This window comes from Phoxinus phoxinus, assembly GCF_949152265.1.
Source record: "Phoxinus phoxinus genome assembly, chromosome: 14".
Taxonomy (NCBI): domain Eukaryota; kingdom Metazoa; phylum Chordata; class Actinopteri; order Cypriniformes; family Leuciscidae; genus Phoxinus; species Phoxinus phoxinus.
The window spans coordinates 10,471,355-10,615,533 of NC_136889.1; the positions used below are offsets into that span (position 1 = coordinate 10,471,355).

General features: G+C 37.1%; 9 protein-coding genes across 11 annotated transcripts; 5 read left to right on the forward strand and 4 right to left on the reverse strand.

The window, feature by feature from the left end:
* Positions 1 to 4,745: 4,745 nt before the first annotated feature.
* On the reverse strand, positions 4,746 to 59,234 carry srbd1 (S1 RNA binding domain 1). The gene is made up of 21 exons (XM_079634557.1): positions 59,115 to 59,234; positions 58,584 to 58,648; positions 58,051 to 58,339; positions 57,134 to 57,382; positions 56,778 to 56,944; positions 55,635 to 55,752; positions 55,387 to 55,525; positions 52,238 to 52,334; positions 51,895 to 52,057; positions 47,003 to 47,106; positions 45,945 to 46,052; positions 45,707 to 45,864; positions 44,219 to 44,309; positions 44,025 to 44,132; positions 33,749 to 33,840; positions 29,081 to 29,163; positions 17,954 to 18,060; positions 16,363 to 16,530; positions 15,527 to 15,676; positions 7,880 to 8,064; positions 4,746 to 5,329 (listed from the first exon to the last, which is right to left on the reverse strand). Exons 2-21 carry the CDS (start codon positions 58,646 to 58,648, stop codon positions 5,037 to 5,039), a joined length of 2,934 nt encoding a protein of 977 aa, XP_079490683.1. The 5' UTR covers positions 59,115 to 59,234; the 3' UTR covers positions 4,746 to 5,036.
* On the forward strand, positions 59,228 to 67,295 carry LOC307010136 (lysophosphatidylserine lipase ABHD12). Of its 2 annotated transcripts, XM_079634558.1 has the most exons (14): positions 59,228 to 59,312; positions 60,284 to 60,436; positions 61,089 to 61,174; positions 61,279 to 61,372; positions 62,740 to 62,859; positions 63,450 to 63,480; positions 63,564 to 63,609; positions 63,725 to 63,854; positions 64,008 to 64,045; positions 65,655 to 65,743; positions 66,048 to 66,130; positions 66,277 to 66,355; positions 66,447 to 66,571; positions 66,818 to 67,283. In XM_079634558.1, exons 2-14 carry the CDS (start codon positions 60,351 to 60,353, stop codon positions 66,843 to 66,845), a joined length of 1,035 nt encoding a protein of 344 aa, XP_079490684.1. In that variant the 5' UTR covers positions 59,228 to 59,312; positions 60,284 to 60,350; the 3' UTR covers positions 66,846 to 67,283. The 2 variants fall into 2 exon arrangements, with proteins under 2 accessions (XP_079490684.1, XP_079490685.1); XM_079634559.1 differs by lacking the exon at positions 60,284 to 60,436 and having other exon boundaries at positions 59,248 to 59,312; positions 66,818 to 67,295.
* LOC307010137 (uncharacterized protein) lies at positions 64,143 to 67,806 on the reverse strand. Its single transcript, XM_079634560.1, has 2 exons — positions 67,533 to 67,806; positions 64,143 to 65,310 (listed from the first exon to the last, which is right to left on the reverse strand). Exon 2 carries the CDS (start codon positions 64,969 to 64,971, stop codon positions 64,372 to 64,374), a length of 600 nt encoding a protein of 199 aa, XP_079490686.1. The 5' UTR covers positions 64,972 to 65,310; positions 67,533 to 67,806; the 3' UTR covers positions 64,143 to 64,371.
* A 1,853-nt stretch (positions 67,807 to 69,659) lies between these two features.
* Positions 69,660 to 86,137, forward strand: tm9sf3 (transmembrane 9 superfamily member 3). Its single transcript, XM_079635458.1, has 15 exons — positions 69,660 to 70,083; positions 74,147 to 74,342; positions 74,665 to 74,787; positions 78,436 to 78,596; positions 78,757 to 78,834; positions 78,942 to 79,073; positions 81,942 to 82,108; positions 82,313 to 82,407; positions 82,558 to 82,688; positions 83,250 to 83,389; positions 83,632 to 83,700; positions 83,786 to 83,932; positions 84,164 to 84,247; positions 84,908 to 84,984; positions 85,111 to 86,137. The coding sequence occupies exons 1-15, from the start codon at positions 69,991 to 69,993 to the stop codon at positions 85,176 to 85,178; spliced, it is 1,761 nt and encodes a 586-aa protein (XP_079491584.1). The 5' UTR covers positions 69,660 to 69,990; the 3' UTR covers positions 85,179 to 86,137.
* Positions 86,138 to 88,531: 2,394 nt separating this feature from the next.
* Positions 88,532 to 92,497, reverse strand: prdx3 (peroxiredoxin 3). Its single transcript, XM_079635459.1, has 7 exons — positions 92,196 to 92,497; positions 91,548 to 91,665; positions 91,319 to 91,460; positions 90,693 to 90,828; positions 90,322 to 90,425; positions 89,996 to 90,161; positions 88,532 to 88,776 (listed from the first exon to the last, which is right to left on the reverse strand). Exons 1-7 carry the CDS (start codon positions 92,229 to 92,231, stop codon positions 88,726 to 88,728), a joined length of 753 nt encoding a protein of 250 aa, XP_079491585.1. The 5' UTR covers positions 92,232 to 92,497; the 3' UTR covers positions 88,532 to 88,725.
* A 612-nt stretch (positions 92,498 to 93,109) lies between these two features.
* On the forward strand, positions 93,110 to 98,074 carry sfxn4 (sideroflexin 4). 2 transcript variants are annotated; one of them, XM_079635462.1, is made up of 14 exons: positions 93,110 to 93,299; positions 93,424 to 93,475; positions 93,677 to 93,739; positions 93,810 to 93,836; positions 94,533 to 94,587; positions 94,734 to 94,759; positions 94,884 to 94,937; positions 95,022 to 95,084; positions 95,265 to 95,333; positions 95,607 to 95,697; positions 95,833 to 95,948; positions 97,226 to 97,311; positions 97,403 to 97,520; positions 97,638 to 97,774. In XM_079635462.1, the coding sequence occupies exons 1-14, from the start codon at positions 93,292 to 93,294 to the stop codon at positions 97,713 to 97,715; spliced, it is 906 nt and encodes a 301-aa protein (XP_079491588.1). In that variant the 5' UTR covers positions 93,110 to 93,291; the 3' UTR covers positions 97,716 to 97,774. The 2 variants fall into 2 exon arrangements, with proteins under 2 accessions (XP_079491588.1, XP_079491587.1); XM_079635461.1 differs by having other exon boundaries at positions 93,115 to 93,299; positions 93,410 to 93,475; positions 97,638 to 98,074.
* Positions 98,050 to 102,708, reverse strand: dennd10 (DENN domain containing 10). Its single transcript, XM_079635460.1, has 9 exons — positions 102,198 to 102,708; positions 101,629 to 101,825; positions 100,954 to 101,033; positions 100,598 to 100,746; positions 100,246 to 100,357; positions 99,745 to 99,845; positions 99,549 to 99,656; positions 99,376 to 99,470; positions 98,050 to 99,226 (listed from the first exon to the last, which is right to left on the reverse strand). The coding sequence occupies exons 1-9, from the start codon at positions 102,235 to 102,237 to the stop codon at positions 99,059 to 99,061; spliced, it is 1,050 nt and encodes a 349-aa protein (XP_079491586.1). The 5' UTR covers positions 102,238 to 102,708; the 3' UTR covers positions 98,050 to 99,058.
* Positions 102,709 to 103,532: 824 nt separating this feature from the next.
* eif3s10 (eukaryotic translation initiation factor 3, subunit 10 (theta)) lies at positions 103,533 to 119,216 on the forward strand. The gene is made up of 22 exons (XM_079636014.1): positions 103,533 to 103,790; positions 104,492 to 104,682; positions 105,249 to 105,385; positions 105,563 to 105,726; positions 106,394 to 106,593; positions 106,838 to 107,046; positions 107,229 to 107,400; positions 107,738 to 107,842; positions 109,057 to 109,155; positions 109,264 to 109,380; positions 109,576 to 109,761; positions 109,861 to 110,208; positions 110,318 to 110,422; positions 110,576 to 110,689; positions 110,959 to 111,081; positions 111,276 to 111,429; positions 111,619 to 111,800; positions 114,029 to 114,111; positions 114,219 to 114,724; positions 117,431 to 117,560; positions 118,071 to 118,228; positions 118,567 to 119,216. The coding sequence occupies exons 1-22, from the start codon at positions 103,742 to 103,744 to the stop codon at positions 118,758 to 118,760; spliced, it is 3,726 nt and encodes a 1,241-aa protein (XP_079492140.1). The 5' UTR covers positions 103,533 to 103,741; the 3' UTR covers positions 118,761 to 119,216.
* A 5,033-nt stretch (positions 119,217 to 124,249) lies between these two features.
* Positions 124,250 to 129,103, forward strand: emx2 (empty spiracles homeobox 2). The gene is made up of 3 exons (XM_079636015.1): positions 124,250 to 124,903; positions 126,260 to 126,444; positions 127,875 to 129,103. The coding sequence occupies exons 1-3, from the start codon at positions 124,513 to 124,515 to the stop codon at positions 128,040 to 128,042; spliced, it is 744 nt and encodes a 247-aa protein (XP_079492141.1). The 5' UTR covers positions 124,250 to 124,512; the 3' UTR covers positions 128,043 to 129,103.
* The last annotated feature ends 15,076 nt before the right edge of the window (positions 129,104 to 144,179 follow it).

Genomic DNA, 144,179 nt, shown 5'->3' on the forward strand with positions numbered 1-144,179 from the left:
CTGTGAAAATATTTGGCCTGTAAAGGACTCACTGCTTCAGGGCCCCATCTCAATAGCATCCTTCACTCTCATAATCAGTCTAAAGACATTATCCACTTAGTGGAGATGAGCTGAGGGGCTGCAGGGGATACCAAGGCTGGGTAACACAGTTAGTCTAATGGCCGCCAAAGAGGGAGCAAGATGACTTTCAGTTGGGTTGGAGGGCAGGGGGGCTCTGGGGAGACGGGGCTTCTCATGGGCCTGCTAATCGAATGCTTGCGTTGAGGTTTTGATATCACTCTCATTTGGGGACAACAGTTTTTATAAGCTCTGTTGACAAGGTGCAGCCTAATGCAAACAGCCATTCGCTTGCCCTTAGGCATCCAGAGAAGAGCGAATGAGGACAAACTGGGTTTGAGAGAATGAAGTTGTTTTAATGGTCTGTGTGGCCAAAGCACTTTAAGTTTTTTATAATTACTCTATGGCACAGCAGGGGAAAATAATACTAAATGCATATGATAATAATTATAGACTGACTATATAATCTTATGCCTGGAGAGTTAAATAGGGTTACATTTATTAAGAAGATTTCATTAGAAAATTACTATTACCTTGTTATATACACTGTGTGTGTGTGTGTGTGTGTGTGTGTGTGTGTGTGTGTTACCTCGCTATATACTCAGTGGATTATTATATATTATATAATATTATATTCCTTTACTCCATTTCATCAGGAGACTCATAATTTACTCTTCACTGTCAACACTTTTAACAAGCTAAAACCTATTATCATTGAAGGCACCACATATACAAGTTTATGGCCATCCGCTCTCGTTTACAAAACTAGACAAGTACAAACCATCTTTCTCCCAACGGAGTGATGGAAACTCATGCAAAAACTAACAGTGGGAACATAGCGAACTCTCTAAAGGGACATATAAACTCACTCCTCATGGCCAACACAAAGTACTTTTGCAGTGAAATTCCCGTTCCACTTGTGGTGTTTTTCTTCCGTAGGATGGAAGGTTAATTAGATTTTACTACAGCCATACAGCAATATTGGCTTCATTGGAAATCCACACAACTAATATGAAGCTTTTACAAGTGTGCAGAACAGGCTTTCAATGATTCAATCATGAAGTTGTACGGTCATTTGCTTGTACACCCACTGCATGTCATGACGGCAGCAGTGGGTGCAGTTGGAACACTTTTGAAGTATGGAAGTTGTGTGTGGTTGTGGAAGTTGTGGGATACGTCTTTGATTTACTGAAAAAGAGAGAAGTGCTCTGCTCTTGGCTGGAGGAGCTGTTATATGCAGTTAAACAGTATGAGTCTCTTTGACACGTCTATTTAAATGGTTCTTATTCTCCTGTGTGGACTAAAATCCCTCAAATCCAAGTCCAAAGTTTAGGATGTTCAATGTTCACTCAGGCATTTACATGTTTTCATTTAGCAGATACTCTTATCCAAAGTGACTTACAATTGAGCAATACAACAAGCTCATCTTAAAGAGGCAATAAACACAATAAGTGCTAGTAAAACAGAATTTCAGCCATCGTTCAGGCATTCATGTGTCTGGTTGCTATAACATTTCTTCCCTTAAAAAAAGAGCAGATACCAAAGAGGTTTAACTGCAGGCATGCAAGTTACTTGTTCACACCTGAGAGTAAGTTTGCTACCAATATGTCAATCATTGTAGTTTCAGGAATGACTCCAGAACTCTGTTCACACTCTATATGATAATTCAGATCAATAGCTCTCAATTTCATAGGCCCCATATTCAATAGCTCTATGACTTTTCCAGTTGTTTGTGATTTACTGGATAAAATTAAAGGGTTTGTTCACCCAAAAATGACATTTCTGTTATTACCGGTAACTACTCACCCTCATGTCGTTCCAAACCCGTAAGAACTTTGTTCACTTTCGGAACACAAATTACGATATTTTTGATGTAATCCGAGAGCTTTCTGACCCCCCATAGACTGCAACTCGGACAGTTGTTAAGGGGGTCAATAAGGAATATCTTGATTTTTAATTAGCTTATTTAAACGTTTTTTTTTGTCATTTTGAGGCTCCATTGGACATTTCCTGAGGCCCCCTAGTGGGCCCCGGCTCCCTGATTAAGGAACCACTGATTTGGGGATTCACTTCCGCATTTAAATACTAATGTCACTCCCAAAACTACTTTGTCCTGGGTTTTTATATTGATCACGTTATTAATTGCAAGTTTCATAACCTGTTCTCCACATATAATCATCGCCGAAGACATTGTGTAGTTGAAAAAGATGTTTAAATGACATCTAAGCCCTATGCTTTTCTTAATTTAGCTAATAAAAAAAAACATGTAATAGGGAAAGATTGAGAAATGTTTTAACAAATTAAGTGCAGCACGTGCCCATAAATCCTTTTTTATCTAACGAAAACATTTATAAAACATAATTTTTTAGCAAACCAGTTAAAAAATTATGATGAAAAAGAATCAAATATTGCCCGCTATTAGATGGTTTTAGACTTAGATTAAAGGCAGAATTATTGAATAAAAACAATGTAAAATCCACTGCACCTGATCATACACTGATGCTTCAATCCTTCCACTGCAGCTCAGTTCTGATTAGTGTTGTCACGGTACCAAAATTTCAGTATTCGGTACCGATACCTGTGAAAATCCACGGTTCTCGGTACCAAATTCGGTACCAAAGCTAATTTTTATAAAATTTGCATATATTAAAGTGTATATCCATTTGTTAGATAACATTAGATAAAATGACCTAACAACAGTTACTGAAGCAATTATTCTCCTTGGGGTAATTTAAAAATGTACTCTACTAATACATTTTTAAAATCAAAAGTTGTATCTGTTCATGAACAATCAAGTGTTTGTATTAAATAACATTCACAAACATACATTAATGTTGTAAAAATATATTGTTCACTCAATGTGTTGATGTTAGATAAGGCATTAATGTTAATGAATGGTATCTCAATGTAGTGTTACCAACTAAACAGGAGATAAAACGTGTTTTATTTGACTTGACTGTCCTTTTATTTAATCCAAAACTGCGTTCATATTTAAAAGGCCTTTTAAACAAGATACAACCGCACACGATACCACTTTAGGGGCCGTTCACATATCGCGTTTTATGCGCGTGCAAATTCAGTGAGATGCACTTCAATGCATCTCAACAGGTCATGTGACAAAAACCAGCGGTCTTTCCGTAACAACATGGAAAGCTCAGCCGAACAGCTGTACAGGGCGGCTTTTTATTTCTCATCTCAATGAATATATCTAGTAGTAAAGCTAATGCAAGGGCTAGAAATCAATTAATTTTTAGATGATACTTCCTCGTCATCATGGAGAGCGCAGTTTGCACCGCTTTCTCCTTTCCACAAGCACGTGCTTTCCCGTTGCGTCTGCCGTTGCTATGCAACCATGAACAGAGGCGCGCCTGGAAAACTAATTTGCACGCGCAAAAAACGCGCTGTGAACGGCTCTTTCCTCCTTTCTGGTCAACAAGTGGATTTCAGAGAAACCGCATTAGCAGCGCCGCCGGTCGCATATGAAGAGGACGCAAGAGGCCGCCGGTCGCATATGAAGAGGCCGCCGGTGTGTTTATGAAGAGGACGCAACTGTGCACCGTTCGGACAGCGCGTCAAGAACCGGATTAATCCGATACTTCGGTACCACCGGTACTTAAGAAAAGCTGGTACCGTAACCAATTAATTTTTTTAGTACCGAAATGGTACCGAAGTACCGGGTCTTTTGACAACACTAGTTCTGATGAAACTTCACTGTAATACAAAGCAACGTCCCCAATGCAAATATCACACACTCATTTGGAATTCGGTCCCTGTGGTTTGTTTTAAGTGCTCAGGGCACCTCAAGTTTCTTATTTATCCATTTTTTTAATTTGTGTCATATAAACACAAACAGATTAGATAATAGAGACGAGGGAGCGTGGGATTAATTTTGAAGGGGCTCATTAGCACGTGGCTAGTCTAGGTAATTAGCTTTCGTTTTCCCCCCACGGCCTCTAGTCATATTGCAATGTGGCAGCTGCTTTTACACACACCCCCCTTCCCCATTCTCTGCCTGATAAGTGGCTGTCAATCAAACAGGCCTGAGTTTGGCAACATCTGTGACTGCGGCTGCATCCCGAGTGGTTCATAGCAACAGCATCCAGTTGCTATAATAGTGTCTGGATCACTGTCCTCTTAAATGCCCTCTTCAGTCATCAATCATGTTGCACTAGAAAAAAACTACAGTATAAAAGTAGGATGAAGAAACAAAATATTATGTAAAAAGAACAATATCGATACTATTTCAGTTGTAACTTAAGTCGTATTATATTAAATTATATTATTATTATTAGCTGCAGAAGAAATTCAGATCCATTATACCACAAGTTTTTAAACTTTAAACTTTAAATTTGTGAAAGAAAAGGCTACTGCATTTTTCACACACACTAAATAAAAAGTATTTTAAGGACAAAGTTTACTTGTTAATTTAAGATATTTATATGTTTCATTCTATTTTACTAACTGAACAACTATCAGCTTAAAATGAAGTAAATATTCTCCAGAAAATATTTTAAGTATTTGCTTTGGCTTTAGTTCAATGATAATGCAAACACCAATTAAATTTTTAAAACAACATCCCTCTATATTATCCCTAATATATATTTTAAAATATATAACTGCCTTTATATTTTAGGAAGTGTCCCTTGCAGTTGGAATCATCATATTTGGGAATATCAAGACATTCATCTCAATTATAATCCTGTCATTTTTCATGAAACATAACATCTATTTTATTGAAGGTTTTGAAAACTATAGTAACAGCATGTAAAAAAAAAAACCAACAACAAAAAAAAACAGCATCTTTGTACAAGAATTATTTGTAGACTGATTAAGAAACTTGCTAATGTGCAAATAAAAACATTTTCTAAGACATTTTCTCATTCAGCACAGTCAACACAATTTTCATTTTCCATAAACACATTATTCCACAAGAAAACAGTTAACCACACTTGAATACAGTAAATCCTCAATTATAGTTCCTATCTGAGAACCCTAATGAGGTCCAGACTGATCCGATTCCTCTGAAGATCCACATTCATCACCCGTACCTCTACCCGCTCACCTGGGCCGAGAGCTAGGCTTCTTCGCCTCTGGTCAACAGGAAGTTTTTCCGGTGTGATAAAACGCTTTGGGATGAGACCAGAACGGCCGACTCCGATGTCCACAAAGGCTCCAAATAAAGCAGTGTTTGTTACACGGCCCGTCAGCACCATGCCGTCGTGCAGGTCATTCATGGACACAATTTCTCGCTTGAAGTCTGCCTGCTCAAAATCTATTGAGGGCAAAAATAAAAAAAGAATTAGGGTAAGTTGCAGTCACATTACTGAAATTTTGTGGGTAAAAAAAAGAATGATGCACAGTTCACACAGAAGTCAAACCAAGCGAACACCTTCATAGGGAACTTTTTCGCCCTCACGCGGAACACTTGGTCACTGGATTTTGCGAAATTCCGCAGAGCAACGGTAAATATAACTGCCCCGTTCAAAACAAAGATGAAATTCAGGAGAGAGAGAATATTTAAACAGATTTGGTCTATTTCCAATAACTAAAGGTCTGTTCACACCATGATAACTATAAAGATAACTATTAGCGTCCACACCAGCGGACGATATCGTGCTTGTCTGCCACTTTAAATGCTCAAGCTTGTTACAGCAGGATGGATTCTGATTGGCTGTCAATGTTTTTAATCGTTCATCAGCTGGATCAAATCTTTCTGAAAGTGATTCCAACGATATCGTTTCTCTGAGTCGTTATTGTTATAGCTGTGGTGTGAACTCTGCTATTCTTTAATATTGAGAATGTTTTTTAGAACTACATCTTTATCATTATCGTCCTTGGTGTGACGGACCGGGACTTAAGACTGACATAGCCTAGCCTAGCCCTTCTTCCCTGCGTGTCTTAAGGACCCTACTTCAAACTGATCCAAGAACTCCAAAGCTAGACATTAGAAACAAGCTTTGGTTAACAATTTAAAACAAGAAATATTACCAAGCCTATCAAGCCTCTTCTTTCGAGGCCATTTTGTCTGTTTTTGGGGTGATTTTCTTTGGGAGGTGGTGCTTTTTACATAAACATGGCCTCTCAGCAGGCTCTGCAGTCCAGGAAACATTCATCTCTGATTATTCTTATCCGGGCCACCTTACCTAGAGCACCGCTCACATGGCAGTTATTTATACAGCTGGCTACAGAGCAGAACCCATCAGGCTTCCAACCAGCGGAAGTGAGCCTGCAAGCCTTCTAATGAGAAAGCTAGCGTCCCATCTAGTGCACGACACAGATGAGATGACATCTCATCATCTGGAGTATCCCCGCACTAATGGTCTCGATCAATAACGTTAAAAACACTATTCAGATATGAGCAAAAGGTTGTCGTTGTTATTTTTTTTTTTGCATTTTCAGGTTAATTTATTTCTAAAAGATCCACAAATAGTTTTTCCTCCAGCAGAGTCTTAATTCAAATTCAACGAACATTGCCATCATCTTTTCAAGTACTGAAATAAAACCTCCTCCCCTTCCCAAAGAAAACCTTTCTCTGAATATAATGAACTTTGTTCCCCTACCCTGAAAACACGTTAAGACATTTATCTCAATTATAATCCTGTCACCTTTAATGAAACATAACATTTACTATCAACACCCGCAGAAGGAAAACAATGTCTTCTCAGATGTCTGAACTTAACATAAAAACCAGAAGAGGCATTTGTTGTTTGGTCGTTTTTATTCACTCGGAGAGTCACTAGGGGATTTTAGCGCTGGGATCAAGGCTACTCTGCTTTCCTCTTTACGCAGCTTTCTCTCTCATTAATGATATATCTGTCGGCAGGTCTGCTTTAATAATGCGGGTCTTCCCCCAAATTACGCGGCAAGACTTCAAAAGCCTGGAGCACCGCCCAGTCATCTCACAGACAAGAGACGGACTCAGGGGAGACGGGAGGGAAATTGTTAGATGGGAAGGAGGAAAAGAGAACGAGATGCCAGCATTGTCTATGATCTGCGTAGCGGCCATGTTGAGAAAGTACTTTGATACAGTGGTTTGTGTGTTGTGCCAAGTTAATTTCAAAACCTTCATCTGTGTGTTACCCTAAGGTACAGTAAACTTCTGTTTTAAAATGTTGCCACAGGCTATACAATACGAAAAACACAAGTTCAAAACATATGCATTGTATTAAAAAGCCAACCCCGATCTCATGAGAAAACGTAACTACTTTTTGAGTTGGAAAATTTCATATGAAATCATACAAAAAAAAAATTTTTTTGGAAAGACTAAGCATGCAAAAAAACTAAACCCAGAGCATACCAAAATGTATGAATGAGATCATACAAAATAATACAGTACACATTTAAAACCAATTCACCAAAATTTGTATTTTTATACTTGCTAGAAATTTGCATGTTTTTCACAAAAAATTTTTTATCTGCAATTTGCAAAAAGCAGGGCATTTCACAGCTATAATGTAACTCTATTAATGTCATAAACTTCATAAAAAATTTATTTTAACAACAATAACATAAGATGCAAAACAAAACTGATTGGTTTGTAGTTTTCAGCAATTTTACTAAAATCTTAAAGTAATTTTCGCAATTTCAACAAAACCTCATCTATGTTAGTGAGATAACATTATCTAGGTGACAAATCAGCAGTTTTCAAGACATAACAAATGAATGTACAAGATCAATTAATGTGGTAGTGGCAACACAGCCCTGACTCGTAAGGGCAAGTGACAGTTGTTACGTTAACTTGCTGGGCCAGTGGGTAATCTTTTTGTTTAGCCCAGCAAATATCTGAGGAAACAGTGTGGGCACATCACAGATTGATTCTTACCCTGACGAATGTCAAAGCCAGGTGGCTGAATGAGTCCGTCCACAATGAGCTGTAGAGTCTCAGGTGTGGTGTCCAGAAATTTGGCCAAGACATCCAGACCACTGCTCTGAACACTGCTCTCAACACTCTGCCTGAGAACAGCACTGCCCATCTGATCCAAACTGCCACCTATTTGAGACAAGAACCTGAATGAAGAGAGCAAGAACTGAAAATTACTCTCTTGACAAGTGAAGAAATAAATTACGTGCATTTTATCAGTTTTTAAGGACATTTCATATAAAACTTGCAACTTTATATCTTATTCAGAAACAGTCCACATGGGAACACATACACTTGATTCAGATATTGCAGTAAGGCAGTGAGGTTTGTTGAGGTCCATGGGAGGTAGTGTCTTAATGAATGGCTTTTTAATAGTCCTTCCCAGAGCCCAGCACACGTGGAGGAACTCCCCCGACACCGGCAAGGAGCCTGAAGGTCGACACACGTAGTGGAGGAGAGCAAAGACTTGGAGAGGAGGTAGATATGGGAGGGGAGGTGAGACTAATTATGCCCTAAATCTTGATTTCTAGAGTCCCAGAGATGAAGACTCTGTCTCCCTTCATAAATCTCACCGCCTTGTGAGCGCCATACATTAAAGGAAAAGGTTAGTAGCAGTGAAGCAGGAACACAGACCAAACACAGCCAGCGAAAACGATCCAGACATGGCCTATTACTTGGCACAACCCATAATCTCTGGCTCATGATGAGCCAATGTTTTCATAATGTGATCATGAACTGCAACACAGAGACAGTGCTCAAACTTCAGCTTCATACTGTGTTGCATAGTAGGTCCGTCTGTAAGGGCCATATACTCTAAATAGAAAACTGCTTATGTGTAAATGCACAACATATGTATGGGTGTGAATCTTTAGGCACATCATGATTTGGTTTAGGGAGTTGCATTGAAATTATTGATTACAAATAAATGCCGAGCAGTGACAGTTCCAGGTTCTAAAGGTTCTAGATTAGTGCTTTACTAAAATTAAGCAGAAAATGAACAAAAGTTTTGTTTGAGAACTTTTTTTTACGCCACATTTCTCAGGTTTTAGAGTCTTGTTATAAGTTTGAGGGTGTAACACAGTCAGTAACACTATCAGTACTGAAAGCTCAAATACTGTTGATTTTAAAATTTGTTTGTGGTTCAAAGGGAACCCATATATAACAGTATTAACACATATTATTAAATAATTTACAGATTTTCAAAACATGCTTAACAGATATAAAATCACAGCTCTGCTTATAATAATAACTAAAAGATCTTTGCCGACGAAACTGGAACAATCTGTAACTAAAACTATTGTGATTAAAAAAAAAAAATCATTGCAATTTTAGTGCCAGAATTTTCAGATCTCATAAAAATTATCTTCAATGTTTTGTCCTATGTATGCTTTTTTAATCAATAAATGTAATTAAATAATCAGATTAAAATGTGTATGCATCAATGCAGAATAATTCAAGATAATTCAATCAAAACCATAAGAAATGTTCCCACATTAAAATTCTGGCTAATACTGATTATGTTTGTGTTATAGCCAATAACCAATAAATGGTCGATAATAAAATTCTATACAATGTTGACTGCTGTTGACAGTCATCACACCAATTATAATGTCCACTGTGTATTTTTCATTGAATCGTTGATTTATATGTAAAATTACGCATACTAACAAAAGGCCAGTCCATAATTCCTCATATTGCCTTCACAAAACCACTAAGTAAGTGCATGAATGCTGCTCTCTTAGAGCACCATGAAAATGAGCTATATAACCTCAGGGACACACATGTCCTGGAGCGTGCAACAAGCCTATAGCAGGGGGTCAAGCTGTCCAGAGGTGGCTGTGGAATGCTGGGGTCCTGGGCATTACTGGAATGTGAGTTTTGGCAAGAGGAGGGGGTGGACCTGCTGAGCCAGCTTGCTGATGGATGGCCATCGTCGTGACAGCCTGACGCCAGCGCAGCTGTCCTCTGTGTGACTGACAGGGCAGGTGGGTTCAAGCCCCACCCATTTCCTGCTGCAGATAGAGGGCTTGACAGCAACAGTGACAGGCAAATCTACTCGCACTCCTTCTTTTGTATGTACTCAGACAATTTCACACTGTACGAGCTTGCACACAGATATACAACACTACATACAGATCATTGCTCCATTCTCGACTCACCCTCCTAAGAAAAAAAGTGTATGACTGGCAGGAAGGATGCTGATAGCATGCAATTTTAGACTGTGTGTAGAGAGCATCATACTGTATGTTTGCTGAGAGTGGCGAAAGGTTGTAAAAGAAAAGTTGTGCAGAATATGGAGATGGTTTGGGTCTGTTGGCACAAGTTCTTTCAATTAGAATATTCCAAATTCATTAATATTAGAATAAGGTTAAGAACATATCCATGTGTGTGCGCATGTCTATCTACACAATTATTAGTGAATGATACCCAATGATAGGATGGTTGCCGGGGTGTTGCTAGGGAACTTTACATAGTTGCTAGGGCATTGCTATGCAGTTGCAAGGGTGTTCATAGGTGCAAAAGAATCCAACTACCCCAAAAATATGATCTAAATATAGCTCAGGTGACTTCTGTACGTCTATAGGATTTTTCGCCCGTTTTATCTTTTACCAGGCAAATATCATACGTTTAACTTTCTTTAAGAAGCTGCGAGATTTGAGTTATTATGGCTTAGCACAAACAGTGTGGGATGAGTTATGCACATACTAAGAGTTAAACCTGCTAAGAACAAACCCAAACCCTAAAAATTGCAATTCAATTCAATTGCTTTCAATACTGACCTGTGAAGACAGAAGTTCAGTGCCAAAAGAAGCCTTTCATCCTCACTTTGAAACACCTAACAGTTCTAGAGCAGAACTAGATCTAGTGAAATAAAAAATAATCATAGACTCTTTTGGGCCTTTGAGTAATGAGGTGATGAAAATGCAAAGAGTAACAGACACGAACACACACTGTGGATGAATTCCAGCTTGTCTCTCAAGTAAAAGGTTTGATGAAAGAACTGCAGAACAGTCATTCATGTGGCATTGCATGTAGCATTACATGTTCTGCAGCCTCCAGTCCAGAGCAACAACCGCACTAATGGTCAAACTTTGACCATTCAATTTCATAGAATTTATATACACTACAGTTTAAAGGTTTTAAGTCGGTATGATTTTTGATCAATGTTAAAAACTATACATAAAAAAACTAAAAACTAAATTTCCAACGGAAAATTTATTGAAAATTCAGACTCAAGCTTATAGTGTCCTGACAACACCTGCTTGTAAAAGACTTCACACATATACCTGTGCCCTGAACTTGTACCAATTTCAACAAATTACTCAAGCACTCATATTACCCAACAGCAACTACCCATCATCCTCCACTAGTACTTTACAGATTTCCGTGATGTTGGTCAGGGACACTGTGCTTCCCTCCAGCTGTCCCTCTGGAACGCCAGAGTTGGCACAAGGACAGAATGGAGATGAAGAGAGAGAGAGGAGGGTGCAGTGCTGAACTCTGAGTGATTTATGAACAGTTACAGTGTGAGTGTGGCGGTGGTGGGCGATTGGCCCAAGGGCTCAGGTTTCTGGAGGGGGTCTCAGCTGGGCTTATGTTTCCCTCTGGTGTGTTAGTGTTTAGGGGGTACCAGGGCTTCTGCTCTTTTGGATCCAGAAGAGTGGAGTCGGCCTTATTCTCTGGGCATAATGAAAAGCAGCTCTGCCGAGGAGCATTGTGGATCAGGCCTCTGTTCCCCACACCATAAGCTACTGGGTGGGCCCAATGATAGTGGCTATCCAGACACAATGAGGCTGCTTTAGTGTGTGGTCCCCTTAGCAATAACCCTGAAGTTAATTCTTTATCATCAGTGAATGTGAGAAATTTGATATCAACCCTCAAGATGATTCAGTGACTGAGAAAAATAAGTTACTAATGCTACATTGAAGAAGATGAAGAAGAGCTATTCAGTTCTTCAGACTCATCTTGGCAATACTCATAATGACAAAATGGATTTGTGTTGCTTGGTTGTTGAAGACAGAAAAGTACTCAAAGGAATAGTTCACAAAACGAAAACGGCCATAATTTACTTTAAACCTTATGCAATATCTAACTGCAACACATTTGCTGTAGATTTTCAGAGGTCTGTTCTTCACACAAAGCTATTATATGACTTCAGAAAACTTGGAACGCTGTGCAAGTCATATGGAGCACTTTTATGATTTTTGGAGCATTTTGGAGCTTGACAGCATCTATCCTCATTTACTTTTATTATATGAAAAAAAAGTGGCCAGGATATTCTTCAAAATATCTTCTTTTGTGTTCCACAGAAGAAAGTGATAGGGCTTTGAAATGACATGAGGGTGAGTAAATGATGACAACATATTTATATTTTTTGGTGAACTGTTCCAATACATCACAAGATATTTACTACATGATTACCATGGCCAAAAGAACTAACGATGACAATCTTATCACAACATCTATAGAAATTTTAAAGACTTTTGAAAAAAAGGAAAATTCTATGAAAAAAAAAGTTAAGTCCACACCACAAATATAATGATAATGACACAAAGGAACTATATCATAGGAATCAATTTCAAAACAATTGTTTGGTGTGAACAAGATTTAAATGTATTAAAAAAAGAGAAAAAAAGAACTAACTGTTGATAAGCATTTCCTGCGGATGTGAACACAGTCTTTTAAACATAATCCAAAAAAACTCCCACGTGCGAGCTAATTTATTTTAGTTGCGTGTAGAGTGTCTCGCTTTCATATTATATCTCCTCAAAAACTATTTTGTGCGGCTAAACAGTAGTAGCTAAACACTGTCTCGTCATTTCTTTTTTTCCACATTAAAACGGTTGGCAACCTGCGTTAAGGTGCAATGTAGAAGTGTCAACCAGATTTCTGGCGATGGATTATTTACAATATTACCATAGGTGTAGTATTAAGACGACATCATTGTTTGATTTTTCAATTATCATGGTTATTATTGCCAAAACCAGTGTTTTGTGACAGCCCTAATCACTACCTTCCTCTACATGCTCTCGCAAAATGTTGAAAAATGAAGTAAGCACTCTCGGTTATTGGCTATAATAACATAAATATCAAGCATTAACCAGTCTAGAGTCAAGTCAGAGCTTAATTTGTTAAAATTTCCATATACATAGAAGACTCTCCAATAAGAGCTAGCATAAAAATTTGTTTCACAGGTAATACATAAATACTATATACATAGATGGTCAATCAGGGGGTCAGCGCAACATATTGTGTTTGTGTTTTGTGTGTGTGTATGAGTGGGAAGTGGTGGGGCTAAGGGTATCAAGTTCATCACATTAGAGCAACATGATCCGCCATTACCGTCCACTGGCCCACGCTTCACAAAGCGCCCAACGTGGAACGAAATCACTCACAAAATGGAGGAAGACAAGCTGCATGTTTTCACAAGCACAATGTGTGACTGATTTAAGCCACCTCCATTCCCGACTTCACAAATATTAAGTGCAAACCAGTTACTGATGCTGAGAGGGGTGCATTTTCATTTAATTTATATTCTCATTAACTGCTGCATTGATATAAACAGGGCCATGAATGAGAATGAGAATGAGAGAGGAAGTGAAAAAAAAGATGAGCGAATGAGCTGGTGAAACAGAGGACAAGAGTGATGAACCCAGTGCAGAAATGGGTTACAGATTGTTGGGAATATGTCAAGCTTGTCATCATCATTATAAAGCCATCGCTCAGATGGTTCTGCTCGCATCATTAGCCTTATGATTCCAGCCCTGGCTGAAGCTCGCAACATATTTGATACAATTTATTAGCAATACCCAGAATTCCTCCCAAGCCCCTTAGAAACCCTTGTTTAAAGTCCAGTACATTAGCTGGGCGCTACATTACCAACTCAGCACTGCTGGTGGCCATGTTTAATCAAATCCTGTTACTCCAAGAAAAATATGCTTGGGCTTATGATGACAATTGGAGTGGAGAAACGTCCATTAGCACAGCATTTGGTAACGATAGAGAATGGTGATAATACAAGGGACTGCAAAGGGAGGCTTTTCTGCCTGGTTTAGTCGGAAATGAAGCCTAACGGAGAGAAATGAAAACAAACAGAAGAGGAGGAGAGGAGGGAGGATATGACAGGGTGATTATTCCCCCACTCCATACCCCTAAGTGGCTTTATTAGACCTCTGACCCCAAAAGGCGCCTCTGATGACAGATCAGCCAGAGAAAGAGTGGACGGACATTCACTCACACACGAGTCACACATGCATATACAGCGGGGTCCACAAGTCTCAGACCACCAGTGAAAAATATATATTTTAAATATATTAAATTTATTATATTATGTTCTATTTATTATTATGCAATATAATTTGTAATGAAAGCATGTTAATTTAAAGGTGCATAGAGCAACTTTCTAAGTTTTTGCAGAACTATGCCACCTCTGGCGGCAAGCGAAACTGCAGCCAGAGATGTGCATGCACTAGACAAAAGTTTTCTTTTTTTTATCTTACGTGGAGTTTGCGTTGGTGTTTGAAATTAACTACAAGCAGGTCTCTTACAATCCATCTTCTACGGAGAATGCCGGCGAATACACAAACCTGCCAGACATAGCTATGTGAGCGTGCCGTGAACGCGCATGACGTCACGCCCAGTCTAAAATTCGGCCCGAATCCCTCTTATTTATTTTACTTTACAGGATTATAGAGACAATCTCAGTGATCAGAGAAGGGCTCATTCAGCCCATCAGGCAATTGTTTAAGCATGTATGGGTTAGAAAACGGGTATTTTTTAACATGAAAAGTTGCTTAATGCACCTTTAATTATAAAGATAAAATAAAATAACTGTAATAGAATTAAAACAGGAATGACAATATAGATAAACTATACTATACTATATATATATATAAATATAAAGGTATATTTTTAAGTCATAACTTTGTTTTATTTTCTTTGTTTATTTCCAGGTTTAAAAAAAACAATCCCTGATTTTCAATGTGGTCTCACTACGCAAATGCACACATACACAAACAAAGTGACACAGTGTGTGTACTACTAGTGCAACTACACTTTGTGCTACACCTAATGCCAAAGTACGAAATCAGCTATGGAGGAAATTAAAAAAGTGAGTAATAGGCAGTGAATGAATGTCTTGTTTCTAAATTACAGTTACCATTCACCAATAAATCCTGCAAATTCCACAGCGCTCGGATGCCATGCCCACGGTTCATATTCAATTTTAAAAAAACCTCTTTCACATGCATGCACTGATTTTGATTTAACTTGCAGCTGTCATGCATGCAAGCACATCCAAACCACAGGGCATCCGTGCGCACATCTTCTGGAAGCAACAGGCACAAGTGTCAGATTGGAGTAGTCTAAACAGACTTGAGCAGCACAGCTGTGGAGAGAGCGTCGTTCACTGCCAGAGAGGGCTGAGCACACGCTGAATGTGCTTTTCATACGAGCGGCAGCAGCTCGCACAACTCTCACACTGAGCAACCCAGATGCTGCCACTTGAGGTAAACACTCGCTACCACTTGGGTCAATCCTTAAGCAGATCCAATGATCGTCTGCTGTAGTACAGTAATGTGATAGTTCAGTGCCATGCTCTGTTCTCACCTCAAAGCGATGCTGTATGATTCAGGGTGGATGCAGGTTTGGTCCAGAGGGTTAAACCTGTTAGAGGTGCTGTCCGAGCCCTTGACTTTTCTCTTCTTGGCTGTCTGTTTCTCAGGAACCTCAAGGTCTTCGTTCCCTCTAGAGCAGATACTGTATGAAGCACAATTACAAAACATTACAGTAAAAAGGGAGATTGGGGTAAGATGTGCCACTATTTACTTGCTTTCAACAAGGAGAAATAATGTTTCTGATGAAATCATTATAATACATTAGGATGAGATTAGAAGATTATCGACTGAGATTAAACCGTTTATAACAAATGACAATAAACTTAAAAAAATGTGAGACAACTTGACCCACTTTAGAAAATAAGTAAATAATTCACTAAACGATAACTTTCCAAAATATTTTGATGGACATTATTTGCATTTTCATCTATCAGCCAGAAAGAGGTTAAATATTCTGAAAATTGTAATGTAGTGAAACTTTTTTACATTATCTAATAGCATTTGAGATATTAATAGTGCTTGTAATAGTATTTTAATTTCATAGCATTTGGAGGCAAAAGTAATCATCACTATTAGCCACTGGCACATCTAAACCGAAGCATAAGACACATGAAAACAATTAATTTAATAATTAATGTTTAGACAAATAATTCCCATCACTTTATACACAAGCCTTTATGTTTATAAATATACTGTATGGTCATGTGAGATAAATAATGCATACTTTTTTGTATTAAGGGGTGACACATCTTATCCCATTCTCTCCTACAGGATATAAAGGTAGCTTGGTGCAAAAACATGTAGAAGTGGCATGGCCCAGCCAGGTACCTGGGTACTGTCTCGGGGTTGATCCTGATGAAGCCGGCACACTGCTGAAAGCTCTTAGGGCCGAGGCCTTTAACCAGTTTTAGCTGCTCTCTATTGAGAAAAGGTCCGTTCTTTTCTTTCCACTCCATTATATTGCGTGCTCGCCCTGCATTCAGACCTGCTATGTGCCTGATAAAACAAAACACAATTAAAAAATTGTTTTTTTACTTTTTGTCCTGATGGGCTTGACTATTGCTATTTTTCTCTGACATTCAGAAATGGCATACTAAAATATATCTTATCTGTCACAATGAAGTTTAATCTGTCAGATATTACAGATATTTAGTTCGAAAATCCTACATTTAATATCTCACAACTTCCCGCTTGAACGCCCGGTTCAATTACAGTTTGTTTTAAGAATTAGTCATTGCTTCAAATGTCAATACCCAGCATTAACCACACATCCTGTATGAAGAACTTCACCTTAGAAGTCCACCCAAGGCTATGGAAATTATTTTTCATACTTATGTAATCCCTATATATATTCACAAACAAGTAGTCAGATATTAGTAAAATATTGAGAACATTTTCCAGAAGAATTACCAAATGGCTGCCTAAGATCTCATAATCTTTTTGACCTTTTCATGCAAAACAGAAAGGCATTGAGAAGTTTTTTTGTGACCCGTTATGGCCAATTCGAAGTGGCAGCTCCCCTAAAAGCAGCTATGTAAACATTGTATGTCATCACTTATAAATAAGGGGCGAATAATGCTGGAGCCACGAACATGTCGTCTGGAGTTCTGGTACTGAGAGCTCATTTAAAGTCAGGTAAACAGATGACCTGTTCCCAGCCTACCTCACGAGCATTTAACCCTGCCTCTTAATGGGATCATATAGCTTTCTAGCTCAAAATAGTGATGTATGTGTGTCTAAGTACACTATAAGTCAAAGGCATAAGCCTACAGAATTAAATATAGCAATCTGATCTTTGAGAAATGTGTGCCTGTTTCATTCTGATGCTTACATGCATCTAAATTTAGTGTATTGATGAAATATGAAAGTCTACCTGCTTTCATCAAAATATTTATTTAAACTCGCTTAAGTACACATACTAACCTCTATAGTGTTGAAAGTATTTTTAGTTTTTTCAAGAATAAGCTGTGTAAATGAAAGCAAACATTTCTAAGGCACGTTGAGGGGCATGTAGACATTTTTTGTATTCTGGAAATATATTATTCCAAGCCACCTTTTTCCATAGTGCAAACAATTTGCAATTACTCACAAAATCCTACAAGGTATTAGACAGACCGAGTGGATATAATGAATGTGTACATTTCAGTGTTTCTGTAAGTTTATGTGACTAATATTCGAGGCTATATATCTCCATTTGTGTATATGTTAGGGAACAGCACTGTTTGTGTATGTAGATCACAATGTTTGTGTGTAGTGGGGAAGTGAAAAGATGTTACAGTTCATGCGACTGAGTGTGTGTATGTGTGCGCGCGTGCACGACGTGTAGGGTGTCAGACTAAACAGAGTGCTAAGCAATAGCGGGGAGGCGAGTGAGAAGTTGCCATGTTGTGACTCCTGCTGGAAAGTATTTGGTCTCTACCTCATCAGCGTCTCTGAACAGATGTTGATGTCCACTCCCACGAAGCTCACACACTCCTGCACCACCCCGTCCAACGCTGCCCTCAGCAAACTCTGCGACACGTCGTGCTGGAAAGAGTGACCAGTCTTAGAATGTGTGTTCGTTTAAGAAAGGAGAAGGAAGGGCTCTGTATTTGACCTGGGCTCTGAAATTTAAATCAAACACCTTGAAGGATGTTTTATCTAGTATGTTGAATTGATTCAAATCGCAATTTTGATGTACATTCAGATTTCACTAAAGTTACTTAGAAAATGATTTAAACTTTTTACTCTGCGTCTTTTGAAATGTCAAGAAAGTCTACATCTATTAGATATCTCAGCAACAAATCATGCTGTCTCAGTCACTTTCCAAAAACAAGCCATTTCACAAGGCCAATGTTGTGTCACTGGCAATCAAACGGTAACCCTAAATACTTTGCGGTGTTCATGCTGGTATGAGGGGGAAAAAAGAGACGGCTGAATAAAAAGGCAGCCAGTGGATCGCTTTGCCTCAAGAGACACGGAGAGAAGGTCTGAGGCTGTTTTCATTGGAAAGCATCTGTGACACTTCAAAGTCCTCTCACAGGGGTTTTCCATTAAGAGCAGGGAATTGATAAAGTTAATCCAGCCGAACTTTTCACACTTTGGAGGCGGTTTTCTAAAATGGAGATGGAATTCAAAGCAAAGAAAACCGCAAGGCCAAATCCAAAACTGACCAAAATTAGGAGCAAGCAGGGAATTCTGACAAGCCTTTGTCTGTCTTGCATTGGGACCCATATCCATATGGAAGAAGTTATACCAGTGCTTTAGACCTTGTAAGACAAATGTGCAATACTTCATTTGGGAGAACTCATTACGATGAACAACTTTCTTACTTAGAACAAGATCTGCATGTACAAGTTAAAGTCGACCATGGTGGCTTGGGGGAAAACTGGACAATTTCACCAAATTGAAAGTTGTGATAAACCGAAGTAACGACACTTTTCTTCCATATTTTGTGCATCAGAGTTTAACGGATTATCGAAAAAGCAAAAAAATGTAGGGAGTTTGTTGACTGGATGGAGGCAAATCGGCTGAACGCAAGCTTAAGCAGACTGAATAAACTTTTTTTTTTAAATGTTTAAAAAGTAAAACATTAAAAAAATAATGTTTATTTTTTAATGTTTAGCAATTTAAAAAAATAAATGTTTCATGTTATGCTGAATTTAAGAGGGCTAATCTGCCTAGTCATTTAATATGAAACAATCATATAGGTAAAAAAAAAGAAAAAAAGAAGTAAACTAAATACTGTACATTTATGCCTCTTTAAACCTTTTCTTTTGAGTTCAACACACTGGAAAACACAAATGTAGTTAAACTACTGAAAAAAGCTCATTGACTTCAATTCCATCTACAATCTAAATAGATGCAAAGCTCTTTTGATGAATGGTTGAGCATGTGACTTGAATCACCTGCCCATTTTAAAAGATTGATGAGAAACATGAAGAGCTCAGAATACTGTATTCTCTCATTTTCTTTTTAATTAGGGAAAAACCCAACATTTAAAAGAGCAGCAATGATAGTTTGTGGTGGTTTGGGAGTGTACGACATGTATTGCCAGTTCTGTGTACTTTTCCCTGTGTAAATTTACAGTGCGAGTAAGATCTAATAATTTCAAGTTGTTTTGTGTGCGCTATTGTGTTATAGTGTTTGTGTGAATACAAATTCAGTATATAAAACAATCCAAGAATCCCACAAAATCCCTCTTAAAACTAACTCAATATGCACATTCAACCTACCCACAGTCACACACTAACACAAGAACAGGCAGAAATAATAAACAAAGACATAGAAGATATATTTCCCTCATATTTGGACACAGTGGTTTACTTTCAGAGAGTGTAAGTGTTTGAAATTGCACAACCAATGGGGAAAAAGTAAAAGGTGTGTCTGAGATGGTGTGGATCGGGCTACTTAATATATTTTGCTTTAATCATTCTCACACATTATAAACAAACTAGCTTCATCAACAGACCAATTTAGGTAGTATTAAACAAACGTTTAGAGGATGACAGTAAATATATCCTTTTCTTTGGTTCCTATATCTACATACCGGTACATATATGGTGGATACTAGTCAGTCAATAAAGACTGTTAGAATCCTTCCATGGCAGTTATGTTTGACATTAAACACAAAGCAACACAATGTGCCAGCTGATGAACTTATCCAATGTAAGAAAATACAGTACATACAGACTGGGAAAATGTGGCTAAGAAAACAATGAGAATGTCACTGAGGTCTGAGAAGCAGATGTTTAACACACACCAAAAAAAAAATAAAAAAAAAATGTTGTTGCCGAGAGAAATCTGATCTTGTAAACTCATTAGCAGATATGCCTGTTTGTCCACAAAACACATGCCCGTTGAGAGCAGGCACCAAAGCACTGAGAAAAGGTGCGATAAGATATACAACGAGATAAGAACACTTTCCTCCTCTTTGATGGCGGAATGAATTTTGTGAGCTGATTCTAAAAATTAATAAACGGGTGACATAATTAAAAAATGTAAAGTTTAAATAAAATTAAAGGCAAGAATAAAAGGTAAAAAGTGAATAAAATAAATAAATACCATTAAAATAAATTAATTGTACTCCTGCAAGGCAGGGTATCTTATATAAAGGTACATCTTAAAGCGTCCATGTTTTCTTGCAGAGCAATGATGATGAGGTTTTGATAGTCCTTCAATGTCAAACAGAGTGATGGAATAATATCGTATTAGATACAACTGAGTGAAGATAAATAGACATGGATTACACCAGCACAATGGTAACATCTCAGTGGGTTAAGGTTGAAAGAGACATTGAGTGACTGCTAGGTAGTGGAGTGGATGAGCTGTGTGGGTTAAAGCAAAGAGAAGAATGCGTGTTTTGACCTGACAAGATCCGGATGACTGCCACTGGAACAAGGATGTCTGTGTGATAAATACTGTCAGGCTGTATTCAATGGAGTAATCTTATCCAAGCAAAGATGTAAAAGCATTTATCACAGACAAAAAAAAGAAAGAAATCACACCATCCAATATCTTTATAATGCAATACCTAGTTATAATTCTGCACCAGGTTGTGCATTTTCTTAAACTTTTAATAAACATCAATGGTAATGGTTTTAAACAACAGTAGCGGGCGTGAGATCTTGAACACTAAACATCCCCTGGGAGCAAGTGTTAGTGTGAAAAATGACAGATCAGTCTTAAAGCTCTCACAAGTCATGCACTCATTTGCCTCTAGTGGTTAATGCGATTCATTAAAACTGGCAACAACAAAAAAAGGATTTTATTTTAAAATCACCTCCTAAATCTAGCCAGTGATACACAAAAGCTGGAAAAACAACTGTAATATTAGACAGCCAAAACATTTATTGCACAAAAACAGCCTTTATGTTTCATACTTTTACTTTTCTTCATACTTTTACTTTGTAACCCTAGAGAGGTGTGAAAATGCAGTGCGCTATTGGAAGGCCTGTGTTGAAATGAAACGTGAAATCTAAACAATAAACACGAGAGCCTGAAGGCAGAAGCTGAGATATTCAACAGCAGCCCAATCATTCCTAATGATTCTTATTTGCTCAGACACACAAGTTTGCAAACCGTGTAGTGCATTTTTCCATGTGATGTTTATGGTGATTTTAAAACAGTAACTCATCAGACTTATCAACACATCACTGATGCACGCAAACAGATTATGATGCTAAAATCACAAACAGTTTGCTGATAATCAATAAATCAGTGCACGTTTAAGATACTTCTCACAAAGAACAACAAACAACTCATTTTTATCATACAAAAACCTACTGCCACATAATAGCCGGATGCAACCTGAGAAGTGTGTGGACAGGTTCCCATGTAGCTGCTCCCAAAACCTAAGGTTAGCTTTTGAGTATTTGGCAGCCAGTCGGCTGTATAAAGCGCCTTGAGCGCGGATGGAGCGAAAATTCTCACAGTCTTTGAGCAGGCTGAGAGAAAGACACCCAAAAAGTGTCGCCTCCGGCCAGTTTTGAGATCTGCTGATGGAATGCGCACTCATTAGAAAGCCATCAATCATCAAGCCCCCCCAGATCTATTTTTAAAGGATGTTCCATGAAGTTATGCGCTCGGGTACACTAATTTACGAGGTGGGACGCCACCACTGTGATATTAGCACTCACATACTGGGAGAAAAAGTCAAATGAACAGCATATAATGGAACAAGAGAGCAGCCAATGATCCGTATCAACTGTCGGGCCGTCTGGCACTGGAGGGTCAGGAGGGAGCGAATTAAAGGGATAGTTCACACAAAAATGAATTTTTTTGTCATCATTTGCTTACCCTAATTTCTTCCCAAACCTGTATGACTTTTTTATGTAGAACATAAAAGACAATATTTTGAGATATTACTTTTCTATTCTTTTTTGAGAAGTCAATGGTCATCAAAACGGTTTGGTTACCAACATTCTTCAGAATATCTCTGTGTTCTGCAGAAGAAAAAATGTCAGGAAAGAAAATTTGAAATGACATGCAGGTCAGCAAATAATGAAATAATTTTTGGGTGAACTAACACTAAGACTTTGAAGACACAACAATCACTGTGTACAAACAAAGCTGAAATTAAATATAAGCTGAAATGGTTGTGGACATATTATAAATATCAGCTTAGACTCTTTCCAGTAGTTGATGTTTAAAAAGGCTTCAGCTTTCACTCACATCATCTCTCCAATTTCCCGTCAATCCTACTGGATACATCGAAGACTACATAACCATTTCAATTAGTAAGTATAAAAGTGAGACGCATTGAGCTGCATCTACTAGAGCATACATAAAAGAAGATATCAGTGTTTCATGTCCACACAATGGAAGTAGATTTTTCACCAAAACTGATTGGTTATCAACATTCTTCAAAACATCATCTTTTGTGTTTTGCTGAAGAAAGCCCTACAGGTCTGGATTTCTCTTTTTTTGTGAACTATCCATTTAAGGCTTTAAAAACATGAACACGAAAGTAAATATAAGATGAGATTGTTGTGGTCAGATGTGAAAAATCAGCCTAGACACTTCAAATCCTTCCAGTAGTAGCAGTTGAAAGAGGCTTCGGCTTTCACCCACATCATCTCTCCAATCTCCTGTCAATCCTACTGGATATATCGACGACTACATAACCATTTCAATTAGTGCAAAACGGAGATGCATTGAGCTGCATCTGGTAGAGCAGACGTTAAGAATCAAACCAACATCTCCAGGAGGGCCTGAGAAAGACCATGCTCGCCTAAAGCCGATATTAAGCTTTCCATCTGTCTTCAAATGCGCACAAGCCGCACTCTCTGGTCTTCGTTCACAGTAGGAAGAGTGGATGACAGCTGAGCTTTGACATGGCTTAGCGCTGTGGTAACCTTGAAGACAAAACAACCAAAACTCAATTAAAGCATTGGGGAATAGGTGAAGAAAAGTGGTGGGAGTTCACATAGTTTTTAAACCTGCCCTCTGTTTGAACAGACACATATCCCGGTCCCCAACACGCCAGGTATAGAGGAGGGGACGGGCCAATGGTAACACAAATACGCACTTACATTGCCTCACCAAGCCTAGCAGAGCCACGGCGAGGTTTCCGACCCAAGCCATGCACACACGTATGCACAAAAACATACTGGCTCACACAAACCACTGGATTAAATTCAGGTGCGAGGTCCTGTTTGGTTTGGATAGGCCCCAGCGCCAGAACAAAGTATGTCTGTCCACACTGAGCCCAGTTAACAGTTTTTTTTTTTTTTTACGAAATGCTGCCACTCTGAGATGTCAATCAGTTCTTCTCTTCTTTCCCCACCCTCATGACCCAATGTAGATCTAACCAGCTGCAGGCTCTGAAAACACACTTCCCAGAGAGCTGAACACACAAAGATGTTTGACTGAGGAGATTCTTTAACATACCTCCCAAAGCTCTGCCTCATGCGTAACCAGAGACCTACGTTTTCAGCAAAACACAAAAGCTCCAAACAAGGCATCTGAAAACAGTTGAAGACATACTGACAGCAGTGTAAGAGATGACAAAGACTGACAGAGCTGTTAAATCATCTTTACATAATAGGTAGAAATTGTAGAGATTTTTAAAAGAGCGGTAGATATTTTTAAAAACAACTTTTTGACCAATGAATTTCCATCTTCCAGTCATTTGAGAAACATATTTTTCCGATTCAGTCTGAGCCAGTTTGACAGATTCATAAGGCACTAATAGAAAACCATATGTTTAGGACTTTTCCATGATCTTTAGAGTTATTTTGACTATCGTATAATTATTTTTTTTAAATCATTGTGATTCAATCCAATTCACTAACGAATCATTCAGAGATAGATCAGTCTACATATTTGACACAATCATTGAAGCACTTGTAGAAAAATATATATTCCAATTAAAGGTTTGGGGGTCAGTAAGATTTTGAAAAAAGTATATTATGCTTACCAAGGGTGCCTTTATTTGAACAAACATACTTTATACTACAAAATATAATTACCATTTACAATAACCGTTTCTATTTTAAAACATTTTAAAATGCAATTTATTCCTGTGATGGCAAAGCTGAATTTTTTAGCATCATTACGCCAGTCTTCAATGTCACAAGATCCTTCAGAAATAATTTTAATGTGCTGATTTCTTATTATGATCGATGTTGAAAACAGTTGTGCTGCTTATTATATTTCAGAATTGGCTGATAAATATAAAGTTCAAAAGAACAGAAATATTTTTTTTGTACATTATAAATGTCTTTAATGTCACATTTAATCAATTGAATGCATCCCGAAAAAAGTATTAATTTCTTAATTAATCCCAAACTTTTGAACTGTAGTATATTCACCATCGATTTTTTCTTGACTTTTCCCGGATCTTTCCAGTCATTTGTTATTACTAAATAAACGTTTTCATTACAATTCAGACTGGTTTGCTAATGAATCAATCAGATCAATGTGTGAAGTTAATTGACAGATTAAAGAATAGACTACAAAAAATATAAATAACAAACATCTATATAAGCTTAATATCAGGTCAATGAAATATTTTAGAGTAGAGCATTACTAGAAAAAATATTCACTTCAGAATATTCCATGACTTTTCCAGGAAGTCAAAAAAAATAAAAAAATATTTACAATTCCCTGATGTTTTCAGGTTGCCACAGCCTTGTGAACTTGTCTAAGAATTATTCAAAGCTTGCTTTGCTCCACTAAAAACATTGTGCATGAATTCAAAAAAGCGTTTTGGCAGGAAATAAGATGATGCAGTTTCCTGGCAGTGAGCTGACACTTTAACGACTAATTCTGACACTTTTCTCACCTACACTCTGCGCCATCTTTCCTTTACCTCAGGTGAAGCCTGAAGACCAGGTCTGGAGTCAGTAAACACCTGTCAAACAGAACATGAGCTGCACCCACCCACTACTGGACTCACCCACTAAAGTCATGAGAAAAAAACACACACACTTATTTCACTTTACTTTGCTATGAATGTGAACAGCCATAAGACAAGAAAGATAAAACAAATTGTTGACTTTACCCAGCAGAGGGGAAAGTCATACAGTTAAAAGATAGAAAAATTAAAGCTAGATCAGACATGATCAGAATGAGTAAATGTGTTCAGCAGAGCGCATAACTTTTCCTTTTTCCCACGCGAAATTGGACTCAGCTATCAATCATCGTCAATCAGCTTCCTGTCAGTCAATACTTACACCTTCATTCACTCTCTTCCGTTTTACCCTGAGGGAACAGTCTCAGCAGGCTCATTAAAAAGAGAAGGCTGGAGTGACATCACTGGTGTTTTTTCTTTACACAACCTTCTAAACCATCCAAAGCTTTTTTTAACCAATAGATTACTTATTGCTGTTCCGAACACGCAATAAACGGTGTAAAAATACATGTAACCAACAGATCGGTCCTTGTGTGAACAAACATTCAAATGTAAGCTATTTTATAATTAGAAATTAAAGTACAACCTAACATATGCATATTCCTGCAGGCGACCTGAAAAACATCTTTGATAAACACGGATTAACATAATATAATAATAAAATGGTTTATTGCTGGTTTAAATGTTTGGACTTGAGAGAAACAGAGAAAAGTGCACCAAGGAGAGTGACAGTTTCCTTAATATCTGGGGGTTTGTACGATGTTTTCTCTCACAGCTGGGTAAAATGGTAAAATGTGCCCTCTGGGACCTTTAAGCAGTTGGGAAACCTGAACACACTCCACCTATGTCTCAGTGATTGACAGTTAACTATATAAAGCTAAACTCTAGAGGTCCCACCCACTTTGACCAAATGGCATGTCATGAAAATACAAGCAATAATAGAGGGCGATGTGCAATCAAAAGTAATGTGAAGGTGAAATCTTTAAGTGCGCAATTCAACTTCAATTTAACAGTAAAGTTCCCACACATTTCACAGTATTACTTCTCTTTTAGCATTTTATGTGGGAATGCACAATATATCGGTCCATATTCAAGTTTTTTTCTGTATTGGTCTGTTACATATACTATACAATATTAGATATTTAATTGTACATGCTCCTTTTCCATATGTTTATATTTAAATAGACTTTTCTGTCAACTAAATATATAAAAAAAAAAGACTAATAAATATTACTAATAATTAGTAAATCTCAAAATAAATATAATTTTTTTTTACATTGTATCACCATTTGTAGCATATTAGAAATTTGATATCAGCAATACCATGAATTTAATTATTAGCGTATTGGCATCGATATAAATGATTAAGTTAACTTTAACATTATATTTTTTTTTAAGTAAAAAATATATTTTTAATTGAATTCTAAACTGACACCCACTAAAAGCAAACAATCTAAAAAATACCCTTTTTCCTGTCACAATTCAATAGCTCTATAATAAATTAAATTAAATGTGAGATTATAACCTCATATCCACGATTGAGGGAAGTGGGTATATAATAACTCCCGTCAATGATTATAGTGCTTATGGCCCTACTTGAGATACTTAAGATAAGAAATAAGATCACTATACATGGTCCAGTGTATTTGTCTACTCAACACAGATATACACACTGTAAACTTCTTTCTATCTCGCACGCACGCACGCACGCACGCACGCACGCACGCACGCACGCACGCACGCACGCACGCACGCACACGCACACGCACACGCGCACGCGCACGCGCACACGCACACGCACACGCACACACACACACACACACACACACACACACACACACACACACACACACACACACACACACACACACACACACACACACACACACACACACACACACACACACACACACACACACACACACACCTTATCACTCAGCATGTCAGTGTGGTGGAGAGGCATCTTGTGTTGCTCAGATTATGTGGCAGGGTAAATAAACCCCAAGTGCTGACAGACGTGCAGGGGGTCGCTGTGATGCACACTAGACAACACTCACACTGTGCTAGGGGCAAGGTGAGGTGACCCTGATACTCTGCTAACTTAAACCTTTGAGCATCAGCACATGTGCATGTTTTTTGGGTCAAAAAGTTGGCAGTGAGAAATAGATGTGATACGTGATATTGATCCTTTTGCAAAGACGCAAGATGTTCTTTTATTTGGGAAATGGCTCCAAGGTTGCAGTGGAATTGATTTACAATGACTTTGTACAGTAATTCAGTCATTTAAATTGCCCGCTCCCAGATTTAACAACAACTACATTTAGGGTGCTTTCACACCAGAGCGTTTGTTTCGGACCCTGGTGCGTTTTCTCCCTTGGTTCGGTTCATTTAGGCATATGTGAACACGGCAATCGCACTCAGATCCGCACCAAAACAATCACTCCGAGGTCGCCTGAACGAGGTGGTCGCGCACATCAACATTTTTATTTATTTATGTCCCATCATAATCTTTAATAAAAATAGCTTCCGCTAACTCTTGCAACAACATATCTTCTCTGATGACGTTTACCGGCGTGAGGGCGGGATGACACTCAGATGAGATCACAGCAAAAGCAAACCACAACCAATCAATTTCTGATGGACAAAATCAAGTCACAACCTACTTTCTTTTTTTTTCTTTTTTTTCAAAAAGACGTTTCGCTCATACATCACAGTAGGGAAGAAAAAAAACTACAAAAATACAGTAAAAACAGTCATATGAAATATTACAATTTAAAACAAGGGTAATACTTTACACTAAGGTTTTATTAGTTAACATTACCAGTAGTTTAAGATCAAAAGTGCTTATTGTTCATCTGTTAGTAATTCATTAACCACTGTTAACAAATGAGACCTTGTTGCAAAGTGTTACCAAAATAAGGGTTTTATTTTCAAATGTGATTTATTCCTGTGATGGCAAATCTGAATATTCAGCATCATTATTCCAGTGCTCAGTCACATGATCCTTTAGAAATCATTCTAATATGCTGATTTGCTGATCAAGAAACATGTCTTAATTATATCAATGTTGAAATCAGTTGCACAACTGATAATATTTTCTGATAATATGCTTAATATTTTTGTGGAAACTGGTAGTGCATATACAAAAATTGTATTTTAACAAGAGGTTCTGCAGAGTTAAATATCTTGATGTTAAAAAAAAGAGCAGCAGAGGGCAGGAGAGAGAAATCAAGTAAGCAGGACAGCTAGTGAAAAACCGAAAGATGAAAAGTAAGAGCGAAAAGAAGAAATGAAAAAAACTCAAATCAGGCCCAGCCTTGAGTCAACAAATGATGCTACTGGGAATCATAGTAGAATTAATTTCATGAGAAAAATGGATTACTCATAATATGAGACTGCAAAAGCAAACAGTCAGAGACAGGATTAGCTCACTAGTCCAGCTGACTTCTGTTTAAAACTGCTATTACTCAAAACTAAAAATCAGAGCCTGGCTTAGAAAGTTGGGAATGCGCCTACAATCATTTTGAACATTTGACTGCATCAAGAGCAGAGCCAGGCACAACATCATGAACACAGTATTATGTGAAAGGACACTCAGCTGTTGACAGTGTGTTTAATAAAGACACAATAAATATTACTGCAATAAAAACACTTAAATAATGAACTAAAAATCCATTATTAGCATGCTTTTGAAAAGGAGATGTGACTCACCTGGTACGTGCCAATACCAATGTGTTTGGGGTCAATTTTAATAAGCTCTGCTAAAGGGTCCTGAACACGCCTCCCAATAGACACTGAGGACAAAGAAAAGAATACAGGAAGAAAATTATCTCACCATTATGTGCAGTTAATGCTCAAATATAATAATGAATGTCTCAAGAGAACAGCAATATTTACACTTTAATAAACCCACAGACTCAATTAAGAATAAATTAAGCTCACATATGCATAAATCTATGCCAATTAGAGTATTTAAATCATGCAAAGGCCTGCGTGGAACATTCTGCACTAATCACATCTTCACAGATTATATTAATAAACAAGATTTGCATTTACTGAAATATCAGGGCTTGCAACACACAACTGTGCTTGCGGTTTAAATGAGACCATATATGGTTAAATAGATGCGAAAAAGGAAGGCCAATCACAAATGAGTATGCAAATAGATGCAAAGAAATACCTATCAGAAATACACACATTTTTATCATTTTTCCATTATTATTGTTGATGTCACTGTTGTCAATTATATTCAGCCATCAAGATTTGACAAAATTATGAAACAAAATGTCCAAATTAGCATTTTGAAGATAAGCATTCAAAACTTAGTGTCTCTCACTTTAATGACATCACTTTGCACTTCAGCTACTCATCAGTTTTTCTGTCCAATCAAATGCTCTTTAGAATCTGAAGTGTCCTGCCCCCTACACTATAAATAGACGCTGAAGCTGCAGCTAAAATCAGCTCACTTGTTCACACATTTAATATTTTCTACATGGTATATTGCACATAGTGTGCTATATATGGGATAGGGAATGATTGAGACAGTGTTAATATGCTTTCAATAGGGCGAATGAAGTCTGGTTTCATGTTAGTGTCATGCGAACCGCCACAGCGCGCACAGTCTGCTCCGGTCCAGAAACGCGATAGAACAGAGCGGATCATATGAGTGAGTTGGCGCAGACAACAAAACATATCAGACCCATTTGAATTCTGCCCAGAATGCTATATTTTAAAGCGATATGGAGAAAATTTGAAAAAACAGTTAGAGATTAGGAAAAATCCCCTTTTCCTAGTAAATTGTCATACACAGGCAAAGACATGGGCCAACTAAGAGAGGTCAGGTCAAATAAGAATTCAATTAAAGACAAATAAAACCCATTTCAGAAAAACTTGAATCTTACTTATCCCAGGAAATGTGACCAGCCAAACACAATATTATAAAATGAAATGAACATAAGCAGTTTGGCGCACTTGTTCCATTAGCTTTATCTAGTCTTGCTGAAGGTCAGCAAATGAAAGTCAGATTTTCATCTTTACTCAACCATGTGTGCGAGAATCAGAGGGCGAGAAAGAAAGAGAGAGCGACTCAGACAGAAAACACAAGACAGAATGTGAGACATTGCGTGGTTTTCTGCCCAAGCACAACCTCTACATTACAGAGTCAGAGAGTGGAGAGAAGTGCTTTTGTGTGCGCTGTACAAGGCCTGAGCTGAAACTCCATCCCTTTCCAAATATTATTACAGGCAGCAATTTCCCACAGAGTTCAATGTGGAGACGCAGCGAGTGAGGCTTGGCGATCACGCTCCAGCAAGCCACCTCAAAACCTCCTTCAACAGTCACCCACTTCAGCGAGCACATACACCTTGATCTTTATAGAAAGCCAAACACCTCTGGAAACAATTGTCCTCAATCAAGATACGAACACCTTTCTCTACTGCAGGCATGACAGAGTAGGTCAGGAAGAGTCATATAATGTTAAATCAGTCAAAAACAAATTCATTAACATATAAATGCCAACATTTACTCAATTATGATGACATGGTGTTCATAAGAAGGAAGTGTAATAAAGCCCCGTTCACACCGCCAACGACACACAGTGACAAAGCGACATGATCCCATTCATTTTCAAAGAAGGGCTAGTGACTTCTGGCGACACCAGCGACAGTGACCAATGGCGATAGAATGTCGGCATGTAAAGTGACTCAAGTCACACAACAAAAGCTCAGAAATTTTAACTTTATGTAAATTAGCAGCGAATTTCACAAGCAACAACCAATAGGATTGAAGACTGTCAGTGGAGCTCACGTTACTGTCTCGAGTGCAAAGATGACAGAAAATGTACTCACATTTGCTGTCCTGCGGCAATACAGGAGAGCAGTTGCGTTTTAGACCAAACATATGATGACTGAGTGCGACCTGGATGCATCAGTGAATGGTGAGATATTTTGCTAAATAAAATTATCCTGAATTGCACGGTAACTTTATTATTTATTCTTCCATCTGTATCATCTCAGTGAGCTTTTGTGAGGTTTCACGCATGTGCAGTAAGGGGAATTTAGAAGTTTCTCATCCACACTGAAACGTCGGAAAAGGCTAGTGTGGACGGAGAGCGTTTTTAAACGAAAACGCCGTTTTTTTAAATGTATCTGGATTAATGTAGACGTAGCCTTAGTGAGTTGGATTCATACATTGATTGTTTATGTTGTTTATGATGCAGTGAACAGTTTAGCACTGCTGCAGTTCATATTATAATTTTTCCCAGCATTATGTTGACTATAGGGACAAGATAATGGAGTATGCGTCAAATTCAAATGACGTTTTATAAATTATTGACAGTACGAAAGAGTTGAATTTGTTGATTGATCGAAGATTAATCTAGTTAATAATTTGATGCACTGAGCACTGCTGTAGTTTATATCACAACACTCTACAACAGCAGAATGCTACTTTTAATTTCTTTTGCATTTTCTAAAGATATGGGAGTGGGAAAGCCCACAGACATCTTCACAGTACAGAGACTATAGGGACATAGTTGCTGGCAGTGTGAACAGGGCTGAAGAAGAAAGAAGGAAGTTACATGATTGCATTAACCGTTAGCAATCATTCTAATATACTGATTTGGTGCTCAATAATACCTAGTATACACTGTATGATTTTCACTCGCAGAGAGTTTTGTGGAAATCACAGATGAATGCTTGAAAGCGGAAGCTAATCTGTGCTCGTTCACGTGTGACAATGGAGTAGTGTGTGCTATCAAAGACGCAAACCAAGAGAAGCACAGATGCGTCACTGAAATATTTCATGCCTGTGAAAAATGTAGCATGTCAAATATCTGGACCTGTCTGCGACTCCAAGTCCTGCAGTGTGAAATGTGTTTTGACTGGAAATGACATTGGCCACAACCTACAGCCAATGAGAGTCAGATACAGCGCGAGGGAAATAAACCTTCCTTGTTATTATCAATCTTGAAAACAGTTGTGCTGCTTAATATTTTTGAAGAACCATGACATTTAGAAAGTAAGCAGAAATCTTAAGAATTATTTCGTTATAAATATTATATTTATATACATTATTTATGCTAGTAATGTAGAATTGGGTTTAATGCGTAAAACACAAAACACTGCACACATTGACACACATCCCACATAGGACGGTCCAATTTCTTACGCCTCTCATAAAAGTGATAAATATAGCTCCCTAGTTTGCGCTTGCATTTGACCAGAGGAAAATTTATGATAAATCCCATAGTGATTTACTGCTTTTATAGAGGAAGTCTGGTATAATTCTCAGATCCTGTTTTTGAGAACATTTGAGTGATTTCCAAACTTTTCGCCTTGCTTTTTTATTTTTGTTAGAGTAGAGGGTGCATGTGTGGTCTAAACACAGGCAAACCTTTTTACAGAAAGTTCTGTTTCACAGAAACAGACGGTTCTAGATGGTTTGATAGACTGTGAAAAACTATTGTTTCTTCTTCTGAAGTCCATGTATCGAAAACTGGAGAAATGAATGTGGCCTAAAGGAGACAGGGAGCCTGTTTCAGACTAAAGAGACAAGGTTGACTGAAATGGCACGTAAAGGTCTGGTTGAGTGGGAGCTGAGTTGGACTGACAGGTAAGGCGGTTGCCTTTGACTGGAGACTTGGAACTGGATAAAACAATCCCATCATTCAGAGGGACAGCTTTCATTCAGTGTTAGTACGAAAAACAAGACATATCCTGCCAGTGAAGCTTTGACTTTCATGTACACAAGTTTGTATGTTTGCAAAATCCTAAAACCAAAGCCTTGTATTTATATAAAAGCATCTTTACCATTAAATAACTTAAAACACTAAACGAGAGATATTGTCAAAATGTTAGGATTCTTTATTTAGTTAGAATTGTGTACATTGTGTTGCTCTGCATTGAATTTTGTAAAATGTGATTAGACAAAACTATTTTAATGTATAGTATATAGGCTTTAAAAAAATAAATAATAATTTTAACATCATAATTTTTTTATGAATAATTTTTTTTATTATTGTTTTGTTATATTTAATTGTGTGTGTGTGCGCGCGTGTGTGTGTGTGTGTGTGTGTAATATTTTTAATAATACTCTAATTTATTTATTACCACTAGCAGGCTTGGTAAATAAAACAGAAAATGTTAAATCCATGTCTCAATTACAAAATCTGCCAATAACCTTTTCAATGGCTAATAAACATTTTCTGTTTTAAGTGTTTGTAGATCATTTATAGCAAATACTATGTACAAACAAGCGTTTCTTTGATATCCTATTTTGTGTCTCATTCAGCATCTTTAAATTCCAAATTATATCAGACATAAAAAAACCTAACATTGTCACTAGTTTTGAGTGCGTGGAAAGAAAGAATATGTAAATTACCTGCACTCCTTAGGTTGGGATCCATGTCGGGCATCTCTTTAACAGCCTCAGGACTCACACTGTAGATGGACGCTCCTGCTTCATCTGTTATGCTGAAACAACAAAGACACACTGAAGCTGGCTTCCAAGGAAATCAGAGAGGTAACCTCATGAAGACCCCAGTGAACTTATGAAGCTCCCGCAGTACATCTAGGAGGCGTCAGACCAAAGAGTCCATTTAAATACATTTCCATAGAAAGCTTGTAGTTTATACAGCAGGAACCGAAGTTTAGACTATACAGCAATGCATGGAAGAAATACTACAACACACAAACTCAGCCCTGTTTTCATTGGAAAATGTAAAAAAAAAAATTACAAATATTTTTTGACAAACTTTTTTCCTGATATCAGAAGGTTATAACTAAATTTTTGAGGTAATATCTGATTTCTGTGCTGCCGTGCACATATAGAATGTTCTGTTACAAGTGTCATCCATAAACATTTACAATCTGTTCATGCATATTATTACTAATAGTTATTAAAACCATCTGACAGCCCAAATATTTAGCAAAGCATTTGCATCTTTCCAAGTACTCCCTTGGATGCACCTTGTTGTGAATCACTGGTTTAGTGATTCTCACTTGGGTGTCAACTAGATTGACTCTCAACACATTTTCAGTAGCGCGTGTATTGTTCTGCTTGCCACTCAAAGTGATTTATATTACACTAATTGCAGAGTCAGTCCCACCGCAGGGAGCAGGGTGACGACCACATAGGCTCAAAGGTGAAAGAGTGCACTCGGTTATATTTCCATCAGTAAAGTGAACTCTACCTGAACCAACAAAAAGCCCATACCTGATAGGCTACAAATACAACACTAACAATAATTGCCACGTTTCGACAATTTAATCACTAACATACTGCAAAATACTACTGATTCACATATTAAGAGTTTTGAACCATTAATTTGTGCAATAACATGTTCTAGTAATCTAACGGCCAAGGGAAATATGAAAATATTGGTAAATACTGCCATCTAGAGGACATAATGGTAAATGTGCCTGTCTACTATATTTATGAAAAACTTGAAATAAATGTTAATCAGTCCTGCTGGAAAAGATTGATCCGGCTACTTTAATAATAATTATTATTATTATACATTAATAATTCTGTAAATTATTAAATAAAATTAACAAAGATATCTGAAAGATATTTTAGTTTTACACAATTTTATTATACATGTTATTATGTAAGTTATATATTTTTTTCTTTTCTAAAACTTCAAAACCAGCCTTTCCTTCCTTTACAACTTAACTGCCTGGTTGGGCACATAATAAAACTGACCTCTCTCTGAAAACATCAGCAAGGATAAATGTCCTCAGCACATGATTATCACCACTGTGAATGACCATACAAATTAGGGCAGATCACCACTCCAGCCTCCATTACATTTGCTTCCTCTCTATTGGTGCCGAAGGGCTCTTTGGGTAACTTTGCCAATTAGTGTCATCATACTTATGACAGGATGCAGAGGCTTTGTGACATGGACCACCAGTTTGACTGGTGTCCTCATTTTCCCAGATCCTTTCCCCTCCTCCCTCTCACTCCAATAGCTGACAGATACAGTAGCCATGATGACAGGACTAACAAGCCCTGGCATATGACCTAGGGGTCACGGTGGAGCAGGTTATTAGAAAGATTATTAACAAATTAAGAAGGAAACACATGCCAACCCTGATAAACATTCAAATAAAACTCATAAATATAAAACCACATATTATTTAAAATAAATAAATAAACCATATAAATATAACTAATTGTTCTTCATGAAATTAAAGGATGGAAAGTTATCTAAATGTCTCTTTCAGACATATAACGTACACAGAGACAATGTATGGCCAATAAACATTCACTAAGCATTACGCCTCATGTTTTCTTTTTTAAATATAAGAATATGACCTTTTAAACAATATATTATTATAATTACATTAAATTGAATAATATATTAAGAATTATGTAATAATTATAATATACAATGTATATTATATATTAAATCATAATACAAATTAAATTATTAATAATAATCATTATTGTTATTATTATTACCGAAAAAAGGTATTTCCTCTTGACTCGGGATGTGCACAAGTAATTGACTAGTAATTTTTTATTACAATTATTTTTAAAATGTATCTTTTTTATGCATATTGGGGGTTTTTCCCCTGAAAAGAACATCAAATTAATACTTTTTTTCTTTTCCTTTTTCCTTATTTTAATTTTCATGTAATAGATTGCCCATCTCTAATTTTAAGAACCTTCAAATAAATGAAATGTTCATTGAATATTCTATTAAATTTAGTTTATTTCTAGTTTGTGGTTGATTCAGTTTATTCATTTCAATTTTGTACTAGAATTGTTTCTTAAGTACTAAACTTTATTCAGCAGTGCTGAAAGACAGAAAAGGAGAGAGCAGGTTTTTAATTTTGAGAAAGAGAGGAACCTGTCATGTTTGAATAAATCAGAAGGGCTGCAAGGGTTAATGGGTACAAGCCCTGAACCATTCTGACATGGATATGCATCACATCGACCAACCACTTCTCTTCATTAAGGGCACGGCTGAACTTGTAAAAGGGCAGGCAGCAGAAGGCTGTGAGCACTCGGCCCAGCTCAAGTGGACACCAAGACATAAGAACAAAGACAAAAGCTGCCTGCAAGTGTTGCAGATGACTTGATGACCCTTGAGGTCTGACAGTCACTCACTTACTCACACCCAATACACCCACACTTTGGGGACTATCATGTCTCTATGAGAGTCTCTGGGCAAAGTCATGGCCGGGCCCCCTCTAACTGGAAGTAATTGAGGTATTCTCTGTGTTTGTCATCATCCTCTAGGCTGGTCCATCTCCCCCTCCCAATGTCCATGACCACCGGGTGACACCAAGAGATGGATACATACTTTGATACTTGCCCCCTAAACACATGTTCTAATTAAACGCATTCATCAGATCTGTCTGGGGGGTAAAGAAATATCATCACAGTATCTCCAAACCTGTAGATAGAAGTACAATGTTCTTAATATTACTGATTAAATTTGGAAAAATAAGACAAAATGTGCTGTTTTTATCTTAAAAAGTGAGAAAATTCAAAACGAAAGTTTTTACCCTGCAAATTATTAAGTAAATTATCAAAACAAAAATAGTAATTTATGCAGTAGAGTACAAAATTTGCACACTACTTATTTTCAAATCAACTTTTCTGTTAAGAGTTTGCTTTTCAGGGCAAAAAGTTATGAGGTCTCTGTGAATAAACGTATCATTATGCATTTATCCTAAAGATAAACATTAAATTGGATACAAGAAAACAGTAATATTGTAAAATATTATTACAATTTTAATCAATTTTAATAACTTATAAAATAACATTTGATCATGTGATAATAAATCTGAATTTTCAGCAGTCATTGCTCCAGTCTTCAGTATCACATGACCCTTCAGAAATTCTAATACGCTGAATTGCTGATCAATCAACATTTTTTAATCATCATTAATGTTGAAAACAGTTGTGCTACTTAATATTTTTTTGTGGAAACCATGGTGATTTTTTTTAATTATAAATATTATATTATAAATATCTTGGTCACTTTTGATCAAATTAATGCATCCTTGCTGAATAAAAATATGATTTTTTTTTAAAGAAAACACTTTTGAATGGTAGTGTATATTACTATACAATTCTGTTTATTTCAATGTGCAGTAAAATATATATATTATACGCAATAATAAACCATTTTAAATAAAAAAATTATTTAATCTCAATATATCATCATCATCATCAAATGTGTGAAATTTACTGAAGAGGGTTTTTTGTCTTTTACGTAAGCTGAATCAAAAAAGGACAATCTCATGATTTTTTTTTAATGATTTTTTTATGCTGGCCAATTACTCAAAGCCAGCAGACTCAAGGGATTCCCAAAAGAGAAAAAAAACAATCATGAGATATCAGGCCAATGCCAAGTCTAAACACTATGACATTTTTTGCCTAGAAAAAGGGCCAAAATGGCAGGTGTCAAAGGCCGTCAGTCTCAGGCTCTGTGCTAGGGGGTAGCAAGTGCCTAGTCAGCGTGGAGGTGCAGTTAACAGCACATTCAAGCTGCCACCACCACACAAGTCTGAAAAGAGCAAAACCTCACAGTCACTCACGTCAAACTGGTGGCAGATGTTCATCACCCCCTCAACACCCCTTCCTCCTTTAAACACCCAAAGAACTGCAGCAGAGGGTGTGAGCTGTCCAGATTACTGCATGTTTTCCTGTGTGTAGCAGCAGAAGCCAGTAGACGGGGTTTTGAATATGTTGGTGTCCAAGCCTTAAACTCAAGAACCTCATCTTAACCAAGAATATTTTGGAGATTCAATGGTTCGTTCACACTGTGGACTGGATCTACCAATTCAAAGCACTCAAGTATAGCCCACAAAAAAGGATATTCCAGAGCTTTCCATATTCTAATTTTCAAGACCAGTTTCATTGGAAGCCTAGTTCATAAATGCAGATGTGGAATTGAGGTTTCTATGTTTTGATGTTGCTTGCGTTTTCTTTTTCTGTACTCCAAGGGCAATAAACTACAACCTAAAACGGCCTAACACAAGTAAATGAGGCATGAAATGTGCAGCATGTTAAAAACTTTACTGGTGGGGATTGCTTCCAGTTGTTCTGACATCACAAGAGCACATTAGATTAGAAATTGACAAATGGGGATTTGGCATCTGAGTTTAAGGCAATGAAAACTTTCAAGCGGACGGCTTGCTTGATCTCATGCTTGGCTGCCATGGATCAATCAGCACTAGACGGATAGGGAGTGACATTGCAGTATTCGTGTCCGTTCTTCTGGAAACTTCATGTTAAATACAAGAAAGTATTCGTAGTAAGCTAGCTTGTCTGATAAACTCATAACATAGATGCCAAAATCAATATAAAAAGTTTTTATAACATATAAATGTAATATCATTTAGATTTTTAATAATTGGATGTTCCATGTTCTTAGTCATTGTAGATGGGTTAGACTGAATAGTTTTTTTTTAAAGAAAAAAAAAAATCATCAAAAGTAACAGTGAAGGCATTTATGTTACAAAGGATTTCCATTCCAAATCAATGCTGTTATTTTGAACTTTAAATTCAACAACAACAACAACAACAAAAAACACTGTTTCCACAAACAAAATCAAGCAGTAGTCTACAACCATTTTCAACATTGATAGTAATCAGAAATGCTTCTTGAGCGGAAAATCAGCATATTAAAACGATTTGTGAAGGATCATGTGACACTGAAGACTGAAGCAATGGCTGCTGAAAATTCAACTTAGCCCTCACAAGAATCAATTATATTTTAAAATAGATTAAAAAATAGAAAACAGTTATTTTAAATTGTAATAACATTTTACGATATTACTATCTTACTGTATTTTTTTATTTTTTGAGCCTTGGTGAGACCTTTTTCAAAAATATATAAAATAATAATTCCAAACCCAAAACTTTTGAACGGTATTGTATGACACCACATATCAGTTAAATGCTATGTAACAAATTACTGTCATTTAGCAACCTTAAACAGCCCAGATTAAGACAAAGTATATTAGGCTAGTTGAAATATTTTGATTGTTTTTCATTCTGAACATTACGTACCTGCAGCACATGTCCTGGCTTATAGCTTTATTATGAATTGGTCAATGTGTTTTCTATTCCACAAATTATTGTATCTAGTTGGATATATTATAGATCAAATAGAGATACTACTCATTTAAAAACCTGACTGCTTTACTTTTCGATGGCAAGATAAATCTTAGAGCAAATGTAAAATGGCATATTGACATAAATAAAAGCCCCACCACTGTCAACCACACACAGACATTACCATACATTTCAATATATTAACATCAGTCAATCAAAATTAGCGAGGCTCAAGACAGTTGCTCATGGAGCCACTGGTTCTGGGTGTCCTCTGTGATGCGGACATCTATCCCTCAGTGAGCCATTAGCCGTGGGCCTGTGACTGGCAAATATTCCTCCTCATTCCTCACTGTCCTAATCACCCTACCCAGAATCCTCCTCAAAGGACAAACTTTCCTGATGCAAAATTCTAGTCATCCAAGACCTTACAGCAAAAAGTGATTTCACTTTACCAGGAGCAAGCTGGCAGTAAAGGGCAAGTATTAATATTATATATCTGGGCATTTATATTAAATAAATATACAAATAAAAACATTAAATATAAGCTATGCATAATAATAATAATAATTATATATATATATATTATTTATTTATGTACTTTTTTTCCCCCTAATATATATGCCAATATATAATATAATATACAGACTTTACAGCAAGCTTGCACCTGCAGGTAAAGTGAAATAATAATAATAATATTGTAATGTTGAATATTGTCCCTTCTAAAAGATTACAATTTTAGAAAGCAAACGTTTCATTTAGACTTCTTCATCCATGCTGACATTGCATCTGCCAGTGTTAAAAAAATTTTTTAAAGATGCGACTATTCATAATTTACAGCAAGTGGTAGTTTCATTCCTGTTAAGACTGAAGTGGTCATGCTTAACTGATCCCAGCAACAGAGTGTACTAAAAGAAAAATGAAAAAGGATAGATGAGAGAGAGCTCCTGTAATTCTGCTTTCTCCTGCAAAGTGAGTCTAATGACCAGAGACTGGCCGGCTGGTGGCAGAGAGCAAGCCTGAGGGGAGAAGGGTGGTCACTGCCACTGTCTTCAACCTTAAGAACTGACAGAGCTGTCCAATCAGTCTGTAGCCATAGCTCAGTATCAGGATCACTGTCCTGACAGTCGAAACACTACAGGCCCCCTCGTTAAGCACGATACATGTCATTTTGTCCTTTAGGCGTGAGAAGCAAAGTCAGGGCCAAACAGCAGCAATGACCAGAGTCAGAGCAGCACCTTCTGAACATGTTTCTTAGAAAGGAAACACCATTTATAATATATTACTGACAAATCACACTCAGTAAATAAGAGTGCAGTTGCCCTAAATAAACATATCAATTCTGTATGGCACACAATACGCAATGAACCTCTAACCCAAATCTGTACAACACAACTATGACAAATCCATGACCAAAGCGCCAAGCGTTTCTACCAGAAGCGTTAAGACACCATGTCAGCCAAGGTCAACTTTTATTGGGTCAACTTTGAGGCCCTTTGAGCATGTATTAGTCATGAGAATGCAGCATACACACACCAATACTGATAAAACACACATACAGTGAGAGACAGTATTCCAGGAATCTCACACTCCCAGGTTCAAAGCTAATTATTTGTACCATAACGCAAACCAAACCAATTCAAATCATTGTAGCGGTCTAGAAGGATAAACGCACCTGGCAGTAAAGAGTGCTGGGCCAGAGGAGGGCGCCACAGAGGGGTTCCAGGAGAGAGGTTCAAAGCATGGTGTAATCTCACAGCTAATTCATATTGGAGCGGACTCAACTGGGGCACAAACTACAGAGTGAAAGTTCAAAGAGAGGGCAACTCTTCACCATTCATGCGAGTTTCTCAGTATACAACACAGATATTAAGGCAAACTGTCACAAGAGACTAATAAATGTGCGTTGTACACAACTTTTAAAACATTTGAAACTGATTAGAATATGGAAAATGTGTAAGCATTAACAAATTAGCCGAAATAATTAATCAAGAACTGGGGATGTGTAGAACTTTGTGAATGCTGGCTATTTGAATGCGGCCACAGATTATGTACACGCCTGCTAGTATTTTTTGATAACTTATTATATTTTGTATGATACCAATATTATTATTAATGTTGTTAATATTTAATTTAAATAAATGATATAATGTATATTTAATATTTACAATATTTATTATACATATTTTATCCATCTTATTTTGCAACACAGAAATAAGTGCAAGATATTCTGTGAAAGACGATTCATTAGCCACTATTGGTAAATAACTAGAACAACACAGTGCCGTAAATAGTAAAACTATTAGCGCCACAAACCAGTGCGTTTATGATTACGATAATGAATTAAAATAATATAATAACAAATACCAGTTTGCAATATCAAGCAGCATAACATGGCAGGTAAAATAACTGGAATTGTATGACACTGGAAGCCAGAAAAAAATAAACAAAAAATAAACAAAAATAAAGATAAAACAACAGTAATGTATTACTAACAGTAACGTCATTATACCACACTGTTAAATGCAAGTAAAGTCCTGTGTGAAGACAACTTGCTCAATTTCCTTCAAAGCATATCTAAGTACCATTACAAATCAACAAATAAAGGCCTTATTGTAGAAAGAAACCAGAAGAAAATGTCAAGTAGTCAGTGTTTATCCCAGTCTTACTCAAGTAACAACCCCACCAACTCAACAGGCAAGTGTCCCTTCATTTAAAGGAAGAGCACCAGGTCGCTGAGAGCCGTGCAGCTCATCCCGCAGGCTCACACCGCACAGTCTGCCGGCACTGCCTGTCATTCCTCAGGAGCAGTCAGGCAAACGAAAGGAAAGGAGACGGCTAGCGGGGACGTCGGGACAGAAAGGAGGAAGCAAGGGATGGTAGGTGGGGGCAACGGATGGTTTTATTTCTCAAGCTGAGGAGTAGGCAGACAGATAGCAGACGGTGCAAATGAAGCCGCTGATTTGATTGACTAGTGATGTACAAAGTGCACTGTGTGGAGACGAACTTTCAAAAGTCCAATTACATATTCCCTAAGAAATATAACACCTAATACACAATAACAATAACACAAACTTTTTTCTGTAAAAATGCTGTTCTTTTGAATTCAAGTGAATTTTTTCAAGTCATCAAAGAATCCTAAACACAACTGTACAACTGTTTTCAACATTGATACTGTTATTATAAGAAATGTTTCTTGAGCTCCAAATCAGCATATTAGAAAAGCATATTTCTAAAGGATCATGTCACTGAATGACTGCTGAAAATTCAGCTTTCCCATCACAGGGATAAATAAAATAATAAAATATATTCAAATAGAATTAAGAGTTATTTTAAATTGTAATGATATTTCACAATATTACTATTTTTAAATGCATCCTTGGTGAGCAAGAGTCAAAAAATGTCAGTCAGGTCTATGTACCGGTATGTGTGTAAGTGTTCTATGGAATCATTCCTGTGATGTGTGAAGTCTCAAAGGCAAGTACCAAAAAAATGGGAAGTTTAAGTGTCAGAAAAGGGTGAAGTATTATCACAAAAATTAGATTATGAAAATATAAAGAAATAAGTTTATATTTCTTTGAGTTTGTAAAATGTGCAATAATGCTTTCATGTGTTTTTATACACGAGTAACCACTCCATGTTTCTTTGTCATTTACATTCATTAAGCAGACAATTTTATCCAAAGCGACTTACAAATGAGAAATACAACAAGCAAGAATGCATGTCCTGTTTAAGCATTTCACGCAAAAACAGCAACTAGATCCATTTTTCCACTTATTTGAACATTTAAGCGTGCAGTTTTAAATATTTATTTTAACTTGCACCCTGCTTCTACAAATACTTGGCTGTGACTACCAGGACAGGAAACAAAGTTCAAACTGTCTGGCACGCCCGTCATAGCAGTCGGTGTTGCACTGCCAATTTTGAAATCTCAAATCTTCCACTTTCATTTTAGAATGGAGGTTGAAATGGATCCACTTGTGGAGCGCCTTGGATGTCAATTTTGACGCATCATGCTTTGCTGAGAACTACTGAGGCAGACCTGGCAACCCATCTGAGCTGCACTGAGGGATGCGGAGAGCTGTAATGAAAACCACCATCAGTGTACGCCATAAACGGCCACTTCAGAGCGGTTCTGGGCAGCTCTCCAGTCAGAACCAAAAGTCAACAAACACGAGTCTAGCTAGATGGAGAGAGAGACAATCCCAGATCCAGCCTTTATTTGGGTTGGAGGAAAACACGGCGGACTGGTTTGGTTTGAAGGGCGGTGAGAAATATTTGTTTTTAATTAGAGACAGTCAAACAAGGTCCAGATACCATTTAAAACCCGCAAGAGTAACACATTCCAGACCGGCACCATTTCCTTTGCTCCTTTTCTGCGTACCTTGCTTAAAAGTAGCTATTTTCACTCTTAGTATAGTTTATTGATGAAAATGTTTCTAATTTAAATCTGCAATTGCACTAAGACTGTACAGGAGCCTGATGTGACCTCAAACAAATGCTGAGCTCCTCTCAGAAGAACAACATCTGCTGTATTGCTCACTGGTCTGCTCTGTTTCTAAAAAAAAGAGAAATGTCATACCAGTAGGAAACATCCATGGGGTTGAAAAAGCGCCGTTTAATTAGGTCTGTAAAGAAGGCTTCAGTCTCCCTGCATGCTTTGCCATTTCCTATGACAATGGTTGGACAGCTGTGGGAGAACAAAAAATATCAAGTTATTCATAGATATTGAAGGTGCCTACAAATTACTCAATGTTATCATTAAGATTGCAATACCTGTGTTTGAACATAAGATGGCGCAGTTTTTCTGCCTCTTTGTGTTTAGCAGAGCCATGGAGGTACACCACATCTGTGTGCAGGATCTGACCTGAGGAAAGAATAAAGAGTAGATATGTCAGGACAGTAGAGGACGTATGTGACTAGATTTTATGTGGAAATCAACTTAATACATCATCATCATCATCATCATGTAGGTACACCAGACACCCATTCATTTCCTCTCCAATTTTTTGCCTCCACCTTGTTCCCCTCTCCTCTCAAGACAATACGGCTACCGTTTTCTGTCAGCCTGAGAGAGGCAGTCTAATCGCAATAGACACCTCAAGAGCCGGGCAGGTCATGTGACTACACACCCACAGACATGTCACAGTCAAGCTGGGTTTGCGTGTGGTGCTGCTGCAGGGCAGAGGGCAAATATGGCAATGCCACCTGACACACACCCGCCAGGCCGATCAGTCGCCTGGACGCGGGGCACACAGGACACAGCGTGCAGCTCCACGCACCGAGAGGACACAATGGGCATTCTCATCACACCTGCCAATCAGACACGCTCCATCAACTTTAAAATTATGCTGCACTAAACTAGAAGTAATTACAATTAACTGGCAAAAGTTCATTATGACTATATGGTCTATTCAATACTAGTCTATATTTGGTTGATTACAAAGATTTCAAAACATCAGCTCAAATTTACCATCCACTATTACTAGATTATTATTTGATTGTTACTTGACAGCCAATATAAAAACAAGAAAAATAGTAGAAAATATAAATTTAATAAACAACTATAAATTAAATCATAACGATTACAATATTACAGTAAAAGCATTTTTCTATCTTTTCTCCCAACACCTTTAGAACCAATTGACAAAAAGACATGCATGATATGATATCGTTGTCAATTGTTCTGAAATATTGTATTATTGTTTATTAAAGTTATCTTTTTTTCTATTATTTTTCTAGTTTTACTCTTTCTTTATATATATACACGCACAGAAACAAAGTTTGGAATAATTCTTCTATGGTCACCAAGGATTTTTGCATTTATTTGACCAAAACATATTTGAAAAACACTGATTAACATAATATAATAATAAAGATGGTTTATTGCTGGTTTAAATGTTTGGACTTGAGAAACACGGAGGAAAGTGCACCAAGGAGAGTGACATTTTTCAAAATAGCAAAATATGATTGGTTTAAAATAATTATTTTCTATTTGGATACATTTTTATATATAATTTATTCCTGTGATGGCCAAGCTGAATTTTCAGCAGCCATTAATCCAGTACTCACTCTAATATGTTTCTTTGCTAGTCAAGAAACATTTCATATAAATGTTTCATATAAATGAATATACAGATTGTACAGTATAAAAACAATTACGCCTATGGATACTCCCTGTAAACCACATATACAAGTAGGTGTGTACGCCCGCATATATATAATTTATTCCAAGTTCATTCCACATTTACTCAGGTGTCTTACTGGTAGGGGACAGGATTGCCAGTTTGCAGCCGTGGTGAAACCCTGGGTCCACTCCCATGACGACTTTCCCACGCACAGGACACATCAGAAGACGTTGACGCAGATTACGAACAAACATGGCAATGGACTCTTTTTCTGCACTAGCAGTCAACTTAGACCTTGGACAAGAAGAAAAAGAGGCAATGCATCGGTCTTCAGTATTTAAAAAAAGAAGCTTTACTATCTGGTGAGAACAAACCTGTAGCCTCGACTGAGAAAGGGCAGAATGAATCTTCTGTAGGAATCTTCACCAGCATTCTTCAAAATCGTCATCAGTTCTGGCTGCGCAAATCCCTGTGGCCTCCATCTGTAAGTCAAAAGGCAGATAAAATCCTGATAGACAGTTTACACACTCATATAGCCTACCCAAAAAAACACTTATCAGTATATTCAAAATCTGATTTATATTCAAAATCTGATTCAAAATGATTGTGTACTTAGAAGTAATCATTTCTAAGTTTACATTTGTAATTTATCAAGGAGACTTTTTGAGAACAAGGTGTTTTTCATTGCAGCCGAAATATTCTTTTAATAAAAAAAATCTATTTATGTACAATGACTTTTCAATGAATTTTTTTTTTTAATTACTAACTTCTTAAAATAAATTAAATACAAATTCAATAAAAAATAAACCCCTCGAATTAAAGTAATTACTTTAAAAAATGTGATTTTTTTTTAACATTACAATTAAAATACAAATATTATTTATTTTTTTCGGTTATTCTAACTAAGTAACCTTAAACTATATATCAACTTACTCTCATTAGAGTATTAGCAGACTGTCAGGTTTGAGTAAGTAGAATAAGTTGATATGTAGTTGCAAAGTTACTTATAGAAACTAAAAAAAATCAAATGGACCATCGAAATAAAGTGTTACCATTTGTTCATGTAGTATGCTAATGTTAATTATATTTAATGTAACTTCCAAACCCATAGAGCTTTTACATTTAGGTAATATTAGGTTGAGCTTACAATATAATACTTCCTTTTTATATGGAGATAAGTTAGTTAATATTCACCAAATAAATTTAAACCAATCTTTTTTTTTTACATTATCAAAAACATAATTTTTTTAAGAAATGAGGTCTGAGGCATAGTGGAACGATCTACATCAGTATCAAAACCTGATGTATAAAACCGGATCATCTTTAACACCTGGCAGCGTGAAAGTCACTTCCCAACCCATTGCCCAGACCACGAGGGAGTGTAAGAAGATGAGGCGTGGTGCATGTATGAATACTGTGGGTGTGTGCTGACCTGACGTTGACGCACCACCTACAGAAGTCATTCTTCACCCAGTCGGGGATGTTGACCTTCACTGTCAGAATCTTCAGATTCTCCCCACGGTTAATGGCTAACGTCTGAAACAAGAGAGTAACCTGTAGAGACAGCCGACACAAGGCGAGGCACGGTAGTGCACCGTCGGTACCACCCCCTCCCGTCCTCTCCTAAAACAAGTCAGAGCGCACTAAGACGCACTCGTGTCGCACCGAAAAGCTCCGTGCCTCTCTCACTTTTCCCTTACTGATCGTCTAAAGGGAAGTGACATGCTGTGAAGCAAATAGTTTTAAGTATCTGACCTTTTCTGAGGAAAACCTTTTGAAAGGAAACAAGAGGGAAAAGATGACCCATCAATCTGGACTCCAAGCGGAAGAACCGAGCTGACAAATGCCACCAACCCCCTACACAAACACACACCCCACCACAGAGCAGGCATCCGCCCCCTCTGCACAGCTCAACAGCTAATGGCCCGATCAAGACGTGAATTAATGCAGCCAGAAATATGATGAAAATTATATTTCCATATTTTGGCATTTCAACACCCTAAGGCAGCTGTTTACTTGGGTTTTCTCATGCGATGTTTATCGCATTTGAAGTTTTGCATGTGATGAGGGAAATGTCAAAACAAATATCAAACTTTTCTCCATACCCTGTGTCATTTCCAACTACGCCCTGTGTAGTTATTGAATATTTATTAATAATAATATCATATTAATAGTAATGTATATATTAAATCATGAATCATGTGTAAAATCACAGGACTACACTGAGCAACAACATAAACATACCCTAAAAATAAAAGCAAGCATAGCTTTTTATATTCATGGACAATATATTTCTACAAAAAAACAGCTCTCAAAAACAGACTGCACAGATATCCATTAAAATACACTCTTGTTTGTCATATCACTCAGCCAGTATTAAAGCTTGTTACATACAAACAATGCTGATAAATTGGAAAAAAGAGAATTTGTGCAAAAATAAGGTTTAAGTGTAACTAACACTTGTCACTGAAAAAAAAACAAAAAAAAACAGCCTTTTTAAAAACCCATTTTTCACAGATTTAATTTAGTGTCATATTTCTCCAGCTCTCCATACCAGTCCAAGACGTGACATTTTCAAAACAGAGAAGGGGGAAAAGTTTAGTCTAAATATTCAACATATCATGTTCCTCAATAACAATGAAATCATAATTGGAAAAATATGAGGAATGTAAGCGACAGAAATGAATATTATTTTAAAGACTGAGCTATTCCGATTCAATATTTTTTCTCCAAATAAAGGCAACTACATTGCTATGGAAGAGAGCAATAGAGGATGGCCTCTACAAAAACAGAAAGAAAGGATGAACTTTTCACTTCCTATCTTTGCATGTACAGAAAAACAAACATACACAACATGGGGTTTAAAATACAACAATGATCATTCTCCATACAAAATAAAAATGATCTCTTGTTTTAGCGAGAGCTGCTTTGTTTTATAAAATCACCTGATTATTGTAGTCAATCTATCATACGCTCAAAAAAAAAAGGCGTTTCAAAAAATATATACAAATTTCCAGTTAGTAACAAATAAAAGGTGGTCTTACTTTTTATTTGTTACTAACTGGTGATTTATAGATTTTTGACTGCACATTTTTAGTGAATGTGCTGGAAGAAGAAATTCAATTTGTATTTGTCTTTGTAAAAAACAAAACAAATGTTTGGTTCTTTTTTAACTATAGAAATGCATGTTTATAGCATGATTCCAAAAAATAATTGGGAAAATAACAACACTCATTTTAATTACAGTTCATAAAAACTTTCAGCAAATTTGTTTTTGTTTTTACAAAAAAATATTTTAAGAAATCACAGAATCAAAGTACAATCACAAAAACGGGACCTTCCGTTGAGTTGGACTAACAAGCCTCTGAAAAAAGTAGGCTAGACTTCTTGGATGAAACAATATTTTACATTTTCAGAAGGTAAAGAATGCCACTACAGTTATACAGTAATGTCTCATTTGTTAACAATGTGTTAACTAATCTAAAATACAACTTTGTTTTACAACTTTGTTTGTTCATGTTAGTTCACAGTGTATTAACTAATGTTAACAAACACAATATGTAATGAAATAAACATTAACTAAGATTAATAAATGCTGAACAAGTATTGTTCATTCTTAGTCCATGTTAACTAATGTAGTTAACAAATTAACCTTATTGTAAAGTGTTACCATATATACTGTATGCATGTGTATATATATATATATATATATATATTTAAGTTAAAATAAAATGTATTTAAACTTAATTTGAAGTTATCTATTCTGAATGCTTCTGTCACCATCATTTCATGTTTTTTCGTCTTTCAATATGTAAAATTATTTGTCTGATGATTGATATGAATAAAAATGCATAAATTCTGCCTAATTTACACAAAGCACCAATGTACCCTCTATTAATAATGGTGTCAATAAGACCAACAAAACCTTTCACCAACTGGTTCAACCTTTCGTTACGAACAAGTGGAACCCCCACACACACATTTGTCCTTAATACACTCTCACAACTGATGTGTTAAATTAAACAAGCAAGTATGTGTGTATACACATGCCTCCTGTCAAAATACATTCCACACTGTTCCTCAGCAAAACCACGAAAAGGTTCATTTTAGCCGGAGTGCGACAGCTCACAGATCACGGCAAACTCAAATTAACACTCACTGACAAACCACGTCAGCAGATTAACAACGGGTAAACTGTATGCTTCACGGGAGATCTCGCCGGCACTCATTCACTCACTCATGCGGCCTCTCTTTCGCTCTTTGTCTCTCTCCCTCTCACCCTCACGCCCGATCCCCCTCCTTCCTCACAGAGCCCATGAGCGGCTGTCATCATGAAGCAGTGTCTGTCAATCCTAGCCTTTAATCCACAGGCACGTGGATGGGGACGTGTCACATATGTTAAGAGGGGGAGATAGGGAATGACTGGGGGACAGGGAACAGGGTGAGAGAGACGAATAGAGGGAGAAAAGGATGACTGAGTCACTGTGACATGTGGCCCACAACCAACTCTGAATAAGCGGGTAGCCATGAAGTGAAAGTGGGGGAAGGGGACGCCATTGACACAAACATAAACAGTTAAACAGCGCTGACAGAAGAGCTTTGAAGAGTGGCACGAGGACTTGTGTATATGGAACAACACTGTCAGTGTGTGTGGACTGGAGGATAGCGTCCGAGTGTGTGCACATACACTAGCAGTCAAAGGTTTGGACACACCTATACATCGTTTATTGTGACTTTCGTACTATTTTAGAATAATAGATAAGTCATTAAATAACACAAGTACGGGAATTATGTAGTGACTAAAATGTTTAAAAAGAACAGTACATTTCAAAGTGTCCACCCTTTGCAGAGACTTCATGAGCGGATCCTGGGATGCTTTTTACATAGTAGTGAAGTGCATGCAGGACACTTGTTAGCTCTTTACTATCCACCAACTCATTCATTTACAGTGGAATTCAAATTTAGTTTTTCAAAGAAATTCAGATGCAGGCACAATTTATATTGGTCTACAAAACTAGCAGAAGCATTTAGAGGAGAAGGAAGGTTTAAAAGATTTTTTTTAATTCACGAGAAACAATTTTAAGGCCTGGTTCCACAGACAGGATAAGCCAGGACAAGAACTTAGTTAAATTAGGACATTTTGGAACCTTTAAAACGTGCCTTAGAAAAAAAACATTACTGGTGTGCATCTTGAGACAAAACAATGGTACTGATATATTTTAAGATATGTCAGTGCAAGTTGCTCTCAGTTAAACCAGCTCAAACATGCATCACTAGCCTTAAACGTAGTCTGTGAAACCGGAGGTAAATGTGGTTGTCCAAACTTTTGACTGGTAGGGTTAATAAATAGCCCTGGCATTTTAAGTCCCGGGCACCAATATTTTAATGATTCAGAAAAGATGAATCATTGTCTGGCCAACTAAGATTTCAGTATGGAGATAAATGTTATAATTTGTTTGGTGGTACCACAGAACTACGCAAGTGTATTTTAGTCAGTGTTGTTATTGTTAAATAAAACTAAAATTAAAACTATTAAAAATCATTAAACAATGTCCAATGGTGCTTCATAGATGGAATGTTAAGTGAAGGTACTCTATGGTCATTTCAACAACAAAACGCTAGAAGACCATGGCACACTTTTTCATTAAAAAGCCATTATTATTTCATGGCTACATGGGAAATAAGTTCTCTACGTATTTCAGAGCAGGCCTTCACAACAAATTATTTTCGCTAATTGAAATAGGTAAAATCTAAAAATATATACACACACACGTGCAGGAAAAAAATATTTAATAATATGTATAATACTACTAATAGTATACTATGAAAAATATTAATTTAAATAATTCTAATGATACCAAAATAACACTGACATTAACATCGTTTTTTGTTTGCTTTTGGGATCTGAAGGATTATTTGGACCCGGAAACTGTTAAATGTGACTGAACAACCAGATGACAAATTAAATCTTCTTCCTATGCCTATCATTTGCATCATCTTATCTCCACTATTAATATTGAAAAAAGTTAACTAAAAGAGGACCAAAAAACACACTTTTGACTACATGGCAAGATATGTTACCATATCTGAAATGTTTTATTATTGAGAAAATATATCATAATGTTAATCATGCAGATAATGAAATAGCAGTTTTAGCATATCACTGTGGAACAGGCATTTGTGTAATTTGCCAAGAAAGCAATATCACTGCATGATATTTAAATCTCTGCATGAAAGGAAGATACAAATAAAATATTTATAGATCTAAAAGTTTCCTATCTGCACAGGGAATCTGGTATGCCACAAGATAAGAGGTGACTATACCTGATGATGCTGGATACGCTGGACGTCGCAGGTGAAGTCAGTATACAGGCTGAACTTGGCAATGTCCTTTGGTTTGCTCTTCTGATTTCCCTGCTGTGGCTGCTGTTCTTTCAGGGCTGTTTTAGACACTGATGAGTGAATGGTCACTGCACTCCTGTCACACCTGAGACCATACATATATGCAGTCAAACATACACTCATAATTGGGACTGACAGGTTCGAAAACGTAAGGGAGATGCATAAAAAAGCAAGACAAACGGATAGATTAATAGGTAATAGAAAGATGATAATTAAGAGGGACTGGAGATTAGGGAGAAAATATTGGGTTTGTTAAATGTCTCACAGTGACTGGACATAGGAGAGAGTCTCTTTGTCCTTTGCAATCATATCTGCCAGGATCTCCTGCACACCTGTGGCCACCTCATCCAGGGTCGACAACCCTACACACAGGAAGAGAAATAGCTGAAATCTCACATAACATTCACAGTTCTCAGTGACCCTGCATTAACTTATGAGAACTGAATTTCTTTGGTGGAAAGTGTGGAATAACAGACTTTTGTGGAGTTCAGAATCCTGCTAATTTATACAGCACAAATATTCCACATAGTTATGGTAATATATGTAAAACTTGGAAATTCATATGGAAAAATGTCACAATGCTGCTGATGTCACTCCCGTGATATGTCAATGTCAACTGGCCAAAAGCATGTGCAGAAAACACACACAAAAACTGAAGTCCTTTGCTGCCCTCTACTGACCCAATGTCTTTTATCACTCTTTTTATTTGATACAGAAATTAAGGAGGCAATGTTATCAGTTTCAAAAACGATTAATGTTAAATTAATGTACTGTACCCAAAAGCATTGTTAGCAAACTATGGTCGCATGTAACAATGGAACATGTGACCATACTTGGCTTTGGGAAACAGGTTTCTCCAGAGCAGGTTTTATTCTGGGTTTGAGATTGCAAACCAAAACTGGACCAATCAGCTGTGAGCAAACGGACATATATTGGATGCAATAAAGCTACTCCCCCTATATCTCTCGCTACAAACTAAAGCAGTTATATAGTGAAAACGTTTATTTTGCTTATTATTATATTAAAGAAATTATTATGAATAATTCAAATAATATATTCATTTAATGATTACATTCATTGACAATTAATATACAAATATTTAAATTGATATAAATATAGCCTATAATATATAAATACAAGCTTCAATATAAGCTTTAAAGGGTGTCATGACATGGTTTTTTTTATTTTATTATTATGTTCCCTTAGGTGCAATTATAGTATTACTATAGTTTTTTTTACAAAAAACTTTTAAAATGTAGTGATTTATGACCTTTTCCCACCCTGTTTCTCATCCTCTGATTCAAACAGTCTGTTTTGGGGGTGTTTCCCCTTTAAGAGTTCAGTGTTAACGCCCACTGTTATGATTGGCTAACGTCAGTGCCCATGCATCAATTATTAACGCCCCCAGCCAGAACATTTGCGGATTCGGCGTAACTGTTTAATAGCGGGTGATGCATGCGAAGCGATGGCTCTTGCAATGATAAAACCTTATATGTTTGAGCCGGAATCAGAGGAAAATGAAGCATCACCACAACAACGAAGACTGGATCAGCCCGTGTCCACATGGAAAGTGAAACTATTTTGAATTAATAAAAAAAAATTAACCCGAGACACTTGAAAACGGATTATTGTTGCATAATTATCTTATAGCTTCATTTGCTAACAGTTTAACATTATTTAACTAATTCCAATGAAATGATAGGGTGTACCACGGACAAAAATGCATGCACAGGCCATCTTTGAAGATGCAGCATTGATAAAGGCAACATTTTTAATTTTCTATCACATGTAACGTTAGGCCTACTAGAAAGGCGACATATTTTCAAGATTCTCTTATACAAATGTGTTTATATTAGCCATGGTAAAAAGTAAGTTTGCGTCGTCGTCATTGAGCCCATAGTCGGCACGGACTTATCTTTGAGCAACCGTTTTCTGGCAAAGCCAATCATCATATTGGGATTTTTTCCTCAAAACAGTCATCCTTCAAATGTATAGAACACTGCCGTGACTGGGACGTCCGCAAAAAATAAAGTGCATCCATTTTTCCCTGACGACTGGATCTTTCAGCGTATTTAAAAAGTAGTTTAAAGTTTTAAATACATTACTTACAGTTTGCGTCGTCGTTGTTGAGCCCAGAATAGACGGCACGGACTTATCTTTGAGCAACAGTTTTCTGGCAAAGCTCAAAACAGTCTCAAAACAGTCATCCTTCAAATGTATAGAACAAACGCTTAAACTAACACTGCCGTGACTGAGACGTCCGCAAAAAATAAAGTGCATCCATTTTTCCCTGCCGACTGGATCTTTCGCAGCGTATTCAAAGATGTAGTTTGTCCACAGCCAGGAACAGCACATCTGCGGCGTCGTAATCTCCCTGTACACACAGACCCACTCGCTCTCCGTCGACTGAACACTTGTGAGGCGCGCGGCGCGCGGGCGCGACAACGATACGAAATGAGCGTAGTTGTCTTGCGCTTAAAGCGTAGCTGTCTTGCGCTGGAGGCGGTCATATGCAAACGCTGGTACGTCACTTCGTACCGTGACGTCACTTCTTACCATGGATCCAGAACGAGCTGTATTTAGAGCTTGATTAAATAAATGATTCGTTTATAATGGGGAGGACGTCTTAAGCTATGAAACTTGCAGGACGTTTTAATGGTACAAAGACCTCTTATATACCAAAAGATCAAGGCAAATTTGGTTTCTCATGTCATGACCCCTTTAATAACAGTTACCGAATAACCATTTCTCTCGCAAGAAGTAAATCAAACTGATGCTCTCCATGTTCCATGTGATTGGCAGTTCGCTGCTCGTCACACTATTAGGTGCATGGCATACACTTCAGATTTAATCACAAACTCTGGATCAAACCTAGCCTGGTTCTACCAGACTCTACTACACTTCATTTGTACAGAGAGTCTGGCCTCTCTCCATTGACAAGCGTTAACTTCCTCGAAGGCGTGTACTCTGTTGAAGTTTAAAACTATTGGATCTGCCCTGAGTCACTCTGGATCTGCCATAACCAATCGCTAACGTTTGGTCGTGACGTATGACGACTCAAACTAGGGCACAACCTCGACGTCATCGTTCTCAGCCACTCCCTCTGTTCGCTGATTGGACCGGTAAAAAATTGACTGGAGAAAACCCAAGAACATACCACAATCCCAGACGTAGTTCTGAAGGAAAATGAAAATTGAGCGGAAGTACGTAGGAGAGCGGAGCCAGGCTAGATCAAACCCTGAGTTGACAGAGAATGTTTATACAGAGCAATACCTGATCTAAACCCAGCTGGATTTGTATGGTTTTGTAAACCTACTCAAAGTTTGTTCGACTAGCTTTATGCTACAGGCCTCTGGCATACAATCACCAATATAACATGCTGCTTGCTGCAAGTAGTATACAGAAGAATGATACCCTTAGTGTTGGGCTGGATTGAGGAGAGCAGATCCAGTGTCTGAGGTGCCTGAAGCAGAGCCAGGGCAACAGGTTCCAGTCCTAGCTCCTTAGCTCGTCTGGCCTTGGACAGCTTACTGCCTTTTTTATAGGGGCCATACTAAAGACAACACAAAAGTAAATGCTATTATTACATCCCTCACAGTCAAAAGCACACCAAATGATCAAAGTTTTAGAGTTAATAAGCTGAGAAGCTTGTTCTGTCTCACCACATGGTCTATTTCATCAGCTGTTGTGCAGTTCTTTAGAACCATTTCTAGGTCTGAAGTAAGAACCCCTTCCTTCTTTAGTGTTTGAGCCACAGATCTGCTCTTCTTGGCCACTGACCTAAGACATAAGCATACAATGAAATTGATCCTGTTTGCTTTTCACTTTGCTGTCTCATTAGGGAAAGTGGCTAACTAATTGACATTGTCAAGTTATACTACTGTTCAAAAGTCATAAGATTTTTTTAATGTTTTTGAAACATTTTGTCTTATGCTAAGGCTACCTTTTTTTTGGTCAACAATACAATAATCAAATCAAAACAAATCAAGTAATAATGCAATTTAAAATTGCGGTTTTCTTTTAAGTGTAAATAGTTCCTGTAACGGCAGGACACCGTACTACATTCTTTAATCATTTTTTATAATTACAATTTATCTTTTTATGTATTTAATATGTTTTATGAAAAGAGAGTTTAAAAGAAAAGCATTTATTTGAAATATAAATATTTTGTACTATTGTACATGTCTTTACTGTGTGACCAATTTAATGCATCCTTGCTGAAAACATTTCTTTATTTTATTTTTTATTTTCAAAAAAGTCTCACTGACCCCAAACATTTGAACATCAGTTTATGAACAGAAAATGTCAAATTTAGTCAAATAAACCAAGTGTTCAAATTAGTTTACTTTGTCATTTAATCCTGGCCTGGCTGAAATTCTATAGAATCACCAGACTATACCATGGAGAACAATTTTTTCCCATTACGCATCTTAATCTCTGCTGCCATCTACAGGTCACACTTGATTTCAGCAACTTAATCAAGGTAACTCAAGCCAAGTAATAGCCATATTCAAATATCAGCTTCTTGTGTCACTGGACTGGAGACATCCATCTACTAAAAGCATTTTCCTTTAACCAAATGATTTGCAAGAAACCAGTCAGAACAAACAAATAAAACAAACATCCGTCCAGTTTCTGCAAAATGATTAAATAAAAAGCGTTATCCAGCAACCACAAATCAAAACACTTGAAAATGAAAATAGAAGAGTTTATTAAACTATACAGATAAGTCTGAAAAAGAAAGAAAAAAATCCTTTCTGGTATCTCTTTTTTTTTTTTTTTTACTTGTCCTTCCAGTGTCTTACCGTAACTCTTCTAGAGCCAGCTGCACATCTCGAACAGCATCTGCATCCATATGGTTAATCAGCTCCTTTCTATAGCGCACCATGAAGGGAATAGTGTTCTCCTCCTGGAAGAGCTGTGAAATGTTCACACACACCCACTGCTCCACACCAGTCTTGTTAGCAAGAACCTACATGGGATGAAAAAAAAAATGGTCATAAAATATTTGAGTAACTATTATTGTACTATGTGAGAACAAAAAAAGACTGGATTCACAAAATAGCAAATGATAATAATACCTTCACAACCTTTATACAACAATTTCAAAAACAACACTGAGTCAATCACTATTTCATGTTTCAATAAAGTAATAACTCACCCGAATGGGATCCCAATTCATCTGTAAGTCTTCCACACAGGAATTGCCCGGTTTGAGTTTTATAGGTCTTCCCTGGGGCACGTTTGTGGTCTTCTGCTTCTTCTGAGCAGGTTCATCAAAGGTGAAGCTGTCATCTGGTTCCTCTTTTTTCATCTTGGGGAAATGTTGACTGGAAGATGGACCCTCATCAGGCATATCTCTTGGGGCCGCTGCATTATTATACTCCCTGCTCAAGTTTATGGACAACCTCTAAAATAAGGCAACAGAATGAAGCAAGTCATTTGAGTACATTATATTAGAACCGCTAATTTGAAAAGTGCCTAACTAATGCCATTGTCAAGCTATACTACCGTACATCAGTCTTATGCTCACCGAGAAGGCATTTATTTTGATTAACAAAACAGTAAAACTATAATATTGTAAAATATTAATGCAATTTAAAATTACTTTTTTCTATATTAATATAAAGTGTAATTAATTCCTGTAATCAATGTTAAAAACACTGGATACATTAATATTAATTTTTTTTTTTTTTCAATTTAAATGATACTTTACTGTCCCTATTGATAAATGTAATGCCTCCTTACTGAATAGAAGTATTTCATTCAACCCAAACTTTTGAATTGTAGTGTGTACAGAAAAAGTCAAAATTAGCCTAATTAACCACAATATAAAATTATAGAACATAGAATATACTTAGATTTTAGAATCACCAGACATTCCAATGAAGTAAGTGATTTGAATACATGATGTTTTTTGTAGGTTAAATTATATTAGAACTGCTGACGTGAGTCAGGGTAGATAGATAACATATAGGAATTAGTCATTTAGAAAAGCAGATGCTGTTATGTAGAGCAACTTACAGTACACTTATTACAAGACAGTTACTGCTGCCGAGTCAAATACTAAAAACTTGCCTCTTCTTTGATTGCCACATGCTGGTGTGATTCAGGCTTTGGTAGAACTGCATCCTCAGTTTGATTCTCTGTACTAGTCTTCTCCTTCTTCACTCTAGGAACCCGTGCAGCTCTTGGCTTCCTCTCCGCTTTAGGTTTTGGCTCTTTAGGTTTGGCCACCCTCTTGGTCACTTTTTTCTTTTCAGCGGTTTCATCTGTCCCCCTCTGGCATCTTTCTTTAGCTTTGCCTTCATTTAAATTTGGCAACCATTCATCTAACTCCTCACTGTCATCTTTCTGATTGCCTGTTCTGTAACAAGAAATTATTTCTATGTCATCCAGCATTCAGGGAGAACAAGAAATAGAAGATCTTGTATTTTTACATCATTAAAAAAAAACATTCTTTCCATCAACCTAAAATTCAAGAGCATGTTTTCAACACTGTTAATCTGATGTCAGAAAGAGCCTAAAATCGTTTTACTGCACACAGTGTTGCATCTTAATCTTCTTCGAAGATACTTGTGATCTTCTTGTGAAAGCAAAGCAGAACTCACGTGTCATCAGAATCATCAGTCTCTGGCTCTTTATACACCTTTGCTGTTCTTGTTCTTCGAAGCATCTTTGTGTGGGAAACAACAAATAAAACTAAATGATCGACTAAATGACAGCAACAAATAAGAGTGTATGGGTAAATAAAAATAATAACTTGGACGTGGTGGATATGTTTTCAACCCAATCAATAGTTATATACAGAATGGACGCTCATATGTGAGTATAAAAATAATCTGTTTCTCATATAATGACTTTCAGACAAAGTGATAAATATTAAAACCTGCCCGTCAGGTGTCATGTCAAATAAGTGCAAAGTAACGTTACTCAGTGGAACGCAAATCATGTTTAACGTTGTTGTGGTGAATGCTAAATGTTAGCCAACAGAAACTGTCTGTAGAATGAGAAAGTCATTTTGAATTTAGCGCGTGAGCACGTACGTGTAATTTATTTTTGCTAATGGTTCTCCAAATGACCAAATATTAAACCAGAGATGTTCACCTACAGTAGTCGCTTACAGAACTGTTAAAACTTACAATGTTTCTCTGACAGACATCAAACTATCACCCATTTCACGACTGAATGATGCTTTGTTTCCTCAGCGACGTCAGCAGCAGGAAGTGATGTAGTTAAGGCTCTCAAACTCTTAATATAATAAAGGTTCATCTTCATCCGTTTTTTCATCAAAAAGTTTTTGCATCAAAAATCAAAAATTTCATTAGAATTAGAAGCTGGTAAGCATTCTCTACTTCTAAATAAGCAATTTAATTAAATATACAAATCCACCATTTCAATTTGTATTGGTAAATGAATGCAGGCTAACTTATTTCTTTGCCAGTATATTAATGGTAGCCTACTAGTTAGATTTTAACGTTACTTCTACAAAAAAAATGTTTTTTTTACTCCAAACATTGAAGTCCGTTAAATGTGACGTGACTGTCCATTTAATTTGAATGTTCTTAGAACGTTCATACAAAACATCCAGATTATTTTAATGTTTTAAAAACGATTTATCTTTGATATATGAATGTTCGCTAATGTTTAGCTAATTTTGTCAACGGAGTATTATTCAACTAAAATGTTTCAGAAATATAGCTGAAATATGTTTCGGAATGTAAATATAATTTTTGTGCTAATGTTTTGAGAACATTGTTACTGGAAGAATGTTTGTTCATAACTGAGAGAACCTTGCCAGAACTTTAGCCAGCTGGCTGGTATGAAGAGAGGCAAGATATATGTTTGATGAGTAGTGGAGTGCTTTGTGCCAAAAATAAATAAATAAAAATGAAATATGAATAATGACACTGTAATCTTTTTATTGAGAATTTCAGCATTAAAATTACATTATAATGTAGGCTACCATGGTGCTATAAATCTAACCTAAACTGGGTTATTCTCCACAAAACACACAACTTAAAGCCCTGTTTCGATATGTGTATAGCCTAAGTTGCAAAGTAAAGCTATACAAACATGCACACTAAACATGCTTATTTGTTTTTGGACTTTGATTTAATTAAATCTTCTTCTGTTACACTTTATTTTAATTACTGAACCAATAAATAAAGCATATAAAGAGCAGTGTATAGTCATAAGTCACAAATGACGAAGCTTGTCTTGAGTGAAAAAAAACCCTGTAAAAATGTGTGCACAAAAGCCCAGTCTATGCTCTTTGCTCTTTACACCCTTCCACTTCTGTGAGTTGCAGGGTTTGTTTGTCAATTATTGCCATAGTTGTGTCAAGTAACCATTGAGAGTGTTACCTGCTCTGCAAAATGAAGCGAAGAATCAATAAATCTGAAAGAAAATTTCAGTCTGCAGGAAGATTGCCGAAACCTAAGGATTTGAACGAGCATGCAAGGCAAGCCATATTTGTTGTTATTATGGAAGGCATTTTCTGCCAATTTTAAATAAATGGTAAAAATGCAAACTAAAACCAGCTTAACAATTTCATTATAAGAACACTGTATGCAAAATATGAGACAACATTTAAAATTAAATTATTAAAATTTTTACTGTGACAATGCATCATCCCTGTCAAATTGAAAAATAAAATGCAATTGGTGATTTGACGTTTCATTTTCACTACAATCTCAATGAAAAGGCAAACATGAAAAAGAGACTGACTTCTTCAAAAGTAATTTAGTATAGACCTGTTTTTGTACAGCATACATACCAACTGGATACAACTAACAGCAATGTCTAACAGTATCATTAAATTCTGCAATGCAGTTGGTTGTAAAAGAGAAGAACCTTTAAAATGTGCACTATGAAAATTACTTTAAAACTGCAAAGTTTAAAAAAAAAAAAACTTGATGTGTATAGGCAATAGACATTGTCAGGAATAAAATAAGCTAAAACTTAGAAGGTTATTTGAGCAATTGATCATACCATTGCAACACAAAACAGTTCAAATTCAACAAGCAAAACATGAATAAATTTGTCTTCTCCACATCTTAAATAAAACACTTTGGGTCAAAAATGACAGGTTCTGTGAATGTTCTTTTCTTAAGATCTCAGTGGACTTGGACTAAAATGGGGCTTCTGTTGATGTGCGTGCTTTCTGCAACAATACCAATTCTAATGCATCTCTTCTCTGGTATGCAATTACCCCCTCCCCCCCAATATCGATGTGTTGTCATCATCTATATACCGTTGTAGTTTATGGATTTTTCTTATAAATTCATTTGTTTATTTCTCCAGACTATGTTGACCTCAGCCAACCTTCAGATATAGGTCTCAATCACACTATAAATATCTATCTCAAACCCGAGGAGGGTGTGAGAGTGGGCATGTGGTTAGTTTTAAAGACACCTACACAGGGGTGCCGCCAGGAATTTTGGGCCCCGTGACAAAAAAATAACATTGGGCCCCCCCTGCACAGCTGTTGTCACCAGATCTCTAGGACGTACCTGTCCCATCAGATGCTTTACATAACATCTAAAGCAATTGATATTTATTTTAAATAAATATAGCACAAACACATTTTTCAATCAGAGGCCACAAATACAAGTTTGTAAAACTGTAAAAAGTTTAGTAGCTGGTGATTTGTAAATGCAAGTCTGCATACAGTATGCAATTAATTATTTGATGCAAGATTAAAAGCCACCATAAAAATGTCCTTAAAGCAATCCTTTACAGTCTCAATGTATTTTTATTGTAAAATTAATGACAGATTAAAAAGATAATAATAATTAAAAACCTAAATATGTATTAACTTTTTAATAAAAATAAATGAACATCATCATCTCAAAAGAATAAAAACATCAGATTTTTTACTTAACTGCACATATATGCCAACAACAAAATAAAGTTGACGTGTAAAACGGAATTTCCACATCATGGTTATTATAGTGCTACAAAACAGTGTGTGTGTGTGTGTGTGTGTGTGTGTGCAAGCCTCTAAAAATAAATTGAAATACACCACTATTCCTGTAATTCTTTTGTCTTATGAATTTAATAAACAACTCGTCTCGTATTCTGTCCAAACACACCGCACCATCTACATCATGTGAGTGTAAATGCGCAAAAAACGTTTCCATTGCAGTTTTGCGAAATATTTATTTTTCAATATTGCCTGAAAAACCACCTCATTTCAATTTGCGCAATTTAAAGGGTAATTGAAACACGGATGACGGTGTTTAGTTGCCAGAAACATCAGAAACCACAAAGTTGCATAGTAAAAGAAAATCTGGTTTTCAAAACAACGAAAGAGAGAAAATAATTTTCTAATAAAGAGAGCAAATCTGTAATAGAAACGCGGCTACTGATGAGTGTGCGCGCTAAGGCAGGACCAAACCATTTCATGCAGATAAAGGGGGGTGGATGTTTACTTTTTGGTCAATGGGGATATTTAACTTTTATTGCCAAAATAAGTACAATCAAAGACATCATTAATTTTATTATTATTTGAAATATACTCAATGATGATGGTTTATATAGTGTATAATATAATAAAAAAAATTAAATTACTTTTTACGTATTTGTTGGGGCCCCTGTCAGTCAGGGGCCCTTGGAATCGTCCTAACTTTTCCCCCCTATACGGCGCCCATGCACCTACATGTCACATATATACTCAAAAACTATAAAACAAAAATAACAAATATTGATGTTGTCAATATATTCTTTTTCTTTGTTTTTGCATTATCCATAATTCATTTGTAGGCATACTGTACCTGAACATAGATGGAAGGAGGCGCAGGGGCAGAATCTAGAGTGGTATGAGAAAGCTCTGGGGGATGGATCGCCAATTTTCATCTACCTCCATGGCAATGGGGGTAACAGGCAAGAACCCTTTAATCAACTTAAAACACAAGAGAACACCTTTTATTCTAAGACTTTTAATCTCTGTTCACTAAAGATTCCCTTTGATATGCTAACCATGCAGACACTATGCAATGTCTGCATAATTTCTCGACATTGATCAGTGGGCCTACATATCTTTTACATACATTGAACTTGTGCATTGAACTTTAGACTGCTTTGCACCTTACCTTAGTAAAAAAATAAACTGGGATGGGCAACTGCAGCATATCACTTAACGTCTACATTCAATCCTTTTGCAACCTCACTATTTGAAAAAAAAAGAAAGATCAAAGTCCAATGAAACCAAACATGAAAACTTATAAGTGTGTAAACGCTACCACCATATTATCAACTTGTTTACCTTAAATACAATTATCACACATGGATTTTTGGCTAATACCAAGGAACATTAAGTTCCTTTGTGATTTTTCTTATTTGGTGAGGATATACTTTAAAATTCTAAATAAATGAAAAAATAAATTGATACATTTTGCATTATATTGAAAATATATGTAAATAATTAGCTTTTGTCTTGATTCTGTCATGACCATTGTATCCTCAATAAACAGATCTGCACCCCATCGTATTGGAATTGCAAACGTGAGCAAACTCACTTTTTTTCATTATGTAGAAAGACTAAGAACTTGAATAGAGTTAATGACTGAAGTGTCTTGGCCATTCAGGTCTTGAGTGCTGTTGGATATCATGTCTTGGCGTTGGACTACAGAGGTGGGTTAAAATGTTGTCACTTCACTTTAGCCCACAATCATTGGAAGGAACTCATTTCAAACTTCATATGATTTTTCTATGGCAATGCTTACTCAAATGTATTAAAATCTATCAGGTTTTGGGGACTCCACTGGGGAACCTACAGAGTCCGGTCTGAGTACTGATGCCTTATACTTGTACAACTGGGTTAAGGCACGCAGCGGAAACAGCCTGGTGTGTGTGTGGGGGCACTCGCTTGGTAGTGGGTGTGTAGAATCTGTTTGTTTTTTTATTGACTTTTGCTAAGTTTCTACAAATGTATTAAAAAACAATAAAGACAATAAATATAATATGACTAAATAAAATATATGTATTTTCTACATATACAGTATAACAGCTGTATGTTTCTTTTTCAATAGAGTAACAACTAACACTGCAGTGAAATTACTGGAGGAAGGTGAGAATTTGACTGATTGTATTTTTATGCTCTTATTTGTCTTCAGTGTTATTGTCTTGCTTTTTACTTTTCACTTGTCATTGAATAACATAGTAAACTTCATGTAGCTTTATGTGAGGCAGAAATGCTGATCTAAATGCAAGGGGTTTATTGAAAAAACACGAACAAGGCAATAACAGGAAAACCAGGGAACACAGGTAGTAGAGACACAATATGTCTATCCACAGCAAACCATCGGCTGACAAAGAACCAGGGAAACACAAGGGTTACAGTATATACAAAAGGAAACAATCAGGGAACTAGTCAACATTAAAACCTACAAGAGACTACAAACATGGCACCAAAACAGGAAGTAACACAAGTCTAAACAAGACATGTGATGGACGGCCATGAGGTGGAGGTGGGTCAAAGCAAAGCCAGCAGTTCAGGGAGCCAGGGTGGAGCAGGAAGTAGGGGGAGCCAGGGCTAAGCAGGAAGAGCGGGGAGCCAGTGAGGAGCAGGAAGTGAGGGGAACCAGGGAGGAGCAGGAAGAGCGGGGAGCCAGGGAGGAGCAGGAAGAGCGGGGAGCCAGGGAGGAGCAGGAAGAGCGGGGAGCCAGGGAGGAGCAGGAAGTGGGGGGAGCCAGGGCTAAGCAGGAAGTGGGGGGAGCCAGGGCTAAGCAGGAAGAACGGGGAGCCAGGGAGCAGCAGGAAGAGTGGGAAGCCAGGGAGGAGCAGGAAGAGTGGGAAGCTAGGGAGGAGCAGGAAGTGGGGTGAGCCAGTGCGGAGCAAGTGGTGGGAACCAGGGTGGAGCGGGGAGCCAGGGAGGAGCAGGAAGTGGGGGGAGCCAGGGTGGAGTAGGAAGTGGGAGGAGCAGGAAGAGCGGGGAGCCAGTGAAGAGCAGGAAGTGTCGGGCCCCAGAGCAGAGCAAGCGGAGGTAAAGGCCATCAAGGCGGAGCAGGCGAACTGAAGGCCATCAAGGCGGAGCAGGTGGAGGTGAAGGGCATCAAGGCGGATCAGGCGAACTGAAGGCCATCAAGGCGGAGCAGGCGGAGATGAAGGGCATCAAGGCGGAGGAGGCGAACTGAAGGCCATCAAGGCGGAGCAGGCGGAGGTGAAGGGCATCAAGGCGGAGCAGGCGAACTGAAGCCCAAGGAGGAGTTGAAGGCTACCGAGGTGGAGCAGGCGGAGCTAAAGACCACGGTGGAACCGCTGGACCACCGAGAGTCAGGAGCCCATGGTGGAACAGTAACGGGGAGCCCAGAAAGTTGGCCTCAAGAATGGCTTCTGTTACCATAAGAGAGAACACAGAGAGTTCTGAGACTAGGGAACATGAGGAGAAGAGATACGATCCATCTACATTCATCCACAGCAAACATAAACTGACAAGGAACAAGGGAAACACAAGGCCTATATCAGGGAATCAGCAATCAGGGAACTAATAAACATGAAAAACAAGGGACTAGAAAAATGGCACAGAAACGGGAAGCAAAAGTCGAAAGACATGGGGAACATAATTTACACACTTTATATATTTTAAAGTATTTCTTGACTGCAAGAGGGGAATGGTGTATTTTTCACAATTCTGTATATAATTTTTCTTGATTAAAAAACTGCACATTTGTTGACAGGAAAACAGTTTGATGGAATAATACTTGAGGGTGCATTCCTAACCGGGGAAGTGGCACCCAATCAACTTTTTGAACACGCTTTTTCCTGGGTAAGTAACGTTCAGGATCTTAAAACTTTATGGAAAAAAACTACTGGACCTGACAAATGAGTTTCAGATGTTTTCATTTTAGATATTTTTATCAGGTATTTTATTGATCTTTTTTTAAAAATGTTTTTAAAACCTACCTTTCACAACATTGTAATTGGGATTTTCTTACAAAGTAAAATACTTAAAATCTGAACAATTTAATTCTGATGAAATTTGAAGTTCATTCATACTTTACATGGACAAACCACACAAGATGATATGGGTCATTAATCAGTTTGGTTCCTCTCTCCTTTTTTCTCTCTAGTTTTATTGGAAGTTCCCATACATTCAGTTCTTCCTTTTCAATCCACTGAAAAATAACATTGTGGTCTTTCCAACTAATAAGAAGTATGTGACATTGTTTCACTAAAGTAATTAATATATATTTAACAATATGAGTAGAAATGTGATTGGAATAGTATGTCAGTGTAATGTTAATTATGAAAATTTGTTGTAAAATGTTTCTTTTCTTTTCTTTTTTCTTTTTTTGATAGTTTGCAGAAAATTAGAACTCCCATTATGATTCTCCATGCTGAAGACGACCATTTAGTGCCATTCGCCTCGGCTCAAGAGGTTTGAGTTTACGTGTATGAAACTTAATTTACCTTATAAAAAATCATTTGGAAATACATCTTTGCTTTAAATTACATTTATTCTGGTTTAGATTTACAGAATCGCAAAAAAGGCCCAGAACTCAGATGAACGGGTCAAGCTGGTACCATTTGATGGATCGCTTGGATATCTTCATAATGGTCTCTATAAAGACCCTGGTTTGCCAAATATCATAAGGTGATGTGATGTTTTATTCATCTGAATATTATACAAATTTTAGGATTTCAAAGAATTTTCATAGGAGATGCACGATACTAAAACATGTTACAAGTGAAGACAGCTCTGGAGAAATACTTTCTATAAAGAGTAACTTATGAGGAGTAAGCTATGCATTACTTTATATAATGTTGGACATAGATCACTTAATGACAGAAAAATGTTAGATAATGGCAGCAAAATGAATGCCTATGTTTATTATTACAGGGAGTTTTTGCAGTCGCTGAAGGCATGAGACAGACACATGAGGAGAAGGATTTACACCAAGAGCCAAAGCCAACTAAAGCTGTAACTGGTTTTGTAACTGTACATTTAGAATTGTTGTAAACAGTATGCACTTCTTTGATAAAAAACATTGTAATGTCTGAAGTATTTAACAAAAGGACCCCTATTAGGGTGAATTTACTGTCTTGTTTTGAATAACAAAATACAGCGAGGGGACAGTGTTAAAAAAGCGCAATGAACCATTTTGACTGAATGAACCATTTTAGCGAATATTGACATACAAGGTAAATAACGGGTAAAGAAATCAAATGTGTGCCAATGTCGTGCATTAGTTCTTAAAGTGGCAGCAGCCAGCATACCTACTGCTATCTTCTAAATGTTAGTCAAACAACAAGAGAAAAATAAAAAAAAATCACTTACTGCTCTTTGATTGAATAACTTTTGAATCATGTGAAGACTATGCAGTGTTTTATTTTTTATATATTTCATTATTCATTTTCATTATTCAATTAATTTTGAATAGCAGGCTATCTAGTGTCCACACTGTCACCAGCTTTGCATTTGAATTTGCTGTTGAATTTGAACTGACTTTTGTGACTGGAGGAAAGCGATGTTGTCTGCGGTTTAATACATTTCCACAGCAATTTGACTATATGGGATGCATTTCTGTAAGCTTAAAGCAGTTCACAACACATACCAATGAAGACTTTGAAGGCAGATTTCTTCACGAGCGCACCACACCCAAAGTCAATAATTTGACCTCGATGGTGCACTGGTTTACCAGCATGTTCTTGTATTTAATGACCCGATGGAAGACACCACGCTCGCAGCAAACGTTAGCGTGATGATATGACGTGCTGTCTTCTCTTCAACACTTCCTCCTTGGAGCTCCATGAAGCTCAACAAGTCAATGCAAGACAAGGACCGCTCGACCATGATGTAGTGGTCTGTGTTGTCCTGCCAGTCAATTTAATGATCTGAGGAACGCTGGTGCCCTTATTGGTGATTAATGTAGAGTCGATCTTCATGGGGAGGAGTTTGGGATAGCCAGCCTAAAAGAAAGAAACTATGACAGATGGAGGTGGTTTCCAAAATAAGGACTTCAAAAAACAGTTTGCCTACTGAAAAATAATTTGTAGTATATGTGATTAACATGAATAAGATGTTATAAATTAACAACAGTGGCTGTGAATCAATAGCAGCTTACCACTTTGATGGCCTCTTCACTAACAAAAAAATCACAGCCACCTGATCAACAAAACAAAGAATTAACTATTAGCTTGTGCACAGAGGTCAGTCATACCATGCCAGTCATGAATCCGATATGGAAACAGATACGGAGTGTTTTGGCCAAATTTATAATGCCACAACAAATTCATTGTGTGTTTGCACAATTGGTGAATAAAGCTCATTTTGATTTTGATGATTAAATGATAAACAATTGTAGTTAGCATGAAATACCATTTTATATATTTGTTATTTTATAATTTACCTTTTTCTAATTCTCCAAGATTTATTATTCTTACCCTTGTCGAAGACATCCTGCTCTAGTCTAGCTGTTCCACAGCAACCGGGACTAGGACTTCAGATGTTGGATCTACATATTAAACCAAATAAATAAAATATTGCATCCTTAAATTGGAGAGGTTCATTATTTAGTGCCACTTTTGACTTGAAGAATCACCCATTAATCAAATACTTGTATCATGATAACACGTTTATGTGATTGATTTTACCATCGATAATAAGTTCCAGATATAATCCACTACAGATATACCAGATATACTTCCAGATATAATCCAAAACAATAGTCCTTCTCAGCCTGAACCAGGTCATTTTTAGAGGAAAGTGGACGGTGGGCCACTTCCAGTAACTCGTCTTGCTCTTTTTTCCCTCTCTCCCTCCATCAATCTCAGCAGCACCAACAGGCGTCTGATCAAGCCGATGAGGATGGTTCTACGCCATGTTGGTGGTGTATTTTAGTAGTAACCTATATTCGTGTACACACTCCATATCAAGCTCTTGTGAACTTAGCTGTAAAAAAACTTAATTTTGATATCAAATACTCCAAAACGTCAACCTACAAAATGAGCAAGACACTTTAGCGCCATTAACTGTAACGTCATAAAGGCTCGCGCAGTTGTGCTCATGATATGTTGTTGTTGTTGTGGTAAAAAGTTATAGGAAAATCAACTCATCATAAAGTGAAAGTTGATTTCTCAGCTTGAGTTCTCAGAGAGTTAAGAATCTACTTTCCCAAACTACTTTGCAAGACAAATGCTTTTTGTAATTAGCTAGTAGCCAACATGCTATACCTGCCCCATTTCAAATAACAAACAAACAAAACAAAACAAAAATACCAATAGGCCAGGGTTTTCCTAAACAAGAGTTTGAAAACCACTGGGGGTTTATGAGGGAAAAGCAGGGGGTTGGTGACTTAATGAAAAGCTAATAAAATTGTAGGCCTATGTAAAATTGAAAAAAAAAAAAAACATTTTAAAATTGAAACATTCTAAATAGGCCTAACACTCACTAAAATAGTTCACTATTGTTATTCACCTGAATGGCATGTGACCATCTGACATAAGAGAACCATGAACAAGCAATTTTGTTGTTAAATTATTAAAATTTAATTATTAAAAAAATAATTGGGGGAAATTAGTTATTGTATTCATGTTAACTAGTTTTTGTGAAATGTTTTATTTTTGCAGCATGGTGAGGAATAACAAGGGTCTTTAATGAGTCGACGTTTAATAGCGATACGTTTACTGACAAGGCGTAACTTTCTACTACACTATTTGAAGGTCCTATCAATTTACATTTCATCAGTGTTGTTTTTACATCCTGCTTAGCAGCCTGCCTTTCCACCGCTTCAGTTTGTGCTCAGATGACGTGGCCATGAGTGGCGAAGCGGAGGGGTTTCTTCCTCAACGTTGACTCATCGCTCTCAACAACGATAGGTCCAAGTTACCCATGTGACCTGTTCCAGCCAATCAGCGGTGGACGCGCGGATCATTCGCTGAACAGTTTTACGACAAACTCGTATGTGAGCACCTCAAGACAACTACTGTCATAGAACCAGGAAGAAGGAAGGTGGGATAGCCCCCAAAAAAGATACCATTTCAAATCAGTCGCAGATTTTTCCCTAGAAAATCATGGGGCTCTGCAGGTGGACGATTGAAGTGGTTGTCTTGACGACTGTTTTTAGTTCATTGCTGCCAGTTCGAGCAGATGAACACGAACATAAGGTAAGATAAACTGCGGGCCGAGAAGCCCTCTGTGTTCGGTGTGTATAGTCTCGAGAGACGTTAGATATTCAGCTGGTTGCGCTGGCAAAAGTGCCTAACATCAAAGAACATAAATAAATGCAATAAACTTGATACGATGAATGATGTATTGTCCCGTGTCTATGTTAGAAATGCTAAGCACATCAGAAGCTACGTGGCTAGCTTAGCATCAGCTATCCTATTACATTATGCTGTTCAAACAGCAGGGCTGTGCTCGAAATCCTCGGTTTCGACTCCTCGTATGATGCATAATACGTATAATGTTATTTTAGGCATAAGATGTGTTTCGTGTGTTGTGTGCGTTTCTTTTGTGTATGTATGAGGTTATTCTGGAGGGTCTGCTAACCGTCGTTAGCTAAAATAAATATGTCCGTCTGTACACAGACATATCCGGTTCGTCTAGGCTTTTATATGACCGATACACTGTAAAACATTGTTACATTTACATAAAAAGCAGATTTGGTTGCAAGGATTTTACTGTGACGGAGTGGCAGTCTTTTCCCGGTGTCATTGGTGACTGCATATTTTACAGTTCCTAACTATATGTCATTAAATCATAATATGTCAAACTAACAACCTATGCAAGCTAATGAAATCTGCCAGGTACAAAGGAAGGCTGATTAAATTCATCACAATTATTGTAACTGTTATCACGTAACACACATGCCACTAACAACTCAGAAATATTTAATAACGTCTAAATATTTTAAGACTACAACATGGGGTAGGAACTAGGAAGATTTTTATATAAGGTAGCTAACAATTAATCAATTCACAAGTTTTTATTGTAGCATATTTACACTCTTTCAGTGTACAGCATTGTAGTATAGTGATAATGTTTGATTTGGATATGAGATGACTTAAAAAGTCAGCATGAAATTAAAATTAACTTAATATATTTTCTAAATGCATCTTATTGTGAACAGTTCACTTGTGCATGTTTAATTTAAAAATAATAATACTTTGACCTCTTAACATTTAATCAAAATGTCATAACTGGAACTCCAGGTTTTTCTGGTGTCCTGAAGATGCTTACAAAATTCATCAGCATTTCAGACATTGGTAGGTATCAACATTGAATGCAATATGAAAACCATCTGTGGTATGACACTGATCAGTTTAGACAAGTTGATTTTGGGTGTTTACAGATATTTAAATCTTCACTTTTATTGCAGCCCCTGTCACATCTTTCATAATATTACTGGAATTATTCAGCACCACACATAATCTGTGATGATGAATTATAGCTCATAAAACAGGATACTTTCTTGTATATATTACTTCTTTTGTCTCAAGAGATCTGGGGGTTTCTGGTGGATAATGTGCTTCTTTTTGTTCAAACCAGTGCCAATGGGAATACCTCTGAGCATGGAGACAGTGTTTAAGGTTTCATGGTTACAACCATGCAGTTGTCTTCGTCCTCTTATTCTCATTTTCATTATCCAGTGTCGTGAGTGTTGCTGCATTACTTTTATATTTGTTCTCTAGATTCAGATAGGATGGTGTAACACTACCTGATTTACTGGTTCACACCCTGTCTTTACTGTGTTTCTTTAGCCTCTTGTCTTAATTCAAAGAATTGTAGGGATAGTTCTGTATGAACCACTTTCTTCTGAGGAACATAAAAGAAGATATTTTGAGAAATGTCTGTTTTTTTTTTCTCTCAGATGGAAGTCAATGGTCATCAAAACGTTTTAGTTACTAACATTCTTGAAAATATCTTCTTTTGTCTTTCCACGAAGAAAGATACAGGTTTGGAACAACATGATGGTTTGTTTGGTGACAATTTTTGGTAAACTCTTCCTTAAGCATTAATTTCTCCTTTCTTCAATCTGCATCAAGATTGTTTCCACCCCAGAATCAATTACATTTCTATTATCTAATGAATGATCTATTATGTCTAATCATATCTCCATTATTGTCATTTGCCTCAAAATAGGGTCTTTCATTATGATTTGGAAAACTTGTTAAAGATACGACAGGATATTAATAATAACCATCGTATATGATGACAGAATTTTCATTTTAAAGTGAACTAGCCTATCCCTTTAAGGCTCTGCATACTTTATTCTGTAAATGTATGTGTATCAGGGAGCAAATTTTTTTTTGTGCTGTAGCTTCTAGTACATCGTATTGGTCACTAAACAAAATTATGTTCAGTAAAACTACATTATTTTGTTTAATGTAGATTGAATGTAAATAACTTGAATTTTTTTGATGCTATTTATGTAGTTTTCGACACTGGAAATGTCTGGTATCTGCACGATTTTAGACAATGTTAATTGCTGTAGTAGTCTAATTAAAAACGTTTAGTTAATTTGAATGAATTAGTATTTTTTTAATCCGGTTTGAGCGACTCGTAAATGGTTCACTTGTTTCATTACTAGATGAATCAGGGTATTTTAACGAATCTCTTGAATGATTGATGATTCAGTGGCTACGTTTACATGCACAATTTTGTTTCAATTGGACTGAATTCATTCCAATTGATGAATCTGAATGTAGTGTTTGTTACATGAACGTTAAACGTGATCAGGTTGATGTGCGCGTTTATATATCACAAGCTTCAAATCGGAATAGATTTTTTTGACATTCGCACATTGCACGGATATACAGAGTTTCCTGCTGTTAGCGCATTATAACTATTCTCCTACATTGGTTCTTTATTTGTTTTAAACAGCAGACTTCGTATTTATCCATTTCTAGTCATAATTTGGAGACCATGAACCATTGGGCCATGCTGCTTATTTTTATAACGCTGTAAAAATGCCCCTCCCGTGCCCAAAACCACTCGTCTGTGGATGAGAATCCGCTGAGTGAAAGGACTTTTTTTTTTTGAATAACGGGACACTCATTTATATGACACTTTATTCAACAGGAAGAAACTTTCAGTTTCGGTTTTCAATCCGATCAAGTGTTTACTTGTCCTCTCAATGGCATTAGAAAAGGAATAAACCACCCCTTTCAATCGGATCGAAATTTCATTCGTATCGAGCTCAATCGGATCGATTAAGGTGTTTACATGAAGGCTTTTCAGTCCGATTGAGCCGTCAATCCGATTACTAATGGATTATTTGGTTGCATCATGTAAACGTAGCCAATGACAAATACATTTTTAACAGTCACTTGTTGTTTCCACCTAGTGGCGTAACAATGGAATGAATACAGTCCTTATTTGAAGCACCAAGTTACTTTCAAAATGTGATTTGCTCTATTTTGATCACTACCGTAGACCACAATATTTACATCATCAGACTTTTTCACTTTTATCCCAGTACTTCTATGATAATATAAATATTTGTTACACAGAAATAATGATACTGTGTGGTTGAAAAGACTGTTAGTGAAGCGGTTTCATGATAACTGCTTTCTCTGGGTCAGCACTGTGATTGTTCTTGTCAAAGGTAGTAGACATGGCTGAATCACTTTAGGAATAAGATCGATAACTCTATATTCAACAGAGACCCCACCCCATTGATTTTATTGTTGTGTTTTTACAGCATTGTATACAATTTGCTTACTTGTCCACAATTTGATTACTTGTCCACTTGGAGGATGCATGGATTTTATCTAAAGTCTTTGAACAGAAAAGTTTTAAATGAAGTGTAATATTTGGACAAATGAATTTTCTCTTTGTGAAGCTTGTTTTTTTATTATTATCTTGTTTTGCTTGAGGGTTTGGCAGCATCATCATTTTGTCAGTCTCAATTCTAAAACCTCTTAACTTCCAGCTGACTTCATCTTGCATTGAATGAATGCAGTAGGCTAGTTTTTATGGGTGTGCTTGAACAACAAATGCATCCTGGACACCATAGAGACTGTGTCTGTGTGGATTTAGACTTGTTTTTGTTTACCCAGTTTTAATGCAATGAATATGTTAGTTTGCAAAATGTTAAATATTGTGAGTCTGAGCCCTTGTAGTCTGAGCTCTATTAATTGGTGACATCCTGGAGTTGAATTAACACAAAGAATAGATGCTGATATTTGAAACAGGTAGCTAATGACTGTTCTCATTCTTCTGCAGTACAATGATAAAGAGGAGGTGGTTCTATGGATGAATACAGTGGGCCCTTATCACAACCGACAGGAGACATATAAGTACTTCTCCCTACCATTCTGTGTGGGCACGAAGAAAACTATTAGTCATTATCATGAGACGTTGGGAGAGGCGCTACAGGGGGTTGAATTGGAGTTCAGTGGTCTGGATATCAAGTATACAGGTATGGTCTTGACACCTGTTCAACTGAACAACAGCCAAAATGCATAATTTTCCTGTTATCACTGTAAAGCTGCTTTTGAAACAATCTGTATTGTATTAAGCCTATATAAATAAAGGTGACTTGACTATTGTGGCTAGTATGTTAACTTGTTCAAATGAAGCTTATCAGAGGCACAAGCATTACATAGTATTACATGTAAAGTACTATGAATGTAATTTACATTATGTAAATTTGTAGATCATTCATCCACGTGTTTGATAGTAAGTAAGATTATTGCTCTTGTGATGATTGTAAGAATGCAATGTGAATTTGTCTTTTACAGATGAGGTGTTGCAGACGACATACTGTGAGATTGAACTAGACAAACCTAAAAAAGATGCGTTTGTCTATGCCATCAAGAACCACTACTGGTATCAAATGTACATAGATGACCTTCCCATCTGGGGTGAGTAAACCGGAAGCCAGAGTGATTGGCAAGCCTGCTTTTGAGATTTTATTCATTTTTATTTATTTCTATAATCAGTTTTTCATCTAATATTTATTATATTTTTATTTTATGATAGAACTATATTCTTAATAGTTTTTGTTAACAATAACACTGTTCATCTGAGTCGGTATAAAAATGAGACTGCAATTGTGAAGGGTACAAAATATATTTTTGAGACTAATTATGTTAGCACAAACAACAAAAACGACAAACCGTTTTTTGATGATAATTTTAATCATCAAAAAGTCTAGATGGGGTATTTGCTTGTAGGTGACCTTCACTGAAATGTGATTGAAACCCTGCTGCGTTCATTGTGTTTAGACCAATTCTTTCCATGCGGATGTGCAGAGACAGGGTGACCAACTGCTCTCCAGGGTACAGTTAACTTTGTACAGCTAGTTGATTAATCTGTGCAAAGAAATGAAAGTGGCATGTATGTATCTGGTCATGCTGGGACATCCTGTTCTGTGACAGTTTTTGATTGACAGAAAGCATCTAAAGAGAATTGATTTGTCCATTATGCAACATTTGAGGCTGCAGAGAAGGTCATGAAGATGCTTTATGTCATGTTGCTCTGGCTGTGACTTTCAAGTCCATGTTCCATTACAAGCCCTATGAGGAGCATCAGGATGACTGAAAGAAGTGGTTTCAAAAATCCAGAGAAAATGGTCTCCAAGATCTGGTATCTGGATTTGAGCCACTTCCACAAGTTAACAACTGTGTTAGTATCTGCCCAGCTTGCACGGCTCCAACCCTGCACTCAATGGGATGCAATGGATGCCCGTTGAGAGTCTCCCATCTAGTTGTTTCTTCTGCTCTTACTGCTTGACAGTGTTGTTTGAGAGTCCTCGAATTCTGTTGTCTCTTGAGCCTTTGGTCATAACGTGAATGAAACTGTTTTTGATTGAGGGCTATCAAGCCATCGAGGTTGGCAAGATTTTTAACTGTCAACGCTGATGTAGCTTTTCATGACCTAGAATATTGAGAACGCAAATGTTTCCTTCAAATCAGTTTTAAGCTATGTGATTTTACAGGGTTGCTGACAACCCCTTAAAGGGGTGGTTCAGGATTTTGGACATCGGACCTCATTTTCAAGTTAGCCTGGTTGTTATTCATCAGTGGAGACAGTTTTCAAAAAATTTCATCCAGTCCTTCCAGTTGCATAGTTCGCCGATGCTAGGCTAGCGCGAGTCAACGGTATAAGCTAGCCTGCCATTAAAAACAGTTTTACCCACTCCAAAGTACACCAAAAGCAAATAAATTATAACGGCAGACTGTCGATGTAAATGTCTGTTGAGAGAATAATGTTAGAAATCAAACTACCCTTTCATTGCATTGCAATAGTTACACTTTGTTCCCTGTATTTATTAGCACAGTCTACAGCAGCGGCGGAGTGATATTAAGTTACCTAGGCAACCGAGAGAGTCTCCACATGACGCAAGTGTATTTACCTGCCGCTGACACTCATCACTACAGAAGCAGAGTATATTTCACTAAGTAATCAACATAGGACTATGGCCACGTTTGAAAGCCATGCCAATGTTTCAGACTTTGGAGACGAGGAATGTGTTTTATTCAACGAACCGTACATGTATGAGCCGGAATACACAGACGAAGAACTAATCGAGATAGATACTAAAAGGGCAGAAATTGAACTGTAACGTTATCTCCACTAACGCTGTCATTGTCATTCTATCAGTTATGAGAAGGGACCTGTTCATCTGCTGTTGGTGCATATGGAAAGACGGCTGGAACTGCATTCCTTGTCAGTGACTTATGAACGTTTCGATTATGGGGTTTTTCAAAGTCGTCTGGTCTAAAATAATCACTACAAATTCGCAACTTTAATAGTCTCTGCCGGTGTCTCGTTGTCCAAGCCAGCAGAAAGAAGCCACAGTTGGTTCCTTTCTGGATCTCTCAATGGAAATTTGTGGAAACTTTTTGCATGACCATCTATTTGGTTTATTTTTACAATTTCGAAATGCACAACGAATCACCATGTTGCCAATTCCTTAGTTTATAATCGAATGTTTTTCAATATCGTTGTTCAAGGCTACTAACGTTACTAGCTAGCTAGACGTCCCGTCTGTAGTGCGCGCGCTTCTGTTCTGTGTTTACTTTTCGGCGCAGTACTACTAACCGGAGCAAAGTAAAATTCCGCCGCTGCTGAGAAACTAGTTCCTGTAAATGTAATGCGATCATTGAGATGTAAGAGTACCGGACCGGTACTTTGATTTCTAACATTATTCTCTCAATAGACATTTACATCGACAGTCTGGCGTTATAATTTATTTGCTTTTGGTGTACTTTGGAGTGGGTAAAACTGCTTTTAATGGCAAGCTAGCACAGATACCGTTGACTCGCGCTAGCCTAGCATCGGCAAACTATGCAACTGGAAGGACTGGATGATTTTTTTTGAAAACTGTCTCCACTGATGAATAACAACCAGGCTAACTTGAAAATGAGGTCCGATGTCCAAAATCCTGAACCACCCCTTTAACATAGCTCGCCCAGCTCCTGCCCATCCACCATCAGGCTGCTGAGTGTCTCCTCCCAGTTAGTCAGGAAAGGGTTATGTCAGCTGTGTATGTGCAGACTCGGAGCATGTCCACTCCCAAAAGAGACTTCAGATATAGCCACCATACTTATAGGTGCTCTAGAATATGGCCTCTTTTTACATGGCATTTTGCACCCTACACACAATTCTTCACATCCAACAGCTTGTGTAAGGGCATATCCACAGCAGTTGGGAGACTCAAGTCAGCAGTCATCATTGTAGGGACACTGGTACAGAAATGGCAGAAAATTTAAGATCCATTGTGAGCTGCCAAAATAGCTATATATTTTCTGGAAGCTTCCCATTTAATGACTACCTTCTCACTCAACGATTTTCAAATGATATTGTACCTTAGATAATGCATGTTACAAAGCCATTACATTGTTCTAAAAAAAAAAAAAAAGGCAATAATATACTGTGCCTGGAAGGGAAATCAGTTTATTAAAGTATTTTAAATGTGTTGTTTCCCACCAGGGGACATTTTAACAAACCATTATTATTCAACAGAACTAATGAAATTAAATTTAGTTGTAAAACCATTTGTTCTGAAAGAGCAGTAGGGTTATTAAGTGTTCTAATAGTTGCTCTTAAATTATTTAAGGAACTTTGATCATTGAAAAGGGAAGAAATGACATTGGGATTTAACTCCGATGTGAGTGAGCTATATGTTTTTGAGAAGTATATCTGATATCTTTATTTTTGCAGATATTTGGAGAAATATTGCATTTGACTTTAAATCCATTATAAAAAGTTTGTCTCGATAGCTTAAATGTTATTGTTGGTTCTTTACTTTAAATGACAGCATGAAATGCCATTCATTCACTCTGTACTGTGAAGCCTTTCACATAAAACAATATTTAGGAGGAAATTATGTTCAACAGACTTGTTCGTTAGGGTTCGGTTGGATTGTAAAATGTTAGGCTGTGATAGTAGTGGTTATTAAGTTATGTTTTTGATAGTATTATATTATTTGGATTCAATGTTCTGTTTAAACTGATAATATACTGTTGACATTCTAATCTGAAGATTGTTTTGTGGGATTACTTAAGGTATTGTTGGTGAAGCTGATGAGAATGGAGAGGACTATTATCTCTGGACTTACAAAAAGCTGGAGATCGGATACAATGGGAATAGAATTGTGGATGTTAACCTGACCAGTGAGGGGAAGGTCAAGCTTGTGCCAAACACAAAAATTCCCATGTCATACTCTGTGAGTAAAGCTTTCCTAAAACTCAGAAACCTGCTAATATTAACTAATACTAGGTTAATTAAATTGTCATTTAAAATTGAACTTTGTGTGGAAAATGAATGCTTATTGTGTGAAAGAATAATATGTGAAAAATGTATAAACTTATTGCTGATCCTCACAGGTGAAGTGGAAGAAATCTGATGTGAAATTTGAGGATAGATTTGACAAATATCTTGATCCGTCCTTCTTTCAACACCGGGTAAATGGCACATATTGTTTGCTAACTCCATCCCAGCTAATTTAAAATATGGTGGGTGATATTGAATTAATGGAATGTTTTTTTGTGTGTGGTTTTACACCTGACAGATTCACTGGTTCTCAATATTCAACTCTTTCATGATGGTGATTTTCCTGGTGGGCCTTGTTTCAATGATCCTGATGAGGACATTAAGGAAAGACTACGCCAGATACAGCAAAGAAGAGGAAATGGATGATATGGTGATCACTTACTGAACATTTTTATAGTTCTTTATTACATGAGCCTTATGAATCCATCACCTTTTAAGTTATGCTTTTGTTTTCTCTTGTATTGGTGATGAATTGGTTTATTCACAAACTCACAATGGCTGATGTTTTATAGCTTGGTTTGGTTTTATAGATAACAGCTCCAAATGTAATGCTATGTTCCTCTCACGGATGGCGTCTTCCTCTCTGCATTTAGTTTGTTTGTTTTGTTTTTGTTTTATTTGGATCCCCATTAGCTTCAGCAAAACTAAAAGCTATTCTTCCTGGGGTCCTACAATCTATCATGTGACTATACAATTTATAACATCACATTACGCACCATACGCACAAAATATTACACAACATTTAAAATACATATTGTACAGTTAACACCATAGATCACAAAATAATAAATTAATCATAAAAAGAAAAAAGTCGCTACTCCTAATAGATCTATATAAAAAATAAGACAACTAAGAACCATCTAACTGTATCTCCTTAAATTAAATTATATAACTTTTTAATTTCTTTGAAGGTAATATTTCTTAAGTAATGTTTTGAACCCATACAAAGTATTTTGTTGTTTGATAGTATTTGGGAGAGAGTTCCATTCACACACCGCTCTGTACCTAACTGAACGTGGATTTGTTTTGTTTTTCACTATAGGTAAAATAAAACTACCTCCTACTGCATGCCTTGTTGGATAATGATGTGTATCAATACTAAAGGATAGTTTTGTATTTAAAGTAAAAAGTATTTTGTTTGTTGTAACATTATATAAAAATACCATTAGTGAAATACACAAATCTATTTTTAACTTTAAACCATGAAAGACTTTCATGCATTTTGTCAACATTTGATCTAAACCCACATGAGAGAGTCACACGTGCAGCTTTATTCTGAATCACTTGTAGTTTTTTTATATTAGTTGAAGTATTTGACCAAACCACAGAGCAATAAGGTGTGAAAGGGAGGTTTTTAAGGTGTGAAAAAAACAAAGCATGAAGTACTTGTTTAACGATCTGTGGTAAAATATTTTGCACTCCTTTTAATAACAGACAGTGTTACCCATTTTAGTTAACAATTTTTGAATATGTCTATCCCAACAAAATCTATCATCAATCATCACTCCCAAAAGTTTAGCCTCTTCTCTTTGCTCAACAGAATTTTGCTCTATAACTGAGTTCAAGTTTCGGTTTGGAAAGTAAAGAAAAAGGAGTTCCAACCACTAAACAAGTAGTTTTAGATGCATTAAAAATCAGTTTGTTACTCCTTATCCAGTCCACCACTAACTGTAGCTCTCTTTGTAGTTTTATATTTAAATCTCCAATATCAGTTCCAGCAAAATATATAGTGGAATCATCAGCAAACATTGAAATGCTTGCCTTATCTAAAACAGATGGAAGATCATTGGTAAAGACTGTGTAGAGGAGCGGCCCAAGACAACTTCCTTGAGGCACACCATATTCCACAACCCTTACCTTTGAAAAGCTTCCATTAAAGTAAACTAATTTTCTTCTATCTGATAAATAACTTTCCATCCATAATAATGCGGTTCAAGAAAAAACATAATATTTTAGTTTTTTTAATAGTAAGTCGTGGTCCATTATATCAAATGCTGCAGTGAAATTACAACACCTACTATTTTCTTCTCCTCATCATAAGTAATTCCACTTTAGGACCACTGACACTCGTTAATTTAAAGCTACATGTTTTACCTTCCATCATCTTATTTTAAATTTATCAGTGTATTTGATAAATCTGTCTTCTATGGCTGTGTATTATTTTTAAGTTTATTAATTTTAATTGTTTAATATCATGTTTTATTTCTATGAATTTCTTAGTATAGTACAATTTATTTTTCTTCTTATTTACCTTAGTTACAAAATGTCTAAATGTACGATATATTTGCCAGTCCGATTTGAATTTGGATATGATTGCAGCTTGTTTAGCTAGATCTCTCTCTTTCACAAGATCTTTTAATTCTTGATCCAACCACGCGGTGTTGACGTTTCGCACAGTACACTTTTTTACTGGTGCATGGTTTTCCTTGCAATTGCGATAAGATTGTGGTCACTAAAACCAACTGGCACTGATAAACAATTTGAGCAAACTTGTAGTCTATTTACAAACATGTGGTTTGATACAGGAAGCTGATTGAGTACCATCCCTTCTTTTACATATTCTAGTCGGTTTATTAATTATCTGTGATAATCCACATGCTATTGCTGTGCTCATTAATTTGATTTTCCTAGGACAGTCAGAAGAATTCCAATCTATGTTGAAGTCACCCATTAAATAAGTTTCTAAATTCATACTGCTAGCATGATCTAACATATCACATATTTTGTCCAAATATTCACTATTAGCATTTGAAGGTCTGTAACAGCACCCTATAAGTATTGGCTTTAAATTTTTCAGACTAACTTTTAGCCAAATTACTTCAATACCAGAATACATTAAATCTGGCATCACTTGGACAGTTATATGATCTTGAATATAGATAGCAACTCCTCCTCCATATACATTCCTATCATTCCTAAAAATGCTGTATCCATCAGTCATTAAAGCTGCATCATCGAATGTAGAGTCTACATGAGTTTCAGACACTGCCAATATGTGCAAATGATTTGGTTGCAGTATATATGTTAAATCACTCAATTTATTTCTAAGACTACATATATTAATTTGGGGAATTTTAAGACCTTTCTTTGGTAGTTTATGTAACATATTCAAGATCACATTTCTTTAGATTCTATATCGGAGCGAAAAAATGTACAAAAAACGACTAAATTAAACTACACATATACATTCATAAATGTAATATTTTATCAAACTTAATGCGCATTCTTTTTTCTTCAGGATCGTGATCTCGGTGATGAATATGGATGGAAGCAGGTTCATGGTGATGTGTTCAGACCGTCCAGCCACCCGCTGATATTCTCCTCCCTCATTGGCTCTGGGTGTCAGATCTTCTCTGTTTCCCTCATAGTCATCATTTTGGCCATGATTGAGGACTTATATACAGAGTGAGTTTCACCTATGTAACAGTGCAACGATAAACTACATGTATTGTTTAATTAATTGTCTAATTATTAAATAAAGGCTACAATAAAAATTACGTTGTTGTATAACCATGATATACATTTGGAAATTTATGGAAAGTTGGGCTGTAAGGGATTTTCACATTTTCTGAAGTGCTCATCAGAGGAATTTCGTGTTTGCCTTTGTAGGAGAGGGTCCATGCTGAGTACAGCCATATTTGTCTATGCTGCCACGTCCCCAGTCAACGGCTACTTTGGTGGAAGCCTTTATGCAAAACAAGGAGGTATGCAAACTAATATTTGCAACATCTGCGATAAGGTTATCCAAATATCATTTTAACTCTATTAGCATTTAAGCTTTTAAGATAACCTATTGAAGGTGTTCTAGGTGTCTACAGACATTTTTGTTGTTGTTTCTTGGATAATTTTTACAGGGAGGAGATGGATAAAGCAGATGTTCATAGGAGCTTTTCTGATCCCTGCCATGGTGTGTGGCACAGCATTCTTCATCAACTTTATTGCAATCTACTACCATGCCTCCAGAGCCATCCCATTCGGCACCATGGTGAGTTCATCATTTGCCTTATACAGTGTGTAGTCTATACATGCCTATCTCAAGCAATAATAAGTCAATCTCAGTCTGATTTTACAACTAGGATCAACTGCTGAGTAGAAAAGAGAAGTAGTAACTGTTTTCACATCATATGTGTTATTTTGGACAATTACATTTGGTTGTGAACATGCTAGTGTCATTTAGTTTCAAGTCTGCTACATATTACACATGCAATTTGTTGAAAGTGGTTTTTACCCCTATCATTCTCAAAATGATAGTTCACCCAAAAATTTAAATTGTCAATAACTCACTTTCATATTGTTCCAAACCTTGTCCATCCAAAAATCAGAGTTTTTTGGGTCGATGGAAGGACCGAAATCTCTCAGATTTCATTAAAAGATCTTCAGAAAATGAAGGGAAGTCTTGTAGGTTTGGAATGACATGAGAATTTTCATTTTTGGGTTAACTAACACTTTAAAGCATTAATTGCTTTGGTGCAATATTTGTATAAAATATGATATTTTATGAATTATTATTCATATATTATGTCATTTATTTATTTATTTTGATCAGGTTGCAGTGTGCTGCATCTGTTTCTTTGTAATTTTACCTCTGAACCTGGTGGGGACAATCCTGGGCAGGAACCTCTCCGGTCAGCCCAACTTTCCTTGTAGGGTCAATGCTGTACCCAGACCCATCCCAGAGAAGAAATGGTAACCTCAATCACGATTCACACATCACAGAGTGTCTCACACCTGTTCAGTCTTGATATCATCCCATATTCCCCATTGTGTCATTGTTTCATTTTTGTTTTCTGTGATTTACATGATGTTCAAACATGATCAGATTGATTTGAATGTAAATACTATGAAGGTTTTCTATACATCAGATAAAATGATAGTTATAGACTTTTATAAATAAATTTGTCTTAATAAATGTTTCTCTGAATTGGCAGGTTTATGGAGCCAGCGGTTATTGTGTGTCTTGGTGGCATTCTTCCATTCGGGTCAATATTCATTGAAATGTAAGTCTGCACACTTCTGGGTATACACACACCCATAATGACTATGAATCTGTAATATTAAAAACTTTCTTACATTTTCTTTCAGGTACTTCATTTTCACATCTTTCTGGGCCTACAAGATTTACTATGTGTATGGATTTATGATGCTGGTGCTGGTGATCCTGTGCATTGTTACGGTCTGTGTTACCATCGTCTGTACCTACTTCCTTCTCAATGCAGAAGACTACAGATGGTAAGGAGCATTATATGCAATACTGTCTTTATAATGCTGTTTTGCTTATGTATTTTAATTTGTTTCCACCCTCCGTTTTCCATCCTCCCAAGTGCACTTGGGATCAGACCGCAGAGGCGTTTAAATGTGTGGGGACGTAAATGCATCATAATCAGATGACATCATGAGACTGAATGACAGTACTGCTTTTAAGATTAATGTTATTTTCCTTTCTTTTTTTCTGTTTTGCAGGCAGTGGACCAGCTTTCTCTCTGCAGCCTCAACAGCAGTTTACGTTTACATGTACTCCTTCTACTACTATTTCTTTAAAACAAAGTGAGTTTTAGTTTATTTTCCTTAAATGTCATTGTATGAATGCTCTCAATTTAAATGTCTGTCGTTTGCTCACCCTCAGTCACTCGATTTTCTTTCTTTTATGGAACATAAAAAGATATTTTGTGGAATTTCCAAGCTGCTATTTTCTATAAAATCATATTCAATAAAGCGACAATCTCCATAAAACTTGCAATACAGTAAAAATGCTAGAAACTACATACTAAATCTGTGTGTGAGGAACATACTGAAATTTAAGTATCACTGAGCATTTTGGGCTACTTGTGTGCAATGGGTATGCATGGAAATTTCAGCTGAAAATATATCCCGCTCCACCCCTCAGTGTTCAGCGCTCGGGTTTCACTCTCGCTCTAGCCTTATCACTGCACGCTGTGACTCTCCGCTCAATATTCCTCTCTATGCACATGCGCTCTGCTCAGTTGCTCACGGCCCATGCGAACGCTCCACTCATGTACCCCTTATGGTCATTGGAAAAGCAAAAAACACTCAAATAACGCATCGACATTAAATTTCTATGTTGTCGTACTATACTTGTTTCTTTTGATAAAACTAATAGTCCAGAAAATATGATAATTGTCTGTGTGTAGATCTAAATCTGTGGATCTGATGCCAATGATTAGCATGTACTAATTTTATTTGCAGGATGTATGGCTTATTTCAGACGTCATTCTATTTTGGCTACATGGCTGTGTTCAGTACTTCTCTGGGAATCATGTGTGGTGAGTACAAGAAAACTAAATCACTTCTCTAGTATAGTGATTATCCTGGTTAATCATAAAGTGTTGCTATATGGGTAGGGGAGCAACATATTCTTATAACACAATGGATGATCTCTTTGTTTTTAGGAGCGGTAGGTTACATGGGAACAAGTGCCTTTGTGAGGAAGATCTACACAAATGTAAAAATCGACTAGAAACTCTGCAGTGACGCTGCGGATCAGCCGACACTTCCTCCCGATCGACGCGGGCACAAAGTCTCCATTTATTTTGCAAGAAGAGATTGTGGTATCTTGTACAAAATCTAGTTTTCCATTTTCTCAAAGAATTAAAAGTTGCGGCATGATGCGTACACAAGGGTAAAAATGAGAGGTGTAATAAACAGGACTTTTTATTTTTTATTTTATCTGCTTTTTCGTTTTTCCCTTCAGAGGCAATGCAGGCAGTAAACGCAGATAAAGGGGAAAGAAAGTACACCACAGCGTTGCTCCTATTTCTTTATAACTTTATCCCACCCCCCAAAACCATTGAACAGATCTTTATTGATGGAATAGTCTAGCTCTCTTCAGTGAAGAGGCCAAAGTGTATTGAGAGCCTTTGTTCTATTATATGAGAATATCAGAGAATGGGGTTTACGTCCATCCTCTTGCTTGTCTGTTTTGTATTAGTCGTACAATGCCTTCATTGTAGTATTGTTTTACATGCTTATGAATCACACCAAAAGCATAACGTGGTTTGAAATTCCAAAATACAGAAATTATTCATTTTCTTTCATAAATAGAAAAACCAATATGATGTGAAGCAGACAGGTTTTAGCTCTACCTTTTCAGGGCATCTGTTGTCCTGTAGCTCAGATCCACAGACCCGCGCGGGACAGAGCTTAGCACATCAGATACAGTTCGCTATCCACAAGCAGATTCTAGTGAGACTGGTGATCTGAAGTGATGGTTTGGTGGCAGATTGTTTTAATGGGATGTGATATTTCTTTTTCCAGTTCAGTTTTATGTTGTTGTTTGGGTTTGAATGAAGTCTGCTCGTAAAGATAATATATGGAGGGGGGTGTCCATGTATATAACCTTGATAATGTAACTGTAGATGTAGATCCCAAATGTATTTTGGTTGTACAGATTTATTAAAGGGTGTCTTTTCTTTCTTTTATGGACAGTCAGATTAGGTTTTTGTTACTTTTTTTTTTTAAAGATTGGGGTGGGCTTCGTGGCACAGTTACATCTTGCCTGATATTGCATGACTTTTTCACCAAATCAAATGATCAGATTCTATTTGTTTTTATTGATCATAATTACATTTTAGGTGACCCTCATCACTACCCTTTATTTGCATCTTGTAGAACGGTCTCAAAAATAAGTGCTTCATTGACTTTGTGCTGCTCATAGAGGAGATAGTCATCAGCTTTTTTTATTTTATTTTTTATTTAAAGAGTTCAAAGGCTATTCATTGTCTTGGACAGCTGACTCATGCTTATTTTTGTATCCATGATCTGAACCAAAATTGTGATTTGTCAGACACAATTTAGGCGCACATGCTAAATCTCTGCAGACATACTGTACAAAGTGAAGTTATTGTACACTTTACTAGATGTTTTCATGGGTACTAAGTGCAGACACACTTAGAGCTGTTCTAATTTTTCTTGTTCCATTGTGTAAATACAGTATGTAACAAAAAAAAGTTTGAGAAGTGGCAAAGCCTTTTTCTAAAAATCATTCCTCCCAGTTTAAAACATTTATTTCTGGTTCTTCATGTCATGTTCCATGTGAAGTCTAAAGAGACATTTTAAACACAATATTAACTTGCTGTAAAAAAGGAGAAGAAAAAAAAAAGAAATAAACATTGTTTTTGAGGTTATGTAGGCATGGTTTATATATGAAGGAAAAGTTGTCATAATTAATTTTCTTCCCAAGGTCAGCTGAGTACTTGATGGAAGCTACAAGAATTACACACAGTCAGTATGTAATGATTGCACTTTTCAGTAGAATAAACAAATGGTGTGACGGCAGCTTCATCTGTCTGTAACATATTGTGTTTCTAAAAACTTGGTCAAGAATCAGTCAAACTCTAGAGTTACTGGGATCAAAGTATTGCTGTATCGTTATTGTACGGTACCTTTTAGCAAGGAATTTAACTGCAGTGAACGACCCTTAAATCCTGTCTTTCAACAATAATATAAAGCAGGATTTCTAAACATTTTTAACAAATGCATTGTTTTAAACTCTTGCGCTTACAAGTGACATTTATTTGTTGCAACACAAATAATGAACTCCAGTGCTTAAGATTTGAATATCTCCTATTCTAACATATCCTAGGATCATGGTTTTGCTGAGATACTTAAGGTACACTATGTAACTTTTTATTGTTCAAAATTAACAAATGATTTAACAAATGAAACTGTTTAAATTAATACATCATCAATCTTTCTTCCAAAATGTGCTTTGTCTTATAATAGAAATCATGTAAGTATTTATATTTTAGACCTGATGGGATGGTTTTTGTGGAAAATTGCGTATATACGTCACTTTGTCATGTCTGTAAATAGAGAAAATTACTTTGGCTATTTGACGCTGGAGAGAGAGAGAAAAAGGCAGAACAGAGGAGTGCGCTGGCAAAATGAGAAAATGACACCGCTCATAATAAAATGAAAATCAACACCGGGTTGGCTTTTCGGAGATGACGAGGACAGAGGGATTTGAAATGTTCTAAAAGTGTTTTGTAAAAGCATGGAGATAGTGTTTTTGCTACTCAACATGTGAGGAAGGTATTTTATTTAACAGATAAATTGCCATATGTAGCTCTTTAACACAGTTCATTGTAAAGTATTATCTATTGCAAAAGCTCATATTCGTCCGCACAGTCACACTGAGCCGAAACAATGTTCTTCCCCAAAACGCATGCAGTTTGGTTTTAAACTGCTAGAGCCAAAAGTAATATTTTAAAGAGGCTATATGCGTTTTTCTGAAATTTAAACTCGCGACTGACACCTGTGGCCAAAAAACAGAACTGCTCTACCTTTCAGCTCGCTCGTACGTGCACACTTCACAAGTCATCTGCTGCAAGGAGGTCAGGTCAACATTATGTTTACAGAGGTAAGAACAGTCAAATACATATATTGTTTGAGATAAGTGTTCTGAGTGATCTGAAACGTTTAACACAAACGCGCTTGACGTCACACCCGCAGACAGCGCGGGAAAAATCCAACCCGACAAGAAAATAGAAAATAGGAAAAATAGGATACAGGCTTATAGGTGCACCCACTGTGAGCAGACAAGGTGTCAGTTTGCTCATCAGGAGATGTTTGAGTCATAAATGGTAAAATAAAAAGGCTATTGTTTCGTTTATTTGGGGGAAAAAGTTCCATATAGCCCCTTTAAAGTTGCCATGAAATTGACCCTATTTATTTTCTTAATGAATGTTACTGGTTTTATTGTTAGCAGTTCATCCATGCATATATTTTTATAAAAATTTGACCACACAATATTGAAATGTCAAAATTTCCTTGCTTATGTTAGAGTTAAGCACTTTGAAAAGAAAGCAGAGACAAATTTAACTGCAGTTTTTAATAGGACAGCTTAACAACATAAATCAAAACAGATTACACTCCCTATTAACTGCCAACATACTGATACATGATGTCTATAAATAATTATATTTATTTTGGATATGGATTATGAACTTGTTTCAGTTAAGTGCCAAGATCTGCAGGATCTGTCAGTACCAGTAGTTTTAGGGTTTTCAGTTGACCTTCTCAAAGTATTCCTTCGAGCCATCTGGAGTCGGCTTAATCTAAAATAAAAAAAGTAAAATTACATAATTTAAGTGAAAACAAAAGCAACAACCCAACAAACATTTCACACTTATCTATGGCCATGACAGACCTGCGTAGTTCATATCTGGCCAAATACCGTACTACACCTTTACAAAAATAAATGGGCAACTTTGCTGATTTTCAACCAGCTTTGTATTGTTACAGTGTCTGTAGTATATGTAAATGAACTAGGCCTATGCATACTTTTTCCCTTCATGTAACCAGCACCCAGATCTATGATAAATCTATAATGATAAATAAACGGAGATCTGGATCGGGATTGTAACAGCAAACTTGTCCTTAACTGATTTAAAACGGTGTACACATTTACAAAATGGTTTGATTTACTGGTTAAAGGTAGGCAATGTCTTTCATAAACACTTTTTTACTGGTTGAAACTCTTCACATGTTGATAACAATCAATAATGGAAGGGGTCTAAATATTAAATATCTTCTGTGGAAGCCTCAGGACCAAAACATGTTCATCATTGCATTTGGTCGGAATACAATAATAGGATTTTCTACCTGCCTGTCAACATACAGTATGTGTTTCCATACCTCCGCGCACCCTGCTCTCGCAGACATAACACGTCACCAAGTGCCGCAAACACACAGTAGCCGCCTTTACATTTCCAGGTGGTACAAGTTAGTGCTTTTTAAGTTGTTTACGTTCATTATTATTGTAATGTTGTGCTTTAAAACGAGATAATTTAACTTTGTCTCTTGTGACGCTTTGCAGACTCTGCTCTGGCTGTGCACGTTCATGTTTTAGAGGAGTGGCTTTGGAGACACTCTGAAGGGACAGTGGGATCTTATGCTATCAAAGTTAGCTTGCTATTGCTAGCCTCTCTGAAATTGCCAACCCTACCTTTAAATCTAGCTGGTTTAAGGAGTTGATGTACTATTACATATACTACCAACATTGTAACAATACAACACTGGTTTTGAAAAATCGTGTGTACAAATTTTCAACAGATAGCACCATGCCCTAACGTCGTGCACATCGCGTACAAATATCTCAAACTATACAGGCCCGCATAATAAGAGGTGCTTTCCACGAATACTATAAAGTTACACTATAAGGTTTCACTCACTCATTCAGAAGTTGAGGTATTTAAATTTTTAGAAGTCTTTTATGAACCAACCACATATTATACAGTGCAATCATATTGTACTTTGACACCAGTAAAAGCTTACCGTGGGTGACTTTGGGGTCCAGCTGGCAGGACAGACTTCACCATGGGTTTCCACAAACTGGAAGGCCTTGACCAGACGGATGGTTTCCTCAACAGAGCGTCCAACTGGCAGGTCATTTACACTCATGTGTCGGATAACTCCATTAGGATCAATAATGAAAAGACCCCTATAATGTGAAACATAATTTAGTGATGGATAATTTGCTAAAAAACAAACTAACCAGCTTAGCAATGCATGAAAACAAACATACAGATACAGAAAATAAAACAAATTTTTGAGAATGTCTAAAATAAAGTAATCCAAGTACATTAATTAAATTACAGTACCTTAAAGCAATTCCAGGACCCTCCAGCAGGACCCCATAGTCTCTGGACACTTGCTTTGTGAGATCAGCCAACAGAGGAATGTGGATTTTCCCTAATCCTCCACTCTAGACAAACCAGACTTTAGTTGGCAAGCTTAACATTTGGCATGAACTTAATGCTAGTTTCCCAATCCCTTGGTCCTATTTAGAGAACTGAGAATGTATAAACTGTAATGTGCACAATGTCAATCGTTGCACTGTTTGAACAGCCTGTATACAGTGTGTGTGTGTTTCATTTCAGCCAACTAATCAATAGCGCCTGGTAAACAATGCAAAGTGACAACTGTATTTAGCTGCAGTGTGTACACAGCATTTGTGAAGTTAAGTATAAACCTTTCTCGGGGTGTTGGTCCAGGCCAGGTGGGTAAAGTGAGAGTCCACAGAAACACCGACTACTTGACAGTTTACATCACGAAACTCATTGGCTTTGTCACTGAAGGCGATGATCTCTGTGGGGCAAACAAAAGTGCTGCCGAGTGGGCAGAAATAAAGAAGCATTAAAACCAACAGTATATAATTTAATCAATAATTCTAGAGTGATGTACTAATGTAATTACAACTGAGATATACATAGAGACAATCTTATGCATGAGTGAATGCTATATTTCCACACTCCATAAAGGTTATTTAAATATTATAAGTGTACTACACAAATTAACTTACCATCTAATCTGCCTTCTAACCGTTAAGTTCCGTTAAATGGACTTCATGCACAGCTGCACTACTTCCTGAACTTTAGCCAGTTACTTTGTTTCCTGTCTGCCATTATTGGACAAACTGATTAATCCAGGTGTGCCTGACCAACAACAATAATCAGACTCACCTGGATTAATCAGTTTGTCCAATAATGGAAGACAGGAAACAAAGGAGCTGGCTAAAGTTCAGGAAGTAGTGCAGCTGTGCATAAAGTCCATTGTGTCAGAGTTTATTGTGAAGAAAATGTACAATGAAAAACTTACAAATCTAGTGGGTAAAAGAAAAGGACCAGGTATTTGCCCTTGAAGTCTTCTAGGCTGATCTCCTTGAACTCTCCATTGAGAACAGCAGTGCCTTTGAAATGTGGGGCCTGTTCAGTGACTGATGGGGCCCATCTTGGAGTGCCTGATATTTACAAACATGCATGATAGATTAGCAAAGATAATACTAGATTTAATTAAGGGCAAAAAACTCAACTCTTTTAAGACTTACTGACTGAGAAGCAAGCTTTTTGTGCAGCAATGCAAGCAAGGGATTGTGGGGCCCTGATCACTGATGGTACATTGTGAGGGACCAAGACATTCAGTCCATTAACTGCAGCTCTTCTTGCCTGTTGTGAAAAGGAGGGACATACACGAAAGAGCCGTTAAACAAGTCAGTTATCGTTTTTCAACAGATAGCACCATGCCCTAACGTCGTGCACATCGCGTACAAATATCTCAAACTATACAGGCCCGCATAATAATGGTGCTTTCCACGAATACTATAAAGTTACACTTAACGTTATGTGAACACATTTGTAGTGAGATTAAGTTTGTTTTAAAACTTTTATCTAACATAAATTGACAAATTTTCACGTTAGGTAAAAAAATCAAGTAATTAAAACCAAAAGATCTGCACAAGCTACTTGTAATAATTGTTTATTTATGGCAATTCTTCTGACTGGTATTTGACGTGCACATTCATTGTATAACAAGCTGTATAAAGGTTAAATGCCGTGAAACGTATCTGCTAACCAAACGACGACAAACAGAGTTTAACCAAATCACACTTGCACCTAAATGTAATTCAGCACTTGTTCCTCGTAACAATGTTATGCAGCAGAAATCTTATTTATAGCTAATACTAAATGAAACTTACAGTAGTCCTGAGAAGTCTCCCGATGGTGGCTGCCATCTTGCTAATGTGCTCAATGAATGCAATGCGCAATAAAACACCTTGAGCATCAAAGCTGCGCACTAATTTTGCATGAGTTGCGCAGCACACCGATACAAGAAGTTGTTTAAAATAATTGTTTAATAATACAAATATATAATAGATAAATTTGTACCCACAAGAATTAAGGTTTGATAACTATAAACCATGTAAAGCCAGACATATTAAATAAAAGTCCGAAAAATCGATTGTATAGGCTATATGGTTTGCATACAGGCCTATGTCCTAATTCATATGTTTTATATCAGGGTATTTAAATGCTTAATTTTATGATCAAATATTTGCAATACAATAGTGATTGAGATATAGCCTTGTACGTTACTCAAACGAATTCTCAAAATAAACATGTTGTATCATAAATGCATTTTAACACGATTTTTATATAACCTATAAAAAAGGTGCATGGAAAATCAATTAAATCTAGGTTGCTCTAGTAAATGTACCCAGACAGCAACAGGGGCATAGGGGCAACACATCAGGGCCGTGTGGATTCCAGGAGTGCCAGATGTGATCCGGTTCTGGGCCGACACTGTCTGGGTAGCGGTTACATCATTTACAAATTTTACAAATATGAAATTAATATTATTAAAGTTTTCACAGCATGACACCACAAGGTGTTTTTTTTAGAATTTTTAGAATTATACTGAATAAACCCATAGGCATATTCAAAGCAAATAATTATTGAATAGAAATGGAATTAATTGGATTAATTAATAGGTAATGATGTGTCAAATAACTGTAAAATACCTTCTGTCTTTTTACTTTAATTTGATGGCTCTTTAACGTTGTTTGTAAAAATGTGTCTTTCCTGTAAAAAAGATCCCTGATCATGCCGGAGTGTAATTGGATGATGTCGGAGCACGTGACATGCGGAAGCGTCGCAGACTTTAAGCATGTCTCATCTGCGTGAGTGACCTACACAAGTTAAGCTTTGTTTAAGAATAATAAAATGAATTGGTAATGCTTGTAAAACGTCATTAAAAAGCTAAAATGGACCCCAACTTGCAGTACTGGCAAAACAATGGACAGGTACTTTCTTGAATATGTGTGTCGTTTAAAAAAAAAACACATTTTGATTTATAGTAGTCTTGTTCATGGAAATGATGATACCAGCGACAAATAAATGAATCATTTTGCAGTCTTTTCTGAGCAGACTGCGTCTGTGGTTTAACATCCTCGACATCCGTCATGTGTTGTCATCACAGGTGAGTAGCAGCAGCATAATCAGCACATGTACATACATACTGTAACATCAATCACATTAGTGCTTATCGTAGAATGCCTATATGAACAGTATCTCGCGCACTACAGGATGAAAATAACGTTGTGATATTTGTCCCTTACATATAACATTGTTTACATTGAATAGATGACAACAAAATACATAATATGATTTTTTCCCTTAGGCTGACATTGAGGAGGCCCGTATACTTCTTCAGAAAGAGGGAAATAAACAGAGAAATGAAAAAGTAGGCTGCACAATATGTTTATTCATTCATTCATTCATTCATTCATAACATTATTCCTATCTCTTTCTAGGTTACTGATGCCTGGTTACTGTCTCTTGTAAGTGAATGAATTTACATTTTTCAAGTGAACATGACAAACAAGTATAGATGACAAACAAGTATAGATATTCACTGATTCTTCAGACACAGGACAAAAGAGGCTACAGAACTGAAATAATACATTATTTTGTATCAATATGTCCACTTCACATATTTTTTGTGTGATCTCTTGCTTCTATTGTTTCACAAATGATTATGTGAATGTGTAAAGAGTGCTCTATGGATCACTAAAAAATAGAAATGTTTAAAAGTAATAGTCAGAGTACTTTTATGTTTTGATAGAGTTTATGGTAATAGAGTCCAAATGTGGTTTGAAGAGACAGTTTGATTTTGCACTAAAATTAAACATTGTTAAAGTCAGCATGAAATGGAAGTTGTGATAGTCATTTGTACTCTATTTTGACATGTATATCTATGTGAAATGGCTTCTTGGGAAAAAAAAAAAATTAGGGCGGGACTTTGTCAACCGGGAATTGATTAGATGGTTGAGGTTTGCTAATGTCATGTGATTGACAGGTCGTCATATTATTATTTCGTCAGGTCGTCATTATATTATTCAGAGGGATATTATTTTGATTAAAGACTATGAGGACAAATACATTTTTAAAAGATAATAATGTGCACAGATAAATATTTTTTTGATTTCATGGTGACTTTAAATATTTTTGTCAATAATGTTGTTATACATTTTTAGTCTTCTGTCCATGCTGATACTGGAGCTGTAATCTCACCAGTGTTTCGTCCTCAAGGTATAAGAACAAACTTGAGGGTTTGTGTTTTCTGTAATTCATGCACTTGAGATATTTCTTAATTTGTGCAAAGCAATTTGCATTCATCTGAATTGAAAATGTTCTTTTGCTTCTCTGATGACATCTACCTCTTTTTTGTTTTTCAGGTTTTCTACCCATATCTGCTCCCTTGGTGAGTTTTTAATTTCAGAATGTGTTTACAATGTGCTGGAGTGAGCAACTTAAAATGTAAAATTGTCAATTGTGAGTTTTTATAATCCACAAATGAATATATCCACATATTTTTGTTTCCACAGGTTGTTGCAAGTTTAATACCCCACAAAAGCATTAAACATGCTTTGTTTTGGCAAGTAAGTACCAGTACATTCTACATTTATGTCTTCACTTTAGTTTTTCTTATCAACTATACATTTTTGTGACAATTTTTGCTTTAGTTTTTGCTTCAGGCATACTGTGCAGGATTCAACCATTCTAACAGAAATGCAACAGTGACTAAGGTAAACAATTATATTTTAAATTAAATTAATTAAAAACTGCTTTGCTTAGCAAACTATTTTAACCACAGTGTTACATCCCAGGATGTATTTTCTTTTCTTTTGTGTAAGTGAGTAATAATAATAATAATCAGAGTTCTGATACAGGATTTTAATTATGTTTATTTCACTTTATTTGCTTAGGATAACACAACATCAATGATGCAGTCGATTCTTATGGTTGGAACAGTTTCCTACTCAACATTTGCAGGGGTACGAGACATTTTTGTTACTGTCCTGTCTTCTCAGTCAATGAACCATATTCATCTGATGATTTTATGTTTGGAAAATTGTTGACACAGGTGTGTGAAACTCATGAAACCTGTCAAGGTTCAAGGGTCATGTCCGGGTCATATTTCACCCCCTGAAAGAGCATTATTATTATTATTTTAATAATACACAGTACACGCTATTGTCTAATAGTACAGATAAATATTTTCTTTTGATTTTGGGGTGAAATGTGACTTGGATATGCTCTCTTTTCAGGCTCTTCCACAGATTATACTCCAGCGTTTGGGACTCTTCAGTGCTGTGATTGAGACCTTCTGTAGATCCGTGTTACCTATTCCTCTCTCAGGTAAGAACACCAATGTATATGCACACACAATACACCTAGCATAGTTAATCCGTTTCATACATATTCCTGATCTAAAGTCTGCATTCTAGTGTCATAATACCATTGAAAGATTTTGAGTCAAACGTGGTTTTCTAGCCTGTCTAGCTGCATTCAGTGTAATGGTGGTGAGAAGTGAAGAGTCCGACAATGGAATACAAGTGTTTGATTCTAATGGGAATGCTGTCGGAGTCTCAAAGGAAGCTGGTTCCAAGGTGAGACTGCAACAAAACCTCATTCCACCTAAGCTCCTTATCATTAAATTACTTAAATATATAATGATGAGCCAAAACATGACCAGCCACAGGTAAAGTGAATATCATTGATCATCTCCTAACAAGGCCACGTATTAAGGTCTGGGCAGATTAGATGGTAAGCAAACAATCAGTTCTCGTTATCAGTATGTTGGATGCAGGAGAAATGGGCTGGAATAAAGAATTTGATGAGGGCTAAATTGTTATGACAAGGCGACTAGGTCAGAGTATCTTTAAAAATTCAAAGCTGGTGTGTTGCTCCTGGTCAGCAGTGGTGAGAATTGACTAACAGTGGTCCGAGGAGGGACAAACCACAAACAGGGTGTTTGGCAACCTGGGCTCATCGCTGTGTGAGGGCAACGAAGGCTATCCCATCTAGTCTGAGCCAAGAGAAGGTCTACTGTGGCACAAGTCACAAAATTTGAATGATGGTTATTGGGGGAGTGTGTTACATCACACAGTGCATCGCACTCTGCTGCGGATGGGACTGTGTAGCCGCAGACCAATCAGAGTGCCTATGATGACCCCTGTCCACTGTCAAAAGCCCTTACACTGTGCACTCGAGCGTCAGAACTGGATCTTGGAACAGTGGAAGAAGGTCGCCTTGTGAAGGTCGCCGATGAGTCTTATTTTCTTTTAAATAAGACGGCCGTGTACTTTAGGAAGTGATTGCACCAGGATACACTGTGGGATGATGACAAGCCGGTGGAGGGAGTGTGATGCTCTGCTGGGAAACCCTGGGTCTGGCCATTCATGTGGACCTACATGCCACCTACCTAAGCATTGTTGCTGACCAGGTACACCCCTTTATAACAATGGTGTTCCCCAGTGGAAGTGGCCACTTTTAGCAGGATAATGCACCCTGCCACTCTGCACACATTGTTCTGGATTGGTTTGAGGAACATGGAGAAGAATTAATGTTGAGCATATGTGGGGTGTGCTGGACCAACAAGTTCAATCCACAACAGCTCCACCTCGCAACCTACAGGACTTGAAGAATCTGCTGCTAACATCTTGGTGCCAGATACTACAAAACGTCTTCAAGAGTCGTGTAGAGTCCATGACTTAGCAGGTCGGCGCTGTTTTGGCAGCACGCGGATGACCAACAGCATATTATGCAGGTGGTCATAATGTTTTGTCTCATCTGTGTATATTCCTCACATGTAATTGGTATTCGATGAAGTCTCACATCTAATCATTCATGGATCATGGTTTCTACCATTATGTCTTGGTCTTAGGCCATAAAGGAAACAGCCCTCTCAAGAGCTGCTCTCTTTGGCACCACTGCAGCTGTTCCCAGTTTTCTGCTGGCTCTCCTTAAAAGGTACAAGTCAAAACCATTTGCTTTCTGTTTTACAATTTGATTCTTAAAAGTTTTGACTGTCTAAATGTGAAATCTGCTGTTAATGTTTCAGGACAAAGTTTGCCCAAAAAAAACCCATGATAATCGCTCCTGTTCGGAATGTCAGTACTGCCATTATTTTTGGCCTGATGATTCCTGTGTCCTTTAGTCTTTTTCCACAGTTTGGCAAGGTAACACACATTAGATAACTGATGTTTGTTAAATGTTAATGCTGATTCATTATATACATTTACCATTTTAATTTTGTAAATGCATTCAGACAAGTAACCTATTTTGTTTTTTTACAGATAAAGAGGGAGAATTTAGAAAAGGAGTTTCAGTCACTTGAAAGTAATGGGGATCTGTTTTACCACAGAGGACTGTAAGAGGACTGTTGCTATTGCAAACTTGCTTATTTGAGGGTGACTTTTATTGACTGGGTTTGCTGACATGACAATGAAATGAAATGACAATGGAAACAATAGAATATACTAAAAGTTCACTGCATTTCAACAAAAATTCAAAATGGTCTACATTAGAAGTATTAAAAACATGCACTTTTTTCCCAAAGGATTTATTTAATTCTGTACTACTGCTTAGTGACCACATTAAGAAGTACAGCTGTAAAGGTTTGAATTCATATATTCACTGCATTGAAATGGATTTTACTAAATAATAACACTTAAACAATTATACCCGTCCCTCACTCTGTTTGTTATTGTCAATAAAATTTCTGTTGCCACTCATGTATATTTTTTTGTATATTTAATGATCACACATGCATTTAAAAAAGTATCCAAGGAAACAGCATTTTACAACTCTCTGAAAATTATCACAATGTTTAAGAAATTAGAGATTAACAGTTTGAACATCCTCTTTTTTTTCAGTATATATTGCACACAACACATTATCAGAAAATATTCTATGATCTATTTAGGCACAGAGGATAGCCCTGGATAACAAGTTTTTTTTTTTGATTAATAAGGAGATTACACATAAAACATATAAAGGAATGATTAAGTCAACGTTATGTGGAAATGCAAAATGTGGGAAGTTCCATCCCACAGGAATGACTTTGTATATTTAAATTAGAGTATATATAATCATAAAAAGTACTCTTACAGGAATACACATACAGATTGTTAATTAACATCCTAACTTTATGATTAGGTTTTGGCACTCAATAGTTCGGTAAAAAAGTTTTCAGTGGCTTTACATTCTGAATTTAATGGGACCATCTAGAGCAATTCAATTTGTTTAATTGAACAATTACTATAACAGTATTATTATTTTACAGCTGAACAAATGTTAGGCATGAACTAGGCAACCGTCAGCCCTTTGATATTGGTGTGCAATTATAAAATATTATAAAATTTCTAACAACATGCCAATACCTTGTAAATACTTGAAGAGATATAAATATAAATTGTTCATTGGCTCAAGATCTAAGTGCTACCAAAAGGTTTGATTATTAATTATTTACCTCAAACTTGTGTTATTACTTAGAAATGTCACATTCAACATTCGTAATTGCACCCGTCATGTTATAGCTATGTATTGTACGTCTATATCTTTATATTGTCCCAATACAACTTTTGTCCCATTTACAACCCTGATATTAGAGATTATCCAAATGTTACAATTCATTTTGTGATTCCTCTTTGAAAGGTAAGTTCCTATCTCAGTGATTATTGTGAGGCATGCCAGTTGGACGGGATGCACTGATTGGTCAGATCTTTAAGAGTTGCTCAGCTGCAGCTAAGTGGAAGAGGAAGTTTTCAGTCGCTGGAGGGTAATGCCGCTGCTTCAGAGTCTCCAAAGTCAATTTGGAGTTGTCTGCTTCATCAGCAAGAGACATCAGATTACTGAGGATTTCTTTAGTTTTTACTGAAATATCCTGGAAACAGATTGAAAAATAAAAAAGGGGTTGGATTAATAGTGTTGCAGGATTTCCAAGTCTTGGGAAATTGAAATGCTTCAAAAGTAGATTGTGCTACAGCTATATGATGTTTCTTTGCTAATACTTAGGACCTTCTTATTACTTACCTTAATAACCTGTGCATCTGTGTGATCAGTGTCCTCTGCAGCCTGGACAATGAAGTTGCCGATCTCTTTATGGAGTTTTCCCATAGCCATTGCCTCTGAAAAAACAAGGCATGGTAAGTGGTACTTGACAATTCTACTTAGTCTCTATCAATCTGTAAAGCAAAATCTCTCACCTTTGGCATTTTGTGAGACAGTGATCTCACTGTCTGGTAGATTTACATACACATCAAACAGGTCTGATCGGTCTCTGACTTCAGCATCGACAAACCCTGCAACATACCCTACAGAGATAGTGAACAAGATTCATAAACATTGCAGGAGTGATAACAATAAATTAGTTTTGGGAGAAGGACCTGTTTTCCCTTGTACCTGTACACAGCTTGAGGTTTTCCAGCTCATTATTATCCAGGTGAACAAAAGGGTGGAGTATGGACCAGTCTTTTCTATGCCATACTAGGCCAGGAAGAGCTCTGGTTTTAAAAAGAAAAACACATTTACCACTTCCAGCCCTTTTAGTGCATGGCGATTATTGTTAACATGTTCAAACGTTTTCTTCTTGAAATAAATTATTCAATCTATGAGACCCCAATGGTTGAAAGTTTATCCTTACATGATGTGCAGAAAGAAAGAAACCGAACCATAAGCACCTGCTGCTCTTTGTTACAGCACCACATGACATAAACACTAAAATACTTAAATTCAATGTGACATGCAGTTTTCAACCTATTGTACTTCTATACTCTGACATTTCTAGTTTGAATTCATGTACGTAAATGAATCATGCACAATGTGATTAGGAATGTAAATAGTCAACTTTGATTTCATGTTCACTTAATGATCATGTTGTGCAATGAAAATTTTCATGGTTACCTTATGAACTCTAGCAGCGTCTCAATCCGTGGGTGATAGACCACCACTCTTTTTTTCAGCATTAGTGCTGTGTAAAGGATGATGGTCTCCATACCAAATAGTGACACAACATCTAAAATAAAGATGGAATATCTCAGGTCTTAAATATAGCAAACTGGATACCATACATATATGTTTTACAGAATTGAGATGCTTTCTTGAAAGATTTCTCAAATAACAACCATGAAGCCAATTGGAGCAAATGGCTATGGTACCAAAAGTAAGTAAAACATCAGATGATTTTAGCAGTTAATTTCTTGCTTCATGTTGCCATAAGTGCTTGTAATGTTCATTTTAAAGGTGCACCCCTAACCTTTTAAGGAGCCAGCCAGGTAGGCCTTCCTGACGTCATAATCTTTGACAAGGAAGGAACCGTTCTCATCACTCTGGCATATCCCTTTGGTCAGAACAGCAATGTAGCCTTCCATCATCTTCACAGGACTTCCATGTTTAATATATATCCTGAGAAAAAACAATGTTAAAGATGTAACATCACAAACACACAAAAACTTGGCGTATGTCCTTAGAAATGATTTAATGACAAAAAAAGATGCTTACTGAAAGTAATAATGCTGAATGACCAATTATTTAAACTCAAAACAAAAATCTACACTCAAGCGGGAACCTCTATGTTGCGCACTAAATGGTTTTTACTTAAATTAAACCTACCTGCACAGAACTCTACTGAATGCAGCATATTTTTCAGGGTTGAAGTCCTTAGCTGTGACAACTATTGAGAAATGTGTCACCTTTGAATGAAATTGAGCAGTCAGTTAGCAAGCCGGCATGATTCTGATCATTTATTTAGATTAAAAATAAGTACAATCTGTCTACAAAGCATTCAGCACTTACAGTGAAAAGCACGTAATGAGATATACTAAGTTGTCAGATTTTTCACAAAAGATGTTATAATTACAATATATTATAGCAGTGCTTCTCCAAGGCCCCCTATTGTTCATGAAAATATTCAAACAATATATACCCCTAGCCTTGTTTTGTTTTTAAAAAATATATAAAGGTTTTACAAGATTGGGAACAGTTTTTAAAGGAAACAAACAGATGTTAAGAGGGTAAATATTAGTGCTGTCAAAACGATTAATTGCATCTAACATAAAAGTTTGTGTTTACATAATATGTGTGTGCGTGTGTGTATATTATTAAATGTATATATATATCGGTGTTTGTGTGTGCATGTCTGTGTATATGAAGAAAGAAAGTCATTCATTAAGGTTTGGAATGACATAAAAGATGGGTAAATGAACAAATAGTTCATTTTACGTTATTTGAGCACAGGTTTGATAGCTTTCAGGATGGCAGTGGTGTCCTAATCATGAAGTCTGGTACCTTTTTAATCGCAGTTGGCTCCTGAACCTCAACAGTGGTGATGTAGTACCAGGTTCTGCAGTACTGTCCGAACACAAACGTGTGCAGCACCCGATTGTCCAACGTCAGGCAACATTTTCTCAACAGAACCTTTCGCAGATCAGCACCAATGGACGGATAGCACCAGACCCAAAGCGTGTCTGCATTTACATCTTTCTCTGTGTATGGGGGACAAAATTAATTACTGACAAAATAACCAACTAAAGGGACAGTTTTCCCACAAATATTCTCTGTCATGTGGTCTTTTTCTTCTGTAGAACACAAAATGAGATGTTAGTCACCATTTACTTTCACTGCATCCTTTTTCCAATTTCCACAAAAATAAAAGTGAATAGTAATAGAGACTGACAAAAAAGTGCTGTCACTCTACCTAACAACTCATTGTGTTTTCTTTAAGAAGAAGAAAAAAAAAAAAGCATATTGGTTAGGAAAAATATGAGGGCGAGTAAGCTATTACATAACTTTTTTGGGAGGGGTGAACTAATGCATGTACATACAAATATTATCTTTTCCCGTTATTTCGATCTTACCAATAAGTCCAAGACTCAGCATCAGGTCAGATGTAGCCATATTCCATTCCTTATCCACGTTAATCTGTTTCTAATACTTTAATGATTTGTGAACAGTTATGTCTACAGCAGTTTGGAAAGCAGATGAAAATGTTTTTCAGAGCGAACAGACACAGCCCATAGTCAAATATGCCGGGACAGTCTATCCAGAAAACAATTAAAATGCCAAAACGGTTCTCCTTGCAAAATAGATGTGTTGAATCCAACTGCAGTTTTCTTTTGAAAGCCTAGCGTTACGAATTATCAATAGTTTCTAGTATATCAGTGTAGGTGAATCAGTTGTGGAATTGCAATCATTCCGGCGAGTATGTGTATCAAAGAAATATAAAGAGGAAAAATATATAAAAATAAAATGAAAACTTATCATGAACAGTGGATCTCCACTACTGGTCAAGTGACCAACATGCCTTCTTCCGGGTTTTATTTCTCTCAGTTCAATCAAAATATTAAGAAACATACTGCCATCTAGTGTGTTGGTGCGTTTAAAGTTCAAACAATAAATACCAGCAGCATTGGAATAGAAACTAGTAAACTATAGGCGTACTAAATGTTACATTTTCAAATAATCTTTAAATGTCACAAAACTTGGAGCAATACAGATGTTCCTCAGATTCAATGTCCAAATTAAAACTTACTCTTAAAAATTCACCACATGTATAAATATATCATTAATTGATTTGAAGTGAAGTGAACATTTTAGGTAACAAAGATAATGAATAATATCTAGTTCTAACTTTAATAGTGTCCGCGCTTTAATAGTGCCAAACCTGTAAGACTTTCATTCTTCTGTGAAACATAAAATAAGTTATGTAGGCCTGCCTGGCACATAATTATAATATACATTAATATCAATGCAATATACATGCAGTAATTGTGACTGTGTGTTCTTTAATTGTCATGCTTTAAAAAAAAATATTTTATTTTTTCTTTACTCCTAAGCGTTTTGTATTATAAAGGGATCGTTAAAAAAAAAAGTATTTTCTTTTTTCTTTACTCCTAAGCGTTTTGTATTATAAAGGGATCGTTTTAAATAAAATAAAAATATTGAAAGGTCAAATATTAAGTTCAACAGCCATCCTATGAATAATGTGTACTTTAAATAAAATGCAGACAATTTAATTATTCTTGTCATAATGTGTCAAACTGCTTTTCTGCAGGTAATTTATTTCCTTTTTTCAATGGTTGAAAAATGTACAGTTCCAAAGTTAAACGGGCTTTCGTCAGATTCGTCTTGAGTAACATTTCAGTACTGATGAATTTATTTAGGCTTATATTTAATTAGCATGTTTTTGCATCATGTCTGTCATCTGAACTGTAGATGAGCCCGTGGAGTAAGCGTGCGCGCGCACACACATACGGGAACTCTCGTCTTCGTCGCCGGGGTGCAGTTCACGTGCGCTAGTCCTTTCTTGCTTGAGCGGCGAGAAGTCACAGTGCGGATGGGCAGGCAGAGTCAATAAAACAGCCTCGACAACCTGAAAACCGCCTGCTAGCAAGCTATAACAATGCCAGCCTATTTCCAGAGACCGGAGAACGCTCTAAAACGAGCAAACGGTGAGTGAATATTGTAACCTGCCGTCTCTTGGACTGTAGACGTGTGTTAGCTGTTAGCTCGATATGGCGCGTGCTGGAGTAGCCATGTTTCTCATAGGCTCTGGTGCAGGCCGGATGTCACCGTTACTGGGCCCGTGTGTCACGTATGATGCAGCGTTTCAATTTTCCTGTATTCAATCATATCTACCTCTTCTTAGTGTGCTCAAAGAGAGGACTCGATTAGAAATTAAGTGTAAATAATCGGCATACTTTTTTAAAACAGATGGAGAGCGTTTTTGCGTGTTAGCAAGCTATTCCATTCCGCTAGCTTAGCTCTGACAACTTCTGGTATCGAAGGATGGAGATTAATGACAATATGCGTGGAAAAAAATCCTTAAGACTGTAACAGTCTAACGCTTATTCATGAATGAAGAGCAAATACATTGTCATTTGATCATAGTAACAAACAGATTGTGAGTGGAGTGGCACACCACTGCGTACCTGCCACCAGCTTGAACGTATAAAATGGTTTCTTTTCTCTGATATCGCAGTCTTATAGTCAGCTGTAAATGTCATATTTGGGTTGAAGGCTATATGATACATAAATGAAATACTGCAGCAGTCCCAGTTATTCATTCCATCATGGATGCAGTATATTTCATAATTGAACAAATTCCCAGAGGTTTGCAGGTCATGACAGACTTTCTGTTTCTCTTTTTCAGAGTTTCTTGAAGTTGGTAAAAAGCAGCCAGCTTTGGATGTACTTTACGATGTCATCAAGAGCAAAAAACATCGAACATGGCAGAAGATACACGAGCCAATTATGCTCAAGTACTTGGAGCTCTGTGTGGACCTTCGCAAGAGCCACTTGGCAAAGGAGGGACTGTATCAGTACAAAAACATCTGTCAACAGGTTTGCACCCCTATTATACAAACAATATATTTTACTTCAGCAGAAAGTTACACATTTTAAAGTCGGAATGAAATGAAAATTCACGCTATCAATTTTCTAATTGCATGTTAAAGATCTCATTGTGAACAATTCATCTTTGCACATCTTTCATTTAAAAAAAAAATGCTTTGACCTCGATCTTCCAGTGAAAACGACAGACTATTCTCTGGTGACGCATACATGACTTCTCCAATCATTTAGTCTGCTTAAACCTTTGTCTGCCTCCACTTTAAAAATGCAAATGTTTTTTGTTCCTTTTTCAATAATCAGTTACACTTTTATGTACTTAACAATATGGAATAAAATATCGGTTGCTACTTCTGTTTCATCGTGACTTTAAACTTTAGTTATTTGTGTCATAATGCTCTTAGGTTATATACAATATCTCCAATCATGACGATTTTCAGTTAACTTTTTATTGTAGAATTGGCCTCAAATTTCTGTATAGATGAAAACAGACATGTAAATGATCAATTCCATCCTTCTTGAGGATGAAGTTACTGACTACTACTAATTATATGCTTCAGGTGAATATCAAATCTCTGGAAGATGTGGTCCGCGCTTACCTTAAACTTGCGGAAGAGAAGACCGAGACAGCGAAAGGGGAGTCTCAGCAGATGGTGCTGGACATTGAGGATCTGGACAACATTCAGACCCCAGAAAGGTACAGGAACCTAAAGGCCTAAACAGTTCTTTCCTACTGATATCTCTATAGAGAATTTGTTGTTGCTTTTTTTGTAATTTCAGAATTTCTTTACATCTAGAACATTCAAAACATTCTACATTCATGTTCATGAGGACATTCAAGTTTAAAAATATATATTTCCCCCCCATTTTTTAGTGTTCTGTTGAGTGCCGTCAGTGGTGAAGACACTCAAGACCGCACTGACAGACTTTTGCTCACGCCTTGGGTCAAGTTCCTGTGGGAGTCGTACCGTCAGTGCCTGGACCTGCTAAGGAATAACTCCAAAGTTGAGCGCCTTTACCATGACATTGCTCAGCAAGGTCAGTATATAATTCTTATAATACAAAAACATCTGTTTATGGGAGTTTTAACATATGGTACAGATTAGGGTTTATCTGTTAAGTTTAGGAATGTTGTTCCTTCCTTTTGATGTAGTTCAGGTTACTGTGGATAAATACATACACTACTATCCAAAATGGGATCGGCAAGATACTTTTAATGTGTCTGAAAAGTATTTTATTCTCACCAAGGCTGCATTTATTTGATAAAAAAAATGCAGTAAGAACAGTAATATTGTTAAATAATAATGTAACTTAAAATAACTGTTTTCTATTCTATCAAAGTAATATTTTCATGTGATGTGGCTCAGTGTCTAATTAATATGCTGATTTGGTGCTCAATATATTTTTTTTTATGAATGTGTAAAAGCAGTTGTGCTGCTAAATATTTGTGTGGAAATTATGCTTCTTTTTAAATTAAGATTCTTTGATGAATAGAAAGAGCAGCATTTATTTTAAATAAATATATTTTGTAACATCATGAATGTCTTTATTGTCATTTTGATCAGTTTAATGCATCCTTAAAAGTTTCATCCAAAAAAAGAGAAAGATATTAATCTCAATCTTTTTAACGAAAGTGCATTATATAATACCTAAAATTTACATTTTGTTTGTACACTAATTATAATTTTTTTCCCATTTCTCATAGCATTTAAGTTTTGCCTGCAGTACACCCGTAAAGCAGAGTTCCGTAAGCTGTGTGACAACCTGCGAATGCACCTGGGGCAGATCCAACGTCATCACAACCAGAGCACCGCCATCAACCTGAACAACCCCGAGAGCCAGTCCATGCACCTCGAGACACGTCTGGTCCAGCTGGACAGCGCTATTAGCATGGAGCTGTGGCAGGTCTCTGTGCTCTATTGTAGGCACCAATGTTTCATAGAAATGTTGAATTTGATAAATTCAAATACAGTATATTTAGTTGCATATACTTTCCATTTATACTGCTCCTTTAAACCTTTTTTTTTTTTTCAGTGCAAAGGAGAGATTACAGAAAAATAAATAAAATACCAAAGAAATGTTTTTGCTTGTTATATGATGCACAAGCTTTGACTTGATGACTGATCACACTGGTTGCATTCAAACATAGGAAGCGTTCAAAGCAGTTGAAGACATCCATGGATTATTCGCCCTCTCAAAGAAGCCCCCTAAACCCCAGCTTATGGCCAACTACTACAACAAGGTGTCCACTGTATTCTGGAAGTCTGGCAATGCCTTATTCCATGCCTGTACCCTACACAGACTCTATCACCTCTCCCGAGAAATGCGCAAGAATCTCACCCAAGAAGAGATGCAGAGGTTAGCATTAAATAGGAGTGATTTTCAGCTTGAAGAAGGAATTGGATTAAATGCTTTGTGGAATTATTTTTCTGTCATTTTACTGTAGGGTAGTTTTCTCTTGAAATCAGAACTTTTAATTTATTAGTTATTGAGACTTGAAAGTTTTTAATTGCTTTGTATATTGTACCCATTTCCCTCAGAATGTCCACTCGTGTGCTCTTGGCCACTCTGTCTATTCCCATCACCCCCGAGCGCACTGATATCGCTCGTCTGTTGGACATGGATGGCATCATTGTGGAGAAACACCGCAGACTGGCTACTCTACTTGGCCTACAGTCTCCACCCACCCGTCAGAGTCTCATCAATGACATGGTAATAGCCTGTCTATTGTCATACCTCAAAGGGATGGTTCACCCCCAAAAAAATGTCGCTCCAAACCATAACATTTTTGTATTGTTTTTTTTACACAAATTAAGATACTTTTAATGAAACCTGAGATGTTTCTGTCTTTCTATTGAGGGTCAATTTAACCAAAACTCTCAAGTTGAGTAAATGACACAATTGATGACACCATTTTTATTTTTGGGTGAACTATCCCTTTAACGTTGTGGTTTCTTGATGTTTGGTAGATTATGTGTGACATTGTTGTTAGAAAAGATTTCAAATATTGCAAATTATACACTCTTTGTGGGTATTATTCTTGTCATAGGTGAGGTTCAACCTGCTTCAGTATATTGTCCCTGAAGTCAAAGAGCTCTACAACTGGTTGGAGATGGACTTCCACCCTCTTAAACTTTGCGGAAGAGTGACTAAGGTGAGTAGCACTTGCCACATAATGCATATTTGCTTTTGTGCTTAAAATTAAAGTAATGCGTTCGCTACATTACATTTAAATTGTGTGATTTAAGTCTATTCTGGCTGTTTTTTGTTTTTTTTTCTGAGAATTTACATTTCCAGAATAATGTTGACATGCATCCACGCTGTACCATTAAAACTAGGGCTGCACGATTTATCGCAATATACATGAAACGCAGTAAACCGATTTGGCTTATCACGATTATGAAATAGCTAAGGCTGCGATGTATTTATGAGCAGCTTGTCATTGATGTACGGCTCTGTAAACGCTGCTCCATCTGAAAGCACTGAGTTTGAGTCCCTTATACCATGCAAAAAGCAACGTGTCAAACGTGAGAAGCATTTATGAACCTCATGTCCAACAAAAGACAACATTTAATAACATGCTTTTACTTCATAACGACAGTTGATCATCCTTCTGTGAGATGAAATGGAATGACGTGTTATCGTACTTCTGCGGCGGGCATATTTGCAGTGTCTGCGTGAGTGACCTCTGGCAGCATTTACTACCGATCATCCGCAGCCTTTGCCAAATCGCGCGTGGTTTCATTGCGATTAATCGTGTAGCCCTAATTAAAACTAATAAGTGACAAATTTTCATAAAGTTAATTACAGGTAAAGGGGCTATATGGAACTTTTTCCCCAAAATAAACGAAACAATAGCCTTTTTATTTTACCATTTATGACTCCAACATCTCCTGATGAGCAAACTGACACCTTGTCTGCTCACAGTGGGTGCACCTATAAGCCTGTATCCTATTTTTCCTATTTTCTGTCGGGTCGGATTTTTCCCGCGCTGTCTGCGGATGTGACGTCAAGCGCCTTCATGTTAAGCGTTTCAGATCACTCAGAACACTCATCTCAAACAATATGTATTTGACTGTTCTTACCTCTGTAAACATAATGTTGACCTGACCTCCTTGCAGCAGATGACTTGTGAAGTGTGCACGTACGAGCGAGCAGAAAGGAAGAGCAGTTCTGTTTTTTGGCCACAGGTGTCAGTCGCGAGTTTAAATTTCAGAAAAACGCATATAGCCTCTTTAAGAGGAAGAGTGATGCCTTTGTTAGACCATTTTGACACTGCAGTCTTCAATGTTGTAGTGTTCTTAAAAACGACATGAACATTATGCCTTTAATGTGCCTTGATTTCATGTTCTTGCTGCTTATGCTTAGGTATTGAACTGGGTGAGGGACCAAGCTGAGAAGGAATCAGACCTGCAGCATTATGTTCCTCACTTGCAGAACAACACTATCCTTAGACTGCTACAGCAGGTTGGTGTGATTATCTACCCCCAGACTTCAAATATCTACTTGATGAATCATTGCATGCATTTGGTCTTCTGCAAATCTTCAGTCTTGTCTTCTGTTTTAATGTATCAGGTGGCTCAGATCTACCAAAGCATTGAGTTCACCAGGTTGGCCTCTCTGGTACCATTTGTTGATGCTTTCCAACTGGAGCGCTCCATTGTAGATGCAGCACGGCACTGTGACCTGCAGGTACAGTACATAAAGTTTTAGTCATCGAACAGTAATATCTGGCTTTCATTTGCCTTTACATTTCTTAACAAGCACGTGTATAAATTTCACACTTAGCTTTTAATTCAAGCATATTAGTATAGGTGTTTAAATGTTAAAGAGGAGAATCTCCAAAATGTTGTAGTAACTTTCACTTTGTATTTATTAAACCTAAAGGTGCGCATTGATCATTCATCTCGCACTCTGAGTTTTGGCTCCGATCTGAACTACTCTACTAAAGAGGATTCTCCAGTAGGTCCATTCCTACAGAACATGCCCTCTGAACAGATACGAAATCAGCTTACTGCCATGTCATCCTCCTTGGCTAAAGCCATTGATGTCATCAAACCTGCCTCCATACTGGTAAGAGAACTGTTAATTATCATAGAATATCTCCCTGCTGGTCAGTTTCAGTTTTGATGATACATTCAGTTTGATGATCAACTCCACATTTTCCCCCAGCAAGAACATGAGGAACAGAGTCAACTGGCCATCACAGCCTACCTGAAGAATGCACGCAAAGAGCATCAGCGCATCCTTGCTCGCCGACAAACAATTGAGGAACGCAAGGAGCGTCTGGAGAGCCTCAACATCCAGAGGGAGAAAGAGGAGCTGGAGCAGCGGGAGGCAGAGCTTCAGAAGGTGCGCAAAGCCGAGGAGGAGCGTCTCAAACTGGAGGCCAAAGAGCGAGAGAAGGAGCGCATCATGCAAGAACATGAGCAGATCAAAAAGAAGACAGTGCGTGAGCGACTGGAGCAGATCAAGAAGACTGAGCTTGGAGCCAAGGCCTTCAAAGACATTGATATTGAGGTAATGAGTTTGTTAGGGAAGTGGCTATTGAGCCCAGAACAAACCAGAAAGTTTTATTGGCAAAATACCCTGGAAATTAAATAGTTATTTAATTTTTTTTCTGCTGTAGGATCTGGAGGAGCTGGACCCTGACTTCATCATGGCCAAACAGGTTGAACAACTAGAAAAGGAGAAGAAAGAGCTTCAAGAGCGTCTGAAAAACCAGGAAAAGAAGGTACAGTTTCCTTACCCATTCATTAAGTACTTTATTGCAAATAACTATGTTGGTAATCTGTTTAAAATGTCAAAGAATTAGGGTTAATTCTGTGTAGGTGAGTAGATGACTGCCGAATATTACAGTGGTGTGATGATATTATGCATATTCCAGATCGACTACTTTGAGAGGGCCAAGCGCCTTGAGGAGATTCCTCTGATCAAGAAAGCCTACGAGGAGCAGCGCATCAAAGACATGGAGTTATGGGAGCTGCAGGAGGAAGAGAGGGTAATAATCGCATACTGCCTTTTACACTTGAATGTGATTTACTTTGCCGTCTGGTCAAAGTGTCTCAAATTCCCCACTTACTGGAACATACTTTCACTTTAACTGTAGTTTGAAGTATTTCTTAAGGCCCTACTTTATCATTGTCTGGATTTAGTTTGATTCAGATTTATAAGCATCACCCAAATGTGAAGTACATATGTTGAATGTAGTGATGTCATGTTGTTTGGTGTAATTGAAGCTAAAGGTTGTTGTGCTCATCGGTTACTCAGATAAGCAATATGAAGATGGAGCGTGAGAAGGCACTAGAACACAAACAGAGAATGTCCAGGATGATGGAGGACAAGGAGAACTTTCTGTCCAAAATTAAAGAAGCTCGAAGCTTCATCTATGAGGTAATTATTATTTTTTCCCTCATTTAAATCTAATTTATTTAGATAATGTTTTACAGATTATGTATTTGCTCTCAATGACCAGTATGGACAATGTACAAAATGTATTAGATGAAAAGATTTAGTTGTAGCATAAAGTCCTTGACGTTCAGGTTATTGACACTTGGCTAAGCTTTGAGCAATTCTCATGTACCCAGGAAAAACTCAAGCACTTCCAAGAACGTATGGTTGAGGAGAGGAAGAAGCGTCTTGAGGAGCGAAAGAAGCAGCGCAAGGAGGACAGGCGAAATGCCTTCTATCTCCAGAAAGAAGAGGACGCTCAGAGAATCCACGAGGAACAGCTCAAAAAAGGTTCTTATCTGCCGTTCATCAACCTTCGGTTAACAGTGATCCATTATAATTGAATAGTCTTTGTTTAATTTACAAAAAATGATGGCTTCATAAACTTTTTAATATTCATATCTTATTTGATGTCATGCATAAACTGTTTTTGTCACATGTGCTTGGTTTTGAATTGGTCTTTGTTTTTGTGTTTTTTAGAGCGGGAAGACCGGGAACGCGTGGAACAGGAGCAAAGAGAGGAGGAAGAACGCGAATACCAGGAGCGTCTGCGTAAACTGGAGGAACAGGAAAGAAAGCAGCGTGCCCGACAACAGGAAATTGAGGAGCGTGAACGTCGTAAAGAGGAGGAGAGGAGGGCACCAGAAGAAAAACCCACCAAGGTAACTCATTTGAACCCTACTTAAAATTTGCTTGTACACCATATACTACTAGGGCTGTCACAATTCCTCGATTAAATTTGAATGCTCGATTTATAAAAATAAATTTAAAAAAAGCCTTGATATGCATTTTACGTGTCAATGAACTGGCAGAATCCGTGAACTGCATTATTAGACGATAGCATTGGGCTGGGCGATAAACTATCATTGAGATTGTGATTAATTTACGTTGATAATGATAAGCTCTGGACATTTTTACCTGATATGGATCAATTTAACAGCCCATCAAGACAGGAGAAATAAACGCGATAACAGCCAGTCAGTAATAAGGGATTTCAGTGTGAATGAACGGCACGGTTTCGTCTGATACACAAACTCACACACGTGACACTCACTGTGTGAGTGTCTGCCGTCTCACTATGTGAGGACATGAACACATGAACTTCATCTCCAGAGCTGCTCTGAGTCACTTAAGATAAAGTAAAGTAATTTCATGACCGAAATATAGCACTACTCTAGCCTATACTAAAATGTACCTCTTAAAGGGATAGTTCACTTTAAAATGAAAATTGTCATCATATACTCACCCTCAAGTTGTTTCAAACCTGTATGAATTTCTTTCTTCTGCTGAACACAAAGGAAGATATTTTGAAAAATGTCAGTAACCAAACAGTTACCAGGTCCCATTGACTTCCATAGTAGGAAAAAAAATACTATGGAAGTCAATGGGACCTGGTAACTGTTTTGTTACTGACATTTTTTGTAAACAAAAGTTTAATTTGTTTTAGGAAGGATTATTCCAGTGCACCTATGCAGCCATTGTGGAGGTGGGGGGTAAAGCGAAAGAAACAAAAAATTCTTGGGACAGCAGCACGTGTCCAAATTTTAATCTTAACCGTTCTATTTCATCAGAAACGATCTGAAAACAGTGCTTTAAGTGTAAAATACCGAACTTGTCCTTTAAAGCTACAATATGTATTTTTTTCGCCACCAGAGGTCGCATTTTCAAAACCAGCTTGATGACGCTATGAAGGAGAGTGGAACTATGGTATATGTTGTTTTCACCATCCAGAGATGTATAGAATTCACAAATCATATACATTATATATCAGCTAATAAATTAGCTTTTGTATTACCTGTACATTTGATCACACTGTTGTTATTAGCTGCCAGGAACGTGAACATGGTAATTCAAGTAATTCATTTGATTGGTTTTCAGCGCTAGTCCGTGTGTCACGGCACTGAACGGACTGTGACGCATATAGCTGAGCTGAGGTAAAGACGAAAGGAATATGATCGGTTAAAAAAAGTGGCGATATATCCCCTGTGTTAAAGGGTAACTGTTGCCAAAATTGAACCTAGGCTCTTTTTGTTTATCTACCCGAGTCAAACTTTCGTGTAAATGCATAATTGGAATGTAAACGCCACTTAAGATAGACCGTATTTTCGTTTTAGGTAAAAATGCCTTTTGAATGGGAGTGCATGGGGCACTTCTATGATAGCATCAAAATCACTGTTTTTAAAACCCTAAGAAGGCTTGACACAACAAAACTGTGCTCAAAGTATCACCAGGGGCTCTACACATGAGCTTGAGCATTGAATTCATTGTTTGTGTACACAAAGTTTACTATAAAGAGAGGTTTTGTACGACTCACTTTATCAGTTAGTGTTTCTGGTGGCTGAAATTTTGTCAGTCAAAAGTAGTGAATGCAACGTAATGAACTAACTCCATATGAGGAAATGTCATGAACTTGTAATTCCAATGAAAAGCTTTAGGAGCTTTCCATCTTTACTCTCCTCATGTTACGTTGCATTTTGAGATCGACTACTTTTGACTGACAAAATTCCAGCCAGCAGTAACACAAACTGATAAAGTGAGTCATATAAAACCTTTCTATTTAGTCAACTTTGTGTACACAATGAATTTAATGCTCAAGTTCATGTGTATTACTATTACTCCAGTCTTCAGTGTCACATGATCCTTAATAAGAAACGTTTCTTTAGTACCAAATCAGCATATTATAATTACTTTTTGTTATAAATGTTGAAAAGTTGTGCTGCTTAATTTTTTTTTCCAGGATTCTTTGATTTAATATCAAATTTAAAGAACAACATTATAAATGTATTTTGTGTATATTTCTATTTTAACCAGATGACGACAGAGGTTAATCGATCAGATATAACACAAATGTTTATATCTTGGGTCAAATTTTTAAAATAATTTTCCTCAGGAATTGCCTGAACGAGAAGAAAGCGGCTGGAGGAAACGCGGTGAGGGCGAGTCAGAGTGGCGACGTCCTGTTGGTGAAAACAAGTAAGTGATATAATTTTAATTGATAAGTTGATGCAGAATAACGAGCTTAAAAAAGATGCCACGTATGGAGATTCAGTGTCCCTTTTTTTTCTTTTTTTTTCTCCCAGGGAATGGCGTCAGGAAGGACGTGAAGGCCGTGAAGAGCCTGAACGAGAAGAACGTGAGCGTGAACTGCCCTTCCGGAGAGGCGTAGAAAGTTCTCGTCGTGGCGGCTCAGATGACAAAGGACTCCGATCTGGCTTTGATGATGAACGAGGTCCACGCCGGGAAGGTGATGAAGACCGTGGACCGAGAAGGGGCTTTGATGATGACCGTGGGCCAAAGAGGGGCTTTGACGACCGTGGACCAAGGCGTGGAATGGACGATGACCGTGGCCCCAGACGAGGTGATGACGATCGTGCCCCAAGAAGAGGCTTTGATGATGACCGTGGGCCCCGTAGAGGCATGGATGAACCCAGAGTGCCTCGACGTGGGGCAGATGATGACTGGGGCCCCAGAAGAGGTGGCGATGATGATAGAGGAGGCCGCAGGGGTATGGATGACTCTGGCCCACGTCGTGGAGATGACCCTCGACCCTGGAAACCTATTGGGAGACCTGGTGTGAGCCCAAATGGTATTTGCGCTTATTTTCTTCCTGAGGGCAGATTGTTAAAGGGGTCATATCACAAGGAATATAATTTTACTTTCATGATACAATGGAATTCAATGTGACGTAATCTTCTGTTATTGAAGGATGGAGCAGTTTAAACCCATAACTCATAATTAATTGCAGTAAAGTGTCATTTCATTGGCGAAAATGGCCTAGCCTATATATAGGTAGGGTTGGGCATCGAGAACCGGTTCCAACTTGGAACTGTTTAAAAAATAACGATGCCATTGGAATCATTTAGAGAAAAAAAATTCAATTCCGATCATCGGTTCCGCGCAAGTTTTGGTTTCCATAGTGGCCACCGGATTTCCGAAAGTGCCCGCGCTTGTTCTGTTGCAGCCATGGAGCACGGTAAGCGGCGCTCAAAAGTGTGGCTTTATTTCACTTTTAAAAAAGCCTGAGTCGGCACTCGCACAGTGCAACACTTGACAAACTGCATGGTGTACAAATTAACAAGGAGTGTCCAGTGGCGTAACTTTGTTTTAAAAAGTGTAAAACAAGACAGGTGGGGTAGGGGTTGGTAATGCAATGCTAAATCACATATATAATGTACAATAACATTAAGTCCAACAATCTATTTAAATAGTACATTGGGTTTAATTTGTCGTTTAATGAGATGTAATACATGTTGTCAGTGCCGAGAATTTTCGTATGAATAAATACATAAATCCGCTGCGCTTATTTAACGTGTACCTTAATGGTCCAGTTGTAGAACTTTCGTCAAGCGTCTCAGATGTTCTGGGTTCTAAACCGCACTTGTATAGTTTTTTTTTTCTCTCATCAAAACCGATTATGCTCATCAGTGGTTGTAATTCAAGCAGGGACACGTTTGTGTGCATTATATTTTGTGATTTCACCGGAACGAATAGAGAGTCTCCTCAACGGATTGAAGCGCGTGTCCGAGTGAAGACAGTGCGGTGTGCACGAGCCAGAAGACAAAACACTGTATCCACGCCAATGATCGCACATTTCAGTGCTAGATTGTCTCTTATTTATCAAACGAACGAAATGAATGCTCTGCTAGTTAACTGGAGATGTTTTATTTATATGTATTGGAACATTCGGATCAAAATAAAATGACTCCGCCCCTCAAAGAATTAGAATCGAGAATCGAAAAGAACCGAAATCGAAAGGAAGAATCGGAATCGGAATCGTTCAAATCAAAACGATGCCCAACCCTATATATAGGGCCTGAAAATATCAGGGCCTTAAAGGAGAACTCCGGCGCAAAATGAACCTTTGGTCTAATTACACATTGTTACCTAGTCAACCGTTATCTTTGATTTGTTTTCATGATTATCGAATGTAAATAGTTTTATCTCTAAAAACAGTTTAGCCTATAACGCTAGTATATAGGGCATTGCAACGAACGCCGATCCAAATGCGCTGGACCATATGAGATTCTACACAGTTCAGCGTATTTGGATCGGCGTTTCGGAGATCGACTGATAGAGACTGTTTTTCAAAGATGGCTTCTGCCTGTATATGCGAAGTTGACAGTTTAATAAGAAGATATTTTATACATACAGTCTGGACACTGTCAAAGTTCTCAATGCTTCGGTTTGAAGGTAGGCACCCTCATTATGCTACCGTGTTATGGCGCTTTTTCACTGCATGGTACGGTTCGTCTCGGCGCGGAACGGTTTGGCTCGCTTCGCTTTTCCACTGCGTGGTACGACTCGACTCGGTACGGCACGGTTCGGTTTGCTTTAGATCGGTTGCTTTTCCACTGCAGTTAGTACCGCTTCAAAGTGGGTGGGACTGATCGTTAATAGTCGTCGCCTCTAATTTGTCCCTACACTGTTTGTAGGTCCGGCGGCAATCAACGAGAGGAACGTCTGCACCTCGTCCACTGACCACGATTCAGCCATTTCTTTTTTGATTTTTTTTTTACTTATTTTGTCAAGTAAATACTCTAAAAACAGGTGCTACTGCGTTGGCTGTTGTCTGGCTATTTAAATCTAGCGGGTTTAGTGTCTCGTATCGCAAATACAATGACGCTGAAGTGACTGACCAATCAGTGATCTGCAGTGTTTTCACGTCACGTTTAGTATCGGTACGGTACGCTTGGAACCTCAACAGAGGTGGTACCATTTAAAGCGAGCCGTACCGTACCGTACTATGCAGTGGAAATGCGCCATAAGTGAGCCGTACCGAACCGAGCCGTACCGTACCATGCTTTGGAAAAGCGCCAAAGCGTGCCGTACCGAACCGTACCGTACCATGCAGTGGAAAAGCGCCATTAGTGTGGGGCTATTTTGAGCCTTGTTAGTGGTATTAACAAGTGATTTTTATTTGTCATTAATCAATGCCCTATATACTAGCGTTATACTAGCGTTATAGGCTAAACTGTTTTAGAGATAAAACTATTTACATTCGATAATCATGAAAACAAATCTCAGATAACGGTTGACTAGGTAACAATGTGTAATTAGACCAAAGGTTCTCCTTTAAGAGTCAGAGGAGGGGTGGGTGGAAAATAGACTAAATGAACTATGGCTGTTTGTTGCAAATCCTTGACTAATATTTGTGGATCTCAGGAGGGTAAAATATGACCCCTTTAACCATTTTGTGTTTGATCTGTGAATTTACAGTTACTGTTTGTTAACTGGTCGTTCAGTTTCAATAAACTTTTTTTTTTTTGTAAATTTGTGCAATTTGTTACTTCAGCGGGAGGATGGAGAGAGCGAGAGAAGGCTCGGGAGGAAAGCTGGGCACCTCCTCGTGATACTGACCGTGATGATGATGAGCGCGAGGTAGATGACCGTACTGAGGGATTTAGAGATCGCAATCCTCCCAGGTGAAAATTTCATGCAACTTTACATTTTATAAAATGTAATCTATATTAATAAACCTGTCTGAAAGCTTTTCTGTTTTGAACTCTGATGTAGGCTCTCCGCTGGTCTTTAAAAAGTCTTAAATTTGATAAAACTGAACTTAAGACATTTCAAGGTCATAACAGTTCTTAAATGGTATGACAAAAGTCTTATCATTTTTAAGAGGACTTGAATTTGGGGACAGAAAAACAGATTCCAATAAGGACTGAACAGTTTATTAAACTTCAAAATCTTAAATCTGAGAGCAGTTCTGCACATTTATGGCTAGCAATTGCTAATGAATTGAAAATGTTTACTTGCTGTTTTTTTAATTGAAATATGTTGTAGATGGTTGTTAAGGATGCAGGTTTTCTTTTTGAATAAGCAGCTGAAATGAGTAAAGTATTGATATTTAAGCATAAGAGTCCTGGTAAATTTAGGCTTCTTTTTTTTAAAGTCCAATAAGTTTAATATGAATGTGTGTGCATGTGCAGGGAAGAAGCGAGTGTCTGGAGAAGAGGTGGTGATGAGCCGAGCAGTTGGCGTGATTCTCGTCGTGAAGTCTCTGACCGTGGTGAACGCCGTGACCTAGGGGTGCGCAGAGATGACAGAGAACGTGATGTTAGAGCCCCCCAAAGAGACCAAGATGAAGGTTAGTCTTATGATCGGTCTTAAATACACCTTTAATAGTGCAGTTTGAATAAAGATCTTGAATCTAAAATGTACACTGGCCTGAGATGAAGACACTTATCAGTGGCCCCGGAAAAAGCTGTTTAATAGAGTTGGATCACGAGTGACGGTAAATAAATGTACTGTGAAATTGCTGGTTTGGCAGATGTAAAAAAAAAAAAAAATGAAAATAAGTCAGACTTAATGCATCCACAACAGTAGGTGTCAGTATAAAGTCATGGATCTGTCAGTGAAACGTGCTTGGGGCACATTTAAGTTATTTTATTAAGTTAAGTTATATATTTTTTTCCTAACTCAAAGGTGGTTCATGGCGTCGTGGTGGAGAGGAGCGACGAGAGGAGCGCAAGGAGGAAAGAGAGGCTCCTCCCAGACCACGTGAACGGGACCGTGAGGTCGTTGAGAAGAGCACCTGGCGCTCTGACAAAGATAAGGAAATCCAGCGTCGGACCAAGAACGAGACGGATGATGATGGCTGGACCACTGTCCGCCGCTAATACTAAAGCATACATTTTTTTGCTTGATGTACTAAGCCTTGATGTGTCCTCTAATCAGTACAGGTCACTGCTTACATTAACATGAAATGCATAAAGCTTTGCCATAGAATTACTACACTTACAGTGGGTTTTCAAACATGGCAATTTATATCTCATCCTTTTTAAAAACTTCAACTTACATTTGAAAAGTAGCTCATTCCTTTTTGTTATGCATGCTTAGAGGATTAAATTGGTCACACAAAATTAAGTAGATTTTTTTTTTTTCTTTGAGGTGCGGGTGTTGTAGAACATAAATGTTTTTGCAGACATGACCTCAGAGGTGTAGTGTAGAGGTTTTGAGATGAAATCATCAGGTTATCCTTACAGCTGTGTCCTTGCTGTAGTTGCTGCTTATGCTGTGGTTGTATGCCCTCAAGAAATCTGAAAAAAATCTTTATTAATAAAGTCGTTTGCTCATTAAGTGACTAATTTCAGTTATTATCATACAAAAGACGACAATATCATGCTGCTTTGTGTCATAAATGGAACTGGCTGGAATAAGAATTTGTGATTTGAGTATCCTTCCTTGCATTGGATTTTCAATGGTTGGGGTTTTCATTTTTGCCACTAGGTGTCACTTAAATGTCAAGAAATCAGTAAACCGAGTAATATTAATTTGATCCCTATAATCTATTCACTTATGATAATTAACTTTGCAGTCTAATGTGGCAAATAGGACACAAAAAAATGCAGGCAATTCTAACAGAGTGAGATCTATACAAAAAAAAAAACAATAGCATAATCTAGTATCAATCTCGATTAGGATGGCCTTTTTCTTTCAGGAAAGTTTTTAGTGGTACGTACGCCTTTTTTAAGACGTACTGGCTCTTGGTTAAACTAACTGGGGTAGGAAGACCACACGCACACGTTGATAAGAGGTAATCCTCGGTAAACCTCATCAATGCCAGTTCTTAGTTTCATGCAAGGGCTTCTTTGGATCGTGATTCTTCCCGCTGCGAGGGTGATAAACTTTTGCTCGCATTATATCATTATGCAGAAAAAAAACTAGAAAGAAAGAGAGAAACAATTATGTTAGAGGTCTTTGTTGCATTCTAGTGGAAAAGCCACAATTAAGGCCAATAATCCCACAATTGGAGCCTCAAATTCCCACGCAAGAGGTTATGAACTCCCAAACTAGATTAGACCCTTATATTTGCTAAGACCTGCTTTGTGAAGTTTGACCACGGGTCACCGTGTGTAAACTCCGCGGACCTCGAGCTGGAGGGGTGCTGCTTGTGAATGTGGGATAGCCTATGCCTTTTTACACGACACGTATCTCTGCATCTGCCACCCAATGCCATCTATCAATGTCCTGAAATTGTCATTTGAACTGATTATTTTCTGACAGAATTTCATTGGTAAATTTGTTTGAACGACACTCCGCATTTATAGGATAGCCTACTCTAATAGTAGGCTACAAAAAAAAAAAAAAAAACTCAACTAAACAAAGTCGTATTATAGCCTATAAGAAATTCATGTTTAATAGGTTACTTATAAAAAAAATTAAGTTTAGTCTCGCAGAACCAAATCGATTTTTAAAAATCGATCAAATACATTAGCTCTTCCTGAACATATCACCGACAGTTTAGAAACGAATCATATTCGCAAATACAAAAACAACGACGGCCGTTAAGCGGCATGCAAAACTGGAATGTTACAATAATGAACATGAGATCAAGAAACAATGTTTAATAGTGGGAAAGGCTTCTTGTAAAGTCTTTCAGTTGCTGTACTTAATAGTCTAGGACTATATTTTATGTGTATTTTACACGTGGCTTTTGTAAGATTCAAACTGATCAAACTAGCTGTCAAATGATCTAGTTTGCCGTTCGAAAATGACTAAACCAGGTGATCAAATAGCTAAATATGTCGTAGACTATTAATTTGCGTGTTTAAATTATGGCAAATTAATTTCATGTTGTTTTTATCATTCAGACAAACGTGTTATGTGCAGGCCATACTCAATAGAATTAATGAATGTTGATAAAAAAAAATACATTTATAGCAACAAGTAGGCTACAGGCTACAATTTCTGAATTAATTTGCTTTTGGCCCTACAACAATTCTATTTAATGCGCTTTAATGTTAATACATTTCTTGAATTCAAAATGCAAATCATTAGAAAAACAAAAACCTGAGTAGGCAAATATTTTGTAAAAAAAAATGCTTAGCCTACTTGTGGAAAGATTCATATAAATGCCAGAATTTCCTTTCGATGGATATGTGCTTAAGTTATGCATGGAGTGAAAGGAACAAGTCTGAGGTAATTCTTGAATTGGAATTGATAGGTCTTGCACACTGAATACATGATTGTGAAGCCTGCAGTTTGACGATATAACATAATTCAGCTGACATTTCTATTGCAATGCTCTTCGAAAAGCTGTTCATGGGCGTCAGTTACATTTCATAACATCTTTTCAAAAGCAATCCACATAATTATTGCGTATCCTGCATATTTTTGAAGGATGGATCCAATAAATTGTCGAATAAAGCTCAATGCGCTTTTGTCTTTTGATTAGGTCTATACGTCACCGGCAACTTTTTAACATTTTTCTTTATACTTACAGAAGAAAAATCACTAGGTTTTGGAGACTAAACCGATGTGCTGATATTGATCAAGTGTTAGTGTTTTTGATAGCATGTGCAAATGAACGATATAGGCCTATTGCACTGTGAACAAATTATTATTTTGAACCCTTAAATATTAGCCTCCTTTAGACAGAGTTCAAGATCAATTGAACTGCCATATGTAAACATGAAGAGTAAATGGAGAGGCCTGAAAAGTGAACCAACTGACAATCATTTAGGCATACTATTAATAATAATAATAGTATTAATAATAAAAATGTTGCTTGTTGCATTAATATGTTGTATGCTATTTATTTACGATTTTAGGCCCGCAAAGTGTTGCAAATGTTTAGGCTATAGCCAATACAAATTGTTTTAAAAAGTTGATTTAATTTCTTTCAATTTAATTTGAATGTTTTCGTCAGTCTTTGTCCACGGGAGACCGGTAGAACTAGTCTTTATAGAAATATCACTAACTGCAGGTGGTAACATGGACGATGAAGGAAGACTTTCGATGTCGTCGAACGTCATCGAAAGGTGTTGTAAACATGCGTTAACGATAAATGTCCCGGACAGTCATTTTCCTGGAAAAAAACAAAGTTCGCAATGTGGACAAGCGAGACTGCTTCCCATTGCTGAGACCGACTGAAGCCTACGTCCAATGTCGGAAAGTGCATTTAGTACCAGACAGTACCAGTTGGTGTCGCACTATCCTTATACTTAGCCTGAACAGTGCCAGATCAAAGAGCAGCAGATCCTCATATCCTGCACATTCCTTTTTTTTCTTTATGTGCAAAGCTGAAATTATAATGTAAAATATCCAAATCGATTTTAAAAGCCTTATTTAGCAAATTCACAAAAGACAGAGGTGTAAAAAATTTGTGTCATTTCTTTTGCCGTTTTTATCCAAACGTTTGTGCTTTATTTATATCACAAATGATAAATTCGTAATAAAAATCGAAATTTGTGTGTGGCTGAGGAAATGGGAGTTAAAGAAAATTTGCGGGTAGGCCTATAGGCTATCAGCTGTTTGGAGTCAAAAAGTGCGATAGCAAATAGCATTTTTCACGGAAGAGCAGGCTAGCCTATAGCAAAAACTAAGAGTGACCTTAACTCATGGTAAATAAAAATAGCCTCGTACTATTTAAATATTGAATTGATAGCTAATTGTTGATATCGGTCTGCTCTACGCATGAAGATTCGGGATTCTTTCAAGAATCAAGAACTTGAATATTTGAGCAAGGATTAGAAAACAAAGTTTCTTTTTGAATCCGACACGCCGACAACAGGCTAATATTAATTTGCTAATAATATTTGCTAATAAATTAGACGCAAGCAAAATAGACCGACAAAAAAATAATAATAAATAGGCTATATAGGCATTTATATATTCAGATGTATCCTAATAATAATACTTATGATAATAATAATAATGAAATATAATTCAAACTAAATAGGCTACTCCATAAACTCACTTTGCGGTAACACAAGCTTAAAAGCTAAAGGGAAGGATAATAGCACCCCCCTATTAATAGATAAAAGAAGAATTCCTCTGTTTTATGCAGCAAATGAATCGTGTACCACTTCCCATTGTCATGCTGCGTCCGTAGCCTACGTTAAACCAATAGCTGATACATTGTTCATTTATTTTAACAAATGTAGGGTGTTGAGAGCAATAGGCAAAATTATTAAAGTTAACAATGACCGTGGGAAAATGTAAACATAGCCTATTTAGTAAACATTTAGGCTAATATGTCATTCCCACATTGCACACTGGGCTCACTGCCGTGCCATAAAACACACTTGTAAAAATTAGCCTACATCAAACGCGAGTTTTTACCATGGACAAATTCAGAAGAATAGCTTTGTATTTATTTATTTATTTTACTGTTAAAGCATAATGGTAGAAATTGAAGTGTAGAATTTGTGCTAAAATGTCTGCAGTTTCCGTATTTGTATAGGTTAGCTTGCTAAATGGCCTATTTGCCTTAATTTGCACCCAATAATATGTTAAGATATTCTAGTGCTGTATGAGATTTATGTAAAGTAAAAAGAATAAAACATTATTAAGATATCACCGAACTACCACACACCCTGCAAAACAGACTCTAAACCCAAGAGATATCGCGCTGTCAACTGTGCATACCTGAACTTTCGAGATGGAGAATGCACATTAGTAACCCATAATGGGATTGAACTCAGCTAATTTAATGAGTAGTTAGAGGGTAATGGACTCTTGTAGTCATACGACAAACAAACAGGGCTGAAAATATTGTCTGTGTCTAATAAGCCTCATCCTTGTCTCCTGGCCAATAGAGAAAGAGAGTCTCTCATCCCTAAACTAATCACAAACCCATCGGAGAAAATGAAAACGCGGAGACAATAAAGAAGTGGGCGTTAGACAGGCCCACCGAACTGACAGAAAAGTAGTTCAACCTTCAAAAGTTTGATATAGGCTATATACGCAGATATTGTCATTTGAACTGATTCTGACAGAATTGCATTGATTACAGTCGTTTGTTTAAACGACGCTTCGCATTGATACTTTTGTAGTCAAGTACAAATCAGCACGTGTAGTGTATGCATCTAAACGTGCACTGATTAAGAACTGAGGCACATCGTGTGTAAAAGCTTCGTTATGCCCTGTGTGCAACACAAATACATGCTGAAGTACCTTGAGTCTCTCAATGGGATCAGCTGCGTATGTAAATTGCTCCACAGCTCTGTTTCTGGGCGAATCCGTTCCGTTTTGCTTGAATCCGCCTCTCCGTGCTCGTTCAGTATTGACGCACTTAAAGACTCTTCCCTCAACCTTAAGGCGAGCGGCAGCGACCAATCACCAAGCCATTACAGGCTTCAGAGGAAACTGTTTATGTGACTCCAGAGCTAATTAGGCTCATGAACTAACAAATCGCTAGCACAACTGGTGAGGAACCGATCACATTCATGGATTGTCTGGAGAAGTCGGCCACCTCTCTCACGATGTGTTGAGCTGTGTGCTTTTGAAAGATTTTTTTTTACCCTTTCTTTAGCTGCCACTAACTTGTCTCTTGCTGACAAAACTTTGGTCTTGGGTGTGGAGTATTTTTTAGTGCTAACGCGTGTACCGTTTTCACTTAAACTGGGGAATCCTGCCTGGTGAACAATGTTTCAACCTACACCGAAGAGGTGTTTTACCATAGAGTCTTTGGTAGCGAAGGATAATCCTTTGCCAGCGTCGAGATCCGAGGAGCCCATACGACCAGCGGCGCTCAGCTATGCAAACTCAAGCCAGATGAATCCATTTTTAAACGGCTTTCATTCCAGCGGCAGGGGCGTCTACTCAAACCCGGACTTGGTGTTCGCAGAGGCTGTTTCACATCCTCAAAACTCCGCCGTCCCAGTCCATTCGGTACCTCCTCCTCATGCTTTGGCTGCTCACCCACTGTCGTCCTCGCACAGTCCGCACCCTCTTTTCGCAAGCCAGCAAAGGGACCCTTCAACTTTTTACCCGTGGTTGATACATAGATATAGATACTTGGGTCACAGATTTCAAGGTAAGTTCCTACAAAATATTTTATTCCCCAATTATTTTGGCCAGTCGTCCAGAGAGAGGATAAAAAGGCCACACGGCCCAAGGACACGGCGGGTTTTCATTGATAATTAGCCAAATGTCACTTTTGTGCTATATATTAGAAATCCTAAAATAAATGCTATCGAAATAAAATTATAACCATTTTATTGTATCGAAATATTGACTAATGTTGTGGAGTGAAGTATGGCATTATACAATGGTTCTCAGTAGCCTATTCTAGAAGAAAGGAACCCGGCTTTATTACTATATACTAAGCTAGTTTCAAAAACTCACAAGTAAAGTATTTATAACTTTCGTATTTTATTTTATAGTAATTAAAAAGTAATTAAGTAATTATTTAAGAGGTTTAAATAGCCTATTTTTTTCTATCGTAGCCTAAATGTTTTAAATTCTTTAAAATTAATTAATATGATCAAACGTTTCGAATGCAGTTAAATATGCCTATATGTGAAACATTTATATATTACAAATAAAATGCATTCATATCCCTATGAAAAAAAAACTTTTTAAAAAAGAATTTGTGAATAGAACAGAAGTAGCCTATATTTTCCGTTAGACTGTTTTTTTCTTCTTCTAGTAAATTATAATTTCGCCTTTATCTAAAAGTGGGTTTGTCTGGTTCCTAACTGTTATAAAATTGTTCCCTTAAAAATGACCATTAATATTAGGCTATTAAACGTTAATAAGTGTGGAACTATCGTATTCATAGGCTACATATCATGCTAAAATTACACTAAGTTATAGCACAAGTCTACCTCTTTTATTTTACTTTTGTAATATTAAATATTGGGGAACATTTGTCATCCCAGCTGCTGACCGAAACACTCGTATGGAAACCTTTATTTACCACAGTTCAAGATACCCAAGGCCACTGAATTATTTCGAGAATGTTTCACTTCTGATGTCGTATGAATGTCGTAGCCTATATTTCAGTTTGTTTAATTTACAAGTGTTGGAAAATAATATTGTGAGCATTATAGAACGATTAACGGTAAAATAACATTATTTTGCCTCTCATTTGAATTTGCAACAAAACTTTAATTAGCCACTGAAAACATTAGCACTACTATGTGCTGATAACATAAGAAAAAAACTCTTATTTATTTTTATTTGAGGTGACCGGAAATTTGAATATTATTGCAGGCTATAATTTTAGTAGTCTAAGATGTTGCATTCTATATAATGTTTTAAAACTTCAGGCCCTATAGTAGGCAATTAATTAATGAGAACAGAATTATTGTAGTCTAACAATTATATAGAAAATTAATGCTAATAAAATGGGAGATATGGGTTTTGATTATCATCATTTTCATTACAGGAAACGAAACGAGTCCGGAGAGCTTCCTATTGCACAATGCACTTGCAAGAAAGCCCAAAAGGATTCGTACAGCTTTTTCACCATCACAGCTACTACGGCTTGAACATGCTTTCGAAAAAAATCATTACGTCGTCGGTGCGGAACGAAAACAGCTCGCTCACAGCCTTAGCCTCACAGAAACTCAGGTAAGAAGATGTTTACCTGTCTTCATTAGCGCGGATGTGCGCGTGGTGCTGTGGATATAATACGGCCTAAATTACAAATGAAATCAATAGGCTCGTCCTTGAAACGGTTACATATTATGCTTATAGGCTACTTTAAATGTAATCATGCAATATTTGCGTCACAATTTTTTTTTAATTCTGAATGATGTAATTAACAATTAAAGCTTTTAAATTTTTATTTTTTGTTATGTAGGCCTAAGTATTTTTTAACGTTATTCGTTCTCTTTGCATATTTGCATGTAGTCGCATGTAAGTGGCCATATAGCCTACTATATATTAATTAACCTATTTGTACAGATTTCGCGACATTTTGATTTCAGAAAATGTTGTTGTTTTGTTGGCAACCTCATGCGGAAAGAGCTAAGCATTGTTCTTAAAGCTGAATGATCTGGAGTGAGTTAAATCCACCATTTCGAATTCACCCCTGTTTTTGGTGAGGTTGAACGATTCCGATTGAGGCAGAGGGCTCTTGTGGGAAATGTTTAGCAATTAACCAGTTAACCGTTTTAAATAGACACTTAAAAGAATGAGGCGGATTCTATGAATTTCCCTAACCATATTTAAGATCGTATTTGCACGTATCGTTCAGTGGCCCGGTCGGAGTCTATTGTCGAAGTGACAGCACCGGCCCTTTTCTAAACGGCGCCTTTTCTGAAGAGCAAGAGAGAGAAATGGACTACGAGCCACTTCAATGCTTCAATTAGCTCACTGAATGCACATTAAATGTGCCTCACTTGCCAAGTTGTCAGCTGTGAGCTTTACGGATGATATGAATGATAAAGGTGATGAATTAAGGGAAAGACTGAACTTTACCAATGTATGCTAATAGAAAAGGTTTACGGGGATGTATAATGAGGGGTGAATTGTAAATAGGCCAGCTAACATATCCGCGAATAAAAGCGACAGTGTCGGTGAAGTTTCATTGGTATCACACTATTCTGTACGCTCACATGCTGCTTCTATTGTATACGGAGTCCATTTCCTCTCATCAGTTAAGTTTGAAGTTTGAAGTAGCAGCAGGGAAAGATAGTGATGATTCAACCTGTCGTTAGTAAACAGGTCAGGTGCACTTTAAAAGGAAAGCCATGCCCCAGTCTCATCCTCACATATCAGCAATATTGTATTTAATAGGCTACCTCATTTAAATTCTTTATGTTGCTTTAATTTATTCAGACCGAAGACACTAAATGAAAGTCGACCAATGCTCTCGCGACTAGATTGACTGTGAGATACCTGGCAGTTCTTTGTCCGTCTAGCCCTAGTTATTCTTAAGGCACGTTAGTGATACTTTCTGTCAGGCCAACTCTCTTTGTTTAATTGTTTTTATTCAGAGACCAGCGAAAAGCTGTTGTATTTTACGCTGATTATTTTCCTTTTTTCTCTCGCTCCAGGTAAAAGTTTGGTTTCAGAATCGAAGGACGAAGTTCAAGCGTCAGAAACTGGAGGAAGAAGGGTCAGATTCACAACAGAAAAAGAAAGGAACTCATCACATAAACCGATGGAGAATGGCCACAAAACAAGGAAGCCCTGAGGAAATTGACGTCACCTCAGACGATTAAAAGACTTGAACTGTTCGAACGCGGGACAGCGGCGTGGCTTGAAGGATGTCACGGATAAGGATGCTGTACTGACTGAGGGAGAGGGTAAAGCCAATATCACATTTTGATTCTTCGAGATCGGCAGCTTGAGGGTGAGAGATCCTGTTGGTGGCACTGCTGTCACTACAAGGGAACTGTCAATAATTTTCACGTTGCCAAGGCAAGGTGATTGACAGGTATTACATGCAGCCCCCCCCCCCCCCCCCCCCCACCCCACCACACCACACCACACTACCCGCACCACCTCATCACCACTATTACAAAACATAGCTCAAATGCGCATAGGACATTTGCACTTCTGAGGGGTTTTTTCCTCTCGTTTTATTTTTTCAAGACGTGAACCTTCCACATCAAGATACCAAAATATACAGCTGTTTTTGTAAAACTTGAATTGCATGGTAGAGCAATGAATTTTTGGTAGGTTAATTAATTTGACCTTTTTCGAAGTAAATTTGTTTTGATTCGATTTTTTTAATCTGAGAAATGTTGTGTGCTTCTTCCTTTTTTCTTTTTTTACAACAGTGTGCAGTCTTTGAATTTATGATTCTCGTGTTAAAGTGATTGTGAAAACAATATGAAGTAGCAGTGCTGCGTTATAGTGTTTTTAAGGAGTAAAACACATTTAAAACCAGATAATATATATAAAAAAAGTTTACCACATACAATAGTAATTATAATAAAAATTCTCCATGACATTCCTTAAAAAAATGTAAGCTTTACCATGACTCCGTAATCTTGGTGCGAATATATGATCGGGACTCGCCCCTCCTCTAAAGAGTTGCCTCGAAGGATTAATGCAAGAATTGACGGCCGCCTAGGCAGCAAAACTTCAAGCACTGAGCGTATTCCATGTATAGAGATACTAAAAGCTAATGTTTATGTTAAATCGTCTTTTACAAGAATGTAAATAATTTTGTGTTTGTGTTAAGTTTGCTACAATTTTAACACAAAGTATACTTCCAAGAAGTATGTAATTGTCAATATTTTGTCAATAAAGTTTTATCAATATGTTGCTCAGAATTAAATTAAAGTCTTTTTGTTTTTACAAAAAGAGGCCAAAATGAAACGTTTGCCCTGTATAGTAAATGGTTTAGGATGCATTGTATTCTCTGTTTTAGAAAAACATTATAGGACAGTATTGAATGGGTTGCACTCACTGACAGTTCTCTTCTTTTGATTCGGTCCCTTGGTGTCATTGTCATTTAGGACAAACAAGCGAGGTATAGTTATCACTTTTCAATGGAGTTATCAATGGAATATTCCGCAGCTGCGTAATTAATCTGAGCATAAAGTATGTAACGGGGAAAAGGACTGGTTAAAATGTAACACAATTAGAATGCTAACAACGGTCTTGAGCTCGGTCTTTTTCCAGAGCGAAGTGCTTTTTTTTTTTTCTTGCCTCATTTGCCGCTCAGTCTGATAGACTGGCATTAACCAGTTTTATTTCCATTGGTAGACGAGCAGCGTCTGGTCTGTTCAAGCTACAAAGAGTCCTGAGAGCTTTTGTGAAAGTGCAAATCAGTTTAGGCAATTATCATACGAGTAATATGTGGGGGAAAGGGGATGCATTGCCCAGTGGTCCACTTTAATCTGTTAATCCGTGGATCCAAGGGGGCCTGGTTGGACATAATTTAGTACAATCTGACTACCTCTCACAGTGCGATAAGAGAAGGTTTGCAATGTGCCGCAAAATAGGAGCTTTGTTTAAAATCTTGTCGGCAGCAACGGATGGAATGTATCTAGCCTTCGTTTTCAGGTCCTGTTTTTTTCCATATATGAATAACAGGCTATAGAAAGCTAATATAAAATGTACACGTCAATTCATACATTGCCTTGTATTTTGCATCCTTTAAAAAAATATAATATCCACCAATAATCTACTTTTTTATAAGTAAAATAGCATATAAATACGATTAGCCTATTCACGTGCCAAAATGTTCCGAAATGAAAAGAAAGACAATTGACAAAAGACAAAAGACAAGAGCGTTTTCTTGTTGTCCCAAAAACTTTTAATTGTAGTTTGATAAAGGTTAAAATTTTCAGAGGTCTATACATACACATTCTAGCCTATATAAGGGGATTTTTGAACAGTCTGTGGACTATAACGGTAATAAAAAAAAAATCTGCGGAGAATACTATTAGCTTTGAAAAACCCCTAAAAGCTTTATTACAAACCCAGCTTTGAAATAGAGGGATTAGAAGGCTGAAAGGGTCCCACAATAGTTAGAAGAAAAGGTTTCATGCTAATGAGGTTAATGCCCTTTGTATCTCCGGACTCCACAACTTCATTACTCCTATCTCGGGCAACACCGAGCGGCTCAGAGCCCACAATCCACTCGAGCTGTTCCCTACCCTGCCTAAAGAAGGATTTGATAGCAGCCCTGTTCAAACTAGATAATTATATCTTTTCAAGTTGGAATTAAGATAAAGAAAGTGCAGTGAAGGCGGTGAGCCTTGATCCGCTGCAAACAAATTTGGCGCACTTTCTCCCTCCGTTGTGCCTCAAAAGACAGGACACCCCCTCGTCACCGCTTGCTCCCCTTTATTAATTTTGCATTGCCGATTTAAATGCGACTGGTGCTTTGCATTTAATGGTGGACAATTAGCTGGATTTAAAGGAGGGAAATTATATTTCACAAAACAGAACAGGCTTAGAAACTTTTTATTATTTGTTAACGTATTTGAGTTGAGAAGACTAAATTAATTTTAAAGTCTCAGCGTGCAAAATAAAGAGTAAAATAAGGTCATTAAAGAGCCGAGGCTATACTTAGTTTTCAAAGCACAGGCAACGTGTTTAATTCGATTATGTGTCGAACTAATTATTCACAGTATAATCGAATGTTTAAATTAATAATTCAAATATTTTACAGAGATACAATCCCACAGAAATGTCATTATTCACAAAAAGTGAGCGGCGGACTATGACTTCGACCTTGCTAGGCCTATTAATCGATTTGCTTTTCTAAACAAGCATACGGGCCATGGGACTCGCTGTATTGAGAACCTCCTGACCCGCTTAAGTTACCCCGTGCTGCGATAACTTGTTTCAGAAGCAACATTAACTTAAATGTTCAACAACGCCACGCTTGTGCAGAGGGAAAACGATCAATCACAGAGGGCCATTGCCATGATTCATCATACACTGAGAGAAAAAAAAAAGTTGGTGTAACTTGCTTGCAGTGGTTTCTGATATTGAGGTCTGGATTTTAAACAGGTGAGAAACCTGCGCCATACGAGTGATGCTAAATAATTACCCGTCATTTAAAACAGCCTCCTATCAAATAGCCCAATGACCCAAAACCTCTAATCTGCAATTACTAGCTTTAATTACGTCCGCTGATCCCACTAAAAGGCAGTTTTACAGTATACGGCGAACGGTCTGGGCTGCTGTGCAAAATAAAGTTATGCCTTGATTTAAAAAAAAAAAAATAACTAGCCTACCTAAATGTATTTCACCATACTGATGTAAGATTAACCTACCCTTGAACAATTTAAAAGTAAATGGAGATTGATGAAGCCTACAGCAGCCGGCTGTCCTCCGTGTTCAACTTCAATTTATTAACAAAAAACAAAACAAAAAACACAGGCTAATAGTTGTCTTTTGATCAAAGGTCCTTAAATTATTTGCAGTTATTTGCTTTAGTTAAGTTGGACTTTGTATTTGCTGAGGGTCGCATTCCAGTTGCAACTGGCCACTAATGTTGGTTTGAGGTGATATTTATAGCTTGGACTGAAATGTGACGTCACGACAAACACAATCTATCCAGTTTCACAAATTGCTTTTGAAACTGATCCTTGTAATGGGAGAATCAACCCCCTGCACAATTCCCGAGGCCTTGCCATAAGGTACAGCGATAAATATACAAGACTAATGAGCAATTACAAAATAATCACCCTTCAAAATAGTTTACGTTAAATTAAATATCATCATCTTAGATTGAGTTTCTCATTTTATTATTAACGAAGAAGAAGAGGCCTATGAGTTTCCATTCTTAAAACGATTTAAGATCTGTGAATTGCGCCGTTATTTAGACCTATTGAGGAAATTTAGGCACAACTAGCTAGACAGATAGCTAGGTTAAAGGAAGATAATGAAAGTGCGGTGAGAATTTAAACCTTATAGGCCTTAGTTTTCCTATCCTTGGTCAAGTGCATTGGACTTATCTTTTGGCAGCTGTCAAATCCTCTAACCCTTGCATGAAGGCTCAATCCCCGCCCCTCCACTAAACACACAAATATCAATGGATCAAAGGTAAAACACGGGTGACAGCAGTGTGACTGCTGAGACTTTATCGAGCCCGCAGCGTGAGATCCATCCAGGGCTTACCTTTGCTTTGTTATGGCTTTCACCTGCAGTAGCCTACTATAATGGCACAAAGCGTCATTTCATTGACAATTTTAACATCATTACATTTTCCAGGGTTTTCATCCGCATTGAAAAGTCGGATACAGAATAGGCTACAGATGCTAAACCGTGTTAAAAATCTATTGCTAACGCGTCAACTTATTATTAATAGCTTATATGATGGACATTTTTGGCACGATTATTAGGTGAATGCATTAGTCTTGCAATGGCAAAATGCATTTATGTTTAGCTATTTGTGTAAAATTACCCTATATTTTATGGATGGTGACGTTGGAAACGAAAATGATCCAGGACGAAAACCTTTAAGTCGCTCAACAGAAAAGCTATGGACAAGTTTCCCTGGGTTTCCCTAATTCAAACGCTCTTTAGATCAAAGACCATTGTATATATATATATATGTGTATATATATATATATATAAGGATTATTATTATTATATTTTTTTGCACTTATAACTGCAATCTATTACCAACGTCCAATATGTGACTGCCATGCTGTCATCGTAGAATGTGGTGGAGGACGAGGAAGAGCAAGTGAAAATAGCAATAGCTCTCTCAAATTCTCTTTGTTATTGGTAAAATCTTGAAGGGTAATTTTTTATGAAATCACTATTCTTATCAAGGTAGGACTATAAAGTTAAGCCTTGTCATCTGTCATGTAAACTTGGACCTATCATGTGGCATGCGCAGACTGGGCCATTGTTTTAAAGGGGATTTTTGTCAGCACTTTTTAGATTACTTCTAAATTTATATTAAAAGTTTTTTTTTTAATTCTTGTAAAGTGTTATGGCCTTGCAATTATGATAGTAATTTATTTATTAATAATCCTCTAAAGTTTCACGCAACATTGTTTCGTTTTAATTTAGGAAAGTTTTTAGGTGCTGGTTAGATAACTGTATGCTTTTGGTAAACGTTATCTAAGGATCAAGTATAGCCTATAAGTGCAACTAGCGTTCTACCTTTAAACTAGCATTGCTTGAAAGACAGAATTCACTTAACAGAACTAAAATCTATAACTTTAGCTTTAAATGAAAAAATATCTATATCACCCCACTGGTCTAGTGATCTCACAGATAGCACACTTTTACATATTTTGGTGTCTAAAAAGACACACACATAGCGAGTGAGCGAGCGAAATTGCGCACGCATGAACGTGGCTACAGACCACAAATATTGTAGGCTTAGAAACAGACATGTAGCGCCTATACCTAACGGAATTTGAACAGTAGCCTACTGTAAATGCATAGTAAAAGTCGGCCAGTTTGTCAGGCAGCTTGCAGCTTGGATCTCCTGAAGAGCCACTTGGTGGACTGGCCACCTCGCATATAAACTAAATGAACAATGGAACTCGTCCCAAGTAGCCTACACTGCCTTGTGTAGCCTATTTTATATTTGAAAGCAATGCACGACGTTTGAAAGTATCATATTAGTGTTGTAGACAATACAGCTTATTTAGCTTCTCTCTCAAATGAAATTATATTTGAGACTTTTACGGAGTAAGCCGAGCGTGCAAGTGCACATTTAAAGTTTGTTTCTGAGTTAGACTTTGTGATATTAATAATAATAATATAAAAACAACAATAATATTAATAATAATTAAAAATGGCCTTCCCTTTAAAGTAGCCTACTAATGTATTCCACATGGCAGGACTGTACACCTGATAAAATATCTCTGAGGCCTCGCTGTTTGGAAAATCCTCGATTCGTTCACTAAATAAAATAAACAATGGCTTCACTAAATATATCACATGTGTTGCCGTATTGATTTGCCTCGTCTACTGCCTTTGTGCTCACTCCTCTCATATGTTCTCTAAGTTAATGGTATGCTAACACTATTAATTGAGTGTGTGTTTTGAAAGACATTGGTCAGCTTTGATTAAGACTTACACTTGGCGAACTGAAATAATTTTGTCCATCTTTAAGCTAAAACAATTGTAATGGCAATTTTATTTGCAGATTGTTTTTGTCCATAGAAGAATAGAATGTATTTGTGACAATAATGAGTGGTTGATGTTAAACATGCATCTTCCGGGCCAGAAATCTATTGGCTACCGCAAGCACAAAAAAATTAGTTAGATTCAGTCAATGTCTTGAATTAGACATTCAAGTTATACGATTATGCATTTCATTCTGTAATGTTTTAAAAGTTATTTTTCAAGACTATGGCCAACATGATCTGTATTATCTAAAATGTTTGGTATCTTGCCTTATGTGCACTCAAAACTAAAATTGCTTGTAAGATTTTGACACACACACACACACTCATTTCATTTTTTCAGTTTGGGACTTATGTCAATCCTTTGACATTTCTCATGCAGACAGAAAACACTAAACCACTTGACATAACTCACTGTCAGTGCCAACCTCTGAAAGTCAAAGACTCTATCCCTGATTCAAACTGGAATCAGTCCCATATTAACTGTGTTTGCTTATAGACCAAACATTGTCCAACAGTTGCAGTGCCATGCAACAAAAAGAACAATTTTCTTAAAGGGGGAGAAATGCTAATGATCCATGTTTGGCTAATGGAATTTAGTGGGAAAGATTGGAGCAGAGAGGAGAGTGCACGAGATCCAAACGTTTGGTTAGAGGAATTCTGTTCACTTTCTTATCTAAGAATGACTCCAGTTTGGGAAAGTAGCCTAGATTTTGAATATAGTTTTGAACTAAATAATTAATATAGGCCTAAACTGGACCTGCGGCGCGTTTCCCAAAAGCATCATTGCCATTTCGTAGTTACCAAACGATTTGGCGTTTCCAAAAACAATAGTTCCAACTTCCAACGAACATTCGCAAACAGCGCCGTAAATTTAAGTGGTTGGAACTGCTCTCGGGCTGTAGTTAGAAGCATAGTTTCTTAATAAAATAACATGTGGACTTAAATAGATCATGACCTTGGACACAACAAGCAAGCTAACATTCAGTAGCCTACATGACATTTAGTTTATGTCTTTATTACCTTTTAAATATTCAACTCATTTTGTAGCATGTCAACAATCAGCGCCATTTACGGGAATTCCGAGGGAACCCGCGATAAATCAAACATAAAATAAAGCAAAACGACAGGAAAAAACAACAACAACGAAGTAGCCTAGTCCTCAGTTCGTTACAGAAGCATGGACAAAAAAAATAAAATCGTAAAAATATGTAATAAGCGACGTGGACGCGAAGCTGCTGACTGAATGAAGCTAGCTACTTAACTCAATAGGCTACGGAAGTACGGATAAAGTAGCCATAGGCCTACCTCTAATACTGAAAGTAAACGTGATTAAAAATGAACGTCTTTCTGTTGTTTATGTAGGCTAAGTATAATAATATTTAATACATTATTTTATATATTTGCGATCTGAAGTCGATGAATTAGCAGAAGTTATTTCTGACGTCACAGTCATATTGGTGAACTAACGGTTCAAACGACAGAGGTGCGACCGGTTTCGGGAAACAGTCGTTGCTAGCATCAGCGATGCAAGTTACGTCGTTATACGGGAAACGCACCCCTGGGGTGCGTTTCCCGTACAACTATATAGCTCACTGCTTAACTACCATAGTACGATGCATCGTTGGAGAAATCAACTAGCTCGTCACGACTGTTTCCCGAAACCGTATGTCGTAAAGTATCGTTCAACCACGTTGGTTTATGACGTCTCGCGCGTGGTGGACTAATAAATTATTTTAATTCATCTTTTTGAGATCGAATTAACGCTAGATTTTGTCATATAAGTTACAGACATGTCATCTGAAGATCATTTCTAATTTTTCTCAGTTATTTTGCTTTATTACCAGACTCAATATTTGGCTCGTTCTTACATAGTAGAGCACGTTCGCACATGCGCAGTCTTCAAAAACGGTGTTTTTCTCTTGACAAACTAAAAGACGTAAATTACATTTGTATGTATTCTAAATAAATAACACGGGTTGTACTGAATGTCAGCTTGCTTATTTTGCTAAAGATAAGGATTTATTCAGTCTATATCTCATGTAAACTAGAAACTATGCTTCTAACCACAGCTCGAGAGCAGTCGTTCCAACCACACAAGTTTGCGATGCTGTTTGCGAACGTTCGTCAGAACGATGGTTTCGGGAAACACCAAATCGTTGAACAATGCTGATAATGACGGAACTTGCGACCATAGTTGGCTAACGATGCTTTCGGGAAACGCACCCCTGGACAGTTATGTGTAAAGCCTGAAAAACAAACCCAGGAGGACCACAGTTTCAACTTTTTGACCTTAATGTTTTGATAGCCCACAGTTTTAGGAAAGCTAACTAGATATCCATCAGCAGAGCAATGTGAGAAGAGCAGAAACTTCTAAATAAAAGACTAAATTCATAGTATTTGGGGCTAATAATGAAGGCTTAAGATAATGCAATTTTCTATCTAAGAAAAGTTCCCTCTCAAATACTATCATCATATAAACTATTCACATAAATATTGTATTATTTTAAGTATCAAGGATCATCAAACATGGTGTATGCCATATTTCGGGGCAATATGAACACATTTGGATTACATTGCATTTCAAGCTGATAATTATATTTGATATTAAATAAAACTACATTTAGAACTAAGTACATTGGACCTTTTCATAGTCTTACGATTTGTGTTCGTTGCTTTATAATCTAAGTGAGAGAAAAGAGTAAAGCAGGCCACTTCACACGTGAAAGGTGGTGTGTACATGTGTGATTGTGAAAAGCTCTTCTTCTCTCCTGCCCAGTCACTTGCTGTCCTTTTAGGGACTCCAGAGGCTAGTTAAAAGGTGTCTGATTCTCACCATGAATCTAATTAGATCCTTGACTGAGGTCTTAACATTTCCTCGGAGAGAGGAAAGAGAGAGAGAGAGAGAGAGAGAGAGGGAGAGAGAGAAAAGAATTGTTCAGAAAGGGGAGAAAAGGTGCTAAAACAGCATCTCGTTTCTCCTTCCTACGAGCCTCCACCCCCATCCTACTGGCCCCCTCTGAAGAAAAACAAAGACCAGCAAGCTAATGAAGTTGGTAATTAAGAGGCTTCTGTCAAGCACAATGGGTAATTAGGAACTTGCTTCCCTTGGGTGTTAGTGGTCCAGTCTCATCAGTGCTATGGCCTGCGGTCTGACCACAGACACTAGGCTCTCAGACCCTTCAGAAAAACGGAGAGAAATGTTAATTTTCACCTCAGTCTGACCCGAATCTGTTATATCTCCCCGGCCCGCTATTCAGCTGTTTTTCCCACATTTTGAATCTCAGTTAGCCGAGATGTAAACTTGTTAACGGGCAAATGGAGGAAGCTGCAGTGCATAAAAGAGCAGGTGTGGTTCACTCGGACCTGTTCACTGTGCCTCTGTTTACATGCAAGATGTAATTTGTTTGTGAATGATCCCCATAATTTTCGATTATACAACAGTAAGTGATCTGCAATAACACATTTTATAGATAACTAGTTTTCTTACCCTGATGGTGTAGATTTTTAAACATTAATTTGACCAAGTAACACAGCGACTGCATATTATGTATATAGCACACCTGTGATGTTGTGCAATGCATTTGTATGCGAACCCCCCCATGTTAATGGCTGAGCCGTGGAGAAGCATCCTTGGAGCAGCCCGGCCCCGGCCCACTCAGCATTCTGCAGGAACAGAGCTTTGCTCTAATTAGCACGTTTGCTTTAGATTGCTTGACTGTGGTGCGGATAGAGAAAGTTCACTTGGCCTCAATTAAGCATATTTATCTCCGATTATCTGTCGGTAAGATTTCTGCCTGGGCAAAGAGATTATTTTAAAGAGGTGGCGATATGCGAGAAGGATGAAATATTCTGAAGGCGTAATGTCTTTCAGAGTGGAAAACGGAAATGAAAGATTTAGAAATTGAATCAGCTAAAAAAAAAAAGAGTTTAAAGTGAAGCTAATTTGTGGTTTCCAGACTCTGATGTGTGCACTTACACAATCATATTTTTTATAAGATGCCTTGCATTTTAAAAGATATGAATCCAAATAGAGCCTAAATATTAGAGAATGCCAGGAATTTATTGAAGAAAGAAGAGAAATTTTGTTCATAAGTTGCTCAATGGCCCATTGAGTATATTTGTATGCCTTTGTGTTATTGTGGTGCCCCCCCTTTTTAACAGCTAGATATGCTCCACCTGCTCCACTGATGTGTTATTTGCCACTAAAGGGTGTGAGGCAGTCATAGGGCAGAGCTTTTACCACCTGAGGCACAAAGTAATGGTGAAAAACACTCACTGATTATGTGACATGGGTTGCAACATAATGCAAAAATCTCCTGATTAATAGGCTCTAAATGGGTGAGGACAACAAGCAGTCACTTATGCTGTTTGAACTAATTAGCCACATAGTTGTGAGCAGGCAAACAACAACAAAGGGCACAAGTTAATTTAAAGTCACCATTAAATTAAAAAGTTTTAATGGAATATTGCAGTATTTATTATCCATGCACCTCATTATTCGTTTTTAAAATGCACGTGCTCTCGAAATCTTTAATCAAAATAACTTACGAGGACGTTTACTGGCGCGAAGGCGTCACTCACATGAGATCACAGCAATAGCAAACAACAATGATCCAACCATCCAATCAATTCCTGATGAACAAAACCAAGTCCCGCCCAACAATTTTTTTTAGTTTGAGAAGCCATTTCACTCGGATATACATCACAATAGGGAAAAGAATGCTAACACAACTTCTGGTTCATGTTGACTAGCTCAAGAGTGCTTAGCTTGAGTGTATCTGTGCAACAAAGGTAAAATAAAGAAAAAAATAATTCTATACCCCTTTTTTGAATGCACAAGAGAACCTGTCCCTGACCATCAGTTATGGTGGTGATATCATTTGTAGATTTCACCCCAAATCTCAGCTCTTTATGTTTACCTCATTACACTGAGACAAGCCAGCTAATAACACAGCTTACATCTTCGTCACAGCTCAGCACTTAAACCAGGATGGCTTAACCAAAGTCTCGCTAAAAGACACAGTGTAAACAGGATCCTGATTGGCTGGCTCCTTTGATCCAGTCGTGCACTTTCACATTCCTGAAAACCGTTTACATTGTTTAGACTGGAAGTGTCCTGCTGCAGGGCACAACACCTGTGGTTTGAACCCGTGACCCTCTCATCTAAGTGCGGCTGTGTGAAGTTCCCTCTGCCTCCCGGTCAGCGCAGGATCAGCATGGACAGACAGCTGCATATCTCCTCATATCCTGTTAGGCTCTCTGTCATCTTGGACGGTGTATCCAGCCCTGAAGATATGTCACCTGTGCTCAGGTAAAGAAAGTGAAGACTCTCAGTATCAAAACATGAACGTACGTATATACAACTACAATATAACATAATTCTTTATAAATGTTTCCACTAAAAGACATGGGTACATAAACTTGTACATAATGAAAGTAAAAGATTTGTTTTAGTGTCCAGAGGTCTCAAGCTCTAAATACACCCCAGAGTAAGTTAGTGATCAATGGATAGGAATTGGGGTGTCTTTAACAACATTGTTTACATGAATAAATTTGACTGATGGTTCCATATGAATAAGAAATCGTTCAGGTAACGTCGGTTTCCTTCAGAGCAGTTAAAGTGAGACTCAGAGCAGAGACTTTACCATGGCCACTGTGAACTTTTCGCTCTGCACAAATGACACGTGGCATTCGAAAGACAAACTGTTTGCATGCTCAAGCGCTACCGCTACCATAGGAGTCCCAAGCGCATGAAGAAGTTTTCGTGTGTGCTAACATGCTTTGTGTGCACAATTTAATGAGAAAGTTACTTTCGGGGCTCCATAGGATACTACAAGTTCAGATTTGACATGCTGTTTGAAATGGAGGAGCTCTATTCGGTGGAGTCACATGAGTGAGGTAAACTGTGGTTTATATTATGATTTACTGATTAGATTACCATGATGAACAAATATTAAAATAATGAATTAATAATAAAGAAGACTGCACAGTGTTTGTGTAGGTTTTCTGAAAAAGAACATGACCCCGGATGTACATGCGAGTATGTGTGGAACAGTTAATCTTCAAATGATAATGTTGTTTTATTTAGTGAATTGCAGTGAATAGCTGCCCATGTGAACACAGGAAAATGTTAGAATAAAGACCATGGTTTGCTGGTCTTGACTCCTATAGGACAGATTAAAAATAGAGCCTATGATGGGAAGTCTGTTTCTCAGCAGGTACCTGACAGATCTCTAAGCTGGGCTATAATAGATGCCTCAAGCACCCTCCAACTTCCTCCTCTCGCTTCACTCTGTGTCCGAAATTGCTTTGATTGAGCGAGTGAGAGCATTGGTTTCGTGGGGGTTCATCCCTCATCGTCCGGCCTCGACCCTGCACCTCTCAGCGCCACAGGCAGGGGGTAAGATAAAGAGTCCCGGCCTGCCTGGCTGTAGGAATCCTAAATATTAGTGGCAGTAAATCAGGCCTCTATGGCCCTATGGGTAGCTATTATCTTTTTCTCACTAATAAATCCCTCTCCATCACTGATAAGCTGGTTTCCCTCCCTAACCTTGCAGATGAAGAAAAAAGAGGTGTTTTTTAACGAGGAGGGAGGAAGAGAAGAGACAGAGGAGGCCTGGGTGAGTTGGTGGTGTTGAGCTAGTTGGTACTTTGGTCCGGTGTCTAAGATAATTGGAGTTTGTTTAATGTTCGTGCCCCATTAGTTTAGTATTAGTGGAACATCAGTATTTTCACAGCTAAATTACATGTATGGTACTCAGATACAGAAGGGTCAATGAAATGACACTCATTTCTTTGTCCTGTCTTTGATTTGATTCAAAAGTACATTAAATGCAATCAATTAAAATGCACAACATAAACCACCCATATATCATAATGAAAAAAAAAAAGATGAAATGAAATGAAAACCACATTAAATAGTTTTGTTTAACTGTATAAAAAACAGCTTTACTGCCTATAAATATTTGGAAAAAGTTTTGTCCGCAAAATCAGACACATGTGGTGCAACCAACATGCAGACCCCCGATATGATTTCATAGAGAGGACCCCTGCAGACCCTCACAACTGTGTCCAACAAGTCCCCCTGTAGTCAATCATTTTATCCCTTAAAACTTGATCACCAAAATTTAATATTTAAAAGTTTTTCCTTGAAAAAAATTCTTCATGCCTTAAAATAGCTTGAATGTAACTCTACATCCTTGCCTCATTTAGTATACAGTACGGGTTTCTATGAATATGCAAAATAGCCCCGCCTCCACTCACTCTCACCAACTCAGAGATCCACTCATTGACGATCACATGTTGACGTAATTTGTACGTAGGGTGACGTAAAAGGTAGTTTCCGTCATCAGAATCACCAGCTATTTCAAACCGCGTTTTTAAGACTTTTCCCCCCTGCAGTTTTAAGGAGAAAATACTCAGCAATGGTGTTGACTTATGAATTTGTACATGGTTTGTCTTAAAGCATATTAAAAACATCACATAAGATTTATAAACAACATTAAAAACTTGATTTTTACCACAGGGGGACTTACATTTTTTTTTAGATATTGGACGTTTTCATGACACGGCAAGGTTGTAAAATATCATGTGGTGCAGTTCACCTAAAAACCTAATGATATTTGTTATATTATAATAATTAATATTAATAATAATTAACAATTTACATTGAATTTTAGTTTTTGAAAACCTTTTTGAAAACAATGTGTACACAAAAATGTCACTTTTTACTTGGTTACACCACATGACATTTTTATTAAATGTAAACCTTTCTTGAAAGCAGTATAAAGTTTTTTTTTTAAATCTGGGATTTATATTATTAAAAAAAAAAAATGCAGTCATTTATTGCAGGTGCAGACTGTATCCTTATCGCAAGAATTTAACAGCAAAAGTAATTTTAAGATTTCTGTGATTTTTACTGGACTGATATTTAAACCCAAGCAAGCTGTGAAAGCTCTGATAATACAGATACCAACAAACATCAACACAGTGATTGATCTGGTAGTAACCTTCAGGTGAGTAGTGATTCAACAGTTTCAGCTTCTTGAGACAAGGTTAGAGAGGTTGTGCGATGACAGGATCCCATCTATTTGATAAGAGTGTTCTCTGATTGTATCTCCTACAGGTCAGAGTGTTTAAATGGCTTTAGGTGAGTTGTGGAGCAGGATCGGGCTGTTTAAAGCAGAGATCTTTACGTGCATTTTGCTCAGCGATAAGCTACTGTGATAGCAGATATGGAGTAACTCCCTAGTGCAATACAGTGCTGTATTATTGTACATTTGTATATGTTGCATTAATATTCTCGGAACCGAGTGGTGAGCTCTAATTACAAAAGTGATTACTAACATGTGCATATATCAAAAGGGCAGTATTATTTTCAAGCCTATTTGCCACCTGATTAAACGTAATAATAGTCTACGGCGAACAAACAGCAATTATAGAAAAAGGCAGCATACCACTGAGAACTACACTTTTTTTCACGTACTGGAAAGACTGGACCTCCATTCAGTGCAAGACTTAAGTTTAACCTCATTAGGAGAGCACACACTAGATACATAATTATTCCTCTGAGAATAGGCCTCACTAATACAAATTAGAGTGATAATGAAGCCACTGAGACTGGTCATTGCTGCTCCCTGAGCATCATGTGCAGTGAACTATTATCTAGAATTAGAGCGTTTGTTTACACTCACAGCTAAAAGCCTTTTTGCCAATGTCCACTCATTTATGAACACAGACTGCAGTGTGCACTTTACAAGGTATGAGTTTAAAAATATAGCTTGAATTAAGGAGCTAGTGTTCAAATCCTGGGAAACAGAAATGCTGTCTAGAATCAAAACACTTGTTTGAGTAAACATCTACGAGCAAAGTTCCTTAGACCTAAAAACCTGAACTGATAAAAGTTCAAACTATGCGAAAATGTACCTGCACTATTAAAAATTCATCTGGTCTTCACATAACGTCCCTTTTTGACCCAGCGTTGGGTTGCCATAATAACCCAAATTGGGTTGTTTTTAACCCAGCAATTTTTAGAGTGTAGTCGGTTTACTGTGCTACTTCTAAATGTCTCATTGAGGGAAGTGAATTGTTTGACGTTGCCAATACCGTCTACATGGACCATACATCTGTGTTATTTCTGCATTTCTTTTCAGTTCAAGTGGCATCACGAGTGCTGAAAGGCTTCTCAATCATGTCATATGTGAAACACTTCAGCCTTTACAAATCAACACTCGTACAGAAACCTGAGCCTATACCTTACAACACTAGAAAAATAAAAGGTTTATAGTCTTCTAAGAACTAGAAATTGTATATATTAATATTTGAGGTCTGTAATATTTATATATATATCTTATGCTCACCCAGGCTTTATTTGATCAATAACAGTAAAACCAGTGATATTGTGAAACACTATTAATTATATATTAAAAATCAAATTTGTTCCCGGCAAAGCATAATTTTCAGCAGCCATTACTTCAGTCTTCAGTTGTCCTTTAGAAATTATTTTAATGTGCGGATTTGGTGCTCAAGAAACTTGTCTTGTTATTGCAATGTTAAAACGGTTTGTGCTGCTTAATATTTCTGCAGAAACTGTGACATGTTATTTTAGAATTTTAAGTCTTTACTGTCACTTTTGATAAGATTGTGTTTTTGCCAAACTAAAATATTTTCTTTTGAACAGAAGTTATATACTATTATGAAAATATTTTTTTTTAATGAGGCTTTTCGCACTTTAATATGACACCCAGACACTTGTATTTCCCTGACAATTTTTACTGTATGTCCATAAAATATATC

Bases quoted from the DNA above. Each gene is read 5' to 3' on its own strand.
- eif3s10 (XM_079636014.1), top strand. From the start codon at position 103,742: ATGCCAGCCTATTTCCAGAGACCGGAGAACGCTCTAAAACGAGCAAAC. The intron at 104,683-105,248 runs GTTTGCACCCCT...TATATGCTTCAG, and splicing joins ACAAAAACATCTGTCAACAG to GTGAATATCAAATCTCTGGA. The intron at 105,386-105,562 runs GTACAGGAACCT...CCCATTTTTTAG, and splicing joins AACATTCAGACCCCAGAAAG to TGTTCTGTTGAGTGCCGTCA.
- tm9sf3 (XM_079635458.1), top strand. From the start codon at position 69,991: ATGGGGCTCTGCAGGTGGACGATTGAAGTGGTTGTCTTGACGACTGTT. The intron at 83,701-83,785 runs GTAAGTCTGCAC...ATTTTCTTTCAG, and splicing joins GGGTCAATATTCATTGAAAT to GTACTTCATTTTCACATCTT. The intron at 83,933-84,163 runs GTAAGGAGCATT...TCTGTTTTGCAG, and splicing joins AATGCAGAAGACTACAGATG to GCAGTGGACCAGCTTTCTCT.
- LOC307010137 (XM_079634560.1), bottom strand. From the start codon at position 64,971: ATGGCCTTTACCTCCGCTTGCTCTGCTCTGGGGCCCGACACTTCCTGC.
- dennd10 (XM_079635460.1), bottom strand. From the start codon at position 102,237: ATGGCTACATCTGACCTGATGCTGAGTCTTGGACTTATTG. The intron at 101,826-102,197 runs GTAAGATCGAAA...CCCCATACACAG, and splicing joins GCTGAGTCTTGGACTTATTG to AGAAAGATGTAAATGCAGAC. The intron at 100,358-100,597 runs GTTAGGGGTGCA...TCTTTATTTTAG, and splicing joins CCTGGCTGGCTCCTTAAAAG to ATGTTGTGTCACTATTTGGT.
- prdx3 (XM_079635459.1), bottom strand. From the start codon at position 92,231: ATGGCAGCCACCATCGGGAGACTTCTCAGGACTACT. The intron at 91,666-92,195 runs GTAAGTTTCATT...TTTTCACAACAG, and splicing joins GGAGACTTCTCAGGACTACT to GCAAGAAGAGCTGCAGTTAA. The intron at 91,461-91,547 runs GTAAGTCTTAAA...TGTAAATATCAG, and splicing joins AAAAGCTTGCTTCTCAGTCA to GCACTCCAAGATGGGCCCCA.
- sfxn4 (XM_079635461.1), top strand. From the start codon at position 93,261: ATGGACCCCAACTTGCAGTACTGGCAAAACAATGGACAG. The intron at 93,300-93,409 runs GTACTTTCTTGA...ATCATTTTGCAG, and splicing joins ACTGGCAAAACAATGGACAG to TCTTTTCTGAGCAGACTGCG. The intron at 95,698-95,832 runs GTAAGAACACCA...GTGGTTTTCTAG, and splicing joins GTTACCTATTCCTCTCTCAG to CCTGTCTAGCTGCATTCAGT.
- srbd1 (XM_079634557.1), bottom strand. From the start codon at position 58,648: ATGCTTCGAAGAACAAGAACAGCAAAGGTGTATAAAGAGCCAGAGACT. The intron at 55,753-56,777 runs GTAAGACACTGG...CTTATGTCTTAG, and splicing joins CTGGCTCTAGAAGAGTTACG to GTCAGTGGCCAAGAAGAGCA. The intron at 15,677-16,362 runs GTACCTGGCTGG...TGCTTCATACAG, and splicing joins AACCCCGAGACAGTACCCAG to TATCTGCTCTAGAGGGAACG.
- LOC307010136 (XM_079634558.1), top strand. From the start codon at position 60,351: ATGAAGCGAAGAATCAATAAATCTGAAAGAAAATTTCAGTCTGCAGGA. The intron at 61,175-61,278 runs GTATGCAATTAC...TTATTTCTCCAG, and splicing joins TCTAATGCATCTCTTCTCTG to ACTATGTTGACCTCAGCCAA. The intron at 66,356-66,446 runs GTTTGAGTTTAC...ATTCTGGTTTAG, and splicing joins CATTCGCCTCGGCTCAAGAG to ATTTACAGAATCGCAAAAAA.
- emx2 (XM_079636015.1), top strand. From the start codon at position 124,513: ATGTTTCAACCTACACCGAAGAGGTGTTTTACCATAGAGTCTTTGGTA. The intron at 124,904-126,259 runs GTAAGTTCCTAC...TTTTCATTACAG, and splicing joins CTTGGGTCACAGATTTCAAG to GAAACGAAACGAGTCCGGAG. The intron at 126,445-127,874 runs GTAAGAAGATGT...CTCTCGCTCCAG, and splicing joins TTAGCCTCACAGAAACTCAG to GTAAAAGTTTGGTTTCAGAA.